Source organism: Miniopterus natalensis, chromosome 17 (assembly GCF_054644295.1).
Source record: "Miniopterus natalensis isolate mMinNat1 chromosome 17, mMinNat1.hap1, whole genome shotgun sequence".
In the NCBI taxonomy this organism is placed as follows: Eukaryota; Metazoa; Chordata; class Mammalia; order Chiroptera; family Miniopteridae; genus Miniopterus; species Miniopterus natalensis.
The window spans coordinates 41,769,803-41,906,729 of NC_142097.1; the positions used below are offsets into that span (position 1 = coordinate 41,769,803).

At 57.7% G+C, this 136,927-nt stretch overlaps 6 protein-coding genes across 7 annotated transcripts; 5 read left to right on the plus strand and 1 right to left on the minus strand.

The window, feature by feature from the left end:
• Positions 1-20,674: 20,674 nt before the first annotated feature.
• On the plus strand, positions 20,675-24,612 carry RPL38 (ribosomal protein L38). Its single transcript, XM_016216670.2, has 5 exons — positions 20,675-20,717; positions 20,930-20,965; positions 21,134-21,194; positions 23,853-23,975; positions 24,544-24,612. The coding sequence occupies exons 2-5, from the start codon at positions 20,963-20,965 to the stop codon at positions 24,567-24,569; spliced, it is 213 nt and encodes a 70-aa protein (XP_016072156.1). The 5' UTR covers positions 20,675-20,717; positions 20,930-20,962; the 3' UTR covers positions 24,570-24,612.
• Positions 24,613-29,049: 4,437 nt separating this feature from the next.
• TTYH2 (tweety family member 2) lies at positions 29,050-56,365 on the plus strand. Its single transcript, XM_087825677.1, has 14 exons — positions 29,050-29,189; positions 34,573-34,730; positions 37,344-37,455; positions 42,616-42,836; positions 45,689-45,784; positions 46,250-46,322; positions 49,045-49,114; positions 49,356-49,411; positions 49,921-50,013; positions 50,215-50,307; positions 51,443-51,585; positions 52,192-52,377; positions 52,815-52,893; positions 54,490-56,365. The coding sequence occupies exons 1-14, from the start codon at positions 29,061-29,063 to the stop codon at positions 54,568-54,570; spliced, it is 1,590 nt and encodes a 529-aa protein (XP_087681803.1). The 5' UTR covers positions 29,050-29,060; the 3' UTR covers positions 54,571-56,365.
• A 4,302-nt stretch (positions 56,366-60,667) lies between these two features.
• On the plus strand, positions 60,668-75,045 carry DNAI2 (dynein axonemal intermediate chain 2). Its single transcript, XM_016216667.2, has 12 exons — positions 60,668-60,850; positions 62,632-62,793; positions 63,678-63,799; positions 65,147-65,289; positions 66,126-66,239; positions 67,662-67,801; positions 68,432-68,554; positions 70,211-70,434; positions 72,027-72,162; positions 72,453-72,599; positions 73,361-73,588; positions 74,950-75,045. Exons 1-12 carry the CDS (start codon positions 60,668-60,670, stop codon positions 75,043-75,045), a joined length of 1,818 nt encoding a protein of 605 aa, XP_016072153.1.
• A 3,176-nt stretch (positions 75,046-78,221) lies between these two features.
• On the plus strand, positions 78,222-97,883 carry KIF19 (kinesin family member 19). 2 transcript variants are annotated; one of them, XM_087825679.1, is made up of 20 exons: positions 78,222-78,294; positions 79,902-79,982; positions 87,418-87,528; positions 88,113-88,200; positions 88,504-88,640; positions 89,564-89,689; positions 89,917-90,111; positions 90,811-90,957; positions 91,646-91,768; positions 93,066-93,231; positions 93,843-94,017; positions 94,130-94,328; positions 94,577-94,847; positions 94,934-95,058; positions 95,387-95,520; positions 95,763-95,868; positions 96,063-96,159; positions 96,702-97,099; positions 97,300-97,459; positions 97,686-97,883. In XM_087825679.1, the coding sequence occupies exons 1-20, from the start codon at positions 78,256-78,258 to the stop codon at positions 97,814-97,816; spliced, it is 3,009 nt and encodes a 1,002-aa protein (XP_087681805.1). In that variant the 5' UTR covers positions 78,222-78,255; the 3' UTR covers positions 97,817-97,883. The 2 variants fall into 2 exon arrangements, with proteins under 2 accessions (XP_087681805.1, XP_087681804.1); XM_087825678.1 differs by having other exon boundaries at positions 94,937-95,058.
• A 1,088-nt stretch (positions 97,884-98,971) lies between these two features.
• BTBD17 (BTB domain containing 17) lies at positions 98,972-103,379 on the minus strand. The gene is made up of 3 exons (XM_087825681.1): positions 103,295-103,379; positions 101,522-101,798; positions 98,972-100,115 (listed from the first exon to the last, which is right to left on the minus strand). The coding sequence occupies exons 1-3, from the start codon at positions 103,377-103,379 to the stop codon at positions 99,008-99,010; spliced, it is 1,470 nt and encodes a 489-aa protein (XP_087681807.1). The 3' UTR covers positions 98,972-99,007.
• Positions 103,380-107,599: 4,220 nt separating this feature from the next.
• GPR142 (G protein-coupled receptor 142) lies at positions 107,600-110,090 on the plus strand. Its single transcript, XM_016216673.2, has 3 exons — positions 107,600-107,663; positions 108,450-108,608; positions 109,228-110,090. Exons 1-3 carry the CDS (start codon positions 107,639-107,641, stop codon positions 110,088-110,090), a joined length of 1,047 nt encoding a protein of 348 aa, XP_016072159.2. The 5' UTR covers positions 107,600-107,638.
• Positions 110,091-136,927: the final 26,837 nt, after the last annotated feature.

The following is a 136,927-nucleotide window of genomic DNA, read 5'->3' on the forward strand; positions in this document are numbered from 1 at the left end:
GTCGCCTGCAGGCTTTGCATCTCCTGACTGTCCCACTGCCCGCTGGGAGTCTCCCCACCAGGACTGAGGCCTGGTCTGAAACCGTAAAACTTTCCATGTTCCCCTTGGGGACCCTCTGAAATGTAGGTGTCTCAGCCTGGGCTGTCCCCAAAGCAGAGCCTGAGATGGAGACGCATGGGTGGGGGTGTTTTATTGGGGAGGTGACCCCAGGGGGCAGGAATGAGACAGGGGCAGAAGAAAGCCAATACCAGGCGTGGCACTGAGACGGCCCCTGGGAGCAGCGGAACTCGTTCCTTCCAGGACCTCCTGACAATAGTGTGGGTGCCCCCTGGGATTGTGCCCCAGCAGGACCAGGGCGGGAGTATTGCCCTATTGCCCTATTGCCCCTGCATCACCCCTGCAGGCCCCAGCGGCACAGGATCCTGACCAAACAAGCACGAGCTCCCGCTGGTGTCCTCCAGGGGGCAGCCCTCGCAGGAAGCACCACCTCGAAAAGCCTGCAGGGAACTGTCCCCCACTGGCTGGATCAGAAGGGGCGAGCGAATGTGGCTCAGGGTCAGGCACCAGACTGCTGCTCAGGGAGGCCCAGGGAGCCCAGCGAGCCCAGGGTCTGCACGCCACGGGGTGCAGGCGGGGAGCACAGTCAGAACTACAGCTCCGGGAGCCGGGAGCACAGAGTCCCCTAGGCAGCAAGGTCAGGGGTCCTCCCCGCCTCCCACCCAAGCAGTTTCTGGTCTTCAAACTTCGGATGGTGGTTCCTAGAGCCGGAAAAGGGGCTCTAGCAAAGAGGGGCGGGGGGAAGGGACCCAGGGTGAAGGTGGCGGAGGGCCAGAGGCCTCCCAGGTTAGGAATAATCCCCTGGACCTGCAGCCTAAGTACCCGGTAATCAGAAGACGGGAGGCTATGAGATTTTGGCTTTATTTAGCACCTTCCCGCCCCTGTCCCTCCAGCCGGCCTCTGCGGTGTGACCGAGGGAGCAGGGTCAGCAAACACTCACGACAGCCTCCTCCCGAAGACCAGGCCACTGGCCTTGGCGGTCCCCGGACATTGTGACCTCTTTCCCAGAGGTCAGGCTGAGTGACACTGGGCCACCAGCCCCTCTCAGCGCCTCTCTCTTGTCCATTAATCCTTTACTCAGTGTTGATTGAATGCCACCCACATGTCACTCATGGAGAGAAAAGCAGATAGCACTTCCGCAGACAAGCCGGGCAAGGCCCTGTCCTCACAGAGATTATGTTCTAGTCAAGATGCTGCCGACAGACAAGCGCGTGTGGGAATGAAAGAACGACAGCACGTCACAGCTACGCGTGAAGAAACCTATAAGGGGACGAGACGGGGCAACGCAGGCAGGACACTGAAGGGGTGACATGTCAGGTCCCCGACCCCTCCCGTCCATCAGGCCCCTTCTTCACTCTATTCACTCGTCCACACCAGGCCCGGGGCCGTGGCAGACCCAACCCTGGCTCGCGAGCTCTCGGTCCGTAAGAGGAAACCCACGTCCACCAGTTTCTCAGGCCACACCCCCCCCCCGAGTCTTCCTTGACCCCCTCTCCCTCACTCCCACATCTAATCCGTGAGCATGTCTCAGGTTCACCCGAAACCATACTGAATCTGCTCGTCCCTGGTCTCCATGCACCATCGGTGGCCTGGGCCTGCCTCCCTCCCCTGTTATCTTCTTGCTCCTGTCCTGTCTGACCCGGGCTCCCCGCACGTTCTCGGCCTCCCCGCCTTAGGCACCTGCCCCCCCCTCTCTCTGTGCTCCCCCCAATCTGTCCCCCCTCTCACTTCATCTCCCCTCCCCCCGCCCAGCCTTCGCCCTCGGGTAACGAGACAATGACAAGTGGAGCAATAACACAAGGCAGTGAGGTGACGGTGACCGTATTTTCTGAGCCTGCTCAAGACAAAGGTCTGAGAAATTCAAGGCGCTGGCAGGGTGACGGCCAACATCTGAGATGGGGGCTGTCGTGAGAGTCCTCGGATGAGTGTCTGAGTGACCGCGGCGCGAATCTAAATGCAGGGACCAGCCAGGGACCAAAGATATTTTGAAATGATGAGGAAGATAATGTTTCTCTCTCAAAAATAATAAAAATGTATACTTTAAAAATCCAAGAAAGCCCGGCCGGCGTGGCTCAGCGGTTGAGTGTTGACCTAGGATCCAGAAGGTCACGGTTCGGTTCCCGGTCAGGGCACAGGCCCGGGTTGCGGGTTCGATCCTCTAGCAGGGGGCGAGCAGGAGGCAGCCGATCAATGACTCTCATCATTGATGTTCCCATCTCTCTCTCTGAAGTCAATAAAAACATATTTTTAAAAATCCAAGAAAAAAAATGTACCAAACAAGCATGGATCTAAAAATGAACAAAAGTTTGAGCAAATGATGGAGAACAGAAAATGATAACCTACTTGATTTTGATGTGAGTCTCCTCTTGGTCTCTGTTCAAGGCCTGTGATGTAAGATTCAGAGAGACGCACACCCAAGGCCTCCATCCCGCCGGTTCCCGGGGAGAGCAACGTTCCCGTCACAGTGAAAACGTCGAGGCGCTTTATGCCGCCGAGGAGCAGGAAAGGAGAGGGCTCCTCTCCTGGTTCCCGAAGGGCAGTCAGGCGGCCGCTGCGTGAGGGAGACGGAGCCCGGGAAGCTCTCTGGTGACCCCCTGGCACCTGCGTGTCCTGGGGCAGTGCTCCGTGGGGAAGGCAGTGGTTAACTACGCGCTGGCCTCTAAGTTATAGAATATTCAGGGGGGACTGGGCCTGGATCTGAGGGGTGGTCAGCGTCACCCAGAGCTGGACACCGGGACTGTCACTCGGAGACGGACATGATGGCCGTTGGGATGTTGTGTCTCCCCTTTTTGAGAATAGGACGAGGGTATTTGCACCGTTAGCTGCGCCTTGGAAGGTGAACTCGTAAAACTGTTGCTCTCACCCTTCGGTGGCGTCCGGGTAGGTGCCGAAGGCCCGGGTGCCGGGCTCCGCAGGGCTGGGCCGAGTCGGAGTTCCCGCTGCTGCCTCTCGACCCCGCGGCAGCCTCCTCGGCTCTGCTCTGCGACGCCGCGGCTGGGGCCCCGCAAACGGTTTTTCCCCTTTGCAGGCTGGCTGCCTGTTGGGGTCTGTGACTAACGGGACCCGGAGGAACTAGGAGACTGGAGGAAAGAGAAGGGACGCGCTCTTCTTGGCCATGTGGCCTCCACCCCAGAGGCACAGCTCATGACAATAACGGGGTTTCTGCAGCACAACATCACCGTGCGCCTTCAAACGCATCAGCTCTAGTCAGCCAGGGCCCTGAGCAGGGGACTGAGCCCAGCTCCACGTGGCCTCTTTTCAAGCTTCTGGGGTCAGGCGGACTGTCCCCTTGTTCTGCCAGCCCTGGAAGTGATGGCTCCTTCCCGCCGTTGCGATATCCACGCAACTTCAATGTTCTCTTTCTGCCTTTTTAATCTCCCGACACGCGTTTAGCCCATTCTCTCTATTAAATTCTCTCTGTTAAAATAACTGATGAGGTTTCTATTTTCCTGACCGGACCTTGGCTCACACTGGCAGACAGCTGTCACTTTTTAGTATAAGCCTCCTATCCAATGGGAATGTTTAACTCTGAGCATGTACCGCCTCTCATTAATCTCTTACACCTCTGTGATATAAACGTCACCAAGTGCAGCAACAGAGTGCCACAGGGTCATCTGGAAGAACCTCCTTCCGTGTGTCATGGAAGACTTCCTGGAGGAAGTGACGTCTCCGCTGAATTTGAATAATTAATTGGGAATAACCAGGCAAAGAATGTGGGAGAGGGAGCTAGGCCTAGAGAACAGCACGTTAGAGCAAAGGGGAGGAGGCAACGAGACCTCGCGCTGCACTTTACACTCAAGGGAGAGTTTGGGAGGAGCATCGAGGGTGCCGAGGCCTGAGGCTGGAGGGGTGAGAGGCGGCCAGATCTCGAAGGACCTTGCGACCTTGTTGAAGGGCTGAGACATTTTCCTGAGGACTGTGGAGATGGGTAAGGAGGTTTCAGCGGAGGAGGGACACGGTCATATTTGCCGGCAGCGGGCACCCCAATGCCCTTGTGCTGACCTTGAGCACCCTGGCCCTTGCTTTTTATCAAGTCCCATCTTCTCCAGGCACTTGCCCAAATCCCAAACCGCCCAGTGTCCCCAGGCACCTGCTCAGAGCGCACCTGTGCTGCTCTCTTCCCCTCGGAAAGCTCCTGAGGACACTAGTTAGTGTGCAAATGCAAAGCGAGGTGCTCACAGACGGAATGGTTCGTCCCTCCTCGGGGTGCTTTCGTTTTCACGGAGACTCAGCGGGCAGATATTTACCAAACGGTCCATGACATGCAGGAAACAATGTAAAACTCCGAGGGGTCCTGGCTCGACCTGAATCACTCAGTCTCTGGTGCATGTTGTGGGCAGCAGACAACTGTCCTCATGGCTGGTTAAACCCCATCAGCATCCATCTCGCCTGCCCCGCGGTGCCCCGGCCCCCCTCCACTCGGGTGAGCTGAGGCTGTTGCCATCGCCGCCTAAACGGTGTTGCCTCATCGCTGGGGGCTCGAGGGCCGATCGCTGCCTCATGTCCTGTACCCCTAGGTCTTCCCCGTGCCCTGGGGCGCTATCTCCCGCTCTTGGCCACCCTCTGCCCCTCCTCCGATAGCTCATGCTCCACAACCTCCCCCCAGGTGGCCTCTTGGGCACCTGGCACTATGCCCGGTGTGAAGGACAGGAGCAGGGGGCATGGGAGAGCGGCCACCATAGAGAAATGGCACGAAGTTTGCACGTTGGTTCAGTGGCCAAAGCCCCTCCTTTCAAGAGCGGGGCCTCTCGGCCTGGCTGCCTCTCTTCTCTTCTCTCTCCTGCTGTCCTCTTAGACGGCAGAGGGAAACAGAGAGGAGGCGGGCGCAGGAAAGGGGGGGAGCCAGAGGAGCAGAGCTCTTTGGCTGGGACCCCTCCACAGCGTCCCTCTCACCCCCCGGCATCACCCCTCCGAGTAGGATGCACCGGGACCTCTCCGACCCCCTGGCTCCTCCCAGGTCCCTCAGACACCGCAGGAGAGGAGGGTCCTGAAGGAAGAGGCTGAGCCCTGGAGCTGGGAGTCGGAGGCCTAGGCTCCTTCAGCTGATTCATCCGCTCCTCAGCCACGTTCCCTGACCTCATCATTCCCACCTCTAAAGTGGGCACGGCCTGGAACCTTTTATGCCCCTAAGATGGTCCATCGCCCCTTCTCCAGACCCCACTTTCCATCCATTAAGAAACACCGACATCTAGTGGTTGCCTGGGGGACCTGCAGCACAGACTCCCCGCCAAGGAGAGGGACTGGTGAAGCAGCTAGAAACAGGGAGACCCCCCATCCCACACTTCCCTCTGCAATTTCCTTCCCTGTCCCCCTGAAGTACCCTCAGGCCCCTAGACTGCCTGGGAGTTAAGAACCACTGGTGAAACAGCCATGGGTGCTGATTCTTGTTTAAAAAACAGCTCAGAAGCATCCTGGATGGCGAGGGGAGGCCTTGGATAAAACACACCACGGACAATCCACAAAGAAAATCAGAGCAACTGAGTACACGCCCAGATTCCAGCACCACACAGGGGCTCCACCCCCACCGCCACCGCGGGAGGGCCGCAGACAGCGAGATGGACGGAGGCAGCTTCCTGCCAGTCATTCATCCGCCAGCCATCGGGGAGCGTGGGCCGCAGGTGCTTACTCAGCACTCCCAGGTGCCCGGCACCACACAGGCAGCTGCCAGCATGGGGGGGGTGCGCACGCATGTGTGTGCCCTCATGAACGAGGGCTGGGGGCAGGTGTGCACAGGAAGGAGAGGATGGGCACAGCGTGAATCACTGGCAGACATGAGCAGATGAACCATAAGATAATCTAAACTCACGTATTCAACAAATACTTCCCAAACACCCGCTGCGTGCGCCAAGCGCCAGGAGCCGCCTCCCAAGCTGCAGGAGGCTCCCCGCTCCCTGCCACCTGGCAGCTCGCCAGCCAGTTGCCCCCTCACTCCTACCCTCTAACTGATGTACTTTACACAGATGCAAGACAGCTTCCTATCGCCTTCCATCTCTGCATCCCCAGGACCCAGCGCACAGGTGGTGCCTAATGTGTGCTTATTGAAACGGTCAACTCAACCCAGCCCCCACCCAGAGCGGGAATCCCTTCTATTGCTGTCACTGATGGTCCCTCACTCCACCTTCCTCGATGCTGCCACTGATGGCTACTCACTATTTCATGTGCTGTTCCTTAATCAGGGCTCTGTGACAAGTGACAGAAGCAAAGAGGGGTTAGTGGCCCCCATAACTGTAGAGAAAAAAAGGTACATTTGGGTGTGGGCAGGACTGGGCTCCAGGACGATGGCATCTGTTTCTCCCCATTTCTCTCATCTGCCTTTCTTAACACCAACCATCACATTCCTGTCGCCTGGATCTGCTTCTTTCGGTCGCTGGCCTCATCCTGGCTTCCTCCAGGCCGCAGGACAGAGGGAGGTGGCCACAGGCCCCTCCAGGTGTGCATAATCCTAGCTCAGGGTACTAGAGAGCTCTCTCTCTCTCTCCCTCTCTCCACTGAACATACACTGCATGAGACCAAGATCTCGGGGATGGCTGTGATGGGGCCCACTCAGATCCCTTGCCCCACCTGGGAACCTTTCCCACAGCCTGGGAGATGGGAAAGGTTGCCCAGGGGACACATGTCGGCCCCTGTAGCCAGGCAGGTGGGGGAGGGACACCATTGGAATCGTGCGCAACGGGGGGTGGGACAGTGGAGTTGCCCAAATGAAGGAGGGTGCATCACCCGAAAGAGGCAGGCAGAGATGCTGTGGAGGTGCAGTGAGTTGAACAGCGTGTCCCAAAACATCGCGTCCACCCAGAACCTCAGAATGTAATCTTATTTGAAAAGAGTCTTTGCAAATATAGTTAAGGTAAGGATTGAGCTGATAGCATACTGGGTCAGGGTGGGCCCTAAATCCAACGAGATCGTCCCTTTAAGAGACAGGAAAGGACACACAGACACAGAGGGAAGAAGGCCATGAGGAGACGGCAGCGGCTAGAATGATGCAGCCACAAGCCAAGGGATGCCAGGAGCCTGCAGAGGCTGGAAGAGGCCAGGAAGGATTCTTCCCTCCAGCTTTCAGAGGGGGCGGGGCGTCTGACCTCCAGAACTGGGAGAGAACCTGTTTCTGTTGTTTTAAACCATCTAGTCTGTGGTCATTTGTTATAGCTGCCTGGGGTTCGGGTGGTTAACTAACACAGGAAGCAAGAACAAGAGAGGCCCCCCATGCCATCTTCTGGGTGGTGGACAGGGCCAGGCAAGGCTGGCAAGCGCCTGCTGAAGAGCCCAGGTCCCTTCCCACAGCCACACCCACTGACTAGGGTTCGGCGGCTGGAGCCACAGGCCAGGCAGCCCGTCCTCAGCTGTGTGTCCCCGGTGCGTACGTGTGTGTGTGACACAGCAGAGACTGAAGGGTCCCAGAGGCTTTCTAGTTTAATGCCCCATCCCACCACCCCAGATGAGTAAACGGAGGCCCAGGGAGGCTCAATAGCCTGCCCCCATTCAGAGAGTTTAAAGGATTTCTGAAGAAAGGAAGGGATCCTTCAGTAAAATTGATAAATGATTCTACTTCTTTTTTTAAAATCTCATTAATTAGGAAAGACGGGAGCATTTGGCGATCATTGCCGAGAACATCAGAATTGTCAGGAGGCTTCCGGGGAACGTGGAAGCCCTGGGGATACAGCTGCTGTTTTTTTCAGCCTAAAATTATGGCCGGGTCAGGAGGACAATGTAACACCCCACTGGGCCTTCCCACACCCCGTTTCATTTAGTTGTTGGGAAGTCGGTGCGGCCACCTGTGGTCTTCTCTGCTCCAGCCTGGAATTTCTATCCTCGAGACAGCCCCCTGTCTTTGCTAAGGTTCCCAGAAGCCCCACGTGCCAGCTGCACACCCTCACTGTGGCCTCCCCCCTCCAGCGGGCCAGCGTTGCCCGGGCAGGGATCCTGGGCCAGGAACAGGGCAACCCCCAGGTAGGGGGGGGCATGCTCAGGACAGCCCCCAGCCCCGGGAGCAGATGTGAACAGGGTTTATGGAGCCCAGCCCCTGCCTTTGCCCCCGCCCGGCCCGCAGTATCACAGCCCTCCAGGCCCCTCCTAATAGAGATGCAGAACCACAAGCCAGGAGCCACCACAGGCCCATTCGGAGGCTCTGATCTGCCCCCAGCTCCCAGGACTTTGATGTGCTGACTCCTGCCTCCCACCTGGGAAGCTGGTGGGGGAGCCCCGCAGATCTGTCCTCTCTCCTCGCTCACAGGCCGGCAGAGTCCAGGCTGCTGTTCAGGCGACTTGGAGACCTCCCTGGGAAACACTTTGAAGCCTCTTCAAAGCCGGAGTCACCAAGTGTCAGCAAGGCCCTGCACCCCTGGGCCACCCCCAATCACCAAGCCCCACGGACACACGGCCAGCCAAGGCCTAAGGGCCCACACCCCCCAGAGACTGCTGGAGCGACAGCGCAGGCTCAGCCCCCAGAGACAAAGCGGGGCTGAGGCCCGGCTCAGGAAAGCACGGCGGTGAGACTTCTGCGGCTGCGGCCAGCTCCCCGTGCCCCCGCCCCTAGCCACGGCCCCTCCAGAGCAGGAAGGAGAGGTGGTCTTGTCTGTGCAGGGGCTTCTTCCAGGTGACAGTGGGCTTCAAAGGGAACTGCTCCAAGGACTTCCCCAGCCCAGCCGCCCTGGAGCCTGGGGCCAAGGAAACGCGGCTGCTGACCTGACATTAAGCGCAGGTGGCGACCGCGTGCTGCCGGAGCCCGGAGCCCGGCCTTCCAGCCGAGGGGGAGTCACAGCCCCCGCTCTCCCAGTTCCTCTCCTCTGCTTTCAGCTCGGGCTGCTGAGCCCCTCCCCAGGTGATCTCTGGTTCCTGGGGCCTGAGGAAGGGGCTCAGCTCCTTGATTCCCCCACAGCCAGGCTCAGACTCAGACTCAGGCCTGGCTCCAAACCGGGCCCCTCCCCCTGTCCCTGCCTCATTCCCCCAGATCCTTAGTTAAAAACATGCCAACTGCTCTTTTTCCATTAGCCGGGTAGTTTCACCAGATGCCCGCAGAGCCAGGGCCCCAGGCCTCCTCCTCACTCCCCACCCCTGCACCCTGCAGGTTCCTCCTCCCTGCCTCCCACACCCCACCCCAGACAGCAAAGGCTGGTGCGAGGCTGCTGGGCCAGTCAAGGGGAGGCCCGAGGCGGCCTGGAGCCCTGGAGAGATAACTTGCCCACCTGCCCCCTTAAGAAGCCGAGCCCCCTCCCCACGCTCTGGCCCCGGATTCAGAGTATGGGGCTGAATCTCATCAACAAGAAATTTGAAGCTATTAAAATATAATAAAAGAGAAATTAAATGTAATCGCTCTGTAAATTATAACTAATTGAAACATCAATTGTAATGTTTATGATCTGCACTGGAGTGAGCGAGGCCTTGGAGTCCCAAATGAAAGTTAAATGATGGCGGAAAGTCCTGGAATGCCCTCCCCCACCCCAACCTCTACCCATCCCTCTGGGATGATCTACGGAAAGGACACAGGGAACAGACAAGGAACCAGCGGGCACCGGAGAGGGCTGGAGCCACCGTGGCCTCGCTCAGGACCCAGCTGCTCACCAGGCCCTGGGTCAGGGCACCGTGCTCGGGCCCCGGGCCCCGGCACTGTCTGTCAGTGTGGGGTGCGTCACCCTCCTGGGCAGCCCCACCGAGCCCCACCTGAGCAGATGACCTTCTACACAGTAGCTTGTGGCTGGGACGTTGATGGCAGGTTCCAACCATCATGACCGCGTTTCCAGATTTGTGGAGATCATGGAGGGCTTGCGTGGATCCCGCATCTTACAGTCTCAGGCTGTCCACTGGATCTGAGCTGCTCGACTCTGCCCCCGGCGCCGCCCAGCCTGGCTGGCGAGCACTCCCTGAGCCGGCGAAACGAATGCAGGCCTCCTCGTAACAGCTCGTTCAGTTCCCCAGAAGCCAAAGCTTCTTGGCTTTACATGCTGGAGGGAGTTCATCAGCCAGGGGGTCATCTGTCCCCATTGAAGCCTGGAGAAAAGAGCCATGAGAAGCAAAGACTATAAAGCCAATGCCCCCCCCCCCACATTCCTGGGTTAAGGAGTGGCAGGGTCCCCCCGGGCTGCATTTGTGGGTCCTGGTTAAATGCCGGGCTTAATGGGTTTATAGGGAAAGCTGTTTTTCAGTGACTAGTAAATGTCTCCCTGGTGACTGCAGCAGAAATCGCTTCAGTGGGACAGTCTCCTTCGCGTGCTCCTGGCCAGCAGGTGGGGAGGGGCTCTGGACGGAGGGACCAGGTCAGGAAGCTGTGGTCCAGGACATCTCTCTGAGGAAGGGGAGGGAAGGAGAGGCACCTGTCAGCCTGCACGGGGACCACGCTGGGATGACAGTGTCCTGGGAAATTAGGCGCCGGCAGCCAGGGCGGAGGTGCCCTTACCTGTGTGGATGCTTTAAGTTGGACTCTTAGGTCATCCAACAAACCCTAACTAGGCAGCTCATAGCAATCAGGTGAAGCCCTGTGTGCCAGGCACTGTGCTAAGTGAAAACAGGTGCTACTGAATGCAAAAAATATTTTTAAACTGTGTGCAACAGACCTCATTACTGTCCCCTCACAAAAGAAGGCACTGTGGTCCCGAGGGTTAAAGAATTCCAGATGAAAGGCACAGAAGGCAAATAAGACACAGTCTCCACCTGGATGAGGCAGATCCAGGGCAGGGCGGGCCAGGCCAAGCTCCAGCCACATCGGTTTTAAGTACCTCTTTATTGAATTTCAAAGTACATGCATATAATGCACTGACCGTAAGTACAGCGCGGGACGTGTTCACAGAGTGGACAGTGCCACGAGCCAGCTCCCAGGTCAAGAAATAGAACAACCCCCTGGGAGCCCGGGAGCCTCCTTTCGTCCTTTCCTGTCACCACCCTTCCAAAGGTGATCATTGTCTGGGCCTCTGTCATCATGTTTTGCCTGAACAACTAGATTTTATCGGGGATGATAAATGCGAAGGGAACCGTATGCATGCAAGAGTCTGGAGGGACGTGCCATGCAGCCGTGGCGTGGAGAGGACTCCAGGAGGAGGTAACGTCTGGCCCGGATTCTGTCGGGTGAACAGGAGTGGAGGCGGGGGGAAAGGCGTGTGCGTGTGCGTGTGCGTGTGTGAGCTCACCCGAGTGCACTGGTTCCAAATCCCTCTCCTCTGGCTACTGATCTTCTTTCTGTTCTATAAAAAGAAGCGAGTTCACGAAGGACTTGGGGAGCTCAGGGTCTCTCAACCCCCACACTGCTGACATTTTGGCCAGATCATTCGTTGGGGTAGGGCCACCGTGGACACTGTAGCATGCTTAGTGGCATCCCTGGCCTCTACCCACTAGATGTGACACCCAAAACATATCTCCATCCATTTCCCAATGTCCCTGGGGGAGGGGGCAGCCCCGCCCACCACTCATGCAGAACCAGGGGGTTAGCTGATAACATCCAGGTGAGGAAACCGCTTGGGGCGTGATGGGGGACTCTGGCAGAGATTGGCTTAAGTTGTACCTGGAGGCAAGGGGATCAAGTTTAGCTGCCCAGCAACGAGAGGGGACCTGGGAATTCCCTGGGGTGAGCCTCTAGCCAGGGGTAGAATTTGCTCTCTTCCTGGAGATGAGAGGACGCCCCGCTGCTGGGATGGGGTTTCTGCTAAAATGCTCAGCGCCGTGTGCCTGGGCTCCACGGCAGCACCGTCCACGGCGCACGGCTGTGAGTGTAAGGAAATCAAGGAGGGGCTGGGGGGAGGGAGGCAATTCAGCCCGAATTGGGAAAGTCCTCCTGTAATTACGAGATTGGAGCATATCCGCTGAGGGGATCAATAATGGGAAATCTAAGTGCCGCTGTTTGCCGAGATTACAGTGTTTGAATCGCTCCATCTCAGATTTTAATTTTCTCTCACTGTCACATCGCCACGCACAGTGCCCGCGGCCCGTCCCCCAGCTTGCGAGGGGCCAAGGCGAGGCTGGGCCAAGGCGGGCTGGTCCGGGCACACCGACCTTCCGGTGACGCTCCTATTGCTGCGCAGCAAATTGCCACAAACTTAGTGGCCTCAGACAGCACAGTTTATTATCCTGCAGCTTCCCCGGGTCAGGCGTCTGCTCATGGCTCACCGGGGCCTCCGCCCGGGGCCTCGCCAGGCCGCGCTCACGGTGCGGGCTGGGCCCGGGGTCCCCTGAGGCTCAGGGTTCTCTCTCAGACACGCGGTTCTTGGCAGAATCCCTTTCCTCACAGCTGTAGGGTCCGGGCAGCCTGCCCCCTCCAGCCGGCAGGAAGGAGAGTGAATTCCAGGCCCTCTCTCACAAACAGCGCCCCTGATTAGGTCAGGCCCACCAAGATCATTCCTCTTGTGATTAACTTAAACTGTTTAGAGCTCTTAATTACACCTGCAAAATCCCTCGGCCTTTGCCATGTGCTATGTGTTAGAAGCAGTTACAGGTCCCACCTGCACTCGAGGAAAGGGAATTAGGCAGACTTCCCAGACTATGGGAACATAGAGCAAGGCTGTCCCCTGTCCAGGGTGCTGACCCACAGGACAGGCAGGAGTGAGGTCAAGCCAGTCCCTGTTCCCCCCCTCACCCGCTCTGTGTGGGCAGGTGGGATGGCAGTGGTGTGGCATTTAGCTACACACTTCATTTTCATAACGACCTTCCCATCTCCCCTCTCAGTCTTGCTTGTCAGTCTGTGACCATTAAATTCCTCATTAGCAAACGAGATTTGGATGGGCTCATTAAGATGAGGGATGGCCCAAGGTGCTGCTGGCTGGGGGTGAGTTAGAACTCCTTTTCTCCCTCTTAATTAGAAAATAATGCAGCTCCCACTCTGTGCGCCCCTCTCCAGGTCTAATACGAGGCTCACACAGACCCCTTGGGGTTATTCAGGGGGACAGCTTAAGGGGAGGCCAGGCCACAGTAGACGACAAACAGCATACAGCTGCTGATACACACACACAGACACACACACACACACACACACACACACCCCCCAAAGTCATCCTATCAGGGCCCAGGCTTGTCACTTCATACTGAAGCTCAAACTCTGAATGTGACATTCAAAACCTTGCCCAGCTGTGTCCCAGTCCACCTTTCCAGCCCCCTCTCCTGTCCTCCCCACTTGTCCCCTGCATGCAGGCAATGGCAGATGGCCCACTGGAACTGGCTCATGCCAACTTGTGGGAGCTGCTTGTTACATAGTCAAAAGCTGACACCACATGGGCAGCTTGAATTTGGCCATGGTGGGGGTATTTACACCACAGGAATTGGAAAATGCTATAATGTAAAAAGTTTTTTGTAAGAAAGCCACATTTTAAACATTTGCCAGCACACCCCTGTCTAAAGGCCCTAGAGAATGTCACGCACTTATGTAGCTCCCCCTCTTTGAACGTGCTATTCCCTCTGTCAGGTTCTCCTCTGCCTGGTGGAATCCCAGTCATTTGTTGAGGTCCCAGAAAGGAGCCCTGTCCCCTCTTCTGTGTCCTGCACTGTGGGAATCATAGGCCCCAACCAGACTTCTACCTTAGGGATCATTCAGCTTCTAAAAATAGAAACCAATTCAAATCAATTACAGAAAAAGGCAGGCATATGGGGGAGGGGGGGAGGGACCTCTAGTGTCCAGGGACAGGAGGTTTAGCTGCTGTCACAGACACTAGGAAGTTGTCCAACAGCTGCTCTTCCTCGGGAGCCACCTGTCTCTGCCCTCTGCTTACACTCACCCATGTGGCTTCCCTGGCAGTGGTGCCCTTGGCCCCTAGTTTGCATGAAATCCCAGACCAATTAGCCACAAACCAGGATCTCTAAGTTCAGATTCCAAATCCAGAGTTGTTCCGGGTTAGTCCAATCATCTGAGGCCATGGGGTGTGGTCACAGGTCATGTAGGGGTGGGAGTCACAGCCACTGCCTCCTCAGCAGGACCCATGGGGCTGGCTCCAGAGGGGTGCTGGGCAGAGCTGGCCTACCGTCCAGGCTGGAGGGCAAGCTCTGTGAGGACAGAAACATGTTCATACATGTTTCTAGACCCCTAGTCCCAGCTCAGAGGAGGTGCTTAATAAATATTTGTAGATTAAATGAATCGTCTCACAGTGTGGGTCCTTCTCTCAGCAACCTGTGACCTTGGTCCCTGAAGAGGGAGGCAAAAGGCTTTGAGGAAGTCACTGAGCATTTTTCCCTCCAGGTACTAGCTGTGTGACCTTGGGCAAGTAGGTTAACCTCTCTGTTTCTGGGGCCTCATCAGTAAAATGGGGATTGTGATCTTGCCTAATTTAGAGTTGTTGTGAGGATTACAGGAGATGATATTCGTGGCTTGGCACCTGACACATACTAGGCAGTGGACACAGTGGTAGCTTTTGTCTCTTTTCTATCCTGAAGCCACAGAACAGGGTCCCTCACCGCTCAGCAGCCTTCCTCTCCAGGCTGATGTGACTCCGGTCAGCCACACACAGTGATGCTCTGCGAATCCCACCCAGGGGCTTAAACTCAGGGTAGGGCCACTTGGCAATGAGGCAGCCCCTCCTCCCCTGCCCTCGGGGAGGCCTGAGCTGAAGACTTCATCTGCTGTAATTAACGGGCCAACTGCATCAGTCTTGCTCCATTAACAGCAGATCAGCCCGCCAGGCAGGGAAATCAGGAGCAGGAAGGGGAGGGGGAGGTGGACAGGGGCGGGGGTGACCGGCCGGGGTCCAGCCTGCGGGCCACCACCACCTCCACCCCACCTTCCTTCGCTTCCTGTCCCTCAGCCCCTGCAGCAGACTCCAGAGGCCACAGGCCACATCCAAAGGGAGGAATGACAGGGCCAAGGGATCAGCCCGTGTCACCTGGCCAGGTGCTCAGGGAAGCAGTGGGGCTGTGGAGAAGCGTTCCCTTGGCGGAGCAGACTGTGGGGAGCAGCCAGACCCCTCCTCCCGGGGAGACCCCCTCCCCTGAGACGCAGCCAGGCAGGAGGCTGGTGGGGGCCGCTCTGCCTCCGGCGATGCTGCAGTGTCCGGACAGGGAGCAGGGCGGCTGCCCGGGAGCCTGGGGAGGCTGTGGCAAAGGCTGCTCACCACGGGGCCCCTGCCTTGTTTACAAGCAGGCAGCCGCCTCCCTGTCCTCCTGGGGAGTCTAGATTCGTACAAATTGTCTCCCTGCTCACACCGGAGAAGGAAGCAGGAGGGGCGGCCTCCTCTCCCCGAGCGCGCCCGTGCCCAGGGCAGGTCTGCACACGCACGCGGTGCCTCCCACGCTGGCAGCCCTCGAACCCACGAGCCCGGCTTCCAGGGGCGCAGTCACGAGCTTCTCTTTAATCTCCTCGCCGTAGGAGCCATTGCAACACTCCACAATTGCTTTTAGAGGCGTCGATTTAATTGGTAGAGCTTGTCCCGGGCCATGTAACACAGTGAAGCCACCCCTGGCCTGCCCGTTTCTCTGGAAGCACATGCGCGGGCTCACCTGTGCGCGGGATTCGCGCCAGCCAGAGCCCCCCGCCCTCACTGGCTGGCACATTAGCCTGAAGACATTGTCTGGGTTTGAGGGATCAGGGAATGTGGGGGACACTTGGATGACGGACAGGACAGAAGAGAGCCAGCTGGGCCCTGGGGGACTCCTCTGTCTCTGGACCACTAAGGAGACAGACAGGTCACATTAGGTCACAAGGCCACCGGAGTGGAGGTGGGCCCTCAGAGTGGGGGACTGGGTGGACAGGACCTCTTCCGCTCTCTAGGTCCCCGCCTCCACTCTGCTCGGTGCCCCAAGGGTGACAGTCCTGAGCTTGTTGGGTTCAGCCAGTGGGATGCCCCAGCGGGAGATCAGAAGGGCTGAGTGGGACCCCAGAGCCTCCTAAGGCCAGAGCTTCTCTGGACGGAGCAGTTAACAAGGAGCAAAGCACCGCCCCACCCAAAGGCCCCCTACCCCCTCGTGGCAGGCTGTGAGGGTGTCGCTTGTTTCATCTTGCCCCCCACCCCCACCCACCACTAACACTGATAACATGAGGGACCTGTCCGCTCTCTCCCCTCCCTCCCGGCCTCCTGCCGGGCAGGGGGAGCCCAGGACCGGGGCACCACTGCTGCCAACAAGGGTCTCCTGTCACTCACACCCAGGACGCTCTCCGAGCCTCATGATTTATGGACTTTAATTTTCCGGGAGCCTCAGTCGTGTCCCTTACTTCCCTCTGGTCTGTCAGGGTGTTTATCTCGCACCCCTCAGCCCGGCCCCCTCCCCTGTTTTTTAATTTGAAGCATCCGTCTGGAGCATCCTGAGACAGGGCGTCTGAGGCCCTGAATGCATTAGGCCGCTGACAGCTCTATTGATTTCCTCTCTCCCGCCGCATAATGCAAGATATGTACAAGCTGATAGGCTGGCCCCTGTCCCTTACTTTGAGGGACTGTGCCCTTTTCCTTTCTCGAACGTCCTCTCACCCTGGCACACCGTTGACAGAGAGGAGGGGTGTTGTCCCTGACACAGGAGGGCTGCTATTCTCGCTGCCCGCCCTGTGCGGTTCTCCTCACTGCAAGGGGCAAGGGAGGGGGACCCATCTCATCAGGAGCAGCGTCGGCACCCTGGCAGCGGCTGATGGGATGAAAGGGGCCATGGAGGGAAGCAGGGGGTCGAGGAGGTGTCATCTTGCCCTGCCCGGGAGAAGACCAGGCAGGCTTTCTGAGGGGTCCCCTCTGCCTGTGTCCCCAAGCTCTGGGGAACTTGCTGACGACTCCAGCCTACCTTCTCTTCTCCAGGTGGAAACTCCCCAGACCCACTGGCACCTTCAGCCTTGGACTCACGTTCAATCAGCAGTCACAGAGCGAGCTGCTGGGCTAAGCACTTTCTGTGCCTCGTGTCTCCTGGTTTCTCAAAGGCCGCGCAGCCGCAGATGGTTGTGCAGCTGCCCACGGTTGGCACAGAAGGTTGGGAAGGAGATATTAGCACCTCTCCTCAGCAGAGACTGAGGATCGGAGGTGCCGGAGGCTCTATCAAGGTCCCCCAGCCAGGCGCAGGATTTGACCCCAAGACGGGCTGTCTCCAGGAATAGTCTTCTTCCCATCCTGCCACAATGCCTCCTCCAGGAAGACCTCCCAGATTGATGCCACCCAGTCTGGTTGCTTCTTTATTCTGGGCCCCCTGGAACAGATACGCTGTGGTGTTTGCACAGTCAGGCAGGCTGCTCTGTGTGTGCTGGGTGGGTTCTCCCTCTTGTGGGCCAGCATCACTGTTACTTGCTCCTGGGGGATTTCCCTGGGCCCACTCATCCCCAGCCTGAATAGGGCGCCCATCTGGTCCCACAGTGGGAAGCACTTGCTGTGCACATGGCCCTGCGTTACCACTGCCTCCCCCACTGGCCGGGGGGTTCCTGAGAGGGAGACAGAGACGCAGACAGAATCTTCACCCTGCGTCTTCACCACCTACCTGCCCAGGGGCTGGTGCGAAGCCAGAGCAACGCAAAGGTGTGGGAAAGGACGTGGCTGTGACAAGGGCCACACCTGGCACAGCGCCTGGCCAACAGAGGAGCTCTCTGAAAATGGGTGAATCCGTTTAATCAGCCAATGAGCTGTCTGGGCAGGTGGGCATTTGCTGTCTTACAGACCCCTTAATGGGGGCCAAGGGAGCCACTGCACATTTCCCCCCACTCCTCCCCTCCCCTACTTTCTCCCCCTTCCCCTACCAAAGTCTCCTGCTGGAAAAAGGGGCTCCACCCTGCCAGCCTAGCCCTAACCCCTCAGGGGCACCTGAGGTTCTCCCGCTCTGTGGGGGCTGCAGGAGGGGGTAACCCACCTTCCTTTAGTCTCACCGTCTTGGGATCCCCCCCGAAAACGCCAGCCCCAGTGCCCACACTCTGCCTTATTCCCTTCCTCCCCAGCCTTTCCCTTCCCAGTAGCCCAGCTCGGCAAGGAGGACTCCAGACTCTCCCCCTGCTGAAAACCTTCAAGATTTAATAAACAGCTCCCTTCCGAGATGATTAAAGGCCAGCCCTGCCGGTAGCCAAATGCATGGGCCCCTCGGGGGACTCTTGGAGATTAAATGAGATGGTAGATATGAAAGCACCCCGTCAGGTATGAAATGCTATACAAATATTACTTCTAATTTATATAGGCAGCCACAGCCTGAGCTTTTAGAATTCCAGGCAGAAAGGGGCCGCTCGCTGGCCATTTGCAGGCCCGGCCTCGGCGCCGCCCCGTGGCCGCTTTGGGACAGCACACCCAGGGTGCGTGAGGGGGGGGTGCTTCCCACGGCTCCCCACATGCCCCGTGCAGCTCCAGCCCTCCGACCCCCTGCTGGGACCCTCCCCCGGGCCCTCGGACAATGGCAGCAGTGATTTCCGCGGCCACCAGTCTCGGCCATCCCAACCCTGCCCCGCACGTCACAGCCCAGTGGCCTGCAGCTGGCGAACTGGACGGTGCCCTGCGCTGCTCTCGCACCCGGGCTTCACGCCCTGCAGGGTGCGCCCTGCGCCCCTTTGTTTTCCGCGTTGTGGTGTATCAGCGCCACGGGGACCCTTCTGGCAAATGCAGCGCCCGGCTCCGCTCACAGAGGCCAGGGCCCCTCGGTCACCAGCCTTCACGGCCACACTGTGACCTTCGACCTTCGGAGCTCACCTTCCCCTGAAAAGGGGAGGAGGCCGTGTCCCCTGCAGGCTCCTCCCTTCTCTTCTCGGTAGCCACCGTTTATTGTGCAATCCATCCCCCCGGAGAAAGCCTTTGGCACTTGAACAAATTTGCCTCTGTGCTTCGTTGCTCCACGTCTGTGTTCCTTATTGTAGGACGCGAGGGGGTGAACACCTGTCTCCCTGGAGTCTCTGCCAAAAGGAGGCGCAGCCCCTCCTGCTGTCCCTGTCCCCTCCTGTAGGGCCTGCAGTGGGAAAAGGCACCAGGCATTCACTCAACAAATATTTCTGTGGACCTACTATGTGCGGGCATGACTTTGTCCAATTTAACCCTCCCTTCCTCCCTTCCTCCCTCCATCCCTTCCTCCCTCCCCCCCCCATCTCTCCACCCCGTCACTCACTCATTCCTCCATCCCTTCATCAACCAATCCGCCCTTTAGAGAGTGAGCACAGACACTGCATCCAGCTTGAGAATCCTATGGTGTCAGCATTGAGCACCTACTGTGTGTGTGTGTGTGTGTGTGTACATATATATATATATGTTGCATTTCAAGAATTTGAAAGGTGGAAGCCCATTCTCACCTCCAAAGAAAAGTCAATACAAATGTATGACATTTAACACTGCTCAGTCTGTCGAGAGGTGCGTGAGAGCAGCTCTGCAGGAGTCGGAGGGGAGGGTCATGCCTGAAGGGGAGGTGGGAGCTGAGCCCTGGCAGGTGAGCAGGACCTGGTATCAGAGGGACAGCACCACTCAGACCTGGAGTCAGGAAGCACCGCGCCCCTTACGAGGCCAGTAGATTAGGCTCAAAGGGCGATTGCATCAGCCCGAGATGGAGGAGGGCTGGCACAGCCGGGCGGAGGGTTTGGGAATGCCTCAGCTCAGGACTGAGGCACCCATCATTTTCAGACTGGACCCCAACCTTCAGACAATCTAAAATGTAGCCCCTGCCAAGGAACTTTTCCCACTATTAACACCCAGATGCGTCCGTAGCTACAGAAACATAGTGTGGCTTCTTTCAAAAGGCTCCCCAGTACAATTGGAGGAGTTCTGGGATCTCCCTGTTGGTTTTTCCTTCCCTGCACCCCAGGGCCCCCCCGGGAAGAGGCTCAGCCCAGGCTTGCTAATGGAGGGAGATGGGTGGGTCAAGTTCACGGTCAAGTACTCTCTCTTTAAGTGTAATAAACGCACAAGGCGATTACATTCTGTTGTGCTGTTATTAAATTTGTGAGAAACAAATATAATAAAATGCAGACATTTGTAGAGAGGTTAAAAATAAAATAAAAGCAGAGGATGAAAATAAAATCGATAACCACGGCTTTCCCGGAGCCCTCCTGAAGAGACGGTATGTAAGAGTTGAGAGCAATTATGCGCCAAGAAAATAAGATCGGCGTGGGCTGGAGGCAGGCAGGAGCCAAAGGGCAAAGGGAAGGAGCGCTGCCCTCCCCAAGCTGCCAGCCCACGGTCAAGTACTCAGCACCCTGGGCTCGGGTGCATCTGGGCCTCGTGGGTTTAAGTCCTGGCTTCTCCTCTCCAGCTCCGACAAGCTCATGGGGCCTGTGGGTATGGGCTAAAATGTTGCTTTTGGAAGCATTTGCTTACTTTTATTGTGCACCAGTTCTTACAAGAATTGGAAGTGGCACGTGGCAAAGCTCCCTTAGATGGAAAAGAGGGCCCTGCTCGCTCGTGACAGATTAGATGTCTGTGGAAAAGGAGACCAGAAGGAAACGCAAGGAACCCCCAGAAAGAGGTTCTAAAATATCCATGAGAAGGTCCCTTCATTTAAATGAGAAAAATCTCTGCGTAGACGCCCAATGCACAGGTCGAGTGGTAGTAGTGGATATAAGTGTTAGGTCTTCAAGCTGCATCTAAAATAAAATCTAGCAAAGCCAAAGGGTTAGGGGTGGAAACGGGAACCGAGTGGAGGAGGGAGGCGGCCCATTACCTTCGTGGAGCTGCACTGTTCATCTCGGCCGCAAGGGGGCAGAAGTGGGAAGGACAAACGCCTACATGATTCTTGACCCTGTGCAGACACCGTCTCCGGTTTTCTCCGGGGGGAGGGTTTAACTGCCCGGAAACGGAAGCGTCGTTCTCTTTCGTCCTCTTCGTTTCCAGCCGCTTGCTGTAAGTGCCTGTTTCGCGGTACCCGGGGAATAGGGGGAGAATCTGAGGTAATCCACGGCCGGGTGAAATTTGCGGGCCCCCAGCCTGAGTCGAGGGTGCGAGGAAGGAGGATGGACTGCAATGAGGCCGGCATTTCGGGGGGTCGGGGAGGGAAAGCGGGGGTCGCTGTGGGTTCCCGCGCCCTGTTCACTCTAGGTCTGTCCTCCCCGCAGGTGCCCGCCGCACGCTCCCCGCGCCTCGCAGCCATGGTGAGTACGGGCCCTGCCTGGGGCCTGCCCCGGGAGGCGCGGGGCCCCGGGGCGGGGGTGGGGGCGCCGTCGCGAGGGTCTCTGTAGACCCGAGAGGGGCCGGTGGATTTGACCGGCGCCGGAAGATGTCTGACAGGCAGCTCACTCCCCGTTTTCTTTGTATTGCAGCCTCGCAAAATTGAGGAAATCAAAGACTTCCTGCTCACCGCGCGGCGGAAGGACGCCAAATGTAAGTGGCCGCTCTGGGGCGCGGGGTGAGGAGCTGGTGGCGGTCGCGTTTGCGTGGAGCGGTCCCCACCCTGGCGCTGCTTCAGGAGCGCCTGCCCCAGGTGTCAGGCTGGAGGGAGGCCGTTTATTGTTCATTTTGGTTCCCTTGAGCTCATTTTTGTCCCCTTGTGGGTTTGGTTGCTGCCTTTCTGCGTGGAGATCTGGAGACGCGGGTCCCGTAAACCCGGAGTTAGTGCTACAGGTTGGGTTGTGCGCTGAGGACAGACCCTGCTCTCGGTGAGCATCGTTCACTAAGTAGCTTCACCTGGACCTGCAGTGGTTTCCGGGGCTGTAAATAAAGGAGAAAGAAATCGACGCACCAGGAACCCGAAACGGCAAGCTTTGGATTGGGGTGCGCCGGCGCCTGGTGCCCGGGGGTGCTCGTTTTTACGCCAGACGCCCGAGGCTGTCCTGCTGTTTCTTTTTTATTGTAGCTGGAGGAGGGTTGGGGGCTTGTGCTTAGTACAAGGTAGATCTTGGGTTCGTGCGTTGTGTTAACCCAGAGGCATCTTTTTCCTGCTCCCTCAGAGCTTCCTTTCCCACTGAGCTGTCACAGAGAGAAAGTGGGGTCACTGTGGGAGTGGGGCAGTGTTGGGCTGAGACCCCGCCCCTCTCTGAGGCTCCGTGTCGGGGTGGGATGAAAGGATGTGGAGGGAGCCTCTCTGGCTTCACGGGGGACAGGGAGGGTCCTATCTGTGCCCCTGGGTCCTGAAACAGGCTGCTGCCTTTGATCCTCTGGTAACTTCTGTAAAATGGTGACCACCTGTGGGGACAAGCGGCAGCTGTTGGGAATATACAGGCCCGATGACTGTGGGGACCGCAGGTGCCAGTGTGGTTGTGTTGGTATCTGTCATGCAATAAAGAGGAGATGGTCTTCATGTCATTTTTAGTTCAGATCAGGGAATTTGAGGTCACTGCCTGGTTCAAATCCCAGCTCTATCAGTAGGTAGCTGCCAACAAGTTAAACGTGACACCGTTTCCTTGTGTTGAGGGGTGACAGTAGTATGTGTCTCATGGGATTGGTGCAGTCACATCAGACGATCCTTAGAGGCCTTTAGTGCACTGAAGAAATGGCACTAAATCCATTTGATTCATTTGCGTTTTAATTCTGTTTGGGAGCCTGATTTTAGATTGTCCTATGAAGATAGAGGTTGTACCCTGGACATAATAGGGTGTTCCATAAGTGTTAATATTTTTAATTCTAAAGTGTACGTAACATAAACTTACCGTTTTAAGTGTACATTCTACTGGTATGAGGTACATTCCCATTGCATCTTCAAAATTTGATCTTGCAAACTGAAACTGTACCATTAAACAGTAACTTCCCATTCTGTCCAACCATAAGTGGAATGCATCATGGTGATGTAGAGTAAACGTCGAGACCCGCATACCTTACAAGTGTTTGTAGGTGTACAGGAGCTGCTAGGGACAGTGCAGCATACTTAGTTTTTTGTTTTGTTTTTTTAAATATGTCTTTATTGATTTCGGGGGTGGGGGAGAGTTGAAACATCAATGATGAGAGAGTAGGGCTGCCTCCTGCACACCCCTACTGGTGATGGAGCCCACAACCTGGGCATGTGCCCTCAACCAGGAATCAAACCTCGATCTCCTGGATCCTAGGTCAATGCTCAACCTCTGAGTCATGCCAGCCGGGTGCATACTTAGCTTTAAGAGGAATGTCAAGGTAGCAAAATAGGGTGGTTTGAATGAATATCCAGGTTATGAACCGAGGCAGCCACTGCCATGTGCAGGCCAGAGCCCCCATTCTTCAGCTTCCTGTCCCTTTAGCAGCTGTTGGCAGAAATGGGGTTGTGGGTACAAGTTAACCTTGTGCTGCTGCTGTGATGCACTGAGTGTGTCTGGTCAGGTATGTGGGCTCAGACACTGGAGCCCTTATTTGATCCTTACCATCTGACTTCTGATTGGCTTTCATAGTACGGGGTTCCTGCAAGTGTCTGAGCTGTTTTGAAAGAAGTTGGAATTCGGGGTTTGACAGTCCCTGAAAAGTCTGGCCCTCAGGGAAGCAGTTGTCTTCCAGCAGCTGGAGGAGCTGCAGCCACGTGGAAACACATTGACACTTGTCCGTAACCAGACTCTTGGAAATTTTAAACCCTGCGCTGTGGGATTTGAGCTACACTTGGGGCTCTTTATTGAGCAGTGGTCCTGAGAGAGAATTTGGTGGCAGCGAAGAGCCCAGAAGTGGCTCCGTGTCAACTTTAGGAAACTCATAAACACACACTCACCATGCTTTCCCATCGCCGCAGCATGTGTATCATCTGCAGAGAACAGGTTTCCAGAAGTAGAGTGGTGGCGAGTTCTGATCCCAACAGATATCCCATCTTACCTTATAAACCGGCTTCCATCCCTTCAGAAAATCAGATGGGGACAGAACATTCTAGGATGTATTCAGTGCACCAGCTGCATAAAAAAGCCAGTAAGGGTAGGCCTCAGGCTCTTGGGTATTAGTATATGGGAAAGGCAGATTTCTGATGCTCAGCAGAGGGACAGGATGGGGATAGGCACAGCTGTCCGTGGGTGGGGTCATAAGTGCCACTCTCCGCATATGTGTAAAGTAGGCGGGCTGGTGATGCAATTACTGATTGATTGGTCCCCTTGGTAGCTGTCAAGATCAAGAAGAACAAGGACAACGTGAAGTTCAAAGTGCGGTGCAGCAGGTACCTCTATACCTTGGTCATCACAGACAAAGAGAAGGCCGAGAAGCTGAAGCAGTCCCTGCCCCCAGGTGAGGGACCCGGCACATGGGAGGTGTGCATGTCACCTCGCCATCCCATTTCTTGAATTCTGCCCAAATGGAGGAGAGGCCAGCGGCAAATGTGTCACTGCCTTTCATGCTTCCCTGATGAAGAACAGTAACAGCTCGCTCACTTGGTGCCTAGCTCAGTTCACATTCACCAGGCAGGTACTGGTTTGGATGGTCCCTGTTTCGCAGGCTGGAAACATTGAATACAGTGGGCGGTGAGCATGAGCCAAACAGGGTCCATCCTGCCAGGAGAAGGACCGCACTATGGAGGAAGCCGCCCACAGAGTGCAGAGCGGCTCCAGAGGCCGCCTCCCCACAGTGAAAAGTTAACCAGTACTGCGTGGCTTTGCGAGAACTCCCTGGGACCCATTTATAGAGCTGACAGGTTTTGTTTTTAATCAAACACTAAATATTTTAAGCAAGCCTCCCTGGTGGGCTTAATTTCTGAGCTTTGTGAGCCTCCTTCAGCTTAAGTATAAAATCCAAACAAGCAGCAGTAATTTGCACTGTGTCTTCTGTAACTGACTGGCTTCTGCCTCTTTCGCTCTAGGTTTGGCGGTGAAGGAGCTGAAATGAACCCGACTCGCCGACGTGTATTAAAGTGTTAAAAATTCTTAAAGTGTCTTGTCTTTGAAGATGGGAAGGAACTGTTCTGGGGTGCTGGCCTCGGGTGGGGTGGGGTGGGGTGGAGGTCCTGGTGGCAGCCTCCTCGCATCCCTAATCTTGGGCTGTGGTCCCAGTGGACAAAGCCATTCTTGTTTAGCGTAAGTTTGAAAATAAGTAGATGGCAGTCCTCAGAAGAGCCAGCTGCTTCATGTCTGCCACACCAAGGCGGGAGGGGAGTTTTATACTGAGACTGTCCCTGAGTGTTGCTTCTGATACAGGAGCTCAGGCAGTGCAAGAGAGATGAATGCAGGTGAAACAACTTGGAGCCGGCCTCAGAGGGGACCTTTAAAGCCGAGAACAAGTGAGTGCTTGTTACCCTGGCAAAGTGGGCCGAGCATTCCAAGGGCGGGAACATCCTGGAAAAAAAGACCTGTCTACAGAATCCAGCTGAGGTTTTAAAGGAGGCACTGGGGTTCCAGGCAGTGGGGTGGAGATTGAGTTCACTGGGGTGGCGGGGGTGTGGATGGAGCGCAGTACTTGAACACGGGCGTAAGGGCCCAAATCCCAGTATGAGGGGCAGTTCAGGTCTCAGCCAGGCTTGATTCCTTGGGGATTAAATCCTGGTTATACCACATGCCAGCCTGCATGATCTTGACACACTACCTCACCTCTGAGCACCCTGACGAGGAAACACTCATTGAGCCTAGAACAAAGCTACTCTTACCGGTGACAAGGCCAGCACAGGTTGTGGGGTCCTGGGCTCTTGGCCGGAAAGTGTCCCAGGCCCAAGGCCGGTTATGTGCTCCGTGGTGGTTGCCAGACTGCCTTTTCCAACACTGCCTCACCTTTCAAATTGTTATGGCAAAATAGCCGTTAATGCCTATTTCAGTGGTTTAATGAAGGGACAAATGAGGTAACACTAGAAGTGCTCTTGGCACTTAGCAAATCTGGGAGATGGATATGGGGGTTATGTCAGGGTTGACCACAAGGTGGAGACATGCTCAAACAAATGAGCAGTTCCCCGGACCCTCACCACACAGTTTACAGGCTGAAGTCCACTCCCAAGTAGCTAAGTGCCTGAGACCTCCGTAGATTTTTCTGTAAGAGCTTTAGGGTGCAAAGTAGTTTTTGAATTGGGTCCTGAGGGAGGTGGGTTTTGTTTCCTCTGGGTGTTCAGTGACAGCCCCGGATGGGGCACCTTCTGTGGCTTCAGCCCTCCCCATTCTTTCAGCATTCGGTTTCCAGGAGGGAGGGTGTGGGTGTACCACTTGGGCTTCCTTTGTCCCACACGTTGTCTAGAGACAAGCCCCAGCTCCTAGGAGACACTCTCCATGTCTACAGAAAGCATCCTTTCATGCCAAGATTCTCAGCCCTGGAGTCATTTGGGGCACTTTATTTTCCCCCCAGTGTATCTATTGATTTCAGGGAGAGAGGAACATCAATGATGAGAGAGTGATCCGCTGCCTCCTGCACACCCCCAACCGGGGATTGAGCCCGCAACCCTGGCATGTGCCCCCCCCACCGGGAATGGAACTTCAACCTCCTGGATCCTAGGTTGACACTCAACTTCTGAGCCACACCCGGCCAGGCCATTTGAGGCACTGTTTTAAAATTTGCCATGGTTCCAGAGATTATGATTAAGCTGGTCTGAGGCACACGTGTGTTTTAAGCTCTCCGGTGACCAGGGCCAACCCCTGCCTGTTTGAAGTCCACTCAGCTTGGGTGAGCTCATTCTGGTCACAGTGGCCAGTTCGAAAAGGGCAAGGGTGCTGTTCTCACTTCACCTCCCTAACGAGGCCCTGGGAGGTCTGTTCAGCCTCTGCCTTGGCGGCTCACCTGCGTAGGTCAGCAGGCCTCTGGGGAAGCAGCTGGAACACGCTGTCTAGCTGGGTGCAGACCAGCCCAGCAGGTTCGGGTTTTCCACCGCGCCCAAGTGTCGGCACTGATGGCCCCGAGCGAGCGTTTGCAGTTGATGGCTTCCAGTGGGTGCACAGGCCTTCCCCCTCTCCCACCCACTCCCTCTCCCACCTAGTCCCAGCTCTGGAAAGGCTTCCCTGCCCCCCATTCAAGGTCAATCCGGAGGGCATGACACCCTACCCCTCACCAGGAGGCAGGCCCCTCACACTTGGGGGCCCTGGTCTCGTTTCCTCCTTTCCTTTGTAAGAAAACCCACAGTTCCCAGTTGTGACTAATGTTCCCAGGGAGAAGCTAAGTCCTCATAACTTAACCAGTCCTGTGGGAAGCCTGGCAAGGACCAGCAGCTGTCGCCTTCTGTGCTGTCGACATGGGGGAAGAGGGGACCGATGTCCATGGCACCAGGCTGTGCCCGTCAGGGAGTTCCCAGGGACAGCCCAGGCTGGGGCTGCATGGTCATGCCTGTTATCAGTGCCCACTGAGGCCCCACACAATTGCTCCAAGTCCATTTTCCTCTGCAACCAGCAGTGGCCGCTTCAGAAACCAAAACCCTTACCAGGGCCTACGGGGCAGTGTGTGATCTGGCTCTTGCCTACCTTTATATTAAAAAATAAAGGTATTTATTATTTTTTTATAAAGGTATTTTTCATAAAGTAAGGCTTTTTGGGGTGTGATTTACAGTGATTTTCACCCTCACTGGTATACAGTTCCATGAATTTTGACAGATACAGCTGTGTAACCACCATTGCAATCGAGTGTTTCCATCGCCCCAGAAAGCCCCTTGCACCCCCGCCGCTGATCTGCTCTCTGCAGTTTTTAGTCGTTCCTTCTTGTCACTCCCCTGACTCGGGTTTGCACTTGCTTGATCCCCCTTCAGTCCCCTTTCCACCACAGTCCCTGATCTCAGTTACTGCCCCTCTGCTCAGCAGCCTCCCTGAGTTCCCCCCTTTCCGGTGGTTGTCCTTCAGCCCTCACCTCATGTCATTCTCCAGGAAACACCCCTGCAACCCGCCCATCCCCCTCCTACAGCCAACAGGGGCCTGTGTGGGATCAAAGGCCCCTCACCTGTTGGACTCCAGACCCCATGCAGACAGGCGCCTATGTGTTTTAGTCATCACTGTGTCCCCTGGAACACAGGGTGCTCCATCAAAATGTCTCGAATGAAAGAGACCCTATGAGAGAGATCAGTGGCCTCCAGCCTTCTGCGCCTCAGTGCCCCAGCTCTGGGCAAACTCAGATGAGACGGCCCAGTCAAGCTCAGGGAACTGTGACCTAGACTGACAACCAGGAGGAGAGACGGTGACACAGGACAGGACTCCTCTCCTGGCCCTGGGTGTCTGACAGCATGGGGCCGCTGTGGGCTGTCCACAGGTGTTTGCAGGTGTTTTCAGACTCCAGCATCCACCTAGTTCCTGGAACCAGGAATCTGGGAGTCTCTGCGGGGTCTCCTGTGTCACCAGTGTCTGCCCCTGTCGCTACCACCCCTGAAACTGGCTGCCAGGGCCCAAGCCTCATCCCTTCAGGACCCCTAAACTCCACTCCCCTCTCCCCAACCCCAGGCAGCCCTTTACCCCGCTCTGGACCTGTCCAGCCCCACCCCCCACCCCGCTGGCCCGCTTCCTCTGGTCACACCACAGCTATTTTCAGCTGCAGAGCCCGCCCCTCTCCTGCCTGGGGCCTCTGCAGACCCTCAAAGAACTGGAGAGAAGCGCCTCCGCCTCCGAGACTTTATCAGATCTGCGCTCCCCCTCCGCTTCCTGTGGGCTGACCTTGCCCTACTTTTGCTCTTCTCCAAAACATCCCCTAACTTCGCCCTGTGCCTCCTTGGGCGTGAGCTGTTGCCATCTGCCCGCTGAAGTGCCATTCTCTCCGGGCAAGGGTTTCCCTCTGCTTTTGTTCACGGACTGCACAGTGCTGGCACACAGTAGGTGCTCAGTAAACACGTGCTGCTGATGGCCTCGCGTTCCTTCCCTGGCTCCTCTCCCCTCGGGAGGGCGCGACGGGGGCCCTTCCTCCAGGAGGCCCGCCCTGCTGCGCCTGCCGGGAAGAATCACGCTGCTTTCAGTCCCTAGTGCTCCCCAGGCGACAACTACTGAATGTTGCTCTCTTCTGCCCAAATGTGTCAGTGTACCACCCTCTACAAGCTCGAGGAACGCCGGCCTCGCCTCTCTAGTTCGACGACCGCTAGCTGCACCGGTTCCTTGGGTCGGTGATTTGAGAAGCCCGGGGACTTACAGACTATTAAAGACAGATTTGCAGCGTTCCGGGACTGTTTTCACTTCTCCCACCCTTCTCTTCCACGGGGCCAGGACAGATCCCAGACCACAAATGGGTTCTTGGGCTTGCTGCCCCGCAGCCCTGCGCGCCCCGGGGGCGGGGGCCAAGACCGGGGCCGGCCGGGGACCTGGGCGGGGCGAAGCCTGGGGCGGGGCGGGGGCGGGGCCGGGGCGGGGTCTGCGGCGGCGGGCGCGTGCGGGGCCGGGCGGCGGCGGCGGCGGCGGCTCCGGCCACGGTGGCCTCGGCGAGCTGGCTCGGTCCGGCCGAGACATGCCGGCCGCCCGCCTGGAGTACACCGCGCCCTGGTGGGTGGTGTGGCTGCACCGGGTCCCGCGCCTCGACCTGCGCCTGCAGCGCGTGGACAGCACCTTCAGCCCCCGCGACGCCAACTACCAGGAGGTGAGTCCGCGCCCCGAGCCGGCCACCCCTTGTCCCCCCGCAGCCTCTCCGACCTCCCTCCTCCGCCGCAGCCCGGCCCTTCACCCTTCTTCCCTTCTCCCCCGGACCCGCAGGCCTCGGCCCTCGGGTTTGGGAACCTCGTGGGCCCGGAAAACTGGAAAGATTGGAGTCGAGCCGGTGGTGGGAGGGGAGGAGGGGCGCGGAAGCTGCCCGCAGGGGTGGGGCTGAGCGCGGGGTGGGAGGGCGCGAGGGCGGGTTGGGGACGTCTGTGCCGGGACCCGGGTGGTTCCTGTGCGCTGGCGGAGGGACTCCCGGAGTTTTCCTTCTTCTGCGGCTTCAGGACAAGCACTGTCTTCCCGGGGCCGGGCGACCTGGGAGAAGTTTGGGCAGAAACTAACTGGAGCGTCCCCTCCTCCCCGCGTCTGCCTGCGGGGTGGGAGCCGCTGCCAACACCCCTTCCTGGGCCGCTCCAGGAAGGCGGCTGGGTGGGGCGGAGGCAGGGGCGCCTTCCCCTGGTGCTCTGGAAACCGCAGTGGAAAGAAAGCTGGCCCCGGTCAGCCCGGCCTCGCCAGCGGCCCTGCCCTCCCCCTGCCCCAGCTACAGACACACCCTCTAGACCCTGGATTTTTGGGGTCTTGGCGGGCCACTTCCCTCCTCCTCGCACGTCTGACCTTTCCCTGTTCCGCTGGCCCTGCCCTCTGTGGCCTCTGTACCCCACAGGGGGATGGGTGCTCCCAGCCCAGGCAGAGCTGCGGAATCTCCCAGCCCTCTCAGGTCTGGCCTAGCCCGGGGCACTTCTCTGCCGGGACAAAGATTCTGGCAGGGCCCATTTGTTCAGAGCTATGGGCCCTTTTCGGGACTTTGACCCCTGCCGCCTCTGCCTGCGGTGTCAGGTTCTCTGGGCACCAGTTCCCTGTGTGGGGCCAGTCCCGCCCGCTGGAGGCTGAGCCTGGACTCAGCTGCCTGCCTCTTCCTCGCCAGCCAGGCCTTTCTCCCGAAGAGCTGGGGATGGGGATCCTGACCTGCAGAGTGTGCAGGGTAGTTAGTTGACTAGGAATCTAACAATAACTCCTGTGGCCCTCAGGTCCCAGGCCTATGGTGCTGCCCTTCGGGAAGGAGGGAGAATCAGGACCCTCCCTGCCTGGAAAGGGGCAATTCCTGGGGTTTGCCTGGCTCCCCTCCCTCCTAACCTGTGTTTGCCTGTGGAAGTCAGTGTGCCTGGGAATGCCACTGCCTGGAGACAGCTCCGGGGAGTCTTCTGCAGGCGTGAAGCGAGGCGGATATGATTTCAGAGACAGCTGTGTTGTGTGTGTGTCCCAAACCCTGCACCCAGGATAACCATAGTTTTCTCCTCTTGGCTGGAGGAAATCTAAACTCCTCTCTGGGTCAAGCAGATCTCCAGGTGTCGGGGGGGGGGGCACTCCCTCACCCCACAGGCCACCAGAAACAGCACCTGTCTGTCTAGGAGCTGTGGCTAGCACGGCCTGAGCCTGCCCCATCCCCCTTAGTGCTCTGGAAAGGTGGCATTTGAGCCAGAAGGACCCACTCACAGCCCTGCCCCTCTCCTCCCAGGGTTTGGAGCCTGGCACATTGTGCTGGGTATCAGATGACTCCAGAGGGCATCCCCTTCCTGTGGGCCACTGCTTCTGGGCAGCTGGACACCCAGCCCCACCCCCACACTCCTTGTCCCATGTAGGCCTCTTAAGGACACTGAGTGGGAGATGAGTTCGATGTGCTAGGCCAGGATGGGAAGTCTGGCTCTGGGTTATTTAAGGCGGTCCTATTTTGGTAAGTTCCCCTGTTTTCTCCCCACTGTCTCTCCTGGACATCCCCTTTGTTGTGAGCAGCAGCCACAGCCAGTCAGGCAGCAGGCCAGTTAACACCCTGGACTGGACGCCTTCTGCTGTCTGTCATGTCAGCACCCAGCAAACCTGATGGGAAACAAGCTCTCTGTCAGACCCAGGTGACGCGATGACCAAAGCAACCAGGGCCCGGGGCTAGGGCTCTGCCATCCGGCTGTCTGAGTCACTGTGTGACTGTGACAGGTGTCTGTACCTCTCTGAGCCTCACTTCCCTCACCTGCAAGTATTAAGTGGGATGTCCCACGTAACATGCTTAGTACATAAAGAGTCCCAGAGCACATAGTAGGACCCAGTGATATAAATCATTACACGGACAGGTGTTGAGGTTCAGCAGTGTGTTCAAGTACGTACCCCACATGGGAAACAGAGGGAAGAAATCTACCAGACCAGAGAAGATTGAAAAACATGCAAAAATTAACAACAACTTGTGGTGCGGGAGGGGGGTGGTGCGCACCAAAGCCTATGTGGAGATGGGAACGCAGGTGCAGGCCTGGAGGAGTGCTCAGGGGAGGAGATGAGTTGTGTTGTGCAAGGATCTAGAAGGCAAAGGGGCGTCTTAAAAGAGTAGAGGTGACTGAAGAGCAGATCGGTCACCTGGTAAATGGAATATCCTGTGTAAACTCAGTTCCCAAACCTCCCTGAGGAAGCAGGGGCTCCCACTCACTTCCTGGGGCCTTGGGGAGCAATGGAAGCCCCCAATAGAGTGTCCTTCCACTCCTCCACCCCCATGGACTTGCTCAGGTCCTGGGGAGGTCACACTGGACTTAGCAGAGCCAGGTAAGCTGAGCAGGGTGCAGAAGGGAGCCCTGGCCCCTGGGCCCCCAGCTTCACTGCACCGCTGGGAGGTGTCCAGAGGGGAAGCAGCCCAGAACTCCCAGCCTGAGTCTTCCCCCCTTTGACAGGCGAGGAGTGGAGGTGGAGATGATTCCTACCTCGGAGAGGACACAATAAGTTAGTGGCTATAAAGCATGTGGCCCATGCCCGGCTCATCATCGATTGCCACAAGCACTGCTTGGGGAGGAGACCCCGGCTGGCCAGGTGTCCCCTGGACAGAGTTGGGGACAACAGAAAGGGCACCTGGCACCGCCTCCAGCTGTGTCTCCCAGAACGAACAAGCCACTTCACTTTCCTCCTTAAGTTGCCACTGTCACCATTCACTGCCCTCGCTCACGAGGAGCCCAGACATTGGTGAGCGAATGTACTTGAAAGGTACTGATGTCTTAGTGAGCTCCACAGTGCCATGCAGATGTTCACCACTGCTGCTGTCACCATGCGGGAGCCACGCATGCGCTTCCTGTCCTCTTCTGCACCGGTAGTCAGACCGTTCTCTGGGACACGCATAAAGAAGCAGCGATATTTGTAACTTGATATATTTGGCATGTATATTCATGTCTTAACTTTGGGTGGATCTGCTTATAGACTCCCCAGAGAGTGCCAAGCATGTGTCCCCAGGCCAGGGGAGGGGCAGAGTTGGGGCTAGACCCAGAACTACAGGCTCCCCTCACTATCCCTCTTTCCTGACTTGGGGGCAGGTCTCAGGAGGAAAGGCCAGGCAGGGAGCCCCCAGGAAGGATTTGAGAGGAGCCACGGTTGGCATGAGGAAGCACCATTCATCCAGCCTAAACACTGAGTCATGGTCATCGGACAATCACGATGCACCCCCACCCCCACTCACCCTGGGGGGGCCAGGGGGAGGGCTGGCTGGGGGAGGCGCTTAACCCTTCTGAATCCTGGGCTCCAGCTTCCCTCCCTCTGGCCTCACCCCTAGGTTAGTTCACTCTGTCTCCTAGGGTCTTGGGGTAAAGGGGGCTCAGGCTGTTGCCCCTCCGCTACTAAGCACAGAAGCCCCTTGGCGTCCAGTTCTAGCCTCAGCATTCCCAGAATGCAAATCGGTCCCTGCTGCCCCCAGCCTGGGGCCTGGGTCTCTGCTCTGGGTTTCTCAAACCAGAACTGACCAAAGCCACTTCGATGAGGAGAGCCTGGGACTGAGCCCTGATGTGGGGGCTGTGGGCAAGGTGATGGGGTGGGAAAGGAGGTGGCCGTGGCTGCAGGGCACTGTGGGAGGTGCCGGTGACAGGGTAAATTGTCCTTTCCAGGTTCCGTGAGAGCAAGACTGTGAGCAGAGCTCCTGGCTCCCTCTCCCGTTCCCCCTCCCGTGCACGTGGGACTCACAGTGCTCCTCAGAGGCAGGAAGATAATTGCCTATTAGAGGGCGGCAGGGACCCAAGGGTGCTGCTGGTTAACCCTCCACTTCCCTCCTCCTCTTCCCCCACCTTCTTCCTTTCGTCTTCCCTTCCCACCTCCTCTCCCAGCCCCCTCTGCCCTGTCCCACCCTTGTCCTCCCAGGACCTGGGCGAGTTCCCGAGGTAAACTGCTAACGACGCCCTCCGTGTTTGGGCAGGTTTGGGCTTCCCAGCAAGGCCTCCCCGCTAGATTGCATTTCCGCGACCTAATTGGGACCAGCTGCCCGGCTCGGGGAGGCCCTGCAGCCATGCGCCGGACAGGTTCCCAGGAGGTCAGAGGCCCACGCTGAGCAGGCCCTGGAAGGGCAGGGTGGACCCAGCAGGTGCCCTCGCCCCTGAAAACAGCCCCAGGACTGCAGCCCCAGCCTCTGATTTTCAGAATTGTCCCCTGGTGTTTTTCTCCTGGTTGCCTCCAGCACAGGGCTTCTCCCCCCGTTAGACCCAAAGGGCCTGACATCTCACCCACTCTGCTGATGGCTGCCACCAGCATGGGGGTCCCCAAAACAGCCTCCTGCCCTGACATCCCAGACTGGAGCACTGGGAATTCTGGACCAGGGTCCACTCAGGGCACGTGGGAAGCTGGGTGAGGCTATCACCCCAGGAGCCTGACTTACAGCCAGGTCCAGCCCTGGCTGGCGGCCACCAATCCTGGTGGCATCTGGTGCCCATCTAGCTGCAACAAGAGATTGGAGGGCATGGAGCAGGGCACAGGCCTGACAGAGAGCAGCTCCCTTTGCAGGACCCTGAGGTCCTCGCTGGGCCTGAGACAGCACCTCCTACCCACTTCAGAATCCTGGGCTTTGCTGCTGCCATTGGCAGGTTGGGGTCGCTGTCCCGTTCAGGATGTGGTGAGAGGGACTCCATAGGTGCATGTCCTGACATTTCCCCTCCCCTGGCACATGCTGTCTGTTTTCTCTGATGGACCCCGACACCTAGGACTAGGCTCAGAGGAAGCAGATACGCCAGACTGGCCCTCCTGCCTTGTGCGGCTCTGAGCATCTCATCAGACAGGGCCTCGTCTGAGTCTCATCCAGGTGTGTCAGCCACACATCTGGGGGCTGCCCCTCACCTGCTCAGCTGACCGCAGCCCATTCACCGGTTCTCGGGCCCTCCCGACCCAGCCCAGCCCCAGGTCTGGAGCACGAATGGCTGGGCCCTGGTTCCTACACCTATTACCCTGTGGGAGCTCCAGGCCGGAGCAGAGAGCACTTCCCAGCCACTCCCCCCACCCCCCCCCACGGGGCCAGTGCTGCTGACACCATGCCTCTCCCTCTGCAGTCGCTGCTGTTCCTGGGGCTGGTGGCTGCCGGCTGCCTGGTCCTGAACCTCATCTTCCTCACGGCTTACCTGATCTGTGCATGCTGCTGCAGACGGACCAAGGGGCACAAGTCCTGCTGTGTCACCTGGTCAGCCGCGGTGGCCGGGCTCGTCTGTTGGTGAGTGTCCCCTTGTGCTGGGCCTGACGCTCCACCAGCCCCCAACAAACCCCAAGTGGTTGATTCATCAGCTTTCTGGCCACGTTCTCCTGACTGGGCTCTGAGTACCTCGATCTGAGAGCCTGTCCTTAGGGTGAGCGCTGTCCCTTTCCTTGCCAGGCGACAGGAATCGGGTGCCTGGAGTGGTGATGGGGGCCTCTGTAGTGTGCCCCTTCCCCTGCCCAGCTGTGAGCCTGTCCAGCCTGGCAAGGCCATGCCTGGCAGCCCCACAGGTTGCTCTCTGAGCAGTTTATTGGGTGGCATTCCCAAGCTGAGGGCATTTCTGCTCTCTGAGTCCCTGTCCCCTCCCAGCTGCTGCCTGGAGCCTGTGAGGTCAGAGAAAGCCTGACTCCAGCCCAGAGAAATTCCATCTTCTCGCAAGATCAATAGCTCTTACCGCCATCCACGGGGCTTCCTTGCTGCGGATGAAGAAGCGGGCATTCCTAACTGCAGGCAAGAGCCCGTGCTGCCTGGCGTGTCCACACCCACGCTGCCCTGCTGTGACTGGTTGCATTTTTCTTCTTTTGTACCTGAAGAGGTTTTTCCAAAAGCCTCAGGTCTATCCTGAGACCTCCTGGCAGTGGTCACCCTCAAGGGGTAGAGGCCCTTGTTGCTTAGTGTCCGCTGCATGCAAAAAGCCATAGCAGGAGTGACTCCTGCAGGGGGAGGCAGACGGGACACCGTGGGCCTGGGAGTGAGGACGCTGGGTTCCCATCCCAGGAGGCGCACCTCGTCACTGCAGCTTCCCGGTTAGGGCGCGTTCACCATCCGGTCCTGCCCGCAGCGTTGCAGGGGTGACGAGCGCTGAGCACACAGGTGGGGCCCAGGGCTGGGCGAGACAGGTGGCGGGGTTCAACACGACAACTGTAGATCAGTAAAAATGACTTTGGAGGGTCAGCTCTAATAAGTAATAGTTACCTGCCGCTGAAGGAGAACTCGACACAGGAGTGCAGAGTGCAGGGTGCCCTTGGCATGTTCTGCATGTGACTTGTGCCAGGCAAGAGGGAGCCAGTGGTGAGAAAGACGGGCACCATTTCTGCCTCCTTGCATCTCCCGTGTCCTGGGAAAGGCCCATTGCCAGCCCACACTGACACATGGACTCAGGGTTGGTGCCCTGTACCTTTCACAGGCACTCGAGGTGATTCTGTCCCATGGTCCTTGGACCACTTCCTAAGGAACAGTGAGCTAGGGTCCAGGGCACCTGGAGGGAGGTTTCTATACAGTCTCTTGGGGGACTCCAGCCTGGCTCCTTTGCTGTTTAAAGGAAAAAGGAAAAGCTTACACATACCCCCCCCCAGCCCCAGGATTAATGTTTTGATTGAAAACGCAGGAAGCTTCGTAATGAGTGTTCAGATGGCCCCCACTGGTGGGTCAGAGAAATGCGATAGATGACAGGGGCGAGATCAGAGATGATTTGTTCAGCCTGGAATGTTGGACTAAAACCAACCAGATGAAACGTCACAGAGATGGGTTTAAAGCTCTAGTTTGGGTTAAAACAGAACAAAAACCAATTCAGTGCTGCAGGAGGGAGGAGAGATTGGGCTTTGAGGCAGTTCCTGTGAAGAAGTCCAGGGGTTTGTGGACCACCAGGCCAGCAGGGGGGAGAGGAGGGCTCAGGACATCAGCACCCCCACCCTGCACTCAGAGTTGGTGGACGACCTTGGCTCGGGCACCTCACCCAGGCCACGCTTAAGGGCAATGTTCATCAGTTAGAGTGCAACCTAGAAGACAGTGATGTAGACTTGGGGAGCAGAAGAGAAAGGATGACAGGGAGACACATTCAGGTGTCTGACAGGGTGTGTTGCAGAATTGGAGGCTTATTCCTGGCTGCCCCGGAGGACACCCCAGAACCAGTGGGTGCCTGGCTTAAGGAGGTAGGCTTCGGCTCAGTGTAAGAAGGAACTTTCTAAACCTGGAGGTTTTCCATAAGACAGGCTGCCTCATGGGGGCACAGGGACGGAGTGGGAAGGATGGAGAATAGAGGGGGAGTCCCTGACTCCTGGAGATACAAGTGTGGCTTCAGGAGACCTCATTGGTCCCCAAGCCCACCTGTGTCAGTCACCTGGGTAGCTGGCAAAGATACGGGGTCCTGGGCCAACAGTCCTTCAGCCTTCGGAGTCACAGGACTGGAGCAGGAGTATTTCCCTGCTGCCTAAATGCACTGTGCTGTAGAGCTGGGCAGCCAGGCCAGGGACAAGCTCGCTCTGAACCTTCACCTCTGTTCGATAACGGGGGATTTTTAGGGCAGTGAGACTACTCTGTGTGATGCTTAGTGGTGGACACATGTCATACACTTGTCCAAACCCATAGAATGTACAACACGGAGAGCGAACCTAATGTTCATTCTGGACTTTGGGTGATAGTGACGTGTCAATGTGGGTTTATCGATTATAATAAATGGCCCACAATGGTGGGGCTGTTGACAGTGAGGGAATCGGGGGGCGGGGGCAGGAGGTATTCGGGTAATTGAACTTTCCATTCAATTTTGCTGTGAACCTAAACTACTCTTAAAAATAGTACATTAGAAAAGTTCTCTGGTGTCACCTCTAAGTTCATTTGGGGTCTTGCCCATAGCGCTGCCGTGGGTGTTGGTTTCTACGGGAACAGCGAGACCAGCGATGGGGTGTATCAGCTGATCTACTCCCTGGACAACGCGAACCACACCTTCTCTGGGATCGATGTGCTGGTAAGGCTCTGGGCTGCTGGCTGGGCCGGGCGCGGCCCGTGAGGTCAGTGTGGTCAGAACAAGGGCCCAAGTCAGATCCCAGCCGGCTTGGCTGGGGGGGGGAGGCTGGACTCCATTTGGGGCTGCAGGTGGTCCTGCCAGGAGCAAACAGGCAGTTTCTGCTCCCCGGGTGGGAGGGGTGGCAGGGGTGTGAGGGCCAAAGGAGGTCCTGGTGGGCTTCAGGGGCCACCGTGGGATCAAATCATATCCACCTTCAGAAGGGCTGACCACTTTCCTACTCGGCCAGGGAGACCTGAACTTGGAAAATGGGCCCCACGGTGTTTCTATGTTCACATTAAGTGCTGTGTGTAGAGTATCGTGGGGTCCAGGAGGTGTCAAGGAGAAAACTCTTCAAAAATAAGTCAGTGCCCCTTGGGGTGGTGAGACTGCCTGGCCCTCGGAGAGGTGTCCTCTGGGCTCTGGCTCCTGGGCGCCGTGGGTTCAGCTGGGGGCTCAGGGTGAAGGATTGTGCTGGGCTGGCCAGAGGAGATGTCGGACTTTTCAGGAACAGAACAGCTACTCTGCTGATCCTTTGGCCCGAGCGACAGAAACTGGGAGGGTGGGGAATCTGGGTTTTCTCAAATGTAGACCTTGGCCCCCAAGTGCACCTCACCTTCGCTGGAAGCACCAGGTGCGTGGGCTGATTTTTAGGCCACCCCGTGGCAGCCCCGGTGCCCTAGGAGGGCAGCTGTCGGGGAAACTAGTCCTTGGACATCGGGCTGTTCCCCACCCCCTCTGGCCCAGCAGAGGGTGACCTGAACGGGTGGCCCGTTTGTGTCAGAGCCTCAATCGTGAGAGGCAGCCCCCAGCAGAGCCTTTGGACAGTCCTGGCACCCGCTGGAACAGGAGGCTGGAGGAGGAATTGACCTCATTGCCCCTCCGCCCATAAGCTCCTCTAAGCTTAATCCCCCAGCCCTTTAGGAGGGGCTCTCATTAAAGAGACAGCTAAGCTGTTGATCAGCACCCAGGAGGGCAGGGTACGGTGGCTCTAACCTAGAGAACTTTCTGGGGAGCTGAGGGTCACATACTTGACCAGGGCCCAGCCCTCCTGCAGAGCTTGTCCGTCCACACCTTGTGTCCACTGGGACCCAGCCCTGGGGACTGAGAGCTCTCTGAACACCGGGTTTGGGCAGCTCTGTGGGGTGAGGGAGAAGCGGCCGGGATGGGGAGCTGAGGGCAGCCTCATGGGCTGAATGCAGAGTGGCCAGCGGCAGACCAGGATACACGTGGCCTACAGGGAGCTCACCCTCTGGGCCCCGCCGCCCTCACGTCTGCCCGGTGAAGGGGCCCCACGGTTACTGCCTCTGGGGTTCTTCTCCCCCTCTCCCGCCATGCACCAGTGTCAGGACCCAGCCCCGAAAGGAGAATGCCCTGCCCAGGGGAGCCCCAGAGCCATGACCTTCACTGCTGACTTGTGACCATGATGAGGCATGGCCCTTGTCTCCCCGAGGGGTGCAGGAAGAGAGCAAGCCCCAGAGCTGCCCTCATGGGAACATTTGAGTTCCCCACGCCCCTACCCCACGGGGAGGTGAGCTGGGACAAGAGCCCGGGCTGGGCCCACGCACCCGAGTGAGGGATGGACACTCAGGGCCAGGTCTGCACATCCACAGCAGCCCCATGCCTCTAAATGCCCCACATTCCCAAAGGGAAGCATTCTGTGTGTCCCTGGAGGTCCACCCCTCTTCATCTTCACCGTTTCTGGAAAGTGAGGACAGGAACCCCAGGCTTTTGTGGTGACCCAGCCAGCAGGAGCCGCTTCCATCCTGAGGACAACCCCCTCACGCCTCCTCTGGGGTGAAGGCCACATAGCAGATAAATGATGTCAGATAAGATACTGTCTGTGAAAAGTGCCTGATAATCTACAAAGTATCCTCCAAATTGGGGTGACCGTGATAATGAGTGTCATTATTGTAATTACTATAATTTTATATACATTACTATAATCACCTTAAAGGAGAGAGGAAGCGGGGGGGGGGGGACGGACTTGAGGAACTTGTCAGGTGACACAGAACCACACCAGAGCGAGGTGGACCCTCCTGGGTTCCCTTTCCTGGACCAGAAGCCTCACACTTGTGCCTCGCTGGGAGGGGGCTGAGGCTCAAGGCTCAGGCTGGCCTAGCCAGGTTCTGAATCAGCTACATGCTCTGATTTGGGGGGTCATAAAAGGTCATTTGGGAGTGCTGGTGGGTCCTTTCTCTGGATCTAGTGCCCCCCATCTGTGCCCCAATGAAGGGAGCCTGGGCTCCAGTTACTAGGGGATCAGACACACCTCTCACCCCTCAGGGTCTCAGCTTAAAGTAAGGGCCTTGGGTGCTACCGCCCCTGAGAGCTCACTGACTCCAGCTGTCACGTGCTGGGGCCACCGTGATTCCCCCCGGCTCTCGCTGGAGCCTGCAGCAGGCCTGTGGGCAGCCCTCAGGTGGGGAAACTGGGGCACGGAGGCTGTATTCCTGTCCCAGTTTGGATGCTAGTACTTCAGAGCAAGAACTAGAGCCCAGGTGTCTCGTCTTCGCCTTTCCCTTCAAGGATCTGAGATGGGGCTCCTCCCCCCAAACCTGCCCAGACTCTACCCCTTTGATTCCTAGCGAGTCTACCCTTCTAGAAAACCACACTCATTAAGTAGAGGAGCTTCGTGCCTCCCAGAGGTTGCATCAGAATCCCATGGAGAGCTTGATAAACCTGGGGTGCTGTGCCCACCCCAGAGGTTCTGATTCTTTAGGTCAGTGGGGCTGAGGATTTGCATTTATAATGAGTTCCCAGCTGCTTACCCTGCTGCTGTTGGTCCAGAATCATATTTCCATCCTAGGGGACAACAGCTTCCACCACCTGCTAACTGGCCTCTAGCCCTGCCCCAGCTTGGGGAGCTGAGCTGCCACCCACGTCCACTGAGCTCGTCTTCCGGGGTGAAGAGCCCTGTTCCACTTCTGGGACATCCCCCCACCCCGTCTCCCTTCCGGGAGCCCTGAACCTCTGTACTGAACCTCTGAAAAACGGGGTGGTGTGGAAAAGGGGGCGTTGAGAGTAGGTCAGTGTTGTGGTCTTTATTTTTTTTTATTCTGTTTCCTACGAGGAGACATCAGGAGGAAAGAGAGGGCCTGGCAGATGTTTCCTGGCTTTTGTTTTTTTCAAGGAGGGATTTAAGAAAACAGAAAAGTTAAAAATGTAGAGCTATGGCCCGGCCCGCATGGCTCAGCGGTTGAGCGTCGACCTATAATCCAGGAGATCACGGTTCAATTCCCGGGTCACGTGCCCGGGTTGTGGGCTTTATCCCCAGTAGGGGCCGTGCAGGAGGCAGCCGATCAATGATTCTCTCATCATTGATGTTTCTATCTCTCGCTCCCTCTCCCTTTCTCTCTCTGAAATCAATAAAGATTTTTTTTTTTAAATGTAGAGCTATGGATGGGTAAAGTCTCACAGCTCACGTTGACAGATCATTTTTCACAGCCCTTTGCTGTCACATCTGTGATATAGGAACCTGGAAATACCATACAATACAAGGTTTGCACGTAATGTTAGCATTTAATAACGGTGCCTTAGGATCTATGGCTGCAAACACTTGTCTGTTGATCATATTGAATTCAAAAGGACAGTGTTTCGGAAGGATGTTTAGTTACCGTGTTTACTGCCACGTGGTTTCACACCCCCGGCACGTGAAGCTAAAACTGCCAAATCTCTTAAGTTGTGGGCTACGTCTGCACTCTGCCACCTTGTAGCCTCAACCAGCTTGTGAGAATTAGGAACAAGTCCAAAAACGAACAAGCCGCTGACACTGAAAAAATAAAAGGAAACAATGAGGGCTGTTCTCTGTTCTGGAGCCGGGAACTCTCAAGAGCAGCGCAGATGTGAAAGCGCCCAAGGGGAGCCATCTGCTTCTGCGCTGAGCTGCTGTGGGGGGCCCTGCCCCCTCTCCTGTGTCATTACCTTCCTCCCAGGCCTGGGCCTAGCCGCACCCCCCTTCCACTCAGCTGTGCTTGTCTGTTTATCGTGACAGTTTCAGAACATCGCCTCCTCCCCTCCCAGCCAGTGCGGCGCCCGGAGCAGGCCTCGCCCAGGACCGACCTCTGGGCTGTCTGAGCATCTTTCCAATGCCAAGCCCTGCCTGTGTTCCCCCGTGGTAACCAGCCAGCCATTCCGTTGTCCTTCACTCCTACCTTTTTTTGGTTAATCCTCACCTGAGGGTATTTTTTCTGTTGGTTCGAGAGAGAGGGAGTGGGGGAGGGAGAAGGGAGAGGGAGGAAGGGTGGGGAGAGAGAAACATCCAGAAATGGGTTGCTTCCCACACGCGCCCTGATCGTAGCCAGGGATCGAAACCTGAAACCCAGGTACCTGCCCTTTACCGGGAATCAAACCCATGACCCTTCAGTCCGAGGGCCGATGCTCTAACCACTGAGCAACCGGCAAGGGCCCCTCTCCACCTTTTAATGGCAAGTTGCTTCCTTTAGGGTCTGCTCAACTCCGGGCTTTTAAGGCCCAGCCAGGGGACTAGAGCCTGTCCGTCCGCCTGCAGGACAGACGTGCGACGGGGCACGAGCACACAGAGAAAGCGCTGGCTTCCCCCAGCGGGGCCTGGCTGTCAGTTCAAAGCCCCCTTGTCCGCCTTCACCCCGGCTCGGGAGCCTGAGCTGCCGCCAGCCGGGCGGCGGCCTTTCTCTCGCGAGGCGGTTAGACATCCCGCGGCGGGAACAGACGGCCAGGTAGCAGCAGAGGGACTCTGGCTTAGACGTGTGATTCCTTGCTCGAAGAAAGAGTTTGTAATCTAAAAAGTTTTAAGAGAATCTGCAAGGAAGAAACACGGGTATTCATGTGTTTCCCCAGCTGAGTCTCTCTTCAGTGTCAGGGCCTGGATCTTGGAGCCCAGGTCCCGGTTCAGGCCAGATCGGGGCCTGTCCCCTGGATGGAGGGACAAGAGAGCTGGATGGGTAATGGGGGCCTCTGTCTGCCAGTCTCTGCCTGGGCGGCAGCCTCCTGCGCCCTTCTGGGGCAGCGTGTGTGTGAGGTGCCCCCGCTCAGGCCCAGGCAGCCGTCCTCGGCTGCTCAGCCCTTCTGCAGTCAGTCCAGGGCGACACCTCTCTGGCTTCCTCCCGCCCCAGGGCCAGATTCCCACCCCCAGCCTCTCCCCAGGTGTCCGGCACCACCCGGAAGATGGAGGAGGACCTGGAGCGGCACCTGGCCAGGCTCAGTGAGATCTTTGCTGCCCAGGGCGATTACCTCCAGACCCTGAAGCTCATGCAGCTGATGGCCCGCAACATCATTGCCCAGCTGTCGGGGGTGCCTGTGTGGACGGAGGTCACAGCCGAGCTGACTGAGCTGGCCGACCAGAGTGGCTGTGTGGAGCACTACAGGTGAGGGCAAGTGGGGGCAGAGCAGGACAGCAGGGCTGCACCTCTCCCTTCTTCGGAGCCCGCGTCTTGGGGCCCAGGCAGGGAAGTGCCACCACTAGGTCTCCATAAGCCATTAACTGAAGTCAGAGAACATGAGAGCTCCTGGGGACATGTAGACCAGCCTTCTGAGACAGGCAGGCACCGAGGCCCAGGAGAGCCAGTATCCCAGCGCTGGACCTGCCTCAGCCTCCCCACACACTGCATGGGGCTCCCCGGGGCCAGCGTTCTCCCTGGCTGGTGCTGGGTCAAATGAAAGTGTTTACAGGTTCCTCACCTGCCAAGGTTTCTGGGGCAGGGCACCCTACACCGACACACTCAGCCGCAGGGGTGCAGGGGGGCAGGGAGATGATGGCTTCTCCGACTGCACAGAGCCTCCCCTGTTGGCAGTCTCGTGGCAAGCCCAGAGATGCCCCCAGCTCGAGTGATGGGGCTGCAGCCACCACCCCCCGCCTCGGCCATACTCAGCTGTGCTAACTCATACCCTCTATTTTATGAGGGCTCATTTATGTCTCCCCTCCCTCCCCGTTCCTCAGACCCCATCCCAGGTGAAGACACTGGACACAGGTCAGCTGACCAGGGACCCCCCTGCCCTCCCCCCACATGCAGGGTCTAGTAGAGGTCACTCTGGGGAGAGCCAGGAAGGGAGGCAGCAGCCTGGGCTCTGGGTGTGTCCTGGCTGAAGGTCAGCTCACACTCATGAAGTGCCCGTCACCGCACCCAGGGCCCGGCACCGAGGAGGTGCGAGGGCGGGACAGATAAATGAATCCTGACCTGCAAGCATCAGCTCTTTGGACCCCCTTCCCCACAATGTGTTGGCTCCTTTTCAAGCCATTTGCAAAGGTCAGGACCTTTAGCCCAACATTGCACAATTGACTAGGTTTTCTGGATTCATATCCCCTTTATGGGAAAGCCCCACCCAGGCTGAACTGAGCCAGAGACCTCCCTGCCTGGGCTCTCGCCTTTCCCAGGGTAGGAGATGGCAGGGCCCTGCTGACAGGAAACACGAGGCCCCAGCTCTGGACAGAGCTCCCCATCCCTGCCCTCTGCAGCGCGTCCAGCCCCCAGACTCACGTCCAGCCCCTGCGCTCCCAGGATGTCATGGACATCTGGACTGAAAGGGACCTTGGTTCAACATCCCACCTGCTGGGTGCAACAGTGCCTTTCTCCCAGGTGCCCGATAGAAACTGCCACTTCTAAGGACTGGCTGTGACCCGTGACCCAAAACAGTGGCATCTGATTAGTCCTGTGACAGGAGGGCCATTCATTGCCTGAGCCTTCGAAATCTTTTTGTCATGAGGGGTCAGGGGAGATGGAACACAGGCATCCGTTGTGACCCTGCCATTCTCTCTGAGTGGACCTCGCGGAGGACCATGTGCACTTGAGGGCCTAACGTGGGCATTTGGGCAAGGATGAAATGAGTCAGAATTTATATGGCAAAAGCTTATTTTTAAGGTGATTTCATTAAAAATGCGAGGGGAAGGTGGTGCTGACTGTCCAGAAGCTATTTCAGTCTGGGTGACTGACAGGGACCCCTAACACTCCCGTCCCCAACTCCCACCCCTCGTTCAGGGCAGGGCAGCAAAGGCTCCTCCAAGGTTAGCGCCTGTGGCTCCTGAGCACTGCCGATGACCTGTCCCTTGTCCTCACCTCTCCCTGCTTCCTCCCCCTCACTGAGCTGCTCGGGTCTGTCCTTTAGCTAACCAGCCTTAGGCCTGCGTGGGACCGGCCTGCATGGGTCTCCCCCAGACAGCCTCCCCACCTCAGCTTCCGGACGGTTCTAGAGCATAGCCCCCAGCCAAGCCAGGATTTTTTAGCACTTTTATACCAGGCCTGCCTAAGTACCGCAGGCCATGAAAAGCCCGCACCCGCTACCCTCTTGCGGAGGTTTCCCGGATGGGAGTGCAGCTGAGGCGGATGTGGGAGGGGCCGTGGAGTAGGGCCTCGGCTGCTTCTCGGAGCCCACGTCTCCGTGGGAAATGCATCCCGGGGTCACCACCCAGCTCCTCTGGGAAAAGGCACCCGTCTGGCAGAGCTGCGTCCAGGAACCCTTAGGGCATGAGACGAGGCTACAGGGCGAGGGCTGGAGGCGTGGGGCTGAGGGGTCCCAGGCGGGGAGTCAGACGTAACCCTAACTTGATTTCCTGCTGGTGGGGAGAGAGGCAGCAAGGAGAAGCCTTTTGGCGTGAAAGGTTTCCTGGGGAGTTGGGGATTCCTGGGTCAGGCTCCCCTGCCTTGGGCCACAGTTTTCCAATCCGAATGGGATCCTAACACCAGTTGTTCCCCCGGGTTCCTTCCAGCTCTGACTCTGATTCTAAGAAAACTGGCTTCTTGGTGGCCTTGTCCCATTAGAGGGCGGGCTCTGCACTTTGCCCCAGAGCCCCCAGGTCCTTTTCTGGGCACCGCACCTGCCGTGGGCCTGCCCTGCTCTGTGATCAGGCCCTTTGAGGCCTCCATTCACAAAAGTGGAAAGAACCGCACTTGGCTGCCCAACAGCCTCCAGCGTGCCCCCCCCCCCCCCCAGGAACCCCGTTGTCACTTTCTCCCAGCTCCGTCCCACTTCCTACGCCAAATCCAGACCTGTTACCCTCTTTATGTATCAGGGAAGCAGAAAACCATTGCTGGAGAGGAGGGGTCACCGAATTTATTTGGCTCCTACATTGAGAAAAGTACTGAGCACAAGACTTCCCTTTGGAGACCGGCAGAAGCCCCTTCTCGGGGTAGCGAATGGTCGGTGGGCCTGGAGGCTGCTGTTCTGGCCTCCCCGGTGGGGAGTTTTGCCTGCTCCCCCTGACTGTCCCTCACCCCCCACCCAGGTGGCTTTCCTACCTCCTGCTCTTCATCCTGGACCTGGCCGTCTGCCTCGTCGCCTGCGTGGGACTGGCCAAGCGCTCCAGGTGTCTTCTGGCCTTGTGAGTAGCCCTGCCTGCGGGCCTGGGACAAAGATCTGGGGGAGCATGTGGAGTGGCGGGGCCACCAAGAGAGAGAGATGAGGGCCTGGCCAAGCTCAAGGGATGTGGTGGGGCCACAGCCTGAAGCCACCTTCCACCCTCCTCAGCACCCAGCCAGGAGGGGACAGCAGCCTGGCCTTGTATTCTGGACACTAAGCAATGCCTGAGCATCAGAGCCTCCCACCACCACTAACTGTACCTCCTTAGCTCGCACCCTCTCAGCTCTCTCCGGCCCAGGGACCTATGCCTAGGCACTGGGTTCCTTCTCCCTGTCCCGCAGTCGGCAGGGCCGATGTCAGGGCAGGGACCAGGGAGGGCAAGTTCATGCTGAGAGAAGGGCACTGAAGTTGGTGGGGTGACAGCCGTCATGAGGTCCCCTGCCTGCCAGCCTTTGCCTGGATCCCACCTGGACTGCCTTTCTCCTAGGATGCTGTGCTGTGGGCTACTGGCCGTGATCCTCAGCTGGGCGTCCCTGGCTGCGGACACCGCTGCAGCCGTGGTGAGTAGGGGAGGGTTCTGACAAGGACCGTCTGGGGCGGGTGGTACGTCAGTGTGTCTTGCCCAGAGCCCCCGGGGCAGGGTCAGCTTCCAATCTCTGTCCCTAAGCCAGAATCTCAGAACTGGAGGGCATTAGATCTTCCGCACCAGCCCCCTTGCCCTTCAGAGGGGGACACAAGCTCAGAGAAAGGGAGGAGCTTCCCCAAGACCATGGAGCATTTAGAGCCAGAGCCAAATAAGACATCTGGAGCATTTCCCTTTTCCTCCCCACTGCCTGGTCCCACCTGCTTGCTGCTTGTAAGGACATGCACAGATGACCTGGGACTTCTTCGTGGGTTCTAAGAAGTAACTGGGTCTGGCGGGGTTGGCTGGGATCTGGCCTCGGGCTGGAGGAGCCCTCTGGCTTCAGCAGCACACCCTTGGGCACTGGGAATGTGGGGTGTGACATTGAGCTTTCCTCTGTCCCCTTGCCCTTGGACTCACCCAGTCTGCCACATAGCAATTCATGTTTATGGATGTGGTGCCTCAAAGTGTTAAAAACAAAAAAACACAGGGTGGGGGAGCTTCCTGTGTAGGTGTTTTGTCTTTAATAGCCCTAAGGTTCGAGTTAAGTTGCGTGCATGAGTCATTCATTCATTCATTCATTTTATTCATTCATTGCTTGGCTCGGTGGCAGGGGTGCCAGGTGCTGTGCTTGTTCTTGACTGAGTGGGAGCCTGCAGAAGAAAGACTTGTGGGCAGGTGTTTGCAACCCCGTGTGACTAATACAGTGGAGGTGCAGCTGGGGGGGTGTCCCTAGCTGATTCAAGGGCCACAGACTAACCCTGTGCCCTGCATCTGTTCTGCCCTAGCTGCCTGGAGAGAAAGGAATGGGGCTCCTCCTGGAAGCCCTCTACTCAAACTCATGCCTTGCCCAGTGACCTGGGAGCTGGCAGTTTGCCCCATGGTGCCCAAAGAATGAATGGACCCTGGTGCTGCTTGGCTCCTAGCAGCTTTTGGCAGAGTTTGTCTGGAAGGGAAAGGAGGTGGGCAGCTCCTGTTTGGTTTTCTCCCCACAGCCATGCGGTGTCCACCTTGGGCAGGAGGGAGAACTGGACAGGCATAAGCTTGCGTCCCAAGGGGGTGCCCTTCAGATACAAAGGCCAGGTTGGATGGCGCATGTCGTACTCAAAGGCATGCTGACATCGGGAGCTGGGAGGGCTGCACATAGTCCAGGGGAGCGGCTGCGGGCCAGAGCTGCCTGGCCCCAGCCCGTCCTCGGCGACAAGCACAGGAAGCGCAGACACTGCCTCCTGCCGGGAGCCTCTGCCCCTGGAAGCAGCGCAGCATCGCGCGCCCCCATAAGCTGCCCTTGGGGAGGCAGCCTCCTCCCGGCTCCTCCTCACCAGGCTCCAGTGTCTGAGGAAACCAGGCGAGATTTCATCTCCCAGCTGGGTGCTCCGGAACGCCGGGAGCTGAGAGAAAGGCCATTTCCCTAATTGGTTTAGTCAGGCCCCTGTGTGCCAGCGCCTGTGAATGCGCCTTTGATTCGCAGCAGATCCTGCTGCATTTTAATAGGAAGTGGGGTGAGGAGGAGCCGGGAGGGGGTAGGCAGACTAGCAAAGGCTACTGTGGGCAGCTTTTTTTTTTTTTTTTTTTGAGAGCTGTGAGTCCAGAGGACTGACACTGCACCCTCCGTCCCCCCCCCCCCCCCCGCCTTTCCTGTCCCCCAGGGAGGGAAGGGGCCCCAGCAGCTTTGGCTGCACAGCACTACTGACTTGAGGGCAGCTCCCTGGGAACCTGGGCACTCCTTCCCCACAGTGGATTCCTGGGAAGGACACTGACGTTCTCCAGGCCTCACTTTACCGTCTGTAAAATGGGGAGAGTCATAGCCCTTGCCTAGAAGGCTTGTTGGTGGGATGAGATGGGTGGTTAATCCATGGGAGGCATATAGTAAATGTTCACTAGACAGTAGCCACCATGGGTTACCACATAGTTACTGTCATTATGTGAGGGTCCCAGGCTGACTCCAGACCGTCACCTCTGCTCGCAGGAGCTGCCTGCAGGCTCAGCCCCCAGCTGGGCTGGGCTGGGCTGGGCACTGGGTGGCTTTTCCACTCGCCCCGCTGTGCTCGGTGCCCTTTCCCTCCCCACCCTGTCCTCATCTCCACTGGGTGGACGGGGCACACACAGGCTGTGTCCTGGTTGACAGGCAAGGTGAGTCCTCGTGGGAGTGTGAAGAGCAGGCCAGGCCAGAGGGGGGAAGAGGGGACGGGCAGGCCACATCTCTAGTGGAGCCTCTGACAGGGCCTCCTGTCCTCATTGGATCCCAAACTTCTTGGGGGTGACCCAGACCAAGACAGTGCCTCCCTCTCTCCCCACTCCCTACTCGGGCTGGCCCCCCTCTCTCTGCCCCTCCAGTGACGGGGTGGGGGAACCCCCGGGCATGCGGGTGCCGTGACTCTGGTGTGCAGTAATGAACCAGTCTGGTTGCTGGTGCATGTTAGTGATTTGTATATAGAGCTGTTCTCCCAGGACCCTGAGCACACGGCTGTGTGTATGTGTGAGCGTAAGTGTGTGTGCACGAGTGTATATGTGCGCAGTGCAGGGTAAGCTCTGGTCCTCTGGCCGACACACACTGGAGCAGGGGTGGCCCCTAGCAGTCGGCCAGTGGACCAGAGCTCACCCTGGCTGCTCTGAGGAGTGGAGGCCCCTTTACCCAGTGCCCACTCTCCCCGTCTTAGGGCACCAGCGACTTCTGCACAGCTCCCGACACCTTCATCCTAAACATCACAGAGGGCCGGCTCAGTAAAGGTAATGGGTTTGTGGGCCTCTGTTATCCAAGCCACCTGGCCCACCAGACTATGCCTCCGCTTACCTGTTTCAGCCCTGCAGCCCCCCCGTCCCTCCCAAACCCCATGCTTCAGGACCAGCTGGACCTCTGGGCCATTTCTGAGAACCTGCTTCCTGGGAGAGTTCGGGAGTGGCGTGGCCACTGAGGATGGACCAGGGCCCAGTCCCTGGTGAGCTGCCTGACTCCGTCTTTGCCTTGCAGAGGTGACCCGTTACTACCTGTATTGCAATCAGAGCGTCAGCAGCCCCTTCCAGCAGGTATAGCCACCCCACTCAGCCCCCACCCAGCCCGCAGTGCCCTGCGTCAGCATGGTCCCTCTAGACCCCCGGCCCTGGCACCGACCAGGCAGGTGGAGGTGGCCGGTGTCCTTTGCTTCACTGTGGTCCTCTGAAGGTGACAGTGCTCTTGGGTAGCATCTTCTAGGTCAGTGTTTCTCACAGGTCAGCGTGTATGATGCCCATGACCCAGGGTGTGGTTATCACGCAGATGCTGTGAAGTAGGTCTGGGGTGGGGCCCAGGCCAGGCCAGTGCTGCTGGTCTGAGGACCACGCTTGGAGTAGCAAGAAGCAAGAGGACCCTGCAGCTCTCAAGGAGCCTGAGGGATGAGGGGAAGATTTCCTGCGGGCAGGAAGAGCCATAGTCAGGGATGTGAGTGCAGATGCAGCCAGGGGAGGGACTGCAGGGGAACAGGCCCACCACAGCTGGGGGGGATGTGGAAGTGTGGGAGTGGAACCTCACAGTGGGGCTGCCGTCTCTCCTGGCCCAGGTGCTGACCGTCTTCCAGCGCTCGCTGACCACCATGCAGATCCAGGTAGCAGGACTGCTGCAGTTTGCTGTGCCCGTCTTCCCCACGGCAGAGGTAAGGCGGTCTCCCCAGCATCCACGCTGGGAGAGGGGGAGCCCCAGGGCTTTGGGGAGCCAGGCTGTGGAGAGGGTTCCCTCCCCACAGCCTGGCTCCTTCCTTTGGCTTTAAAGGCCTCTATGCACCCGCTGCTGTTTGTGGTTTTATCTGCAAGCCCTGCCCCCGCCACTCAGTCTCTGCCTCTCTGTCTGTCTGTAGAAGGATCTGCTCAGCATCCAGCTCCTGTTAAACTCCTCAGAGTCCAGCCTTCACCAGCTGACAGCCTTGTTGGATTGCCGAGGGCTGCACAAGGTGCTGGGCTGGCCCTGGGGGCGAGTGGGGGTGGGGACACCCCAGCTGGCCACGTTTTCCCAGAGAAGCCAGGAGAGGCTAGAGGAAAGAGTGCCTGGGTGCCCGCAGGCTTGGGGAATGGGGAGGAAGCTGGGCAATGGGAAGGTGGAAGAGGTGCCTGGCTTCTTGATTTTCTCTAGTAGCTGAGACAGGGAGACTCAGTGAAAGCACCAGGGACGAGATGGCAGGACTGGGTCAGTTACCTCTAGAACACCGGACCCACTGTCCAGACTCCTGGCCATCTGGTCAACCCATCCATCGCCCTGGGTTTCGATCAGACATCCTAATTTCATTGCCAGGGTCACCTCTCCAGGAGTTTGAACTATCAGACACAAATGCAGGGAACACACTGGCAGTATGTGTGCCCCCCTCCCCAAAAGCAATAAGCCAACGTATGTCAACAGCTTTCACATCCCATGTGGATACAAAGCAGATAGTCGCTAATGCTCATGGCTGCCGTCTATGGAGCACTTGGTTCTATGCTCAGCTTGTTCCATGCACTTTATATTAATATGCCACTTAGTCCTTACATTTATACTATGAAACGCATATCCTTTCGTGGGAAATTTTATAGATAAGTGTGTGTGTGCGTGACTTAGTGAAGATTCCAGGATTGGCGAGTCAAGGCTTGGCTGTTGGGCCCTGGCAGTCTGACTTCAGAGCTGAGAACAGGGGTGTCACCCCTGCCCCCTCTCCCTCCAGCGCCATCTCAGCCTGTCTTCTGCTGGCCTCTTTCTCTTTCCTGCATGTGCCAGGCTTGTCCCATTTGCCTCACTGCTCAAGGTGCAGTCCATTCCTTCTTGCCGTCCTGGCCTCAGAGTAAATGCCCCTGTCCCTGGCTCCCCCCCAAATCCCCATGACCTGGTCTGTCTTGTTCAGAGCCAACCCTCCCGTGCCTAGCACACAGTAGGTGTTCACAGTGAACCCAAGAAGCCCCACTGTGTTGGGCTCCGGAGCACGGACCCTTAATGGCTGTACAAGGTGCTGGAGATGTGAAGGGGAGGAGGGTCCAGGCTGAGGGGAGGGGCTTCCAGGGACAAGCTCAGACCTGAGGCTGTGCCCCACTTCCTTCCAACTGCATGTCCCTCTCCTCCAGGACTACCTGGATGCCCTCACTGGCATCTGCTACGATGGCATCGAGGGCTTGCTCTACCTGGGCCTCTTCTCCCTCTTGGCTGCCCTGGCCTTCTCCACTATGATCCGTGCGGGGCTGTTGGCCTGGAAGCACTTCACCACCAGGTGGGCTGCCTGGAGGGGGCTCTTCTCTGACTGAGCCCAGAGCTGACAACCTGAGATAGACAAGAGCAGCAGAGGGCCCAGGCATTCTGTCCCGACAGGCTGCCTGGATTTCTGTGGGAGGTTCCTAGGGAGCCAGGGCGGGAGTGGGTCTGAGGATGGCGACAGCGTCATACCACAGCCTGGCCTCCCTTGCTGGCCCTCTCTTCCTCCACAAGACTTCGTGGTGTGATGTAAATGAGGAGAGCTCTCACTGCTGGGGGGCTGCCCCAGGATAGCAGGAAGCATAGATTGTGGCACTGTTAGCAGGGCCCTCCAGTCTCACTGAGAAGATAGACAGAAGAAATGGTAGAGCAGACAAGAGGACCCAGGTTAGGGAGGTTCAGTGCACACATGGTCAGCATGGTGGGCTGCCTGGAGGAGATGGATGATGGGCTGAGTAGTCTGTGGGAGGCAAGGCTGAGGACTGTGTTTTAGAGGAAACTCAAGGACACACCTGTGGCCAGAAGGAGGGTTCTGGGAGGAAAGATTGGGAAGCACGCCAGAATCCCACTGCCTTGGAGCCTCCCTCGCCCCTCACGGTGAGCCATATCCTATGTGTCATTCTAGGGACAGATACTATGATGACATCGATGATGACGACCCCTTCAACCCCCAGGCCCGGCGCATTGCCGCCTACATTCCCCCTCGGGGTCCGCTTCACAGCTTCTGCAGCTACAGCAGCAGCCTGGACAGCCAGACCAGCCTGCAGCCCCCCGCGCAGACTGTCTCCAACGCCCCCGTCTCAGAGTACATGTACGGCAGGCTCCCGGCCTCCCCTCAGCGCCAAGCCCAGGGGGCATGGGTGCAGGTCCAGAGAGCCGAGCGGGGTCCCCTCACAGCAGCCGTGGGACGCTGGCAGGAAGGCCCCCAGGGGCATTTAGTCACGTGACCCCTGCACATCCACGTGTGCAGAGGGAGAACCCACTGTGGGTGCTGGGCCTCCACAAGCCCTGCAGGGTGGGTCTCCAGGCCGAGAATCTGCATTTCTCCAGGCCGCTCTGCTCCTGGGCCCTGTCCCCATCGGCTGCTTCTTCCCTGGGCCACCCGGAGCGCTCTTCCTGCCCACACTCCTGCTCTATCCATGGTCCGTTCCCATCCCCCCACTCCCATGCACACCCATGGGACCCTCCTGTAGAAATCTGAGCCCCTTCCCCATGCCTTCCCCTCCTGAGCTCCTCTCGGCCCCGCAGGAACCAAGCTGTGCTCTTCGGTGGGAACCCACGCTACGAGAACACGCCACTCATCGGAAGAGGCTCCCCTCCTCCCACGGTAACCTGGGCTCCTGAAACGGGTGGGCAGAGGAGTTCTTGAGCCAGGTGTCTGCCGGGGAAGGAGCCTCTGCCTTTACTTGGCAGGACGAGGTGCTTCACCCGCCCTGTCCTGGTAGTTTGGAAGGGACCATCCAGTTGGCAAACTAGGAGCACTGGTGACCCAGGGACATGGGATCAATGACAAAGCCCTGGACCCTGAGGACCAGGTTGCTCACAGGTGTCCAGCAAGTGCTTTGGGTGAAAACCATAGTGCTGGGCCTGGAGAAGAGAGACGGGACCCAGCCCTGGTTTCCAGGAGGTGTATAATCTACAGGAGGGACACTCAGAAAAGCTACTTTAGTAAGTGCCCCACAGCACTTCATGACCTGGAAGGAGGAACTGTCCCCACTGCTCTGCGGACCAGGAAAGGTCCTGTGGAGAGTAGATGGCATTGGGCCATACCTTAGAGCAGTGGATCTCGCCCTGGGCGATTATGCCCCCCAAGGGACATTTGGCCACATCTCTTGATATTTTTGGTTGTCATATCTGGAGGTAGTTGCTGCTGGCATCTAGTGGGCGGGGGCCAGGAATGCTGCTAAGCCCCCTACAGCACACATGATGGCTCCTACCACAAAGAATGACCGTCCCCAAGAGTCCCTCATGTTGTGGTTGAGAAACTGCTCTGACCAACCATCTGTCTTTCCCGGCTGGGACCCCCCCTTGCTGTTTTTGTCCAGAGCTCCTCCCCCGCTGTCCTTGATAAACAGCACCTGACCCAGGCTAAGCTCTTGCATCCAGGGTCCTGAGGCCGGGAGACCAGGTGGGTGGAAGCCTGCATTCAGAGTCCGCACCTGTTTTTGTTTTTTTGGTTTTTTATTGATTTTTAAGAGAGAGAGGAAGGGAGAGGGATAGATAGAAACATCGATGAAAGAGAAACAGCTATAGGCTGCCTCCTGCCTGCCCCCTACTGGGGATCAAGCCCACAACCCAGGCTTGTGCCCTGACCAGGAATCAAACCGGTGACCTCTTGGTTCATGGGTCAACGCTCCGCCACTAAGCCACACCAGTCAACCAGCACTTTTGAAACGCCACCTGGCCTCTCTCCAGTTGGAAGCCTCCCCCGTTCCTTTTCCTCACCACCAACTGCTATGGACCCAGGAATGCAGATCGGTTTTAGTATTAATATGAGCACAGATAATTAGGGGAAGGCTGCTGCTGTGAGAAACGAATTACTCAAAGCACCGTGTTGCCAGATAAAAACAATTTTCAGATTACCTTCTGTTTTGAAAGATCCAGGCCACTCTCCCTGCTGTTAGCAGAGACAAAAACTGACCTTATTTGCAAGGCTCAAGGACAGAATCAACCTTCCTCCCAGAATTAAAACCTGCCCAGAAACCCTAATTGCTTTGGCAGAGATGACTGCCCTGCCCCGGGCAAGACCCCCCCCTCGCCCTACCTTCCTACCATTGCAAGGGGCATGAGGAGACCCAAGAGCCCACAGCATGGAGATGTGGGGACGTGCGCCCCAAATAACACCGCCCAGCTGGCCGGTTTCTGCCCCAGCTCTAACATGGGGTGACCCTGTTCTGACTGTCCCCTCCCCTCTCCCCCGCAGTACTCACCCAGCATGAGGGCCACCTACCTGTCTGTGGCGGATGAGCCCCTGCGGCACTACCGCAATGAGTTTCCAGCCTAACACTCCAGAGGTTCCTGCCTCCTCCATCTGGTTTGGTTTGTAATGAAGTCACACGAAAGCTGCATTTCTTCAATAGAAGCCAAAGGCCTTTGGGAGCCGTTTGCAGGACTGGAGGCTCCTGATTCCGCAGAGGAGCCGCCGAGGTTTGGGCAGAATCAGCCCGGGCTTGGCCAAGGTCCTGACCAAAGCCCCAGGCAGACGGAGGACCCACCACCTGGACCAGCCTCTCCCTCTTCTGGCCTCCTCTCCCCACCAGAAATGACCCCCAGCTGCTCAGCTGTCCGAGCTGGGAGCTCACTCCTGCATCCGCCCTCGCCGGTGGGGAATGGCAGTGAGGAGGGGCCAGGTCAGGCTCCAGGGCCCTGTTGCCAGGACTGTGCCTCCTGCGAGCACAGCCCAGAGCCCAAGCAACACTCTCTGTCTCCTGGCTGCACGGATGGGTAGCATTTTCCTGCAGGTGAAGGTGGAAGAGCTGATCAGGAGATGCTTTTAAGGAAGGTGGTGTCCCCAGTGAGACCCGACACTCCAAATCAGTCTCCCAGGGCCTGGTGGCCTCTTTCTGGGCCACAGAGGGAAGGAGCTGGAGAGCTCCTCATATGAGGCTGGTGGCTCCAGGGCCCAGGGACTGCAGCCTGGTGCCTGGTGGCTTCTGCAGTGACACCCAGTGGGAAAGCGGGTGAAAACCTGCCCCGTTCTGCCAGCTCTCCACAGCCCGCCGTCATCTCACCTCCATTCCAGACTCAATGCTGGGAGTTTGTTCACTGCCAATAGGACGGTCTCAGGTATTAACAGACACTTTGAAAGCGACTTTAACTCTTTTTTTTCCAGTGTTTTAAATACTTTGATTATCCAAAGACTTGAGCCTCATAGCATATCCAGTTTTTACAATAGATTTGGGGCTCACTCCTTTTCAGATCTTGCTGACACCGGCCCGGTCTTTAAGGATATGGGGTGGGGGAGGGGGGTTTTAAACAAAATAAAGATCAGTGAGACATCCTGTCCTAAGCTGCTGTTGGATGGGAATGTGGGTTCACCCCACGCCGGGGGAGGCCCTTTAAGGGAGGAAGGAAGGGCAAACAGCATGCATGGTCCCGCCCAGGGGAATGGCCCGGTCCTGGGACGGCTTTCCCGTCCCTTTTGTCTTCAAGCAAGCTTGTCAGTAAAGGTTTTAGCAAAGCTGGACAGCTGTGTCTTGATACAAAGAGGCGTCTTCCCTACCTCCCCACCACCCTGTCCCCAGCCCGTTGTCCCAGGCCCCCGCACTACCTGCTAGGTGAGAAGGCGCTTGTTAACCAGGAGAAAACAAAGACCCGTCGTTCTGCTCGCCCACAGAGGAGCCAGCGTTAGGGTCTTTGGTGTGGCCAACACTGAAGCCCCCACAGCCTCATGTGCCAATGCTGGGACGTGGGGTGGCATGGCTTGGGACAAGGACTCTATTTCTGTTTTGGAAGAGCCACCTTCTCATCAAAACACTGACAGCAGAGTAGTTCCCAGCCCCCAGCCAAGCCCCCATGACACAATGGGGCCCCAGGGCAGCCCCAGCTCTCACCTGCATTAACCTGTGCGAACCAAGCACCACAAACGCACCGTTGTGTGGCCACATCGTGTGCAGATAAAAACTGAGGCGACAAGCTCTTGCTTCTTAATGTTTCCTTGTTGGCGACTAGAGAGTTGTTTTTACTGTATGTAGACTAAACCATAACCCCTGGGTGTTTCCTGAAGGAGCCAGGTGGGCACACCCCTGCCTGGTACCTGTGTACCTCCCCTGGGGGACAAAATAAACCACTTCTACTAAAATGTGTGCTCAGTGTCTGACTCCCTTGGCTTCAGGAGTAAGGAGGGGATTGAAGGGTCCCTTCTGGCTGGGTTATGTATGGGTCAGAGGCCTTCAAGGCAGATTTCAGTAGCAATTGCAGTGTGAGGATTGAAAGATGTGGCTATGAATGAACGTCACGGGGCCTGTCTCCTAGCTACTCTTACACTCAGCCTTGGTTCTGCCCTAGTCTTTCTCCCAAGTTCCCCGTAAAGGTCATTGCTCTTAATATTGCTAATATAAGTAGCATACATTGGACACGTGCAGTGTACCAGGGACCATCCCAAGTATTTAAGTGATTTGCTAAACAAACATCACAATAACTTATGGGGTCACTCATTTTGCAAATAAGCCAGCAGAGGCACAGAGAGGGTAGCTCGGAGCGAGTGCCAGAGCCCAGAATGTCAACCCAGAGCCCAAGCTGGGCGCCTCTGTGCAACACTGTGGGGTGGGGGTGGCGGTCACACAGCAAGCTGCCTCCCCCAGCTACATTATGGATGGACCTTAAAGACAAGTACTGTATGATTCCACTTCTACAAGGTACCTAGAGTAGTCAAAATCAGAGCCAGAAAGCCAGATTGTGGTTGCCAGGAACTGAGGGAAGGGGAGTGGCGGAGGGGGGACTAGTGTTGGATATACAGTTTCGGTTTTGCAAGATGAAAAGGGTTCTGGAGATGGATAGTGGTGATGGTGTACTGAATGGTGCACTTAAAAAGAGTTTAAGGTGGTAAATTTTGTGTTATGTGTATATACCATACACAAAAAACTTGAAAGGAGGAAAGAGAAGTTGACAGCACTGCGGACAGGTCTGGGGGGTGTCCAGGGCCAGGAGCTGCTCCTAGCAAACAATTTCAGTTGCCAGTTCTGCTGTGATTGGGCGGAGATCTGGGAGACAGCGCAGTTTTTCTGAACTTGATCCCTGTGTATACTCCTAATTCTATGACCTCACGCTGGCTTCCCAGGGCAGCTGAGATGGGCCTGCCAAGGGGTGACGGCTGTTTTGCTAGTGAACAGAGCGGCCTTCAGCGGCAGGCAGCATGCAGGCCTGAGTGAGGGTGGGGGCGGGGAGCCTGTAATAAGTCATTGCAATAATAGGAGAAAGGTGGCTACAGATTTCCTTTCATCTCTTCCCTTTCCCCCCTTTTCTACCCTCTCCACACTTTCCCACACAGAGAATATGTGGGTGCAGAAGGCCTCAGCCTCCCAGAGCCCTGGGTGGGGGGAGGAGGGTGTCTGATTGTGGTCCCCATTGTCCACTGTGGAGATGATCTGTTTCTACTTCCGGACGCTTTGTCTCCGTCGGATTTGCCCCTGACCACACAGAGCTGGTTCAGCGGGGTTTTCAGAAGTTCCTCCTCCCACCCCCCCACCCCCCTTTGCACCCATCCCTAGGGGCTCAAAGAAGCTGGTGAAAGCAGGCGCCAAAGGGGTGGTGGTGGCAGTCACTTAGGGGCCTGTCTTTGGTTAGTGTGGTTGGGCAAAGTGCCATCTTGGGAATTTTGTTGCCTGGCCCAGTTCAAGGCAGATGGGTAGTGAGAAGTTGGGGAGCTAGGGGGTGGGGATGGGACAGTTGTTTTCTTCCTGTACTTTCACAGTTCCAGAAAACTCTGGGAAGCCGTCCAGGTGTCTTAGCCTCCCTCCCAGGACCCCCCACAAACTGGCCACAGCTGACTTTTGCAAATGCCTCTCTCATTTTCTCCCTGCAGAGGCTGTCAGCTGCAGCCAGACTGATGCACCCTCTGTCCCCCCAAATTCCTTTCTTCCACCACAGCCACCCCTCCCTGTCTCACACCATGCTCTCCTTTCCCCTGCAACTCACAACCATTTTTCAAGGCCCAGTTCCAGCCCCACTTCTTGGGCAACGCATCCCTCGTCTGCTCCCACCCAGTCTCTAGCGCCTGCCCTGAGTTTGGGTTAACCCCATCCCCTGCGGTGGGACAAGCAGGGCTGGCATCAGCACGGGGCTGGGCACGCTGCCATTTTATCTCAGCTGACCCTCCCAGTTATCCTAAGTAATTACCATCCCCCCACTTTGCAGAAGAGGAAGGTCGAGCAGTAACTTGCCCAAGGTCATGTGATTAGGAAATGGCCAAGTTAGGATTCAAACCCCCGTCTTCTAGCCCCAAGTTGATAGGGTCTCGCTTCAGGCCTTCACCCCGAGAGAAGTTCCATTGTATCGATTCATTCATTCCGTGAACCCTCGGTACCTGCTGAGGCCCTGGGCTCTCCAGCCCCTGCTTTCCTTGGTGGCCCTTTGGTCAGACAGGATTCTTACCCGACGGGGCGGGGGAGATGGGCAGCAGAGCGGAGGCTGGGGTTTTCATTCCCACTTAGTGGACGAGGGCCCTGAAGGCGGGGGGCGGTCAAACGACCTGCCAGACCACAAGGAAATCAACAGCAGGGCCCGGGGCTCGGGGCATCGGGGGCACTGACTCCAAACTGGCCTTGTCTGCGGCTCCTGCCCGGCGCCTATCCGCAGACTTGGATGAGCGCCTGCACACGGTCAGCGTCTCCAGCATTGGGCTAACCTGTTGGTTAACTGCCCCCCTAACTCCCGAGCCCTCCAGAAGAGGGAGCCGGGCACCTCTGCGCTGCAGGCTCCTCGGGACCCGACGTCACGTGCTCCGCGCGCCCCCCCCCGGCCGGGGTTGCCAGGCAACGGGGCAACGCCGCGGCTGGGAGCCGTTTCGCGGGCGCTGCAGCCGGCGCCGCGGCCGGAGGAGCCCACCCAGGGTAAGGGCGGGCGCGGGGGGCCGTCCACGGCTGAAGGGGAGAGTGGCGAGGGAAAGCGGGAGCCCCGAGAATAATAATCACCGACAGTGCAAGGAACCCCGGGTGGGGGCGTCCTTCGGGAATCGCTCTGCGGGGTGGGGGGTGCCAGGACTAGCGCGCCTAGGGCGCCCGCCCCGTCTGTCCTCGCTGCCCTCAAGACCCACGAGTCGCAGGACCCTGCAGGTTCGAAACACCTTGCCTCCTGCACCCCTACCTCCTCCCGGTCAGTCGGCCCTGATGCCAGCGGTCTCCTGGGGGGGGCGGGAGACCTCTGAAGGGTTTACAGCTGAATGGGTGGGAAACACAGCCTGGGCTGCGGTGGCAGGAGGGTGGGCAGGTGAGGAGGAGAGCTTGCTGATGAAAATACAGGGAAGGGAACCTGCAGGGACTGAGCACCTACGGGGCGCCAGGGCCCGTAATGCACCATCTCACCTACTCCTCAGGGTTGGTCACTGCGTTAGAGCCAGAGGTATCCGGGTCCTGGCTCTGTCTGTCTGGGCTTACCTACTGTGACCTTTGACAAGGTCCTTAATCTCTCCAGGCATCAGTTTCTTCATCTGTAGAATGAGAATTGTGATAACTGTTTTGGCGGCTGTGGCACAAATCAGAGGGTTTCTCAAAGGCCTAACTATGCCCAGCCTTCTCTCCTCCTCAGGCGGACTCCCAGCCCTTTCCCGGGTGGAGCCATGTGGAGGGAGGAGTTTCCACGGGGGCCCCAGAGAGTGGTGGAGGGTAGAGTCCGATAACCTAGAATGCTGGAACGAAGGAGACTTTGGACAGCCGGATGGTTGAGTGGGAGACTTTCTAGGGAGGCCTGCAGCTCTCAAATCTGTGTGCTGTCAGGTCCGGTGTGGGGCAAAGAACTGAGCCCAACGTAATCACCATTAGTACTTCCTCCTGCCTTGCCATAGGCATTAGCTCAGGAAAAACTGCGCCAGTACATAAGGAGGAGCTCTGGAGCCAGGCAGACCAGCTGTACCACTTCCTAGCTGTGTGACAGGGACAAGGCACTCAGGGCACCTCTGAGTGTGGGATTTCCTACAAAGTAAGGTGGAGATTGTGTGGTCCACTGCAAAGGGCCATGGCAAGGACTGAGCAAGATAATGCTTAGCACATTGTCATTAATAAATGATGTTTTAAAATGCAGACTCAGCCCGGCCTGCATGGCTCAGTGGTTGAGCATCGACCTATGATCCAGGAGGTCACAGTTTCCTTCCCGGTCAGGGCACAAGGGCACATGCCCGGTTCCAGGCTCAATCAGGGGGCGTGCAGGAGGCAGCCCATCACTGACTCTCTCTCATCATTGACGTTTCTCTCTGAAATCAATAAAAATATATTTTTTTAAAAATTTAGAAAAAAATAAAATGCAGACTCTGGACAAATCTCCTAGTACCCCTGCCCTTAACCAGATTGGGAGCCTGGAGCAGTGTCTGGTGAGGCCCATGGGGCCGGGAAGCAGCCAGGTGGGCCCCTCACCGCACCGCTTCCCTCTGCCCCGCAGCGGCCCGCACCATGGAGATCGTGTACGTGTACGTCAAGAAGCGGAGCGAGTTCGGGAAGCAATGCGACTTCACCGACCGCCAGGCAGAGCTGAACATCGACATCCCGCCCAACCCCGAGCTGGCCGAGCTGTTCGTGGAGCGGAACCCCGTGGACACCGGCATCCAGTGCTCCACCAGCATGTCGGAGCACGAGGTGGGTCCCAACCCAGGCCTGGCCAGGGAAGGTGTGACTTCACCCACCTGGGTGAAATCTGGGTGACTTCACCCACTTGGGAGCCAGTTAGAGTGGCCCAGCGCAGGTGCTGGAAGTGGGGGGCAGGGTCACACCAAGCCCCACCGCTGTGCCCCCGCCCTGGCTGGGAGAAGACCGAGCCCCGAGCAGTGTCCAGCCAGGTCAATGTCAATCAAGACGGTCTCTCTCCGGGTGGCTCTGGCCTCTCCTCCAAGACTCTTTCTAGAATAGTTTTAGGCCTTTGGTGCAGGTGGAAGAGGTATTCTGAGGAGGCAGAGTTTTATATCCACAGGCAGCTACCCAGCTGTGAAAAGTCAGGGCTACCCTAGAAAGTCCTGGTCACAGGGGCCTCAGATAAGAGAACTGGGTCATGTCGCTGTTCAAACTCCGGACAAGCTCCCCGCCTACGTGAACCAGGCGGCCAGCTCCTGATTGTGTCGGGAACTGCTGAGAGAAAATTAGATTGACGGCAATAACTCACTTACCGTATCCCAAGTCAACTGAGTGAAAACCACATTTGATTTGATCAAAACACGTGGTGGGTGATTCTGGCAATTCACAGTTCAAGCGAACAGCGCTTCCCATTTTCCCGGGGCTGATTGCTGTCACGGGACCAGGGCAATTTTGTCCACGTGGTAGAGATGGCTGCCACGAAGGCCACACCATATTAGGGTCTTCTGTCAGCAGCTGTGCCCTGTAAAGGCCTCTAACTCTGGGGAGAGCTTAAAGACGCAGAGGAGGTCGATGACACTCTCATCATTGATGTTCCTATTTCTCTCTCCCTCTCCCTTCCTCTCTCTGAAACCAATTTAAAAAAAAAAAAAACACACACAGAAAAAAAGATATTAAAACATTATTTTTTAAAAATGCAAAGGAGAGAGGAATGACTGTTAGTGAGTATGGGATCCCCACTGGGGAGATGGAAAAGTCCGAGAACTACGTAGCAGCGATGATGGCCCCACACTGCGAATCCCTTAACACCACTGGCTTGTACACCTTAAATATTTAAAGTGGCCCTGGCTGGTGTGGCTCAGTTGGTTGGGCGCCGTCCTGAGCACCAAGGGGTCGCTGGTTCAATTCCCGGTCAGGGCACATGCCTGGGTTTCCGGCTCGACCCCCGGTAGGGAGCGTGCAGGAGGCAGCCAATCGACCTTCTGCTCTCTTGTGGATGTTTCTCCCTCTCTCTCCCTTCTTTCCTTTCTCTCTAAAAATCAATTTTAAAATCTTTAAAAATAAATATTTAAAGTGGTAGAATTGATGTGATATGCATTTTTACCACAATTTTTTAAATGGGGAAAAGTAGAAAGGCGGCAAACTGGTACGTTTAAGGGGTAAAACTCCCCCTGTCCCCCCCGGCGTGCCACGGAGAATGGGGAAGGCAGACCCGCCCCCTTCGCTGCTTCTGTTTCCATTCCCTGGATGGCGCCGGCGGAGGGGCCCGAGGGCCTGCTCGCTTCCTTCTCCTTTGGCATCTCACAGAACAGATGGCGGGGTTCAGACAAGGTCAGAAGGGGGTCTTCCATGGCCGCTGGAAGCTGCCACCTCCACACACTAGCCCTTTCCTGGTTGCCTGTGGCCCCCTGAGGACAGCGACCGCCTTCCTGGTACCCGAAAGCAGCGTGGCTTTGGCCAGAGGACACCCCGTTGGTCCATCCCGAGCGCCGGGGCTCCGGATCCTGGTTTGCAGAAGTGGCGGGACACTCACACCAGGGCCGGGCGCTCTCAGGGGGCTCTCTGTTCAGGCCAACACGGAGCGGTTCGAGATGGAGACCCGGGGTGTCAACCACGTTGAGGGGGGCTGGCCCAAGGACGTGAACCCCCTGGAGCTGGAGCAGACGATCCGCTTCCGGAAGAAGGTGGAGAAAGACGAAAACTACATCAACACCATCATGCAGCTGGGCTTGGTAAGGCGCCCCTCGGCCCAGCGCCCGGACCCATGCCCGGCTCCCGTGGCCGCTCGGGGGAGACCGCCAGCTGCTGTAAGGAGCCTTCTCTCTGGCAGCAGGCAGACAGGTCCACCACAGCAGACCAGAGGGGACGGTGGGGAGGTGTTTTAGGGGGAGTCTGAAAAGTGGCCCCTTTGGGCAAAGAGAACCCCAAAGAAATCCACCCACCAGCTACCTACCAGTAGGGAACATTCTTTTCATTCAGCACGTTGGGGCCGAGCTTCCCACCTGTGCCAGGCGCAGTGGAGATTGTGAAAATGGAGCTCACACACACCCGGCTCCAGAGAGCTTGCAGCCCACCAGAGGGCAAAGACGAATACAGAGATGTCACCGCAGAGCGTAGGAAGGAATGCTGCAAGAGAAGGGCTGACTTGCCATTTTGCCCCATAGTGAGAGAGAGAGTCCATTTCCTGCTGAAGGGATCAGGGAAGGCTTCCTGGAAGAGGTGGCACTTGAGCACAGTCCTCTCCATGATGGACATTTGGAATAACAGGGAGGGCTTTCTGGGTGAAGGAACCAGAGATGGGCGCTGCATATGAGACATGACTACTTCTGTTTGGCTGGAGCAGTTTCTTCACCAAGGGAGCCTTTCTAGACACTCTTTTCCTAATTGCCTCCCCCCATGAAATGTCAATGCCATAGGTGTGCTAAAAAGTAGTCATATTTTACCACTAAGAACAAATTTCCACCCTTTTGGGGGTGATGCTTCCCCACTGAGACTGCGTGGGCTGGACGGTGGGAAAGGACCACTAGACATTGGCTCTCCCAGACTTCATCGCAGCCCCAGCCTGCAGGGCCCTCCCTTTGCTGCTAAGAACCCCACCCCGGCGTGTGCCCCCCAGATCATGGAACACTGCATCAAGCAGAACAACGCCATCGACATCTACCAGGAGTATTTTGATGATGAAGACGCCGTGGAAGTGATGGAAGAGGCCCCTTCAGCTAAAACCATCAATGTTTTCAGGTATTTCTGTGGTTAGGCAGGTGCTGGCCAACTGCCGTCACCTCTGTGGGCGGGCATTTCCAAATATGACTCCTTGCCAGCCCTCTGTGCTCCACGCTTGATGAAAAGCAGAGCAATAAAGCGCCCCACAGCCAAGTGGTCTCCTGCCCTGGGGGCGGGCCTGGCGGGTGGAAAGGGGGCGCAGAGCCTGGCAAGGGGTGGAGCGAAAATGCAAAGCTGTGCGCGGGAAGTAAGTACGAAGTGCAGAGCACCCGTGATCCAGCCGCACTCTGGGCAGTAGGACCCTTGTCCCTCACCCTCAGGAGGGTGTACCTGGGAGGAACTGGTGAGGACAGCAATTGGAAAAGAGGAATTTATCTCACAGATACGCGTGCGTGTGAAATCACCGCGTGTAGAGATTCACTGCAGCCGGGCCCCATTTATAAGGGCACTAATCCCATCATGAGGGCCCCACCCTCATGACCTAATCACATCCCCAAGGCCCCTCCTTAATACCATCACTTTGGAGATTAGGTTTCTACATATGAATTTGGGGCAAGGAGGGGGAGGCACAAACCTTCAGCCCATAGCACACCCCAAGTCCATAGTTCAGGCTCACTCTGTGTTGTACATTTCATGGGTTTTTCCAAAATTGTCATACAGAATATTCTCACTGCCCTAAAAATCACCTGTGTCTCACCTGTTCATTCCTTTCTCCCCAAACCTTTGGCAGTGACTGATTTTTTTACTGTCTCCATGGTTTTGCCTTTCCCAGAATGTCATAGTTGGAGTCATATAGTATCTGGCCTTATCCAGTTGACATCTCTCACTTAGTAATGCTCAGTACTTTTCCCCTGTGTCTTTTCTTTTTAACGCTGAATAATATTCCAATGTGTGAATGGATCACAGTTTATCCATTCACCTACTAAAGGGCATTTTGGTTGGCTTCAAGTTTTAAGAATTAAGAATAAAGCTGCTGTAAACATCCATGTGCAGGTTTTTGTGCAGACATAAGTCTTCGACTCATTTGGGCAAAGAGCAGGATTGCTGAATTCCCCACGCTCCTGTTTATTTTGATATTAATGGAAAATTGAGCCTCAGGCACAGAACGTTCAGCAAGTGGAAACAGCAGACTGGAATTTAAGATTTTGTTTCCACTGTGTTCATTTTTGTTATTAGCTTTTATTTATGGCTGGTGGGATTGGTTTTTCAATTAAGGGAGTCCTATCAATTTTGTTTTAAAAATAAATTTCTCTGAGTAAATGCTTACGCTTAAATATGTTTGAACATTTTCAAGAAAAGATTCTGTAAATAAGAAATTTGGGGAGCCGTGCACTCCAGCTTTCTGCCCTTCGCTGCCCCCTAAAGGGATCCCCAGGATATCAAGCGGTCAGCCACACACCTGTCCTGGCACCCCGACGGCAACAGAAAGTTGGCAGTGGCTTATTCTTGCTTGAATTTTCAACGGGCACCTGAGGGCATGAGCCATGAATCGTACATCTGGGACCTGGGTAAGAATCAGAAAGCCCAGTAGCCAGGGGAGGCTGGGGGGAGGCCTATAGGGGCAGCAGGCGGGGGCCCCACAGGGAGTGGCCGGGCACCAGGGGAAGCCTCTCATGCCGCCCTGTCTTGCCGGTGGAAAGGGAGCTTTATTGCTCTGCCCTTTATCAAGCATGGATGGAATGAGAGGTTCAGAGCTGTGATCAGGGCACTCAAGACCAGACCCCACTAAGTCCCAATTCTGCACCCCTGGAGAGCATGTCAGATAGAAAGAATCCCAGCAGGCAGAGGAGGGACCCAAGGGGGGGGGCTCACCTCTGCCCCACCTTTCCAGGTGCTTGTCCTTAATTCACGGCCAGTAGGGCCAGTGTGTCCCCCCAGGAGCACAGACCACTGTGCTCACTCCAGGGGCAAAGCCTGGCAGGCGGGCGTCAGGCTCTCGGACGTCCCTCGTTGTCGTTGTGAAAATGGAAGCCACTGTTAGTAGGGTAGGTGCCCAGCGCAGAACCCAGCACTCTGCTCTCTCGAGCAGCTCAAGGTGTTGTGGGGGTGGCCCATCGATACCCCCAGAATACAGGCACGAAAACTGCAGAAGTCAGGGGGCGCTGACTTCATGTAAAAACCTTAGGGTCAAACCTGGGAAATGGACTCAAATTTAATTACACACACACACACACACTTCTGATTCCCCCAAACAAAACCATTAGAAGAGCACCCAGCGCCAGAGGTTGCCGCCTAGAGAAAGGCTTCCAGCTCCCCATCCCGTAGAAGGGGTTGAACTGTTTGGCCCTGTCCTTTGCTTTCGAGGAGGCCTGGTGGGATGTATAGAGATTTTTCTGCTTTTTAGAAAACCCCAACAGGCCCGAGACTGTCCTGAAGCCGTCATCGCCTCTTGTCACCTTGGAGTACAACCCCAAAGATTCCCATGTGCTCCTGGGAGGCTGCTACAATGGGCAGATCGGTAAGAGAGACCCTGCCTTTGTAACCGGTCAAGCTCAGAGTCAAGTCAAATACAGGCAACCCTGCAAGTGGGGTCTTCCGGGGAGCACCAGGCAGCTCAAAGAATGACAGTTCTCCGGACAGGAGACTTGATGGAGCTCCAGCCCCACTCCGCTGCCTCCTGTGGCTGCCAGGCCACCAGTTTCCACCAGGAGGACAGGGTGCTATTTCCCAGGGCTGCCATGGGGTGGAGAGTGTAGGGTCTTAAGTAGGGGAAATTAAAATGCAGCAAAGCTCACTGTTCTTACAAGAGGGAGCTGTTTTTGAATCAACCCTTTCTGGATTGCTGCCAGCCTTCATTCGCCTAATTTCCAGAGTTCTGAAAAAGCTGTGATGGATTTGCTAGTTTTCTCATTGCTTTTATGGAGGAAAAGATTTTCAGAGGTCCTTACGCCACTATTTTTGCTGATTGCACCCCAGAAAACTGAGTCTTTTGATTGCTAGTGAGATTGGAAGAAACCGGCCCACATGGGCTCTGACCACCCCTGCCCGCCCTCCAGCTCTGGTCCTGGCGCAGCCAGCTGCTCACCCCACCCTGTCTGCACCCCAAGCCAGACTCAGGCATGGAAAGGGCCCCCCGCCCCCCTACCTTCACAGGCTCTGACCCTCCCTTCCTGCGGGAGCAGGGGCCGGATGGCTGGGTAGGCTCTCCTCAGACGGGGGCCAGGCTGCCTCTTGGCACTGAGGCCCCTGGTCTCCCTCTCAGACCTGCCGCCTCCGTCCTGGGGCATCTGCCAGGTCAGGGAAGAGACGTGGCTCCCATACACCTTCCGGCGACATTACCTGAGCGCCAGGGCTCTGACAGATGGCGCAGGACCGCTCTGCCATGTTTTATTCAGGAGCCTGCCTTACGCATTATTCATAACCCCTCACGGTGGCTTTCCTCGTGCCCACTCATGCCAGCCAGGCCCTGGGCTCTGCCGTCCCTAAGGCAACCTCAGCGGTCCCACCCTGGAGCTTGGCTCCCTCCCTCCCAGGCTCCTCCTCAATCTTATTCCCTCTCACCTCCTCCAGGAAGCTTTCCTTGACCACCCTCGTGTGTCCCCCACCAGAGAAATTACATCATGGGCTGTATTTGCAGGTCCCCTTCCTGCCTCCCAGGGACAGTGCTTGTGCTATTTCCAGTGGCTTTTCCAAGGCCCAGGGTGGTGCTGGACATGTGGCAGGGGCTCAGCAGAATGAATGACACGTGCACCTAGGGGTCTTTCCACAAAGATCATGTGGGGGCTTCAGGGGCTGGCAGGAAACTCAGGCTGGTTTGAACCCATTCTTGACTCTAGGAAACCAATACCTGCCAAACCAAGAGGAGTGGCATCCCTCTACCCCTACACCAAGAACCAAAGCCTGTGCCCGGTTCACCTCCCCTCATTTTCCTCCCCACCAGCCTGTTGGGACACCCGGAAGGGCAGTTTGGTGGCTGAGCTGTCCACCATTGAGTTCAGCCACCGAGACCCCGTGTATGGCACTATCTGGCTGCAGTCGAAGACGGGCACTGAGTGCTTCTCGGCTTCCACAGACGGGCAGGTACAGAAGCAAACACATGTCTTCTTCGCCCTCTCTTTGCACACTTCACACGTGGATCCACACTTGATATTTTTCATTCACCTTACCTAGGAGATGATTTCATAGTTCATGAAGCCCTGCCCGGTGCCTATTAAGGACTACATCGGGGATGGCATAATTTACTGAGGAGGATTTTAATATTTTGTTGTTATCAAAAAATGTAGCAAAGAGTGTATTTGTTTACACACTATTGCCACATGTGCAGGTACATCGACAGTGGGATTTCTGGATCAAACGTATGTGCACTTATAACATTGCTACGTTATAAGTTTTGCCATAGTGTGAGGAGCCTTTAAGAATACAGATGTTGGGGCCCACACCTGGCGACTCTGATTCAGTAGGTCTGGGGTGAGGCCCCAGCGTCTGGATTTTATGATGCTTGCCCATGACTCTGACGACCAGACAGGTTTGGGACTAGACACTAGAGCAGTCATGCTCAAAGCATGTTTGCCCCTGTGGGTTGCTGATAGCCTCTGTCACACACCTGTTTCACAGCCATGACTGACGCCGTGCAGTTGGAGGAGGTGAGGGAGACATAAGCCAGGAGAATCACAAGACCTCAGGTCTCACAGTTGCCCCTCTTGCCATCAGGTCATGTGGTGGGATATACGAAAGCTGAGCGAGCCCACCGAGGTAGTGATCATGGACATCACCAGAAAGGAGCAGTTGGAAAATGCCTTGGGGGCCATCTCCCTGGAGTTCGAGTCTACTTTGGTGAGCGTCCCTTCCTCTCCCTCCCCGTGCTTCTATCGCCAGGGCAGCTGGGGCCAAGCGCAGGCCGTGGCTGGTGTATCGGGTGCTGCGTTCCCGGGGCTGCTGCTTACCTTGCGCCCTGCTCGGCTCCAAGGGGCATCATCCTGGACCTGGGTGGCCTTTACAGTAACTTTCCAGCAGGGGGCAGAAGAGCTTCTTGAGGAAGGAGGCCATTCTCATTCCCTAATTACGGAGCTCGGTAACTGAGAAGGAACCGTAAAGAAATACCAAAGGTGAACAGTAATGTGAATTTGTCAGAGGAGGGAAGCTTCTAGAAGCAGGAAATGAAGACTCCCTCCAAAGTAAAAACAACCCCAGCTTTCTCAGATGGCTCTTGGCTGGGGCTGGTTCCTGGTTTCTGCCTCAACTGAAGCCCAGGCCTGGCTCCCCCTTGGAGCCGTCACTGGTTTGCTTTCCATTCCTGTGACGTCTTTTCCAGGCCCTGGAGAGGTGGGGGGTGCTCGGGTCTGACCCCCTGCCCTGGGAGTCCTCACCCAGGCTGGTGGGTGAATGCTGATGAGGCGAAGTGAAAGACAGTTTACCTGGCCCTCGACGCTGGGCATGGAGGTCAGGGTGGGAGGAACGGGAAAGCATGGTGTCCTGGAACCGAGGATGTCTAGGCCAAGTGCTGGACACAGTGACGGTGCCGCCACTAGTCCCCACCTCCCCCGTGCCTGTCACTGAGCACACTTGGAGCCAGACACGGGTAACTGTGGTAGGGGATGAGCTTGCGTGATCAGCTGTGACGATCTTGGGAGGTGACGTGGTCATCCCTGGTCGCTTGCCGTGGAGCATGAAGCTAGGGCCGCAGCTGCTGTGCTCCGAGGCCCAGGGGCCGCCCCAACCCCACCAGGTCTGAGCCGGAGACACGGTGGCCGTCCAGGTCTGGTCTCTCATTCCCCCTACCGCTTGTAGGGGCCTGTAGTTTACTTTGTTACTTTTCCTGGGCCTCTCGAGCTGTGTCTCTTCATTTTCCTTTGACCCCCAGCTTGTAGCCCCGTTATTTTTTTAATTGTAGTAAAAAACACCTGGCATAAAATTTACCATTTTAACCATTTTTAAGTGTACATTTCAGTAGTGTTACATTCACACTGTTGTGCAACGGATCCCCAGAACTTTTTCATCTTGCAGAACTGAAACTCTCCACTCCTATGGCCCCTCCCCCACCCCTCCTTCCTGTCGCCACAAAGTTGACTCCTCCCTGGACCTCACTTAAGTGGACTCAGGGTATTTGGCCCTTTGTGACTGGCTTATTTCACTTAGCACAATGAACTCGGGTGCACAGTGCAGCCCAGTTTTGCAGCGAGTAGCTGGAGCCGGGGGGCTCTTCCAGGCTCAAGTTTTACATCATTCAATCCATTACTTTGTCTGTAAACCGACATTCGGGATCTTGATGACAAAACGCCTCGTGGACACAATGGTGCCGCATGAAGGGGCCCTCAAGAAGGGTGGGGTCCGCTGAAGGTGGGAAGAGTGGGGGCAGCTCCCTAGGAGCAGGTGGGACGCAGCCGAGCAGAGGCTTAACCCGACGGTCCGCCCCGGAGGCCGCTCGCCGTGCCAGCTAAACCCCAGGCTGATGTTTACGGAGCCTTTTACCCCCGTGTCACCCCCTCCCAGCCAACCAAGTTCATGGTGGGCACCGAGCAAGGCATCATCATCTCCTGCAACCGCAAGGCCAAGGCGTCGGCCGAGAAGATAGTGTGCACCTTTCCCGGCCACCACGGCCCGGTCTACGCGCTCCAGAGAAACCCGTTCTACCCGAAGAACTTCCTGACCGTGGGCGACTGGACCGCCCGCATCTGGTCGGAGGAGAGCCGAGAGTCGTCCATCATGTGGACCAAGTGAGGGGGGAGCCTGGGGTGGGAGCGGGCCGCAGGGGGCTGGAGGGGTCAGAGGGGCCCAGCGCAGCCCGGGAGCCACCGGGCCTTTGTGTCCACAAACGCCTGACGGACGCTGGGAAGTGGCCCGCCTCAGCCATCCCGCAAAGGAGCACGCTTCAGGCCGCCGGGGTTGGTGACAAGGACAGCGACCGGTTCGCTTTGGTGACCCTCACGACAACCCTAGGAGAAGGCAGCGTTGCTCTCCGGTCACCTCACTGTTCGTGAGGGAGCCGAGCTGCAGGGAGGCAGAGCCGCTTGTGCCCCAGCTGGGGACCACCTTCGTTCCGCGTTCACATGTTGGGGGGCGCTGGGTTGCTTTCAGCTGAGCTGCTGCGCGAAGGTGCCGGGAGCTGGGGTGCAGTGCAGCCCGGCCTTGCGGGGAGCAGCTGGAGCTGGGGGCTCTTCTAGACGTGTGTTTTATATTGTTCATTCAACCGTTCGCTGTTCCTGCAAGCAGACATCCAGGACCTGTAGGGCAGAATGCCACATGGACACGGCTTTTTGAGGAACATCCACGCTACTTTCCAAGCGGCTACGCCAGTTTCCATTCAGCCATCAAAGGTTCCCTGGTCCCCCGTCCGCACCAGCACGTAGCTTTCGCTTTTCCAGCAACAGCCATTATAGCAGGCAGGGCACTGTCTCCTTGCGGTTTGGGTTCGCCTTTCCTTGCTGCTTAGTGATGCTGAGCACCTTTCCGGGGACCTGCCCGCCATCTGTATGTCTCTTTTTGGAGAGACATCTGCTCAGGTCCTTTGCCCATTTTTAAATTGGGTAACTGGGTTCATTTTGAGTCGTATGGGTTTCTTATATGTTTTAGATATTAACCCCTTATTAGATAAGTGGTTTGCAAATACTTTCTCCCATTCCGCAGGTTGTCTTTTTATTTTGCTGACTATCTCCTTTGCTGTGCAGAGGCTTTTTAGTTTGATGTTGTCCCACTTATTTGTTTTTGCTTTTGTTTCCTATGCTTTTTGTGTCATATCCAAAAATTCCCTGCCGAGACCAATGTCAAGGAACTTTTTCCCTGAGTTTTCTTCTAGGAGTTTTATAGTTTCGGTCATAAATTTAAGTCTTCAATCCATCCATTTCAAGTTGATTTTTGTGCCTGGTGTAAGATAAAGGTTTGATTTCATTCTTTGCTGCAGAAATCTTTGAGAATCTAGATCAAACGGAGTATCAAGTAGAACACTCTCCTGGTCTCAGTATTAGCAGCTTTTCTGGGCACATCCTTCCTCTATCTCCTTCCTGTGAGTCCTGGGCCTGGGCACTGGACCCAAATCCAGCAATACACGCCTGTTCCCTGCAGTTAGCTGTGGAGACATGCCAGGGGCCAGACCATGGGGGGGCCAACCCAGAGCCCTTTAGGCTGCCTCCTGTGAGCTGTGGGTGGGCGAGGTTGGCATGGCTAGAAGGCAGACACAAGGAAGAACTTCCTGGCCAACGATGAGACCCTGCAGCCCAGGAGGGGCTGGGTGAGCAGAGCTGTGGCTCGGCAGCCTCTCTGTCCCTCTGGACCACAGTGGTCCCTGACCAGTGGCCCCGGCTCCCCACAGGTACCACATGGCGTACCTCACCGATGGCGCCTGGAGCCCCGTAAGGCCGGCAGTTTTCTTCACCACCAAGATGGACGGGACCCTGGACATCTGGGACTTTGTGTTCAAGCAGTGTGACCCTGCCCTCAGCCTGAAGGTCATGCACGCCCCCTCCCCAGGCATCCAGGCCCTCTGGCCGTGGGGGTGGGGATGAGTATGAGGATGAAGGGGGGGTGCAAGGTGGAAGATGAAGCTGGGGGTGGGGCCAAAGGGTCCCGACAGTCAGTCTCCAAGTGTGAACTTCATCCCGTGGTCGGGGGTCACCGAGGGTGTTTGAATGGGGCCGATTGGCTCAGCCCCCCCAGGAGCCAGGTAGTCAGACGAAGGCTCACTTGGCTCCACTCTCCTTCTCTCTCCTCCACGCGGGTCTGTGGGGCCTCCCAGCAGGTGTGCGATGAGGCCCTCTTCTGCCTCCGGGTGCAGGACAACGGCTGTTTCATCGCCTGTGGCTCGCAGCTGGGGACGACCACACTGCTGGAGGTGTCGCAGGGGCTGTGCACCCTTCAAAGGAATGAGAAGAACACGGCTTCCTCTGTAAGTGCCAGGGCCGAGGGGCACTATAGCCCGTGTCCTGACCTGGCCCCTGCAGAGCAGGCTAGTCCTGAAACACGAATGGCCACTCCCCTCGCCTCCCAGGAAATGGGTGGACATCCTGGGGAGACAGTGTGCTGTCCTGAAACAGGAGCTGTAAATGCGCTGAGGGCATCTGAATCCTCCCTGGCTTCACCACCAAGTAGCTAAGTGGCCTTGGGCAAGTCTCTCTACCGCTCCAGCTTCAGTTTTCCAGCTGTTGATCAAAGTGGTTTGACTAGTTTCAGACAATATATATTTTTTGCAGCAGAACCTATCAAGTGAAGGCCTAGGAGACTACCACTAGAGGAGACAGATGGCAGGGGACTGCCTGGGGACGGGGCAATGGCAGGCAGCCCTGGAGGCACACCACGGGGCACGCGATGCCGAAACCCCTCGTGCTGAGACCTGGGAGAGCCTCCTGGCCGTGCCTGGGACTGTCCCACCTTTGAGCTGGCCTCTCATGGGCCCAGGGCCACCGTGTTGTACAAATCCAGGGGGCGTCCCTCACACTGTCATCTTGGACTCCTTAGAATTGAGTAACTTGTGATCCCAGCTCCCACCTTCCGATCCCAGTGCTTAGCCCTCTGTTCTCGCCCTGGCCACGCGTACACCTCTCTCCGGGGGCGGCTGTGAGTGGAGCCAGGAGAGCCCACTCTGGCCCCTGTGCTGGGAGCCCTGGCTGCACCCTCTTCCCACGGTCCCCTCCGCCCCTGGTGTCCCAGGTGTTTGAGCGGGAGACCCGGCGCGAGAAGATCCTGGAGGCGAGGCACCGGGAGATGCGGCTGAAGGAGAAGGGCCGCGCCGAGGGCAAGGAGGAGGAGCCCCGGGAGGAGGAGCCCGCCGTCAACCTGGAGGAGCTGGTGGCCAAGGCCGAGGAGGAATTCTTCGACATCATCTTCTCTGAGCTGAGGAAGAAGGAGGCGGAAGCCCTGAGGAAGAAGCCCACGACCGTACGGGCCTCGGGTGGGGCCCTGTGGGTGGGTGGGGGGCACGCCCCTGGCTTCCGCCTGTTTGCTGACCTCCTGGGTGCCCTCGAGCAAGGTGGGCCTGGATCCGTCCATCGGGCAGATGGGAGGCGTTACTGCTTCCTCCAGGGGAATCCTAGGTCCCCAAGTGGACTCGGCCTCCTGAGGGCAGGGGCTGTGCTCCCTGCGTGTAGGGATCCTCCTGTCGCCACCGCCGCGGGCGCCTGGAACATGCTCCTGACCAGCTGAATGAGCATGGGGGCTGAGGGGGCTCAGATAAGAGCGGGCCTGGAGGCCCGTGAGGAGGGGGCTGTGGCATCCTGGGCGGGGAGGACCTTCTGGTGTCAGGGGTGTGACCTGTGCTGCACTCATGTACCCATGCCCTGGCTCTCAAGCACTTTCTTTTTTTTCTTTTTTTAAAATATGTGTTTATTGATTTCAGAGAGAGGAAGTGAGGGATAGAAACATCAATGATGAGAGAGTCATTGATCGGCTGCCTCCCACACGCCCCCTGCTGGGGATCGAGCCTGAAATTCCAGGCATGTGCCCTGACTGGGAATCAAACCAGCGGCCTCTTGGTGCATGGGACAACACTCAACCAACCGGGTCACACCAGCCAGGCCTGAGCAGCTTTATTTTCACACTTATCTGTGTGGTACAGGTGGGGCGGGGTGATCCCTCCATTTATTGCAGAGGCGAGACTGGACCCGTAGCCCAAGGCTCCCCCACGCACCACCCCTGGGCTCCCCGCCCTCTGGAAGGCGATGCCCACGTTGGCCACCTCCCACAGCAGTGCAGCGTGGCTCACAGGCACCATTCTTGGTGCCGGAGGTCCCAGAAGGTGCTCCCCTGGCAGCTTGAGCACGCTAGACGAAGAAGCTGGGCCTCAGGAGGGACTACAGCGCACAGACCTTGGACCCTCCCTCTCTCGGCCCCTCCCCACCTCTGACTCTCCCCTGGTCTCTGCACTTGGCCAGCAATTCTGGGGGCAGAGCTTAGAACGCACCGCCGGGTCCTTACACCCGTTATCTCCACCCCCAGCCACAGCCCTGTAAGGAATACAGGGGAGTGGACCCAGGGCGCCCAGGAGGAGCTAGCCGAGGTCCCCAGGCAGCAAGCTGCAAAGCAGGACTTGTACCTGAGCCTGTCGGACGCCCCCTGCTGTCCCCACTGCCCACACCCGCTGGCTCTGAGCACCCTCCAGGCCCTCGTGGCCGCGGCTCCGGCACCCAGGCCTCGGCCAGCTGGCTGCTTTGGGCCTCAGGGGTCGGCTCCTGGGCTGGGCAGCAGGGGAGGCCCGGCCCCCCCCCCCCCCCCAACGATTCTCTGCTGTCCTTCTCCGGCAGAAACAAAAGCACAGGGAGGAGGAAGACGGAGAGGGCGAGGGCGAGGGCGAAGAGGAGGCGGAGGGCGAAGCGCGCCCGGGAGAGACTCGCGCCTGAGGTCAGCCCGGCCGCAGCGCCCCGCCCGCGCAAGGACGCCTCTGTCTCCCACCTCCCGGCACTGCCCTGCTTTTACAAGTGGGGGGCTGAGCCCTTTCTTAGAGCGTCACTGGGGGGGGGCAGGGAAGCTAAGGGGCCCTGACCCAGCCCCCACGCCCCAGAAATCGCCGGCCCACACTGCGTCACTGAGCCAGGTCCCCAGCGGCCCCTTGCGGGGAGGGAAGGGGCAGGGCAGGGCTCATCCCTGGCCCAGCCACCGTGGCCAACTCCACCTCAGGTCTGACACAGCCTTGCAGCGGGCCCTGCACGTCCCCTCCAGCTTCTCAAGAGCCTTCCCGTCCATCAGTTTCCTTCATAAGCTGGCGCAGCCTCCCCTGAGCTCGGCAAGGCCAAGGCGAGGCCTCAGGCAGGCCCGGGGTGGGGGCTCCCTTCCTTCCTGACCCTCCCGAAGTCTGTCCCTTCTCAGCAAGGTCCCCGGGCCTGTTTACCTCCAGGAGGGTGCGAACAGATCCACGAGACTCGAGCTTAGTTATTCTCGTGCCCTGCAACCTTTCTGTGATCTTAATTCTTATAAATTAAATTAATAACAGTGCTGACACTTAGTGTTTGTTTTGCATCCTGCACTGAGAGCTTCTCATGTTATTCTTTACAAGCCCCCAGAAGGTTTGCCCTCTGATTATCCACAGAGAAAGACCAGGGTCCCGGGAGGGGGGGGGCAGCTCACTCCGTCACCAGGGGGCCAGGCCCTGGGCTGCCCTGAAACCGCGACACAGCAGAGCATTCGGTGACCATCGCCAGAAATATCACAGGCAAGAGGCACTTCAGAGCCAGCCTTATCCCGGCCACCATTCATTCTGTGGCTATCAGGTGGTCCCTTTTAAAAAGGCCTGCGTCAAGAATCTTACTGATTCTTGAAGAGACCCAGGGTCAGCGGTTCTTGTGTCCACATGTCATGTGTCCCTCGCTGTACAGTCTCCTGTGATGGGCTCCTCACTGTACGAGGACACAGGGAGCCCCGGAGATGTCAGAGAGCAACGGTTTCAATGGGGGGCCGATTTTGCCACCATGGACACTCGGCAGTGTCCGGGGACATGTTGGACTGACATGACTGGTTGCAGGAAGCTGCTGGCATCCAGTGGGTAGGAGCCAGGGATGCTGCTCACAGTCCCACAGTGCACAGGACAGGCCCCACGACAAAGAATGAAAGTAAGGAAGGCCGCAGGCAGGGAGCACAGCAAGAAGTGGCCATGACATTGCCCAGGTAACAGTGATGGAGCCTGAGGGTATGGCCACGAGATGGCAAGGAGGAGAAATGCCCGCAGAGGTAGAACCTCCAGAATTTGAATGTAGAGGGTAAGGGGAAAGAAGTGAAAATGACTCAGAGATGTGGGGCTCGAGGGGACAGGGGTGTCATGGGCAAGAGCACAGAAGTCAAACAGAGAAGAGAATCTGAGAATAAAGATGACTTGTGATGAGCCTCCAGGAAAGATGGGATGGGACCTCTTTGCTTAGAAGCTTCTCTTACCGCCCTGGGCCACACTGGGTGGGGTTTGTGCACATGGAGGGACAGGAAAGAAAGGGGAAAATACCTTTAGTCCAATTGGCCAGGGGAGCCTGGGGCTGACTGGAATAGATTAGATTCAGGGCCTGAAATGTAGGTCAGGAGGGCGTTTTCTACCAAACCACGCATCTTCAACTTACCCGATGCTCATTGTAGCAGCCTGTTTGCAAACCAGCCAGCCCGGGTGTGCATCCTCGGGGCAGCCTGGGGTGGAGAGCAGGACAAAACCTTGGGACCCACTCTCCCCCTACCCCGGGAGTGTTTGGTTTCCACAAGAGCTTCACTTGCTTTATCTATTTATCAAATCCCAGGCCACGGGCTGGCTTTCTGTGTTGCTTATTAATAACTATAACACAAGCTCTTTGGGGCAGCTGGGGAAGCCAGTCCCAGGGCACCAGCTGGCATTGCGCTCTGCCTCTGGATGCGCTCCAGGCCGTCTGAGACATCCCCCAGGGGAGAAGCGCTCCCTTCCCCAGCTCCTTCCATGGGAAGGGAACCCACGGACTCCCCTCGCCCAGTCTCTGCAGGGGGGGCTGTCCGGCTCAGCTTCAGTGGGGGGCAGGAGAAGACAAGAAAGATGGACCCTCAGAAGCAGGAGGAGCTGCACCATCACCCAGGAAACTAAGGCCCCGAGGGGGCAGGAACACTGGCTCCAGGTAGTGTGGAGAGTTGGATGCAGAGCTGGGACTAGGATCCTGTTTTCCAGGGGCCTCCTGAGGCCAGAAATCTTTCCACTATGCTCCCTAATTGTGCAACTGCTATTGTGCTCACCACAAATGGAGGCTGCAGCCTGACCTACACTTTCTTGCACAGTACTGTGGCTCTTCCTGCAGGCGGGGAGCCAGAGGGCACGCAGACCCAGCCGTCCTGACCTAGATTCTGCGTTTCACGATGGGGCCTTGTTAGCCAGCAGGGTACTCTGGGGCGAGCTCTTAGGTGACACATCCCTAGTAATACAGGTGCTCCCTCCACCACGCGGGTGTGCGGCCTGGGCAAAGGGGCCACTGTTTACCCCGCCTGTCATTGGAGACAGGGATCAGACAGGCCGGAGACACCGGGCACAGCCACGGTGCAAGCAGCGCCCATGGAAACACGAGGCAGCCAGCCGCCGCCCTGGAGATGCCAAGAGACGGACGGACAGAAGGACAGGCGGGCAGGCTCGCCCGCAGACGGCAGAGGCGCGAGGGGCGGGGAGCGCCGCCGCCCAGCAGGACGCCCCCTAGAGGGCAGTGGGAGAGGGGCCGCGAGCGAGCGAGGGCGCGCGGGGGGGCGCCCGGAGCTACCAAACCGACACGGCGGCGCCGGGCGGACGCAGGGCCGCGCCGAGGGCCGGAGGGACGCAGCGCCGGGCACTCGCTGGGAAAGCGGCTCAGGCTCGAGAGGCTCCCCGGCGGAGGCGGCCGACGCTCGGCCCCAGCACGGGAGGGGCGGGGGCGCCGGGGGCGCCGGGGGCGCCGGGGGCGGGAGGCTCCGTCGGGGCCCTCCCCTCGCCCCGCCTCCCCGTGGGCGCCCTTGGCCGCGGGCGCGTTGTTGGTTTCGGGTTGTCAGGCAGCGGCGGCACCGGCGAGGCTGCGGGGGACCCGGTGACGGTGGGGGTGCGGCTCGGCCATGCCCGCTATCGCGGCCTGAGCCCCTCCATCCCCGCAAGCATGAAGGACAGTGGGGACTCCAAGGACCAGCAACTCATGGTGAGACTCCCAGCAGCCGCCTCCCCGACCCCGCCTGTGGCCCAGACTCCCACTGCACCCCCACAGCACACCCTCCCCACGCCGCACCGAAAGGACACTCGGGGTCAGGGAACCTGACTGTCCAGAGCAACTTCCCCCCAGTCCTGGATGTCAAGGAGGAGGGCTTCATGGCCATCCTGCTGAGGCCCCCTCCACGCCTTCCTACCGGGGGCCCCGTGCCCAGAGCTTGTGCAGATGGGTCTCTGGGGGAAGGCTTCTCTCCCACCCAGAAACACCAGGGCAGGCTTGATCCACCTGCCCTGAGGAGGGAGATGCCAGTTGCCTGGTGAACCAAGGGGTGCCCCACCCAGTGGAGTCAGGAGTTTAAAGGGCCTCCAGGTGCCGGAGGAGCCGGCATGGGGTTGGGAGTGGCTGGTTATTGGGTTGCAACAAAGATGCTGTCCAAGTCCGGACTCTAAATATTTCAGAGACTGGAAGCTGCTGAGATGGCCCCCGGAGCCCTGGGGTCTGGGGCAGATGAAGAGGTGTGAGGAGGGGCAATAGGGGAGAGGGGGTCAGGTAGAGACTAAAGAATCTCCTGATCATCAGAGGTGCCTGGGTCAGAGTGATGAGGGGGAAGGCTCAGTGACCCCAAGGCCACGGCCCCCTCCCTGACTTCTGAGATCTGGGCATGGGCCTTTGTTACCAGCAGGTGGGCGGCGATGTAACTGGAGGGTAATGCCGCCCCCAGACACCCCGCCTCTGTAGGGCGAGCTCACTGCTTCAAAGAGGAGCTTGGGCCCCCGCCCTCAAGCAAGCCCCAGCTCTGGAATGTCCTCTCTGGCTGTGTGGAATGTGTGTCTTTGAAAATGGCTTGACTGGCATGTGTGGTGTGCCCCCCACCGAGGGGGGGTCTTTCCCTCCCAGCAGTGGAGTTTGGCTGAGGAGTCCGGTGCAGACGCTCTGACAGGTAGTGGAGTCCCTCCGAGAGTGAGGTTACACCCACACACCCGGCAGGCACTTCCCCTTGGGCAGCAGAAGCACGGCCGACCCCCTTCTTTTGGGGAGGCTCATGCAGAGTGAAGACCCACCGTCTCTCAGTGGCTGGAGAACAGAGAGAGTAGGGGGTGCCGAGGCGCTGTCCTGGGATAGGAATGTGGACACAGGTCTAGGATGAGGAGGGGACGTTCCCCGGCCCCCGGCCCCATCCTGCCAGGCTCAGTGCCACACCTTTGGTTGAGTTCCCCGTTCACGATGCATAGACAGGCTGCCCCAGTGCCGAGGGCTCCATGTCCAAAGCCCAAGGGAGCTGCAGATGCTTAATTTGGGCATGTGGTTGATGCAGCCCGTAGGAGCAGACAGCTCTCTGCCGCGGGGATCACCCCGAGCCACGGGCTCCTGGGGAAATTCACAGACTCAGACATCGCCCACATTCTTTGGGCCTCCTGCCCTTGACCCAGGTGGCTGCCCTAAACCACTGAGTTTTCCTTATGACGAAAGAGGCCTGGGATGGCTGGACAGAGAACCCAGGGGGCTTGCCCAAGTGGAATCCCGGGGTCCTCTCCTTCTCTCTGTGGCCCAGAACAGCCCTCTTTGTCTAATCTCTGGGGTCTGGCCTTCCCTCCCAGGTGGCACTCAGGGTTCGGCCCATCAGCGTGGCAGAACTGGAGGAAGGAGCCACCCTCATCGCCCATAAAGTGGACGAGCAGGTACGCAGGGCTGTGGCTGGGTCAGTTCACACCACATGGGCGCGGGTACCTGCTCACCTGGTAGTGACAGGAAGGGCCCCTGTGGCTCGCTGCACTGTCTCTCCTCTACCCACTGAACTCTTGGCTAACACTGAGTTGGCAATATCTTCTTCCAGGAAGCCTTCCTAGATTGATCCAAGGAGAGCTGAAAGCTTCCTTAGCCTGGGTGAGCCCTGATCCCTAGCCCAGCCCTAAAAATGTCACACACCTTCCATGTGCCCATGACATGGCTCTCCCACCTTAATATGTCTGCTGTGTATATAGCACACATTTATATGGTCTGGAGCCAAAGACTACCCCGGAGTGAGTAGTCACGTTTTGCAAAGTCCTGGGTTGCCTGTTTGCTCTCTTGATCCTCATGTCATTGTGATGGGTGAGCAGGGCGAGTCTCACCTCTGTTTACACAAGCAGCAATAAATACTTATCAAGTATCCACAACATGCTGGTGACAGTGCTAAGGGCCGGGAAACTATGGTGAACAGAAAGGACCCTGTCCTCCCTTCGTTACCCTAGATGCCAGTGTGGGCGGACAAGACATTAATCAAAGCCTGAATCACAACAGACGAGCGTTCACAGCCTATGGGCCTGCACAGAAGTGCGTCGTCCTTGTGCTATAGCAGCGAGGGGGGGCTTGGCCCAGGCCCCCCGCGCGTCAGGGAGGAGGCGCCGGCGCTGAACGGGGGGCGGAGTGAGGCCATTGGGCTATGTGTGAGGGAGAGCTTTCAACCAGAGGGGCCTGCGTGTGCAAGGCCCGGCGGGGAGAGGGACCGCGATGCCCTCGGGTAACTGAGAAGAAACTGAGGGGCCCCAAACAAGAGACTCAGAGAAAGGGCTGGAGCTGTGGGCTGCGGCTGCGATGTGGGCACGGCCGGGCCCTGCGCCCCGTTGATCACGGCCAGGGGCCAGGACGTGTGCTCCATAGGCACTTGAGGATTCAGGTGCTGGGAGGGAATGGGCACAGTGGTGAGGGCACCGGCGGCAGGTTTGTGCCCAGGTAGGAGCGTCACAGTGGCATGGCCTATGGGGACCTAAGAATGATCACTTGCCTCTGCCCGGTGGCTGCTGCACTTGCTTCTCCTGAGTGCCAGCACTAGCCATGGCAGCGGGACATGCTGGTGGGTCAGGGAAGTTGGGGTGGCCCTGTGCCATGCAAAGAAAGGCACAAGTGGGCATCTGTTGGCCTCGAGCATGGCAGGCTAGACTCGGGAAGCCCAAGGGCCATGCGAAGCAAGCCCGAGGTGGACATCACAGGCTGCAATGCCTGCCTGCCTCGGGGCTCCCCAAGGGGCAGGTGCCCACTCCAGCCTATTCCTTTAGCCCCAGTGGTGGAGCTGTGGGCATGGCAGAGCTGGTGGTACCAGCCTCTTGATTTCCCCTCCCCTGTTCCTTCTCTCGAAGAGTAGCCTTCCTCAAGACCTCGGGGAAAGCAGGGGTGACTGGGAAGATCCCTTCTAAACTGGTTAGGTCAGCAGGGGTGGGAGGAATGCACGTAGCAGTCACGTCGGGTGGGTTCTGCCTTTGGCCAGCTGGGCGGCGTTGGGTAGGCTGCTTCCAAGACCCTCAGTTGCCTCTTCTGCAAGTGGGGACAGTAACCACGATGCCTCCTCCAGAGGGTCTCTGTGGGCTAATGTGTGCACAGTGCCTCCCCAGTGCCTGGCACACAGTAGGAGCCTAATGGATGTATTATCACCCTCTGTTAGAGACGGAGTCCCCAGGGCTGCTGAGAGGAGGCAGTGTGAAGAGCCAGAGAACACGGGAGGGGAAACTTCCTTCCTGGCAAGGCCACTCCCTGTTTGTCCAACTTGTCCCCAAGCATATCAGGTCCTCAGGGCTGGGACAATGATGGCTCTCTCTTGGCTGCTCCTGGCTTCTGGCCGGAATGGGGGCTGATAGATATTAACTGATGCTGATGGAAACACTCTGGTCTGGGGACAGCCCATTGTGTGCCTACACACGGCAAACACTGGCTCCTTTCTGTCCCTGCCAGTGGAGAGGGGGGTCTGACCTGACTGGGCCGAGCCGCACCCCTGAGAAGGCCCATGGCTGGGCGTTCCCGACAGGGCCGCTCCTTTGTCAGCCTAGGGATGCGGGAGGGTTGTCTGAGCAGCGTGGGCTTGGGGCTCTGGGCCCTGCAGGGACAGTGCGAGGCTTCTGGTCACAAGCTCCTTCTGTCCCCACTGGGTGCAAAGATGCACTGCCTCGCCTGCGGTTGGAGATTAGCCACAGCAAATGGCAGGCTGGGGACCTCCGTAAACCCAGCTGTCCCCCATCCTTCTGACCAGTAAGGCCCCAGCAGGCAGGAGGTGAAGACAAAGGAATCCATGGAGCAAAATGGACACCTGGACACCTGACCTCCCTTGCCTGCCACTCTGACCAGTCCCCACCCTATACCTCTGTCCCTCTCCAGTGACCCCCACAGCTTGTCTGTGGTCTTGTCCCAGAGGGAGGCCTGGGTGCAGGTTTGGGCAGCCTCAGTGATGGGCCAGCTGGCCAGATGTAGCTCTGTCCCCTCCTCCTGAGGTCTGGAGCCCGGCGGGCTAGTGGAGTGAGTTGGGAAGGGTCCCAGCATAGCCTTCCTTAGAGTTAGGCACTGTTCTCCTGGGGACATAGGAGACTACAGCAACAAGGCTGGGCAGAGGGGACACTTTCACAGGACAAAGTGTCCTTTGGGAACAAAAGACCAGTGTGGCCAGATTCTGGGGAAGCTGGAGTCAGGATTTGGATTTGTAAAAGGGGTACCTTGGCAGCCGGTGGCCCTAGAGCCCCCATTCAACTCAGGAAGGAATCCCAGTGCCTTCTTTAGAGGTCTGTGGGCCATTGTATGCACAGGCTTACCCCAGCACCTGGCACACAGTAGGGGGTTAACAGATGTTAGTCTGTTTCAAGGGCTGAAATTGGGGAAGGTTTGGGGCCCCAGAGGTAAGTGAAACCAGCCCACCTTTTGCATTCCTATTGCCTGTGCTCTCAGGCCAGGGGTCCCCACATGGTCACCACTACCATCTGTGTTCCTGGAAGAGCGTGGTAGGAGCTCTGTCTCCTAGTAGCATCAAGGGTGGGACTAGGCCCTGACACCAGACCTCTCAGGGATGCTGTTGATGACCACAAAGTGGGGATGGGGGGGCCTGAGAGGTCTGGGGAGCCCAGGGCTTCCAGGGTGGGAGCAGAAACTCCAGAACAGCCTCCCTTTCTCCCCTCAACAAGCCCACAGCCTGCTGACCCCCTCCCAGCTTTCCAGACTGTTTACCTACAGGATTTAAGTCACCTAACAATATGTATAATCCTATAATTAGCCTTTATCTGCCCAAAGCCTAACAGTCACCCTCTGTGCTCCTGGGGTCCTGTTTGAGGAGCGGAGCAAGGGCCTCCTCAGCGTCCTGGCTGGGCCTCCGCTTCTTCATCAGAAGGCAGGAGAGCTGTTGAGTGGATTAGAGGAGATCTGCGCAGGGCAGCTGCAGCCACACAATTGGGAGGCTATTGTGAAAGATAAATAAAGTATAAGGTGACAGATGCTGAATGTCGGGACAGTGAGTGCTTGGGGGGAGCGGCCCATCATTAGCCCACTTTCCTGCCTGAGTGGGTGCTCCCTCCACAACCACCATCTGGATGCTCCTTGTCCCCATTGTCCCAAAGAGCTGAGCCTGGAAGGGAGTGACCGGGAGAGGATGGGAGGGTCCTGCCCCTCAGCCATCACCCCTCGGATCTCCAGCTCCTCCCAGGCCCAGGCAACCACTGACCTGCTTTCCATTTCTATAGATTCACCTATTCTGGACATTTCCTATCAATGGAAACACACAATATGTTGTCCCGTGTCTGGCTTCTTTCACTCAGCATCATATTTTCAAGGCTTATCCACATTGTAGCAGGTGCCAGAACCTCTTTCCTTCTTGTGGCTGAATAATACTCCATGCTATGGATACACCATATTTTGTTTGTCCAGTTATCGATGGGTGGGCATTTGGGTTGTTTCTGACTTTTTGGCTATGTGAATAATTCTGCTGGGATGCAGGGATTCTTATACTTCGCATGTGGGTGGCAAAGAGGCAGGCATGCTGGTTAACAAGGCAGATTTGTGGGCCTCCTTCTGCAGAGTGTTGGATTCAGTGAATCTGAATGGTGCCTGGGAATCTGCATTCACCAGCTCCCTGGGGCTCTCTGAGGAAGGCGTCTGCAGGCCCATGAGAGATATGGCTCTAGACCATCTTCTCACCCTGGGCCTTAGGGGCCTCAGAGTCCTGCAGGCAAGTGGGGACCTGGCCAGGACATCAGCCAAGTGTGGCTCTGTCCTAAACAGCCAGCAGGGCCTTGGTGGCTTTATGAGCTCATCAGGCTCCTTTCTATTTTGCCTAAAGGCTGCTGACAGGACCCAGGGACACCCTTTCAGGGTCAGAGTCTCTTTCTTGAGCATTCACAGCGTGACACATTTACAACTAGAAGTATGACCAGCAACAAATTTTCCTTTACAAAGAAAAAACAAACAAAACCCTACAGACAGTCTTCGAGGGCTGATCCCACTTGGAATCAGGTTTTTGTTTGGTTTTGTCTTGTTTTCACCCTGAGAATAAAGGGGCTGTGGGCCTGGCTCCCTGCACTGGGGATGAAGTCTGGGGCCTCCCCAGATTACGATTCCGCTGGGGCTTCCTGAGTAGACTGGGAGTGTTGGTGTAATTTCTTCTCTCAAGGACCTATTGGTCCTCCCTGATTTCCAACCTGGAAGAACTTGAGGCTCAGAGAGGTAACGCAATTTTCTCAGGGTCACACAGCAGTGTTGAGCTTGAACCCCTTTGGTGGTACCTCCTCCCTCAGACATCTTTGCTGCCAGTCTTGGAGACTTGAGGAGGAATAGTCTAGGTCAGAGGTTTTCAACTAGGGTCATGTTGCTCCTCTGGACAACAGGCAATGTCACAACTCAGGGAAGTTGTGCTACCTGAGTCCAGCTGGCTGGAAAGAAGCCAGTTCAAACTACAGAGCTGCTCAGAGCAGCGGTGGCCCAGGGGGTGTGGCGGGAAGGACTCCTGACATGCTTTCTTCACAATATCTCTCACCTAGGAGATGCTGGGACCAGCCTGGTCCCTAGTGAGGACACAGTTTACAGATTAGCCACTCTCCTGCTGGCCTGAGGCCCCCTACCTCCATAGTGGATCTTGAGTTTCTGGGGTCAAAGTCTGGATTTATAGAAAAATCAAAATCTGCAGCGAATTAAGAGCAGGTCTGGGAATGAAGGCAGCAGGGGCGGGTAGAGGTCACGCTGGGGCCTCTGCCAAGTTAGGAGGCCTGGGACTGTGGGCTAGAGCCCCTCACCCCACCCCAGTGAAGCTGTCCACCTCCCCTGCTCCTGGCCCTGCCCCTACCCTCTCACCAGCCCCGGGAGGCTCCCATGTGAACAGTGTCCCCGTTGACACCTCCCAGAGCGTGCTCAGGCATGAAAGTCGGGAAAGACAATGTGCCCCATCTTAAGGCTGAGGGATGGGCTGGCCGAGGGCCCACCTGGGGTTGTGGCCGCCTGCGTTCCCTCTGCAGCGGGCGAGCCTGCCTTGGGAGGCAGCACTCACCTGGCCCTGACTGCCCGTCCTCCCTGGGGCAGCCCAGAGCACCCCTGCCCAGCCCTCTGCGGCTTGGCTCCAGCTCACCTGGCCAAGGGCACAAGGATTCCATTGTATGCCAGAGTAGACAGGGAAGGGGTGATGCTCTGGAGGGTGGGATGCGGGCTGGGACTCCGACAGATGGAGACCCAGACAAAGCCCTCTTTAAGAGGGATCATGGCTGCAGCACTGACAATGCACCGATTCAGGAGCCTGGGTATCAAAGGAACCAAATGCCCGGGGCCATGAACTTGGCAGTGCCAGGAGGTCAGTTGGAGGTGATCAGTGGGTTATGGACATCAGTGAATGCCGCCCTCCCTCCCCTGCACCGAAGGTCCCCCCCACACCGAGGGTGCCCCTCAGGCCCTGCCTGCGTCCACACTGGCACTAGCGAGGTGACTGGTACAGCTGGTCAGGTTCCCGCTTTGTCCCGCTGGGACCCGTGCCTGGAGCTTGTTGCTGGGCTTATCTTCAGTTGGGTCTGAAACTTGATCAGGGCTCATGCTGCTGGCTTTAGGGCCCGAGGCAGGAACCGGATCCTGGGAGAGACTCACAGGGCAGCGGCTGGAGCCCGGAGGAGGTGGCTGGGGGCAGGTGGGCACCCCAGGTGGCAGTGCAGGCCCAGAGGGCCTGAACTGCGCTCAGCTTGCTGTGCCCACCCAGCCCTTGGTGAGCTGTGAGGGGGCCCAAGTCAGTGGTCTCAGTCTTTCCCGCACAAAGCCCCAGCCCAGCCTGTCAGGAGCCGTCCCCTCTAGCTGGCTTTCCTGGAATCCCACTGACTGGCTGAGACTTCGGGGTGAGGCTCCCGGGGCCGGGCCTCTGGGGAGCTGCCTCACCCCTCTCTCCTCCCCACTCCATGGAGAATCCCAGGAGGCCGTGCTGGGGCCCAGGGGCCTTAGGCCAGCTTAGGTGCAGTGAGCCCAGGCGTGTACCACTGCAGGAGGCTGGGGGGTAAGGAGGGGTGATATCAGGGCTTACAGAGAATGCTAAGGAGAGTCTGGTGGCAGCCCCAAGACTGCAGCCCTCCCAGGCCTGGGCCTCCTGCTTCCTCGCCCTTGTCACTGAGCCACCAGTGGCTCTTTGCCCCACCCCTGGGCCTGCCAGTGGGTGAGAGGGAGTGTGGGGCTGAGCCAGGGGTAAGGCAGGGGTGGAGGGATGAGGCAGGGGTGCAGGGGTAAGGCAGGGGTGCGGGGTGAGGCAGGGCAGGCAGGGCAGGGTCCTAGGTGCCTCACAGCTGCAGTGAGATGGTGAGGGACTGCAGGCTTTGGATCAGATCCCAGTTTCGAGTCCTGCTCCCCCATGGCTGGTGTGTGAGCCTGGTCAAGTCTCTTGCTTTGGGCCCATCTCCTCCATAAAGTGAGAGTAGCACGGCCTCACCGCCTGGCTGTGCAGGACTAACGGAGTCCGCGTACATGATGTACTCAGAGTAGGTCCTGACCCAAAACCCACACTTAATAAATCCCAGCCTGTGTTACTGCTGCTCCTCCTTTGGGGAGGCGCGTGGGGCGTGGTGTTGCATAGAGGTAGGACACTTGAATCTTGGTGGCCTAGGGCACCATGGCACTCTCAGCTCCTTTGGGCATCCAGGGCCAAGTGCCCAGACGGGACACACAGGAGCCGATAGGCGTGGAGCTGGGCCCAGGGCTCGGGCCTGGGGCTGCCCAGCTCTGGGACCTCCTGCAGTACCTGATGTGGTCCCCTGGCTTCTGACCCCTTCCATCCCTTGGCCACATCTTGAGCGAGGAGGGAGGTGAGTGTTGACAGTGTGGGCCTGGGGCTCCTGGGTGACTGCCTGCCTGCCATGGGGACCTTTGCAGATGGTGGTTCTTATGGACCCAATGGAGGACCCTGATGACATCCTGCGGGCACACCGATCCCGAGAGAAGTCCTACCTGTTCGACGTGGCCTTTGATTTTACTGCCACACAAGTGAGAGACGGCTGGGCCTGGGGACACCCTTTGCCCTGCTTGTGAGGGAGCCCTCAGAGGACCTGCCACCAGCTCTCAGCCTTCCCTCCACCACCCGCTCCCTGGCTTCCTCCCCGCTGTGGCCCCACGCGTGCAGGTGTGTGCTGGGCTGCGTGACGTGTGCACAGCCTGGGTTTGCATCCAGATGCCACCCTACATGGGTACCCACACGGCACACCTCACAGGTGGCCCCTGTGGGAGCTGGAGGAAGGCGCTTGAAGCCCATCTGGTGTGGGGAAGAGTCTCGGGGAAGCTGACACCCCCCCAGGGACCCCATCTTGCCCATCTGTGGGATGTTCCCAGGAGCAGATGTAATGCGTCCTCCAGGCTGGGGGCCAGCAGCCAGCTGTGGGGGGAGGCAGCTCAGGTGTCCTGAGCTCTCTTCCAGGCTGGCGTCCCCCCGTGGGGTGAAAGTAGAGACACCCATTCTCCACTCCCACCCCCACTTCTCTGCGCCTGTTGGGAGCAGTGGGAATGTGCCAGTGGGAATGCGTGCTCTGCCCTGCCGTGTCCCTTGCCCCTCATGGGTCTCCTGTTCCTGGCAGGAGATGGTGTATCAGGCCACCACCAAGAGCCTCATCAAAGGCGTCATCTCGGGCTACAATGCCACTGTCTTTGCCTATGGCCCCACAGGTGAGGAGCCCATACAGCGAGGGGGACTGTATCTTATGGCCCCCTTGAGGAGCAAGCCCCCCGCCCTCTGTCAGAGAGCCAGTCTGGCCTCAGCTGGGGCAGGACTCGAGGATGTAGCTGATCCAGCCCCCGCACCAGGGCCCTCAGGCCCCAGAAGCCCCACCCCAGCCAAGACACCATCCTCCCAATCCCCACCTCTGTGCCATCTGGGGGTCCCAGCCTTAAGGACACACCCAGGAAACCCTGCCCAGCAAGGTCGCACTCCTGACCCACCCTGCTCACCCACCACCTTGCTGTGCCCAGGCTGCGGGAAAACCTACACCATGCTGGGCACAGACCACGAGCCAGGCATCTATGCTCGGACTCTCAATGACCTCTTCCGCGCCATTGAGGAGACCAGCAACGACATGGAATATGAGGTGTCCATGTCCTACCTGGAGGTGAGCCCTCGCCCCACGCCAGCTTAGACAAGGGACCCATAGGACTGGGCGGGCCACCTCCCCGGGGCCTTCACCGGGCAGTTTCCCAGGCTGCTCCTCACGGCTGGTCTCCCACACACACTGCTGACCCCACTTTACACAAATCTGAGGCTCAGAGAAGTTAGGCAGCTAGGGCAAGGTCACACAGTAAAGTGAGGGAGCAAAGATTTAAACACAGGAGCCCTCTCGTCCCACACTCCAAAACAGCCCTGCCAGAGCTCGGCCAAGCCGCCCTCCATCCTCGCCGGTCCATTTTTTAAAGCCGACCCGTCCACGCTGCCAGGCTACCTCCGGCCGGTGAGAATTGTACATACACAGACAGGCTTGAACCTGCCGACTTCGCTGCCTACCCACAGCCCGATGCCCACCTGTGGGAGTGCCACCACCAGGCAATGGGGGTGGGAGCCCGCAGAGGCCAGATGAGGCGAGAGAGCCAGTGGGCTGGACTCCATCTGGCTCCTGGCCGCTCCGCTCCCTTCAGGAGCTGATAATCTCCTGGGTGACAGCTCAGGAGGAGCCGCGAGGCATTACTGCCAGCAGCTGCTCCCACCAGTGTGGTGTCGACACCGCCAGCGAGGCGCACTTGGTGTGGGGGTCGGAGAGAAGCCTAGCGACAAGGCTGGCCATCGGTCAGGTCCTATCCTCTGCCCAGTGCCCAGCCTGCCTGCAAAGGGAGTCCCACTTGGTTTTGATGTCTTCTGTCCTTGGCCCTGGCAGCTCCGTGTTTCCCTGTGGATGCCGATGCCTCCCTGCCCCCACCCCGTAGAAAGGAAGGGGTCTGAACTCCTGTCCCTTTCTCGATCAGGAGGCATGGGGAACCTGGCCCTCTCCTGGATCTCCTGCCCTTAGTCTCCTGTTAACACCTCACCCACCTATCCCATCAGATCTACAATGAGATGATCCGGGATCTGCTGAACCCTGCCCTTGGGTACCTGGAGCTGAGGGAAGACTCCAAAGGGGTGATCCAGGTGGCTGGCATCACCGAGGTGTCCACCATCAATGCCAAAGAGGCGAGTCCAACACAGCCGGCCAGTCAGTGGGGACGGAGACTGACCCCTGAGGGGGCAGGAGGGGGCAGAGGACTGACAGACAACCAGCCTCCTCGTGTACACACAGCCCCTGCTTTCCCCAGGGCCCCTCCACACACAGAGGCCGGCCCACCTCTCCTGGGCTTTTTCCCAGCCTGTGGGAGCATCCCCACTGGTCCCCAAGAGTGGCCTCCCTCCCACCCGCCCAGATCATGCAGCTGCTGATGAAGGGGAACCGGCAGAGGACCCAGGAGCCCACGGCCGCCAACCGGACGTCCTCCCGCTCGCACGCGGTGCTCCAGGTGTCTGTGCGCCAGCGCAGCCGCGTCAAGAACATCCTGCAGGAGGTGCGGCAGGGCCGCCTGTTCATGGTCGACCTGGCCGGCTCGGAGCGCGCGTCCCAGGTGGGGCCAGCTCCCCTGGGGCCGGGGAGGGTGTGTGTGTGGTGCCGGGACGTGGCCTCCCAGATAAGAACGGTGGTTTTGGGGGGGGGGGAAGCAGAGGGCAAGGATGCCAGCCTCCCAGCTCCCTCACTGGAGGACTCTGGGCAGAGCCCAGGAGAGGGCCCTGCCAACCACCTCAAGGAGCAAAGTTCTGTCCCCAATTCTCACAGCACTTGTCCCCCACCACTGAGCCCTGCTTGCCTGGCTCTGCAGCTCTGGGCTGGCAGCACCATCTGTAGGTGCAGGCTCAGGACCCCCTCTTGTGGGCAAACAGAGGTTTCATGGCCACCTGAATGATGAGGCTGGGTGACATCACTGTTAACACCGAAGCCAATGCAACAGATAGGACAGTGGCCAGGGAGAACTAACAGGGTTTTGTGCTTGAACAAGTGGGGCTGGGTTTGAACAGGGTGGGGTTTGAGAAACACCCCTCCCTTCCATAAGACCCGAGAGCTTCCCGGAGGGGCACAGTGGAGCCGCCAGTGTGGGGGGAGGGAAGTGCACCTTGAAGACCGAAGGAAAGGAGAGAAATCCACCCTCCAACACACACACACCCCGGGGCTGAGGGGGAGGTTTATAACCCAGGATCCCCAGGACATTGGTGGTGACGTCCGTCCCCTGCCCCGTAAGCACGCAGTCCTGCTCCCTGCTTGCCCCCAGACCCAGAACCGGGGGCAGCGCATGAAAGAGGGGGCCCACATCAACCGCTCCCTGCTGGCCCTGGGCAACTGCATCAACGCGCTGAGTGACAAGAGCTCCAACAAGTACATCAACTACCGTGACAGCAAGCTCACCCGGCTCCTGAAGGTACCGGCTGGAGCCCGCCAGGCACTGGGCACCAGGGGAAGGCTGCCAGATTGAGCAAATACAATACAGGGTGCCAGGTAGATTTGAATTTCAGATAAACGAGTGATTTTTTTTTTAAGCATAAGTATGTCCCCAAGTATTGCATTGTATTTTATCTGGGACTCTCACCAAAGAGTGGGCAGGAGGGAGGAAAAGTTAACTGCCCCCCCTCCCCCAGCAAAGGAGGGGGTGCCACAGGCCAAATCCAGTCTTCGCACAGAGGTCTCCATTCCTCACTCCACCCAAAACAACAGTGCCACCAGCAGTCGGAAAGGGGGGCCTGGGAGGCCAGAGTGATGGAGGGAGGAGGGAAGGCCCCCTCTGGCTCCCAGGCAGCTGTGACTTCTCTCGTTCCTCTGTGCGGGGAGGGAAAAGGAGAGCCCAGAGCCCCTGGCCCGGGTACTTGAAGTTTCCAAATGAGAACCTTGGAGAAGAAAGTGGAAGTGGCAGTAGGGGGGTGGGAGAGGAGGAAATCTCCATCCAGGGATCCATGGGCTGCCCAGCTCCAGGACCTGAGAGAGAGGGAGAGGGAGAGGGAGAGGGGACTGCACACTGCAAGGGAGCCTGGACCCCTGGCAAGCACAGGGTCGGGGAGGCAGTTCCTGGCTGACCACAGGCCCGCCCTCCCCCCAACCCTCCTCCTGTCCAGGATTCCCTGGGGGGGAACAGCCGCACCGTGATGATCGCCCACATCAGCCCAGCGAGCAGCGCCTTCGAGGAGTCCCGGAACACCCTGACCTACGCCGGCCGAGCCAAGAACATCAAGACCAGGGTGAGGGCCCCTGGTCTGTCCCCCCAGAGCACACCTTCCTGGGCCAGATGGATTCCAGACCCTGCCCCTCCTCCCGCCCTCTCTGGAACCAGCTACCATTGCACGGGCCTCATTTCCCCATTGGATGCCACCCCGTCCCCGTGTCCTCTCCTTGCACCTTCAACACCTGCATGCCTGCCAGGAAGCCCACAGCTGCTGAGGGTCCCCTCCTTCATGTTCAAGGCCTGGCTCCCCCAGCCAGCCCCCTCCCCCTCCCCCTTTTCATCTTCGGATGCTCATGAGCCGGTTACGCTCCAAAGGCCCTGGCGACAGCCCTGCGCTGGGCCCTTTAACAGCCTCACGTGCTCCCCAGGTGCTCAGGGGCGGCACCGCCACGGCCCCGGCGCAGGACAGTGAGGCTCAGGGACCTTACGTGACTTCCCCGCTGGGCAGTGATGGCCTGAGGCTGTCCCGCTGTGGCTTAGGGAGCCTGTTTCAGCCTGTGGGGGTGGGCAGGCGGATAGGGGTCAGAGAGGCACATTCTCGCCTTGGTACAGTCTGGGGAGGAGCCGCGTCCTTGAAATGGGATAGTTCAGAATATTATTAACAGCAGGTAAAGATGCCAACAGTCGGAGGGCTGCGGGGGTTCCATGGAGCTCTTTGGAGACTGTAAGCGAGACTCTGAAGGATGGGAGAACATTCCAGAAGGGGGGAGCCGCAAGAGTAGACGTTCCGAAAGCAGGAAGGAGATGGTGTTTGGTGGAGGCAGGGGGAGCCAGATGGTTCCTCGACTATCACAGAATGTTCACAACAGAGCAGTGAGTCAAAAGGAAATCCTGCAGCTGAGCATCGATCTAGGATCCAGGAGACCGCAGTTCAATCCCCGGTCAGGGCACATGCCCGGGTTGTGGGCTCGCTCCCCAGTCGGGGGCGTGCAGGAGGCAGCCGATCCATGACTCTCTCATCATTGATGTTTCTGTCTCTCTCTCTCCCTCTCCCTTCCTCTCTCTGAAATCAATAAAAACATATTTAAAAAAAGAAATCCAGACAGACAGTGGTGGTCCATCAACACCAGGTGAAGGGATTAGGACGTTCCCCGAGCAGTAGGGAACCACTGAAGGTTCAGCAGGGGAAACCGCATTTTAGAGCGTGGCTCTATCAGAGGCATGTAGTGTGACAGGTTGTAGGATTGGAAGCAAGAAGGCCATTACTGTCATCAGAAAGACTGGGGGTGGGGGAAGAAAGAAAGGAAGACCCCGCAGGCAGGCCGGGCACCTGGGTGACTGTACCTGCTCTGCCCTGTCCCGTGCTCCCGCAGGTGAAGCAGAACCTTCTCAGTGTCTCCTACCACATCGCCCAGTACACCAGCATCATCGCCGACCTGCGGGGCGAGATCCAGCGGCTCAAGTGCAAGATTGATGAGCAGGGGGGGCGAGGCCAGGCCCGGGGACGGCTGGAGCGGGGTGACATTCGCTACATCCAAGGTGTGTGCATGGGTTTGTGTTAATGGAAGTCCGTCTTCCGCAGCCCTTCCAGGCTGTCTCAAATTGCTCTGGGGTCAGGCAGTGCTGGGTTCAAAATCAGACTCTAGCTGGGTAGCCCTGGGCTAGTCACTCAGCCACTCTGAGCCTTCAACTGTAAAATGGAATCGTGATCTCTGAAGATTAGGTGGGATCACATGAGTGAGAGACACGTGAGCAGTTAGCTGTGTAGGACATCACCCCCCGGGCTGCAGGGTAGGGCTCTAAGGCCATGCCCAGCATCACCAGAAGGGGTACATTCTGCATTTCCTTGTAGACTTGTGAATTTGCAGGGATTGTTTTCCAAACTGATGGCAGTAAAGTGTCTAAGGGGCACCTTTTTATAGCTGACACAGGTGCTGTAAGGGCTGGCGGAAGCCCGGCCCATACAGAGAGGCTGGGGATCACCTTTGGGCCACAGCCTCAAGACTCAATGTGGAAGTGTAGTGTGGGAGGAGGTAGTAATCCAGGAGGTCTTCCTAGAGGAGGTGGTTGGACAAAAAGTGGTTTGAGAAGAAAGGGAGCCTGAAGCTTCCCTCTTTACTGAGCTCCCCCACACCCCATCTGATGGGCAGCCGAGGTCCAACAGCAGAGCGGGCAGGCCGAGCAGGCCGACATGGGACAGCTGCGGGAGCAGCTCATCAGCGCTTTCCAGGAGCAGATGGACGTTCGGAGACGCCTGCTGGAGCTGGAGAACCACGCCATGGAGGTCCAGATCGACACCTCCCGCCACCTGCTCACCATCGCCGGGTAAGCGGCCCCTGGGCCTGGGACAGAGGAGCTGGGAGCGGCAGCAGCTCATCGTGTCCTGTTCCCTGCGGCCTGAATCCCACGTCTCCTCTTGGGGATGGGGCTGCGGCAGCTGGGAGCACGAGAAGTCACGCAGGGCACTCAAGTGGAGGGAGGAGCAGCGGAAGGAATCTTACTCCAAGGACGACAGTGAGAAGGACTCTGACACGGGTGATGACCAGCCGGACATCGTGGAGCCACCAGAGGTGGCCTCAGCCCGGGAGAGCATCGCCGCCCTGGTGGGCGAGCAGAAGAAGCTGCGCAAGCAGAAGGTGCCCGGGGTCTGGGGGCACCATGAGGGGCTGGGGTTGAGTAGTAGTTTGTGGTCCGAGCAGTCAGAAGGTGGGCACAGAGGGCCCATGCGGGAGCAGCCCCTGGTTGCAAGGACTGAGATACAGCTTCGAGGGTGGGGCCTCGGGATGGAGCTTCAGCCGCGAGCCCAGGAGTCCAGAGGCAGGAGGGGAGGGGACAGGAGCGGCCCCCTGCCCGCTGCCTGGGCTGATCCCCCACCCACCCGCAGCTGGCGCTGGAGCAGCGCTGCCGGGAGCTCAGCGCGCGGGGCCGCGGCCTGGAGGAGACGCTGCCGGGGCGCATCGGCTCTGAGCAGCAGCGCGAGGTGCTGAGCCTGCTGTGCCGCGTGCACGAGCTCGAGGTGGAGAACACGGAGATGCAGTCGCACGCGCTGCTCCGCGACGGGGCACTCCGCCACCGCCGCGAGGCCGTGCGCCGCCTGGAGCAGCACCGCACCCTGTGCGACGAGATCATCCAGGGCCAGCGGCAGATCATCGACGGTAGGTCCGGCGCCTCTGAGCCACACACGGGTCCCATCGACCCGCAGAGGGTCCGGGGGCACGCCTGAGCCCTGCCCCTCCTCCAGCAGACTACAACCTGGCCGTCCCCCAACACCTGGAGGAACTCTACGAGGTGTACCTGCGGGAGCTGGAGGAGGGCAGCCTGGAGCAGGCCACCATCATGGACAGGGTGGCCTCCAGAGCCCTGCAGGTGGGCACCAGAGCATGTTGGGAGGGGGGGCTGATGCCCAAGGCAATGCCTGCAGGGAGCTGGGATGGCCATGGGACCCAGCTGGCCGACACCCAAGAGCTGACTCCCTTTCCTCTATCCTGCCCCAAGCCTTGCCAAGCCCGAGTCAGTTCGCTGCCACGGGGGATGCCTGACAGCCACAGCTTAGCCCTCAGGACCCAGAACACTGCCCTCTGGGGCTCCCAGCCCACCTTGCAGCCCTGGTCTTCCTATGTGTCTTTGCCACCCTGCGTTGTTACCTGGCCCAGGACCAAGCCTTCTGACTGTCCACCCCTGCCCCCCTCCCCAGGACAGCTCCTTCCCCAGAATCACCCCAGTGGGAACCACGCTGACCCCCGAGGCTGAGCTGGAGAGCGTGAAGACGCTGAGCTCTGAAGCCCAGCGAGTGCAGAACAGCATCCTCCCTCCCCTCAGCACGGAGAGGTGAGACCAGGAACCACTTCCCACCAGCCCTGCCTGCCTGGGCCACCATGAGATGCCAACCCAGATTGAGGCTTCCTGGGGAAGATGGAACAGGAGCAAAAGGGGGGAGGTGGCACAGGTCTGGAGCCAGGACTCCTGGGTTCTCTCCCCCCTTCACAGAAATAGCTCTCCCTGGCATGGGGGTGGGACCTCTGTGGGACCAGCTTGGTTACCAGATGCCCATCTTCTTCTGCCAGCCTCAGTGAAGCCAACCCCATGTTCAAGGCCAGTCCACGGGCGTGGCAGGTGAAAAGCTCTTCTGTGCCCACTCCACCCCCCATCCAGATCGGCAGCCTGGTGACCCAGGAGGTGAGCTCTGAGCACCTACTGGCCCCAGAGGCTCCTCTGCTGAGCATGGAGCACCAGGGTGCACACCCAGCTGTCAGGATGAAGCCTCTCCAGAATGCCCACCCCCACCCCCGATGCCCTGCTGTCTCTGCTGATGGGCGTGGGGTCTCCACTGTGTTCAATGCCTTTCTCTTCAAGACCACTTTGTCCCGCAGGCCCCCACTCAGGACATCCTGGTGAACCTGAGCAGCCGAATCAACTCTTCCCCGGACAGCAGCGAGAATCTGTCAGAGATCCCCTTGTCCCACAAAGGTGTGTCCCCAGCCCGAGCCTGGCACCACTCACTGCTCAGATCATCCAGCCTCAAGTCCTTTCCTCCCTCTGCACTGCCGAACGCACCCATGCACCAGGTGCTGCCCATTGTATGAAGGAGGCACAAGTGCCCAGAGCGGGTTAACTGTCAGGGGACACACAGAGCTGGGGCACAGCCAGAAATCAGAATGGGGAACATATGGCACTTGGGGTCATGCCCCCCTTCCCACTCAGTAATAACTGCAATAGCAAATGCAGATCAAATCCGAACCCCTTGCCATACACTGAGCCCATTGTCTCAGTTAAAGCTCAGTCACCTGTGGGGTTCGTGTTACCACCTCCAGTTTACAGATGAAAGTGAGGCTCCGAAATGTGCCCCAGGTTTCCTAAATGGCAAGCAAGTGGGGGTACTGGGATTGAACCCCAAACATTCTGGCTCCTACCCATTTCTGCCTTGGCCCAAGAGGGGTGTTGGAGGTGCAGGAGGGAAAGGAATATGAGGCCTTGACCCCAGGTTGGGCGCTCCCTGTGTCCCCCTGCAGAGCGGAAAGAGATCCTGACTGCCACCAAGTACATCTCCGTGAAGGCTGCCCGGAGACGCTCGAGGGCCCTGGGAACCGAGGGGCGCCACCTGCTGGCACCTGCGATGGAGCGCAGCAGCCTGTCCCTGCACTCGCTTAGCGAGGCTGACGACTCGCGGCCACCGGGCCCACTAGCCTGCAAGCGGCCGCCCAGCCCCACGCTGCAGCACGCTGCCAGCGAGGACAACCTGTCCAGCAGCACGGGCGATGCCCCTTCCCAGGTGGTCGGGCATCGTGGCGATGGCCCTGGGCCCTGGTTGCGTGGCCAGAAGAAAAGCCTGGGCAAGAAACGGGAGGAGTCGCTGGAGGCAAAGAGGAGGAAGCGGAGGTCCCGATCTTTCGAGGTCACAGGGCAAAGGGTGAGGCCAGGGGTGGGACCCTTCTTTGTGGGTGGGGGCCTGAGGGCTGGGTTCCTCCAGAGGTTCTGAGGCATCTGCACCAGCCCAGCACCATCCTCCACGCCTCTGTCCCCCAGGCTGGCACAGTAGCTGGGGGCAGATCCCTGTAGCACATCCGGGGGCAGCTCACGCCTCACCTCACTGTTCTCCAACTGACACAGCTTGCCCGCCCCAAGACACACCTCCTGGGACCCCGTCCCCTGGAGAGCACCTCAGACCACAGGATGCCAGTGTGTGGGCACCCACCCCCTGGTATCCGGCATCTGGGAAAGGTGACGCTGCCTTTGGCCAAGGTTAAACTCCCTCCAAGCCAGAACACAGGTCAGTACCAGCAAGAAGGGGTGGGGAAGGGGAGCCCTTGGCCTGCCAAGGGAGGAGGTAGGTTGAGCCTCTATGGCTGCCCCTGGCTGGAAACAGGGTTCTTGCAGAATATCGTGGGACTGGCATCCTGGGGTTGTGCCCCTAGGGAGTTCAAGACCACTGGGTGATCAGAGAGGGGAGGGGGAGGCATTCCTAACCCCTGCTTCTGGCCCTTCTTCTGTTTCAGGCCCTGGGGTTTCCTCCCCGCTCGCTGTTCCCTCCAATCCAGCTGGTGTCTCCCGACGGGCTACCCGGGGGCCCCGCCTGCCCCACGGCGCAAGCACCCATGGCAAAGACGGACGCTTCCGGCATAACTGAGGGGCCCTGCCTGGAACCGGCCCTCCTGCCCCCAAGACTGAATGGGGTGTAGTGGGAAATGGGAGATGGAAGCTGGGCAGATGGGGGTGGCCTGGAAGCAGGAGCTCAGGATCTCAGAAGGCTGGGGCTCCTGAGACCCAGGAATTATGAGGGTGCCTGCCCAACCCTTCCACGTGTGCAGTGCCATCGGGGAAGGGAGGTGAGCCCAGGGGGCACAGCCAGGATGACAGGGCTCCTTGGCCTCCCAGCCTTGGACAGAACCCTGTTGCCAAAACTCTGCACAGACCAGACTCGGCCTCGGAAGTGGGGGGAGGGAATTGTTAGTGGGACAGGGCTTCTGGGCCCATGCCTGGGGCAAGGGCATCTTGGATGGTGGGGAAGTGGCCAGCAGATATTTCTCATACTATGGGTGGGGTGGGGGAGGGAAGGAATATGGTTTCCTTACTTGGCGGTGACTTCCTTTTTAACAGTAAAATCCCATTTGGTTCTTGACAGTGGTGTTGGAAACTAGGCCTTGTCTGGAACCGGGTGGCCGTGACTGAACTCCCTCGCCCCTCCCCCCAACACCCTATCTCACTCTGGCTGGTAGCACAGTGCCAACCTACAAACACTTGGGGGAAAGGGGTGTTTCTGTAGACCCCGAGGCCCCTCCCAGGTGTCATGTCCTGTCACATCTGTCCAGGCTCCCTCCCAGATTTGGGGTGGCCAAGACCACATAAAGCCTCACAACCTGAAATGGTTACCCCAGGGAAATCCAGGCTCAGAAATTGCCCAGCTAAGCCCCTCAGCTTCAAGGTAAGAAGACTCTTGGGACTGCAGTGGCCCAGGCTTCCCCCTAGCCTGATCATTCAGATGCTCTTATCTGCCCAGTTCCACGTAGGGGTGGGGAGCCTGGGGAAAAGCTAATGAAACACAGGGAACCCCTAGATCTGTGGGACACCCCCCCCCTTGGGCTGACTTTTCCTGGGGGCTGGGTGGTGTAATCATCCTTGCGTCTCCGAGCATCGGTTTATTCAGCCAAAAACACCTTCCAGTGAGCCTTGAAATCAGCTTCTGAAACCAGGCATCTGGTCTACCACTCACCGGGGCTCTATCCGACGTCACCAGCACCCGGTGACTCCGGGGTCCAGTGTAGGCACCCCCCCCTTGCAGCGCCCCTCCCAGTCCCTTCGGGCCACCTATGCCAGGCCTTTATTCCCCAATCGGGAAGCGTCGCGCCCCCTGGCTACCGGGGGTCCGGATGAGGGTGTGGTAGACGGGCTTGACGATGAGGTGGAGGTGCAGCGCGTTCTCCACCAGGAACTCGGAGTTGCGCCGCTGCAGGTCTGCGTGCGCCAGGAAGTCGCCCGCCTCCTCGCTGCTCTGGTGGAAGCTGTAGGCGTGGCGGACCAGCAGGCGGCCGTGCAGCCGCGCCCCCACCAGCACCGTCTTCTGGAAGCTCACCCCGGCCGCGTCGCCGCCGCTGCTGGCGGGCGTGACCACGAGCCGCGGCCGGCCGTCCTCGGGGCGCGCGGCGGGCAGGGCGGCGCCCGGCGCGTCCGCGTACACGGGCCGCAGGCTCACCGGCAGCCAGCGCGGCGAGAAGAGCACGTTCCACGTGACGCGGCGGCCCGAGTCGTGTCCGCTGGGGCCCAGCTGGGTCTGGAAGCTGGTGCTGCGGTCGTCGCGGGCTGGGTTGTTGATGACCCACGGGGCGCCCCAGGCGGGCGCGAGGTAGTTGCGGGGCAGGAAGGCGCTGCCGTTGACGTCGAAGAATTTCGCGTAGTGCAGCGGCGAGGCGGCGTGGAACTGGTAGGCCTGCAGCAGCAGGTCGGCCACCGCCTGGCCGTGGCGCGCCAGGGCGGCCGAGCGCGCCTGCAGCTGGAACAGCTGCGCCGGCGGGATCATGGGGTAGCGGATCGCGCGCAGCACCCGCTCGGCCACCGCGGCGGGCGGCCGCGCGCGGCCCAGCCACGCCTCCAGGGCGTGGAACAGCTCCAGCTCGTCCTGCAGCACCAGGTCCGAGCGCGGCAGGAGCTGCGCCAGCAGCTCGGGGCTCACGGCGCCCCACTCGGCGCTCCCCGCCACCGCCGACAGGTTCCAGGCCAGGAACTGCAGGCAGCTCTGGCGCAGCGCCTCGTCGCCCGCGCTCTCCGCGTAGAGGTACCAGCCCACCGCCGGGCCCGCGCCCCCCGCCAGGTGCGCGCGCATGTAGTCGGCCACGCCCCGCTGCAGCGAGGCCACGCCGTACCTGGTGGCCAGCCTGTGCAGCGGGATGGCCTGGGCCAGCAGCACCGTCAGCTCGCCGCAGTAGAGGTACCTGCGAAAGAGGTGCCGATGGGGGCGGGGGCGGAGCGGACCACCTCTGCCCACCCGCCCGGCCTGCTGCGCTTTCTGAGTCCAGGGGGGACCTGGCCTTAGGTGGGGAGCTTTGTGATCAGGGGCACGAACAGAGCGGGAGGTCCCGAGGCTTCCTGTCTTTTCCTCTCACGCCCTTTCTGCTTCCCAGCCTCCTCTTTCCATTTCTCATGGAGAAATAGAAATAGCACGTATTTATTGAGCATCTACTAGCTGTCGAGCTCTATGCTAGAACAAGACAGACGTGGCTCCTACGGTTGTGGGTTCACAGTCAAGTCCTGTCGCCTACTTTCTATGAATGGACAAGCCATTGAGCTTGACTCCTCACTCAACCTTATGTTAAACTCCTAGGAAGGGGGAATCACACCCGCCCCTCAGGGTTATGGTGACAGTTGGAGAGTGAGTGATACTTGCTACAAAGTAGGTGGTCACACAGGCTAATTCCCATTCTCCCCTCCCCCCTTTTTCCTTGCAGTCTTGGTTTTCTCACCGTGTCTTTCGCCTCTCATCTGTTATCACTCTTGCTCGCTTTCTCTGTCTCCATCTGCTGCCGACCCTCTGCTTGCCCTTCCTGCCAGTCCCCACTGGCACACACTCAATGGGGGTGTGGCAGCGACATCCAGATACCAGCCCCTCAACCAGCATTGCAGCTCCGCATGTTTGCCACGGGGAATAAAACGTGTTTCCCAGGCTTCCTCTTAGTGACTATGGCCATATGACTAAATTCCAGCCAGTGAGACGTCAGCAGAGGTGCAGTATGGGATTGAGGGGAAGGCTGGTTAAGTAGAACCACCTGGGGTGCGGGAAGACCCTTTTTGTCCTGTGTTGTCCCTCGTCCTGTTGCCTAGAACTTGGGCGTGATGGCTGGAATCCTGGCAACCGTCTTGTCTAAGCCATTAATGCAGGGTTACTTTCTCAGACTACAGTGTGAATGGCACCCCTTGTGCTGTGCACTGGCAGGAGGCAGGAGGGGGAGAGAGCTGGCTAACTTTTTCAGCTCCCTCGCCCTGTGGTTTCAAACCTGGCTAGACAACAAGCCATATGGAGGCTTTAAAAATTAAAAAATGACTGCTGAACCCCAGACCTGAAGCCAGCAATCCAGGGTGGAGCCCAGGATTTTTTTTTTAAAAAAAAAAGCTCCCCTGGCCAGATTTGGAAACAGCTCTGAGGGCATTTGGTAACTGACATCAAACCGCTGAGCTATAGGCAGGGGCAGGGATGGAGGAGGTAGTGGTATCCTCACCCTAGTGACATCCAGGAGGTGGACATGATGACCTGTAAGGGGCCAGGGCTTCCGTGAGTCTGTGAGTGGAGGAGCCTGGAGCTTGGGAAGGGATGAAGTCCCCCCATAACCCTTCCCCTCCCCACCTGATGAATTTGTCAAAGACAGCGGCACAATCCCTGGGCTCCTGCAGCACCACCTCGCTCTGGTTACTCAGCAGCTCCCGGAACAGCTCACTGTGCAGTCCCAGCAGCAGGCGGTGGGCGTGGAAGACTCGGACCTCATCGGTGCCCGCAGCCTGCACCCGCAGAACCACGTCGCTGGCATTGCCCTGCCGCAGCAGCTCCTGCAGGCGCTGGAGCAGCATCTGGGAGTGGTTGATGGAGGTGCCCGCTGCCTCGCCACCGACATCGGCTCTCTGGGCTGCAGCAGGAGGGAACACAGAACAGTCTAAGAGGACACCTGGGCCAGAGGCCATGATCTAGGGGTGCAGAGGGACCACCTGGAGATGTGTGTGCCTGGATATGGGCCTGAGGAGGCTGTGCACACACCTGTTTGTGCCCAGGAAGTGCATGGATTCCAGTGTGTACACGTAGCACATCCTGGTGGGGGAAGTCGTAAACCTGACCTGAGCAGACCCTGAGAGGATGCTCTTGGAAGGGAGATGGATTCCCAGCAGAGGAAGAGAGAGGTCAGGAACCAGTGTGGGATAAGATGCCCAGAACTGGTTTCCATGATGCCAGACCCCTAGGCAAAGGTAGAAGAACCCCTCACTGTCCCGCTAACCCTTCGGAGGGGTTATCAGAAGCGATACAATCACTAACAAATATTTATTGAGCGCCTACTATGTGCCAGACACTCTCCTAGGAGCTTGGAATATGGCGGTGATCCAAACAAGCCAGGTCCTTATGCTCACAAAAGTTCACAAGAAGTACACAGACAAGCGCTCTAGTTTTAGAATATGATAAACAAGGGAGGTGAGAGCAGCGGGAGTGGGGCTGCTTTAGGTCCAGGAGCCAGGGGTGGGCTTGCTGGGGAGGAGAGAAGGAGCCAACTGCAGCTGAGCATCCAGGCTCAGAGCCAGCCCTGCTGAAAAGGCCGGGCTGGGAGAGCTGGGAGCCAGAGGGCTAGGGGCCTGTGGGCTACGGGAGGGACAGCGCGGAGCCTAAGTGGAGGCTGCGGGCTTGGGGGGAGCTGTTTCCAGGCCCAGCTGCCCTCCTGGACCCCCCTCTGTGAGACAGAGTCCACGCTCAGTGGCTGACCTGCCGGGGACCAGAGAAAGTACAGAGGCTGAGCAGGTGTTGGCATGGGACGCTTGTGGTAGCTCCATGCTGGGCCCTTCTGTCCTGTTTCCAGGGATGCCAGAGGGTCAGGCGGGGACATGCACTCAGTTACAGAAAACTCAGTAACAGAAAATGCTGCCAGCAGCTTCCCCAGGCCGAGAGGGATGTGAGGAGCCTCAGAGAGGCAAGGAGGGCGGCTGACTGCAGTAGATGGGCACCCCCCACCCCACCACTCCCCCCACAAACCCACAGCCCGTATGAGCTATTGTAGAGGAGGCTCACAGGAGAGCAGAGCGTCTGTGTGTAAGGAAGGGGGAGGCGGAGAGAGAAAGGGAGGGTGAGAGAGGAGGGGGTAATTGGCCAGCCCCCCTCCCCAAGCTGCCACTTTGAAGGACCTGAATGCTGATGGTATCCCATGGGCCTCTGACTGGGGCCAGCGGCCTGCGACAATGGGCAGTGGGAGGGTCTTCTTGTCCTGAGGACCCTGGCCCTCAGCCGGCCCCTCCCCTCTGAGGCAGGCTGCCCTCCCCCAAGACTGAATGGATTCCGTGCTCCTCCTGCCTCGGAGCAGCTAAGGAGAAGAATCCTGCCCCCCCACCCTGTCCCCCAACCCCACCCCACCCACTGCTCACTCACCTGCCCGAGCAGCCAGGCCCACCAAGGTCAGGATGGCCCAGAAGCTGCCCCAGGACCCAGGCTTGGTGCAGCCCAGCCTCAGCATCTTTGTGCCCCTCCCCCGAGTCCACAGGAGGGACAGTGAAGCCCAGACCACTGCTCTTACATCCCTCCTCTTTATATAGGACCGAGTACAAGGGGATGGCACCCCCCTTCCTGGCCAGCCTCCCTCCCCCCACCCAGCCTCAGCCATGGATTGGTGGAAACTGGCCCCAGCTGTTGCCCAGGCAACCTCTTAAGCCAGAGAGTGGCAGCCCCAGGGGCTATTGTGCTGCTCTGGGCCTCTGAGCGGGACAGATCCGGCACCCTCCCCCCCATCTCCTACCACCCAGCAGAGCTAGTCCTTCCTCTCCTGGGAAGTTTTAGGCTCTCCAAAGGGCATGCAAGGGGCTCCAGGCACTGACAGCACTGGCCCAGAGGGTCCCCAGCCCCCTCCCCCAAGTTCCAGGCACAGCCACTGCCCTGGCACTGAGCATTTGGCAGCATCCTGGCTGCAGTACCCCGGTGAGCAGGCTGCAGAGAAGGGCCTGGGAGGGGAGGGGACAAGACAGCTCAGGCTTCCACCCTCCCCCTCTCCCTTCAGCTCTCCAGCGAGGAGGGCAAGGGTCTCAAGTAGGGGCCCATAGGTAACTGGGGTCATTTTCATGGTTTTTGTGGAAGAATGTTCCTGGCACACTCTAGGAAGGGTGATGGGCTGTGACTATCACCCTCCAGCCCCGCCAAAAAAAAGATGAGCCCAGATGGCAGTGCTGGGTGTAAGGCAGATGCTCCATACCCCATGCACCACTGGACACGGGGACTGGGGATGCTGAGGTGCACACCCGTCTCCCTGTCACCCCTTCCTTTAATTCACTTCCCAAGTAGCTTCAGGTTTCAAGGTTCACCTTGTAAGACTTCTCTTACAAGCTTCTGTTCAACTTTCAACTATAATATTTCCCTTCCGAGAGTTACAAGGAGACACCCAGCAGACCTGGCACCCCACCCTGACCATAGGGGAAACTGAGGCAGGGAGCTAGGACACCATCTCCCATGGGTTAGTGCAGAGGAGTGCTCTTATAAAAATAAAGGAACAGAGAAGGGAGGGGTCTGGAACCTGGGGAAGTGGGTGGGTAGGTAGATGGGTGGGGTTGAGACCTCACCTTTTTAGGGAGTTAGTAGGGCTTGGCTCAGTCTTGATGAAGTGGGTGGGGGGTTCCCCAGAGATCCATCGCAGAGTTTCTTCCGAGGCCAGGCTCTGGAGGTAGGTCGGAGCCTGCCCTCCCTTGCTCTCTGGATCCCAGGGACCAGCTCGATGCATTGATTTCTGCCCCTGGCTGGCACAGAAAGCCCAACAGCTCCACCCCCTCTCTGGTGCCACGGAGCAGGAATTAGGCCTGGCACCTGCCTCATCCAGGCTGGCAAGAGATGGAGCTGCCCAGCGCAGTGGAAACCCCTTCCGGCTGCCCCGACCTTCACGCCTGGTTCCCCTTGTCCAGATCCACCATCCCTCGCCCACTGGCTGCCCGCCTGCCCTTCCCGTGGGCTGCACCCCCTCCCCAGCCCAGCCCAGCAAGACAGAGCCTCAGTGTGATGGGTTGGGGCCTCTGAGGGCATTTGATTTCCATGCATAGTACTTTTCAATGGACATGGTATTGATTAGAAAAAGATGGTGATAGGAGAACCCACTACTCAGAAAACGGTATTTTGGCAAGCATGCTTCCTGACTCCGGCAGTCTTTCTAGAGGTATATTCTTTCTAGGAGTGTAGCCCACCTGCACCAGTATTTTCAAAGCATCCTGGATGGTTGTGGGGTACAGCCAGGTACATCTAGAGTTAGATGGATGGCATCTCAAATGTGCAAGGATTGGAGAGGCCCCAGGTTACCACGGAGACCGGGAGGGTCCCTTCTGATTCCCGTCCCTGGGAGGCCCCATCTCCTACTATTTCTACCTTCCGTTATCCCCAAAGCTCCTCCAATGATTTTGAGACTGGCTTTCTAGGAATAGGTGTTCTCTGTTCTTTTCTTAGTTTGAGGGTTGCTAGAGTGTGTGGTGTGCGCACGTGCGTGTGTGTGTGCGTGTGCGTGTGTGCACGCCTGTGTGTGCATGTGCGTGTGTGTGTGTGTGCGTGTGTGTGTTCGAACGTCTTGGAGCAGGGGGAGGAAGGAAGCCATTTGCCCTATACGGTTCTGGAGACAGAGAACTTGAAATGCTCTGCTTTATTTTGCCCTGAGGATCTGGAAGCTCCATGAATCCTCGAGTGCAGGCCTGCTGAGCTCATAGCCTAGAACAAGTGCCACAGAAGACGGTTCCGTCCTGCCCAGGTCAGAGTGTTTATAACCTACGTGACTTGGTTTCACGGCCGGGAACAGGCAGAGCCAGGACACAAATGCCACTTTTCTGCTCGACATCTCTTCCCACAACCCCAGGCTGTCCTTTCTGGGAAGCTTTGCAGGTTACCATAACGACCCTGAGGGGCAAGGACGCTCTGGGGCTGTTAAAGCAACGGAAGATTCTTGCAGGCTCCAGGCAGTGTGGAGCTTCTGACCTGCAGGGTGGGGGACCAGGTGCTGGGCTGCGGTCATACCCACCTGGGAGGGCGGCTCCAGACCTAGCCCCTCCCAGACCACAACCTCCCTAGCATCTGTGACATCTCCCTTCCTGGGCTAGGGTTTCCTTGGACACTGAGCTTAGGTCCCAGGCCCCATGGACCCAGCAAGTCCTACTAATAACATTCAAGAAGGACTCTTTCCCTGAAGTCGCTCACACACTATTAAAGCTTCCCCGGAACCCAGGCTGTCCCATTAAGGTGGCACGTTCATTTTCCTGCCTCAGCACCCCCCATCACGCTGTTCCCCCAACTGGAATGCCCTTCCCCATCTGAGTGCAGTGGCCTGAGCCTAGCTGCAAGGTTCTCTGAGCCTTGGTTTCCTCTTGTGTGAAGTGGAGATAACCAAAGTTAGCGTGTGGGGCTGCCATGAGGGTGACAAGTGTAGGGACAGAGTAGGTGCTCAGGAAATGTTGGCAGAGCGCTTCACACATGGCTGGCCTTTCAAACTGGACTGTAAGCAGCGCCTGCTCACCCAGAGCCTCATGGTGCAGAGAGGTGGTGGCCTGGGGAATCATCCATGCTTGCTGGGAATTTACTGCATTCTGGGGCTGGGGTCCTGGACACTCTCCCTGGGGGCCTGAGTGGGTAGTTTCTACTTTGGTCCCACTGTGCCAACCAGGGGACCCAGCCAAAGCCAGTGCATTCTCAGAGGCCTGCAGGGTCAGGATATGGCCACCAGGGGGAAGTAAGATTCCTGTGATTGCTGCAGGGGTGGCTGTGGAGGTGCTGGGGGGGGGGTTGCTCCAGCCCCAGATGTGGGATCCAACGTAGGGAACCTGGAAGCCAGGCAGCTATGTTGCCAGAGGGCTAGTGAGCGTGGGAAGCGATTTCAGATTGGGCCTCAGCTCTCCTCCAAGTCAGTCTAGGCACTGTGGGATGCCTACTGTGGGCTGCACTGGTCACTCTTCCCCGAGGTGCGGGGCTGGCCAGGCGCAGATTCCAGCTGCTCCAGGGCACACACACCGGCTGGTGTTTGTTTGCCAGTGACTGATATTTCTTGAGAGATGGTCCATTTCACCAGGGCCAGGAAAACAACAGCTGCTCAGACTTCTGATGGTCACAGCTCCCACTGCACAGGGCTTCCAGACACCCTTCCAGGCCAGCAGGCCCTGGGTACCCCCTCCTGGTCCCACCACACGCAGCAGCTGCAGGACTGACCCCTTCAAGCCTGCCCCATGAGGTTTCTCTCCAGATCTGGGCCCTGCCCATGGCGACCTCGTCTCCCCCCACCCCCAGCACTAGTTTCCACCCCCCATCCCCCCACCTCTCTGCAGACCTGCCCTCCTCTCTTTGATGCTGGTAGAGTCAGTTCCCCAAATCCTTCTGCCTTTTCCCAAAGTCGCCCCCCCAGGGTGTGATGTCCCTGGCTGAGTCCCGGTCAGTTCCCAGAGTGTCCTGGAGCACCAGAGCCCTGACCCTGCCCTCTCCCCAAGGTCTCCCTCCCGGCCCATGCACCCTGCCCTGCCGGTGCACCCTCAGGGGCCCGGGTGTGCTCCGGCTGCTCTCACTATATAGGCTTCTTCCCCTGAGGCCCAGCCCCACCCTTTCCTTCCTCCTCCCTCCTCCCACCACCCTACCTCTCTGCCACGACAGGCTCAGTGCAGCTGGAAAAACTGCAGGGCAAACAACTGCTTGGAGAGCTGGCGATGCTGAGGGGGACCCACAGGGACACCCAGGAAAAGCCACAAGGTGACCCTGAATTCAGGACCCAGGAACATGAGGCTAGAGGGACAAGAGACAGGTAAAGTATCTGGAACTGGGTAGGAGGTAAATCAGATGGAAGGACAGGTACGGAACCCAGAGGCCCGGGCTGGGGAGCTTGAAGCTGATAATGACTGGGCCATGAGATGGGGGAACTAGGTTCAGCAGGGGGCAGGGGGATGGTGGGGGGCGCTTCAGCAGGAAATCAAAACTAGAAGGTTAAACCTAAAGGCCTAAAGTGTGGGCTGAGGGCTGCAGGGAGGTCAACTTACCCCTCTGGACTCAGTTTCCCTATTGGTCAACCAGGGCCATTCTAGCTCCAGTAGTGCTCACCTAGGAAGAGGGATGCTCTTCAGCCTAGAAGAGAGGAGACCCTAGTAGAACCATCTCTCCTTGGAGAGGGGCCACTGTTGAGTAGAGCCAGGCAGCTGCTGTGGGTCACGGTGGGTCAGGATCACCCAGGGTACTTACGCAAATCACAGCTGCTCCAGGCCCTCTGCAGACCCTCCGGCTCAGACTGGTGGGAGCAAGGCTCAGGGGGGAACCTGAAGACCCACCAGAAGTGATGTGGTGGAGAAATCATCTCCATAGCACCAAGAAATGCCACGGAGAGGTTCTTCCCATCACTGGGGAAGCCAGGCCTCTGAGGGGTGGGGGGTGGGCTTGGCAACAGAGATTGTCATTGGCTGGGCCTGATCAGAGGGTCTGCACAAAGCAGGGGTGAATCATGACCTCAGGGTCAGGGCCAGGGTCAGGGTGGGGCTGCTACCAGGCCAGGCTGGAAGGAGACCAAATGCTCTAAGCCCAGCCCTTCCGCCCTTCCTAGCTGGCCAGCCACGAGCGACCATGCTGCCCACACCCAATGGCAGTGGGCCGAGCCAGGAGCTTGAAGGCCATTGGCCAGAGACCACAGAGAGGTCCCCGTGTGTGGCCGGTGTCATCCCTATGATCTACTACAGCGTCCTGCTGGGCCTGGGGCTGCCTGGTGAGTGGACAGCTGGGGGCTGGGGTCTTGGGGAAATAGGGGTCCTCCTTTGATGGAAGCCAATCCTCTATGTTGACCCCTGGGACCCAGGATCATAGACCCCCCCCCCCCAGGCTCCCCTTGCCTTTATGGAGGTGATCTGGGTCACTGGAGAACAAAGCATAGTGGGGAGTAAATGTGAGGGGCCAGAACTTGGGGGACTCAAGCTAAACCCAAGGTTTCACCAAAGCAGACAGCTCCCTTGTACCCCCAGCAGTGGTCATGCTCCCAGGACTGAGTTCACGCAGGACTCGGGCGAAAGCTCCCTGCCTCATCCACTGCCTCAGAGCAGACCTGGGGGGGGGGGGGAGATGCAGGAAAGGACAGGTGGCCTCGCCTTGGGGAATTCCCCTCCCCTGCCTGTCTCCAGGGAAGCCTGTGTGGTCAGTGCGGGCGGGACCGAGTGCGGGTGGACAGGGCAGGGCTGATCTGGTTAGCTGTCTGACAAGATGAGCTTTAAGAAGAATCTGGAAAGAGAAAGAGAAGCCAGAACAGGCAGGTGGGGGACATGAGGATATCGCCTCGGACAGCAAGGCCTAACGCCTCCAATCTCTCCCCCCGTGGCCTCGGTCACTGTCAGTCAACCTCCTGACCACGGTGGCCCTGGCCCGCCTTGCCGCCAGGACCAGGAAGCCGTCTTACTGCTACCTTCTGGCGCTCACGGCCTCGGACATCGTCACCCAGGTGGTCATCGTGTTCGTGGGCTTCCTCCTGCAGAGGGCAGTGCCGGTGCCCCGGGCGGTGGTGCACACGGCTCACATCCTCGAGTTCGCCGCCATCCACGCGTCAGTCTGGATCGCCGTCCTGCTCACGGCTGACCGGTACAGCGCCCTGTGCCACCCCCTGCACCATCGCGCGGCGTCCTCCCCAGGCCGGACCCGCCGCGACATTGCCATCGTCCTGGGTGCTGCCCTGCTCACTGGCATCCCCTTCTACTGGTGGCTGGATGTGTGGAGGGACCCGGACCCGCCCAGCACCCTGGACGAGGCCCTCAAGTGGGCTCACTGCCTCACGGTCTACTTCATCCCCTGCGGCGTCTTCCTGGTCACTAACTCGGCCATCGTCTGCCGCCTGCGGAGGAGGGGCCCGAGCGGGCTGCACACCCGGCTGGGCAAGAGCACGGCCATCCTCCTGGGGCTCACCACGCTCTTCACCTTCCTCTGGGCCCCCCGCATCTTTGTCATGCTCTACCACCTCTACGTGGCCCCCGTCCACCGGGACTGGAGGGTCCACCTGGCCTTGGACGTGGCCAACATGGTAGCCATGCTCCACACAGTCGTCAACTTTGGCCTCTACTGCTTTGTCAGCAAGACTTTCCGGGCCACCATCCGAGAGGTCATCCACGATGCCCACCTGCCCTGCATCCTGGGGTCACAGCCAGGGGGCACGGTGGTGGAGCCCGTGCTGAAGCCTCCAGGATTCCCCGAAGGGACAGAGTTGTAGAGGTGGGGCCCAGTCATCGAGCTTGAGGTGGCTCAGGGCCAGAGGTGCTGGGCCTTTGTGGTTGTGCCCACAAAACTTTGTCCATACCCTTTGCAATCTGAGGGCAGAGGGAGAGGCTCCCTCCTTCAGGTGTGCCCCCTCCAAGTAGAGGGAGGACAATTTATCCAACTCTGGCGTTGGTTTCCCAGAAATTCCTGTTTCCTGGGACAAGGACAGGACTCTGCCAGGCACAGGCTAATAATGGCAGCTGCCATGGGCATTCCTTTGTGAGGGACAGTTCACCTGGCACATTAGAAAGGCAAAATTAATGTTGGTTGAATGAATGAATGAACGAGTGAATGAGTGAATGAAAAGATAGATGAATGCTGGATGGATGGATGGATGGATGGATGGATGGATGGATGGATATGACTTGTCTCCAGCCCACCCTGTTTCCTGGGGCCCACCTCTCATTCCCTCCCCTGGCGTCAGTGAAAGGAAAGGTGTCTCCAGGATTCCTGGGCTGGGGAACCAAGTGTGTGAGGCAGAGCCCCGGGAGGGGGCAGCATGGGGAAGGGGGTGGGCTTAAAGCAGATGCCCCAGCTCCAAGGAGACGCGACCCCTTGGGCTGCGGTCATTCTGCTTTGATTCCACTTAACTCCCTGCCCTGGAGCCAGGACAGGCTCAGGGACTGCAGGCTTCCTGGGGCTTCTGGCGTCATTGTTGCCAGGACTGTGTGAGAAGGAAATGCCCTCTCAGCCCAGGGCGGGGGAGGGGAGCGCAGGAAGGGAGGCCTCTCCCCGCCCAGAGCCCACTTCACCTAGAGAAAGGCCTCGCCTCGGGCACGGGGAGGGGGGAGATGGCTCCCTGATCTGAGACGGCCCCGCGCGGCTCAGTGCAGCCCCCCAGCCTCTCCAGCCCCTCTCCTGGAGCGGCAGCTGGGAGAGGCTAGCAGATGGACCTCCCACCTGCTCCGGGCGCTGGGTAAACACATTAGGCGCCTGCTTTCTGCTTCCCGGTCAGGCTGAGCTGACCTTTCCCCTGAGCCGCGGGAGGTGCAGGCCGGGCCCCCACCAGCATCCATCCCCTTAATGGGGTCACACAGGTGAAAGAGCCAGATGTGTGCTGGGCATACAGTCAGTGCCCAATAAATGCTTGTCCTCCCCTTTTCCTCTCTCCTACCCAGAGCAGGGCGTTCAGGAAGGGACTCTCAGCCACTCCCAGAAGGAGGAAAAGGCAGGTCCCCGATCCTTTACCCACAATTCTAAACATCAAAACGCTCTGAAAACCAGAACATTCTTCCTGACTTTGCCATTAACACGTTTAGTGGCAAAATCCATCCTGAACCCATGGGAGACGATGAACAGCTGACTGCGTGGTTCCAGGCCGCAGCCCCACGCTTGCTAGAATCAAGACCTAACACCAAAGTAGGCAGCACATGACCTTCTCTATTCTGAAAAATTCCGAATTCTGAGACAGCTGGCCCCAGGAGTTCAGGGGAAGGATCAGGGACCTGGAAGTCTCGCCACTCCGTGGTCTCGGCTGGCCCCGAGTGGATTGGGGGCATGGGGGTCCCCTGCGGGCACACGGGTGTGCCCGTGGGTGGAGTTGATGCACTAGGGCTTCATTCCTTTTGAAGGACTGAGGAGGAGGTGCAGGTGCAGGTGCAGGCACCCCTGAGGGAGAGGGGCCCTTGGAAGGTGAGATGATGTCCAGCCCCAGGGTCCAAGTCTGCCCTGCAGAAGGAGGCCCTGGGAGGAAAGGTGCCCTTCGGATGGAGAACCAAACAGAACACAGCTGGGGAGGGGCCTGCCTCCCACCCTGAGTAAAATCCACAGGGCCCTGAAGGAGAGACGCTCGTAATCAGGGAGGCACTGGGGAAGCTTCTGGAAACGTGGGGAGGTGGTGGAGGCAGGTGGAGCTTCCCGCAGGTGGGGGCTTTGAGCCACGAGGAGCCAGGTGTTAATATGAATGGCACCTCACCTGTTTCCTGAGTGTTGTAACCATTTTGTTGACCGTAGTCTTGGACTTAGCAGATTTGGGAACCAATAACATATTTTCCTAATAAGTTGCATTAGGAAGCGGTGCGTTTTTAACATTCTGGTAACCTCTGATGAAATGAAGAGATTGTCACTTTGATAAGTATATCACTGAAATGTAAATTAAAAGCATTATTAAAACTGCTCCTGTTTCTCTCGTGCATTTTTATTGTTAAACTCCCGATGGCTTCTAGAGAAGGAGGCTTGAGAAAGGAGACCCCCTCTCTCCTCCAGCCCATCTGCTGAAATACTTGGCTAACAGAAACCCTTCGGGAAATTCTGCTTCTTCCTCACTCTGTCCGATCTGCCAGCGGATGTCCTATCACCAAGTCTTTGTTAATATTTAAGGGCAGTTATTTTTCAAGCATCTTTCACTCATGTCTTCCCAAGTCTAGATATGATTTTTTCTGGTTTGGAAGTTGTTTGACAAACTGTTTTCTGGTCTCTATATCTGTGTGTACTGGTTTTCCAGGGCTGCCATAACAAAATACCACAGACTGGGGGCTTAAGCAACGGAAATTTATTTTCTTATACTTCTGGAGGCTGGAAGTTGAAGATCAAGATGTCAGCAGGTTTGGTTTCTTTCGAGGCCTGTCTCCATGGCTTGCAGGTGCTGTCTTCTTCCTGTGTCCTCTGTGGCCTTTCTTCCCTGGGGGCGTATCCCTGGTGTCTCCATGTGTCCAAGTTTCCTCTTTTTATAAGCACACCAGTCGGATTGGACTAGCGCCCACTCTAGCTGCTTCATTTTAACTGAATTGCCTCTTTAAATTCACATTCTGAGGCACGGGGGTTATTTTAGAGAGAAGTGCTAGTGCCTGGGTACGAGTTTTTGATGGAGGTAACTCTTCTCTTAGCTCTAAGTGACATGTTCCTCCACCTTTCTCTTCTTTGTGGTTGGCATAGTGAGATTTAGAGCCAGTCTTGTGTCTTTAAATGTGATCTCTCCTTTCTTCTTGGAAGATGTCGAAACTCTGGGACGATTTCCAGGGCTCGTCCTCTCTCCCTCAACAGGGCCACTACCTCTTCCCACCGGTGTTTTTCCCCTGAGGGGCTTCAGTTTTTCCCCTTTTTCTTTTTGTCAAAAAAAAAGATGCAGGCTGGTTGGGTAAAAAAACCCTACAGCTGTCCACCTCCTCCCAAGGGTGATGGGAGGGCACACGATGGGCTCAGGGAGACAGGCGTCTGGACAATCGGCTGGAGTCGCCCAAACGGAGGGACCACACCTTCTGAATGAAACATTGAGCCCTTTGGTCAGCCAGGTTACAGACGTGCTGGAAGTGATAACAGGACAGTCTTTGGCATGGGGGTGTCTTGGGAATCTTGGCACCCCCACGCCCGCCTCCTTTGTCATGGGGAAGCTTGAGCGGCTCAGACAGCAGGGGGCGCTGCAGGATGGACAGAAGGGACTGGGAGCCCCCTGCGGCTTTAAGGGAAGATCCAAGTTTCTGCAAAGACACCGTCTGCCCGGGGCCCACAGCCCCCTGGAGCAGCTGGGTGGGAGCTCTCAGCTGTTCCCTTTGTCACCTCCTCCACCCCAAAGCCACGAAGCTGCGTCCATCTGCCAGGCTGTGGCTGTAGTTTTCTCAGCTCATTCTGGTGGCTGGAGAGGTTTCCCGTGTGTGGCACTGTGTGAAGGGCCCTTTCATGGCCTTCCTCCCTCCACCCTCCACCCTCCACCCTCCACCCTCCCCCGGCAGGTCCAGCTGCCCCTCCCACTGGCCTCAGGTCCCGCTGGCCTGCTTTCCCCGCAGAGGAGCTTGGCCTTTCTGGGCTCAGAGCCCCGGGAGCCTCGGTCAGCGCCTCTGGGGTCCCACTCGCCCCGCTCCAGTCCAGGTCCACCTGACCCACCCCCTGGCCAGCGGGTCCTGTTCACAGCAGCCACCTGGGCATCCTGCCCTCTGAGGGAGCTAGAGCCTTGGCAGCGGCCCTACACGACAGGGATGGAGGTAAAGGGACCAGGAAGGCGAAGGAGGGAGGCTGCCACACCCCACAGTGAGTCACGAGCAGAACAGAGACCCAGGACCAGGGGCCCTCCACGCCTGCCATTGCCCTGGAGATGTCCCGGAGCTGCTGCCATTGAGTTCGTCCCTCTGGTCACAAGAGGGACAGTCTTTTGCCTGCCCCACCTTTGTCTCCTCTGCTCCCCCTCCCCTTTACCCACCCCCCCCAGCTCTCCCCTGACCTTGCCAACCTGCAACCTGCAGCCTGGGGAAGGGGGGAGAGGATCAGGATGGCAGGCCTAGTCCTGGCCATTTGGGAGAAGAGAAGGTGGGGGCCTAATCGCAGGCACCCTGAGACTCCCACCTCCTCTAGTCTGAGGCCTGCTCCAGCCTTCATACCTCTATTTAAGAAACCTGGAAAGGGGACCCCCCTGGGAAAAGGTGGGCCCCCTGCCTCCAGGCCCTCACCTTCCTGAGAAAGGAGAGCTGGGCCCCCCTCTAGTTCTTTCTGAAGAAAGAGGGTTAGGGCCTGACTTAGACTCGCAACTGCCACGAGATTCGAACAACAGGGCCCCACCTGCCCTCCTTTCCCTCCGCTTCTGGGCAGGTGTGGGGTGGGGAGGGCACAGTTGGTCTCCTCCCCACTGGTCATCCCCCCCACAGGAACCCCAGGGCCCCATCCTCCTGGCCTGGTGTGAGGAGCAGGGGTTGCCAGGCCCCCTCCCTCCCAGCCTGTCCTCTATCGCTGCTGGAGGTGAAAGAGTTAAGGAAGTCTGCGGTGTTTCTTCCCCGGCTCCTCCTAGGTGTATATTTAGCAGGCAGGGCAAGGCAGAAGGAGAGGAATGCCAGGATGCCCTGGCACCTCGCTTCTGATTTGCCACACCTCTCGTGGGCGGGTGGGGGCAGGCGCCACGAGGGGGCGGACGCTGGGAGAGCACCTAGCACAGGGAAGCCTTGGGGCGCCCCTGAGTTGGCTTTGAATGGAAGGCTGGGGTTCCAGAGAGGACTTGGAGGCCTGGAGTGGAGGGCGTCGCTCTTTTTTCATGGGAGAAGGGCCGAGTGACCCAGCCTTCCAGGGACGTGGGTGGGCTGTGGAGAACAGAGCAGGGCTTGCCAGTGATGGCGATGGGCAGAGCCCTGCTGCCACCTGCCAGGATGGCTGCGCTGCTCCCCCCTCTTCATGCCTCCTCTGGTCCTCGCCTCAGACCTCCCACCTCAAGCCTTCCTACCTTTCTAGAGCTCTGGGCTCTTACCCAGCGCCTCCACCTTCTCCGACACCTTCGACGCCAGTGTGGGAATGATCCGAGCCCGCCCAAGTGAGGACCAGCAGAGGCCCCTGGGCACGCTTGCCCTACGGGGTCAGCTCCCATCACCCGCGCCGGGCAGGCGGGGGAGAGCTTTCGAGAACTCAGGGAAGCCTCGGGCGGCCCAACGTGAGGCTGCTGTGGGGGCTGAACCAGAATTGGGGTGGCTGTGTGATTGGTTAGAGGGGCATAGTTGGCTCGCCCTGCTTTGCCCTAAGCGGGAGCAAGACTGAGGATCAGGGAAGCTGTCAGACTTGTCAGGTCCTGGCCACCTGGGGTCAGTCGCCACCGGGGTTACCTGGGCCTCCTGAGCCAGCTGTTGGAGGTTGAGATCCGACCTCCCACACACCTGACTCACAGGGCTGGTTTCCAAACATGAAGCGTCAGAGCTCCACCTGAATAGAGGGTCCAGCCGTTGGCCGCCTGTATCTTCGGCCTCTCACCAGCAGCCTGTGCGTGTCATTCCAGTGCTCAGGCAAGCAAACCAGGAGTCAGAGAGGTTGCTGGCTTAGCTGAGTCACAGAGCCCGGACAGGAGCCCCTGGGTTTGTGCACACACCCCTCCTTGCCGCCTTCTGAAGGCGAGGTTCCTGCCTCCTTGCCTCCAGCTCCTACTAGTGCTTTGAGCCTGCTGTCAAGAGATATTTATTAAGTGAATGAATACTAGACCTGGCCGGTGTGGCTCAGTGGTTGGGTGGTCAGCCGACGCACAAGAAGTTGCAGGTTTGATTCACGGTCAAGGGCAGGTGCCTGGGTTACAGGTTAGATCCCCTGCCCTAGTTGGGGCGCCTGCGGGAGGCAATCAATCAATGTATCTCTCTCACATCGATGTTTCTCTCTCTCTCTCTCTCTCCCTCTCTCCCTCCCTCCTTCCCTTCCACTCTCTCTAAAAAAATCAATGGAAAAAATATCCTCAGATGAGAAGTAACGAAAAAAAAGGGAAAAAAAAGAATGAATACTAGTTTTTACGATGTTCGTGAGGGGAACCAGGTAAAAACACAAGGAGCGAGTGCAGGATCCCGGCTGACGGGACGGCTACAACCAGAGCGGCCAAGCTCCGGGCTCCCTCCTCTCTGCCACGCTGTGACCGCCTCTGTGCTCTTTGGTTGGAAACCGAAACCCCGGCCTGAGACTGCCTAGACCAGTGGGACTGGGAGGGAACTGGCCTCCGGAGGGCAGGAGCAGTCTGCCTGAGGGCCTACGACCCCACTGTTTCTCCACTGAGAAAATCAGGAAAATCAGCGCACCGGGACTTCTGGTCCAGCCTCGCTGAGCGGGGGGCCACAGCCAAGGGCAGGGGACACTTCCTCCCAGGAGCTGGCCTGGGGGCAGCCGAGTGGGGAAAGGCAGAATTCTAAGGTGGCCCTGTGACCCCTGGCCCTGTCCTCCCGAGTAACTCTGGGGTTAGATTACAGTGACAGGGATTTTCCGTGTTGGGAGAGCCGCACCGTGGGGAGGGGTCAGGTGACCTGGCCGCCCGCGTGTCCCGTACTGTCCCGTGGCCCTGGGCCCCTGCAAGCCCTGGCGAGTGGTAATCCTACACTCCCCATTGTGGGCCACATTCTTCTGAGCCCAAGAGAGGCCCGGATTAAGGCCGGCTCCCCTGGGTGACACCGGTCGGGTGGGTGTAGGAGGCTCCTTGCTCCCGTGGAAGGAAACGGGAACTCGCATCAGAGTGTGGGTGCTGCGTCAGTGCCCCCTGGCCTCAGCTGGAGGGTCACACCTAGGAAGGAGAGAGGTTTCGGGTGAGCCGCGGGTGTGCTTGTTGATTTTCCCAAGGGCTTGGTTCTGCTCCCGGATGAGTAAACTCCTCCAGGGGTCATGAAGGAGAGGCGCGGCCGCAACCTGGTAGAGAGGTCTCGAACCCAGAGCCCGGGGACCAGCTCGTCCGCCTGCTCACTTCACACAAGGCTGTGCCTCAGGAGTCGGAGCCCCGGCAGGGAGGTGACTGGCCCATCTGCCCCCAGTACTGCCGGAGACGGGGGTGGGCAGGGCCTCCAGTGGCCCTCAGACATCTCACTGGGTCCCCAGCCTTCAGCCTTCCTCTCCCTTCTTTTGTTCAGAAAGGCGTCCAGCAGAGGGCTTGGTGCTTGAAAAATCTAAGCGGGGGGAGCCTAATGTGGGCTGGACAGACGGCGGAGGAGGGAGAAAGCAGAGGTCTGAGGATGCTAAGAGGAAGGAGCCTGGGGAAAAGGGGAGCAGTAGCCTGTTCGGAAGCCAGAGGGGCGGAGAGGAGACAGGATGGGACCACGCAAAAAGAAACAGGTCTGTAAGAGCAGCCTCTGGTTCGGCAGGGCTGCCAGGCGCCAGATCAGATTTGGCGAAGGGCACGCTCAGTTTTCATTAGACTCCATAGTGGACGACCGCTGCTTATGGGGAGGAGGGAGCCTTGGCCCTCGGGCCTCTGCCTCCTCTCCAGGGTTCCAGCAGCAGGTCCCACCCCTCCCCACCCCACCGCCTCTCTCCTCCAGGCTTGTCCCCTCCTCTTCTGGACACAGCCCTGACCCTGTCACTGCATGAAGCCATCCAGGAGTGTCCCCCTGCCCCAGGATGAAGTCCTGACTCCTCCACATGGCAGCCCTTCACAGCCTGGCTCCTGGCCTCTGGGCCCTGGCTTTCCCCACGTCACCTCCCAGCAGTGCTCTAGCCAAGCTGTCCCGCTGACCGTCGGATTCCCAGCACCTTCTCGGTGCCTGACAAGTGGGCGTTTTTATCCGTGCCCTTGGTGAATACGTTCCGGGTGCACAAATACTTGGTTTCCTCTTGGCTTGGAAACTCCGAGTAGGGCGGACATTACATCCAAGCACACCGACCAGGCCCCTGCTGGTCTGGTCCAGTCCAGCGTATGGGCCCTGAGGAACTGGAGGGCTGCCTGGATCCTTACCTCCCACACCCTGTTGCCTGCAGAGAACCCCACGTGTAGCCTTCCGTGGGGTCCCAGGGAAAAGGAAAAGCCACAGGCCCTGCGGATAGCTTCACAAGGGAGCTTTGGACTAAGCTGTTTGACTGCCCGGAGAGGCGGGAGACCAAGGTCGAGGCTGAAGGGGGGCCACCCAGGGTAGGAGTGGGGGTGGGGGAGTGCACAAGGGTAGATCTGCTCCAAGGAGCCCAGGGCAGAGGCCTGCAGCTAAGAAAACATTTTCAGTGGTTTTTGCTTTGGCCACCTACATTCCTGAGTCACTGAAGGGGAGAAGGCCCTGGGTGGAGGGAGAGGTGGCTTCCCACCTGGACTTGCCACAAGGAACAGGCTTTGGAAGGAGTTAGACACATTATGGAAAGTGCTGGGAGTGTGTTAAAGGCAGACCCTCAAGGAAGCTGGGAGCCAACGGACAGGCCCAGGCGGGAGTGCGGAGGTGTAGTGGTGAGGCCAAGCCAGAGGGGTTGCAGGAGGCCCAATGGGCAGGGCCTCCACTCCTCTCTCCATTGCCCTCCCCAGTGGCCAGCCGTCTGCGGGGGGACAAACCAGGAGCTACCTCTCTGGGTTGGCACCATCTGGGTGGCCAGGAGGTGAGCCAGGGAATGCCAGGGGAGCTGCCAAGTCCTGAAATCACTGTGCCCAGGCCTGCCCTTCCCTAAGAGCGGATATGAAGGAGGGGTGAGGCAAGAAGCTGAGGAGGCTGGAGATCTCTGGGGTTCCCTTCAGGGCATGAGACCTGTGTACGAGGCGGGGGGTGTTGGGGAGCTACAGCAGTAAGTGCCTGTGCCTCTCCCATATTCCCCTTCCTCTCCTGCCAGCTGGATTTAGAAGACAATGAGGCGCTGGGGAATGGCAGAGCCCTGAGATAAAAAAGAGCCTGAGTCCCTGAATCACCATGTGGAGGAAAACCACTGGCCGGCCGAGAACGCCTGCTTTGCTGTGTTATATGAGTAAGAAACACCTCCAAGGCAGTTGAACCATTGTCCAGTGTGGGGCCTATTTGTTACCGCTGCTTAGCCTGCCCTTTATAATATACATCCCTCTACTTGGCCGTTAACCTGAATCGAGTTGCACAAGGTGCTGACTGAACTGATGAAGCCCCCCTGTATCCACTCTGCCCGCTGGCTCCTGTCCCTGTCTTGGTTCACACTGTCTGCTTGCTCCGAAGTCTGGCTGACTCAGCTGGCTCGGGACACTATCCGTCTGTTGTCATTGAGCACCTGGCTCACAGAAAAATGTGCATTTATTCCTCCCAAACATAGGGCTCCTTTTCTCAGCAAAGGCAGTGCAGCAATATATTTGGAAAAGTGAGCTGCTAGTCAGCACACGCTCCTGGTTACTTTGGGGCGCAGCCAGGGAGCACAGGTCTTTAGCCCCAGCTCTCTAAGCAAGAGCCTCCAGGGGCTGGGAAAAAGGTGCAGGGGGGTGGAGGGTAATGGAGAGGGAATGGAAACCAGAAGGAGGTGACAATTCTCTCAGAAAGCAATTAAGCATCTCTTGGTGGCCTCAGGGACAATCTCAACTTTTTGTACTTTCCCCCAGGGAGGCTGAGGCAGGGGAAGAAAGAATCCGTAGCTGTGTTGAGACGCTCACAGCAGAAACAAAGCCCCGTCGGGTACCAGCAATAGCACAGCGAGCCCTGGAATGGACATAGTGGGGCCCAAGATACAAGGAAGCCCCTCCCCACTGTCCATTGCTGAAGGACAGCTCCAGACCCCAGCCCGGCAGTACAGCCTAGGACAGGCCCAGGCTCTGCTGTGGCTCACAGATGCCGTGGCCCAGCTCTCCGTGGGGTCAGACGCCCGGAGGTCACAAAATTACACAGCATCCGTGCTTCAAAGGGCTCTAGGATGCCTCTGCCTCAGCAAATTTGCTTTTTGTTTGAGCCTGGAAATAACGGCACAGACTCCCCAGGGCCTAGGAATCCAGCCACTGGCTCCTCCTGGCTTTTGTCTGGGAGCAAGACCCAGCCAGATGCACAGGGCAGCTTGGAGGTTAGACGACAACAGCCTGACCCGCTGCCCCCTAGATGCCGAGACCCCACTCAGAGAGGTCAGCGAGGGTCACTGGGCCTTTCCATACCTCACGCTGCTCACGGGAGTGGCCTGAATCCTCCATGGACAGCTAAGGGGGCATCTCTGCTTGCAATCCGGGCTGCTCTTAGCACTAACCCCGATGAGCTAAGGAGCCAGGAGAAGGTGCATCTCATGCAAGATGCATGTAGAAATTTCTGCTGATAAGATTTCCCAACTTCCCCAGTTCCTTCACTGTGGCTCACTACCCTCCCTGAGCACAGTTTTTTCCAACAGTTACGCCAGGCCTGGTCCCTCTGGTTGTCACTTATAGATGACTTCTCTCATTAGTCCCCTCTCCGAATCCAGCTGAGTCCTTTCCAAGCCTAGTTTGCAAACACGTCTGGTCCGATCCCTACCTCCAAGTCCCCATTTCTCCCAGGGGGACCAGGGAGCCCGGGTTTGACAGGTGCAGTGACCCAGTGCACACGGTGCTGGGTGGCCACAGGGAATGCCAGAGACCGAGGTCTCCCCAGGACTGGCAGCTCGGGTGGCTCCCGGGGCAGAAATAGCCTGAGCCTGCTGCTCTTTCCTTCCTGAGAGTGACTCAGCAAGAAGCCGACAGACAGAAACACAAATCTAGACGCGGATCTTGCAGAGGGGAGAGTGGGCAAGGGCAAGGCCTTCGTCTGTGTGTGGACAGAAACAGGCTAGCCGCGAGGCCGGGTGCTGAAAAGACGCCGAACCTCACTCAGAGTAAGTGAAGTCAAGTGAAATCGACACCCAGACCCCATTTTCCACCGAGCAGATTGGCAAGAATCAACGGTTTGACAGCTGCCTAAGCTGGCCGGGGTGGAGAAGGCACCGTCAGGCTTTGCAAGCAGAATTGCAAACCCACACAGCCTCCCTGGAGGGCAATTTGGCAATATCTGCGAAATGCACAAATTTTTCGACCCAGCAATTCCACTTCTAGGAAGTAGCTTCCAGCTGTGCACGCACATTTGAGGAATGGCCTAGGTGGCTTTGTTTACGAGAATGACAAGGCATTGGGGGTGCCCCCTATCAGGGACGGCTAACCCCACACTTTCGGTATGCCCACTGGCAGGGACAAAGAACCAGAACCAGAGAGGTATGGCCATGGAAACGCGTCCCAGACACACTGCAAAGCGGAAAAACGAAAGAAAGAGCAACGCAGCGCTATGCGGCTGGCCGGTTTCAGTTCTCCGCCAAAGCACGGGCTGGCGGGCTACCCTTTGGGTAAAAGGGGTTGGAGACGAGCAGTCTGTCTGCTTGTCTGGCTGTGGGTGCGAAAGGCTCTCTCGGGAAGGAGACCCCAGTCATTGGTTTCATGGGTGACACAGGAGCGAGCCTTTTCTTTGTGCACCTTTCAGCAACTTTACATTTTTGAACTGTGTGATTGTACTGCTTTTTTTTTTTTTTAATTTTATTATTGTTTAAAATATTACAGATGTCCCTTTTTCTCCCCAATGACCCGTTCTACCCCGTTCCTTCCCCCTCCCCAGTCCCTCTCCCCACCATTGTCCGTGTCCTTGGGTTGAGCATATATGCACATAAATTCTTTGGTTACTCTCTCCCCCTCCCCCCACCCGCCCTCCTCCATCCCTCTGACATTCGTCAGTCTCATCTATGCTTCCATGTCATTGAATCTGTTCTGTTCATCAGTTTATTAAGTTCTTTAGATTCCACATATAAGTGAGATCATGTGATGTTTGTCTTTCGCTGCCTGGCTTATTTCACCCAGCATAATATTCTCCAGGTCCATCCACACTGTCCCAAAGGGTACGAGATCCTTCTTCTTTATAGCTGCGTAGTATTCCCTGGTGTGAATGTCCCACAGCTTTTTTATCCACTCAGCTAGTGATGGGCACTTGGGCTGTTTCCAGATCTTAGCTATTGGAAACTGTGCTGCTATGAATATACTGCTTTTTTTTTTTGGTTAATCCTCACGTGAGGATATTTTTCCCATTGCTTTTCAGAGAGCATGGAAGGGAGGGAGGATGGGGGTGGAGAGAGAAGCATCCATGTGAGAGAGACACGTCGGCTGGTTCCTCCCGCAGGCCGTTGAGCCGGCATCGGCACCCAGGTTCCCTGGCTCGTCCTCACATCCTTTCGCTACCTCCATCTGTGGCTGGAGAGTCCTGGGGGCCAGGGGCCCTGACATCCTCCTTTGCACCAAGAACATGACCCAGGCCGCAGTGCACATTGGATCAGGCACCAGCCGGGACGTCGGCAAATCTGGGCCAGCTGTACCCTACCTGCGCTATTTTGGGGAAGTTGTTTATTGGGCCGACTCGGTCGCCCCACCTGTAAAGCAAGGACAGTAAATAATACCGCCCACGGCGGAGGGCTGTTGTGAGGGTTTAGTGAGCTAAGTAGCGAGAAAACGGTAGACAGAGGAACAGCCAGCCCTGGCTTCCCGCGCCCAGAGCCGCCCTCCGAAGGCTGCCTCCCTCCAGGGGTGGTGCACAAATCAGAAGAAAGGGGGCTTGCGCTCCCCAGGCCTGCCGGGCGTTCGCTCCGACGGCCCTTCCTCTCTCACCCCTGCTCTGTGGCTCCTTCCTGCTCCTGCACAGAGGAGACGTGACATTCTGCATCGAGATCCAGGCCAGCCGGCCAGCAGGGAAGGGGACATATGTGCCTCTCCCAGCAGGGGTCCAATTCAGGCCCTTCTCACTCTCTTGTGACTCCACTAAAATACCCAAGATTGCTTTTCCTTGGGAATGACAACCAACTAGAAATAGACAGTGGAGGGGGAAAGGCGAGTAAATAACAGTGTTCCCTCTTTTCCCTCCCACTAAATAGGTTTGAACACTAAGCCTTTGCCCAGATAGCATCTTTTTTCTTTTGTTTTTTAATAGGATAGAAGTTTATTTCTCTCCCAGACAGTGGTCTGGAGGTGGGCCGTCGTGCCTGCCAGGGGTTTCGGCTCCACGGGGTCTTTAGAGAGCGGGGTGGGGTCCGGGCCCTGCACCGCCATTCCCTGTGGAGCAGGAATTCACCTCGTCTCGTTCTGTGATTGCTGGGTCTGAATCCATCGCCCTCCAGTTCCCTGGTTTCTAGAACAGACGCGGCTGGGGCTCAGCACCAACGCCGGGAGCAGAGTGAGGTGGAGTGGGTCCCGCCGGTCCCCCCAGTGCCCTCTCCGCACCGGCCCCCTCCTGGACCTGGGGGCCTCGCTGGCCCTCGGCCCTCCGCGCCCAGGCCCCTCTTCCAGCTGCAGACTCGGGCCAACGAACTTGACGCCCTCGGCCCCACCTGGTCCCCGCGCTGCTGAGCGGCCCCTCCCGCGGAACTGCTGCGGGACTCGGATGACCGCGCACAGAGACGCCTGGAAAGCCACAGCCCGCGCCGTCCCGAGCGGCTTCTTTAGGGAATGGAACGGGGTAAGTGGGGGAGGGGGCGTGAGGACATCTTCATCTTCAAACAACTCCGATTTGTTTCAAAAATTTTAGTAAGCGTGAATTTCTTTTGTGATTATAAAAAAAAGGTCCCTGTTCACAGTGACTACACGTTAAGGAAATAATGTAGTTCATGTCCTTCAAGAAGTGTCCAGCCCTGCTAGGCTACCTGTGACCTGTGTGGGGGCCACTCGGCCAAGCGAGGACACTTCCAGTCTGAGGGAGGCAATGAGACCAGCCAGGATGGGGCCCTGGGTTCCAGGGAGGTGGGAGAAGAAGGCAGACTCCACACTGGCCGCATATGGCTCCTCCCTCCTCCCGCCAAGCCCCGGGGTATGTGACATATGTTTCTCCCTGGCTATCTGGCCGACCAGGCAGCGGCCGGAGCCCTGGTGCCAGGGGGAGGGACTCTAGGATAGAACGGAGTCAGCACAGAACACATTTTAAAAAATCAATCATTGGAAAAAAATAAAATAAAATAAAAAATCAATCAGGGCCGCAGCCCAGCAGAGGGCCAGCGTGCAGCAGGGGTTCTGGGTGTGCCGACCACTCAGCAGGCACTCGGGCCGGCCTGGGCCAACTGTGTTCAGTGCCCAAGGGCACAGCGGGGGCTGGCACACCTTCCCCGGGCAGTGGGCGGAGAGGAAGAGTGGGGCCGTGCACATTGCTCTTGCTTGTACGCCATTTGAAGCTCCTCGCACGTGTGGGTGCTGATTCCCCGTGTGGCCCGAGTCTGGCCAGGACCAGCCCTCACAGCCCCCCCCAGGTCTGGGAAAGAGGCTGGGGTGCGGTTTATGGAGAACCCAAGATACCCCAGGAGCAAAGAAAGGGACCACATAAGGAAACCGCTGTTGTTCCTTATGGGGGTGTCCCCACTGACTGGGGCAGGGGTAGGAGGCAGGTCCCAGGATGTCTCCCTGGAAGAGGGAGAGAGGCAGGGGTGGCAGGGACCCCAGGCCCCTCTAGCTAGCCTCATAAGCCAAGTCACTGTAACAGGTGAGCTCACCTTACAGTGGCTCTCAGCCCATCAGGAATCCACCTGCTGCCCCGGGCTCCGCAGTCACTTTTGGGTGTGTGGGGGGAATTCCTCGAGTACTGGGAACAAGTTCCATCCTGTCCTCCTGAGCCACCAGGGACCTGGGGGACCCAAGGGACAGAGGGAAAAGGTGTTCTCTGCTGGGGGCTGCAGCTGCTCCGTGGCCAGCGGGACTCAGGGCAGGAGTAAAGGATACCCAGGCCCTGAGTCAGCACCACTTCCGACCCCAACCCGTTCTCATCACGAGCAAGTCCAGCCAGCCGCCAGGTCGGGCGAGGCACCAGCACACCCCTCCAGCGGGCTCTCCTCCGCAAGCCCGGACCTCTTCCCTCCTCTGTCAGCGGAGTCAGAAATCATCGGCACAGAGACCAGCCTGAGCTCTCCCCCTAGTTTAGCGGTCAGCAGTTTCTGAGAATGGTCAGATAGCAAAGATGTTCAGCCTCCTGGCCTGTGGGCTCCATCACTGCTACTCAACTCTGCCATCGTAGCATGAGAGCAGACAGACAATACGTCAACAAATGGGCGCGGCTGTGTTCTAGTAAAACTTTATTTATAAAAACAGGAGGCCGGCCAGGAGCGGCCTTGCTAGGGCTGGTCTGAGCATCCCTCAGGATCGGCCATCCTCGCTAAAATCCTCTGGAGCTGCAGTAGCCATACCAGGCTCCCCAAGAGCCCAGCTGTCCACCACTGCGGAGAGGAGGGGAGTTTCTATGGGGGGAGATGAAGCAGATGTTTGCTGAACTGAGCACCGCCACCCCACCCCGGTAAGCGACTCCACCTTTGGCCAATGTAATTAAACCTGAACAGATACCTCCCCGGTGAACACATATTCGTGGCCACTTAGAGGTGAACAAGGAATGATCCATCTCCCAGAGGGTATGTGAGTCTAGAGAGTGGTCTGGAGGCCCGGGGAGGGGCCACAGGGCCTCCATCAGGGTCCAGGAGCAGAGATGTTTTTATTCTTAGTCACGTCACCTTGGGCTTAGGATCAGGCCACAGTGAGAAAAACTAGGTTCAAGTCTCAGAGTTGCTGCCACTTAGTAACTGAATGACCTTGAGCAAGTTACATAATCTCTCCAAGCTTTAGTTTCCTTGTTTTACAAAATGGAAATAAAAATAGCACTCAGTTCCTGGAGCCCTAAGGTTTAGATCAGATAACTCATAAAAAGCACTTAACACAAGACCTGATATAAATGGGCAAGACCGGACCTGCGACTGGGACTGGTTGGCTTACTCACCAGGCACCTTTCACGTGCCAGACCTGTTGCTGGGAACTGCTAAGTTAGATCTTCTTCAATACTCATAAGAACCCTCTGAGGTACCCCGTGTTACAGGTGGGGAGACTAAGACTCCAAGAAGCAAGAACTTGCTCAGGGCCCACAGATTTGCTTTTGTCAAAAGGGAGCAATAAGTGTTGAATACACAAGATATACAAGAAGGAAAGGATGGGAGCGGGAGAGGAAGCTTGGGAAACTCCGCAGACAGGTGACAGGGCAGAGAGGCAGCCCCTCGGAATGACTTTTCACTTTCTGGAGAGGAAGAGTTCAGTTGCCTGCGCCACCATGAGCTCAGCAGGGGGCCCGCCTCTTGCACAGCTGCCAGTCTTTACCAGGAAACTGACCGTTCTGGGCAGAAAGATTCTTTGGAGACTGTTGGGTGAACATCCCATGCCCCCATGTACTGGATTGAATGGTGTCTCTCATAAATTCACGTCCGCCCAGAACCTCAGAATGTGACCTTATTTGGAAATAGGGTCTTTACAGATATCATTAAGGTCAGGATTGAGATGAGATCACACTGGATTAAGATGGGCCCTCAATTAAATGAGAGTGTCCCTATAAGAACCAGAAAAAGATACATGGTGACACAGAGAGGAAGGCCATGGGAAGATGGGGACAGAAACCTCAGTGAGGCATCTACCAGCTAAGGACTGTGGGGAGCCCCCAGAAGCAAGGAGACAGGATTCTCCCTCAGGGCCCTCAGCAGGAACCAACCCTGCCGACACCTTGATTGTGGACTTCTGGCCTCCAGAACTGTGAGAGGATAAATGTCTGTTCTTTGAAGCCACCCAGTTTGTGGTCATTTGTTACAGCAGCCACAGGAAATGATTACACCCCGTGAACTTTCAAGGCTGGTGTCCGGGACACTCTGAGGACCCCACGACGCTGTAGGATGAGAGAACGGGCAGGGAAAGGCCGCAGGAAGGGAGAAATCAGCCGGTGGGCCTGGGTTAAGGGAAGCCACTGCTGGGCGCCAGGAATCCGGGAAAGTCAGGAAATAAATAGGAGGGTGAGACTGGCCGGGCAACACTCCGTCTCCTCTAGGCCTGAGAACTGCAAAGAGATGGGCTTGCTGGTGAGTTTTTTATTAAAGAGAGGTAGCCAAGTCAATGAAAGGACTGTGTGGCCGGCTCCCCTCCCCCACTTCTGGATGCCCTCCCACCCCCGCACCTGGGCGGTGCCTGTGTGGACGCTGCTCCCGCAAAGCCATCCGACCGCCGGGGCAGAGGTATGGTCAGGGCGTGGGAGCAAAGCCAGGCCGGACGGTGGCCACCTACAGGTCTCTATATCCTGCCACTGCCCCACTGAGAGGCTGAGTCCGTCCCCCTGCACCCTTGTGCCCAGGCTGCCTTACGACTTTGACCAGCGGAATACGACCGAAGTGACGCTGAACCTTATCTGCACCAGGCCCTTGAGAGGCTGGCCATCCCTGCCTGCTCTTGGAGTCAAGAGCGGCCGCTTAAGAAGCTGGGGCCACACGGCTAGAGAGAGAGCCCTGGGCTGCCGTCTTGGACATCCGGCCCCGTCGGGCCTCCAGATGACCACAGCCCCAGCGGCTCTCTGGCTGCAGCTGCATGGAGACCCCAGCCCATCGCTGAGGAAGAGCTGGCCAGCTGAGCCCTGTCAACCCACAGAACCATGACAGATAAAAATGAATGACCACGTTAAGCACTAAATTTGGGGTCCTTAGTTTACACCGCCCTCAATGACAGGAATCCAATGAAAGATTTATCCCTTACCCAATCGTATTTACTGATTACTCTGGGGCAACAAGGACCTTCAAAGTCCACAGTCCCTCATTGACTACCCCACGGTCTCCCAGGTAACCAGCCTTGGTTGCCGAGCACAGTTGCTGGGAGGTGCTGCTCCTTCTGGGGTTGGTAGGAAATCTTTAAATTAAAACCAACACATATCTGTAAAACAGCTAGGATGCTCATGGCACTCTGGGCAACTCAAAGAAACATATGATGCCTTTTATTTGAATAGCGTTTAAAGAGCTTAGCAAGCACTCCAACACATTGAGCCTCATCTCACCCATGACAACCACAAAAGGCAGCGGGCAGGCATGGTTCCCTCTGTTATGGAGCAGGAAACTGCACAGGTGTGGCAGAGCCAGGGCTAGAAGCCAGGCTACCCATCCACAGGCCTCCTTCATACTCACGCTGTATCCCTATTGTCCCCAAACCATCCGAGATAGCAGTTTGGGGCTTGATCAGGCCCATTTTCTCAGGTTGAAGGAACAGAGAATTGGGGAAGAGAAACCATCCACAGGTGCTAAGTACATACTGTCGTTATGGGCCCTGAAGTCGCCTTCCTGACTTCAGGTGTGGCTCTGCCCTTAGTTCTAGCAACGTGGCAGTTACATCCCTTGCTGAGCTTCAGTCTCTGCATCTGTAAAGGGGGACACACTACTGCAGAGAACTGTCATGAATCTGGGGGGAGGGGAGGGCTCTTGTGGCTGCCTGGAATGGTAGAGCACAGTGGAGGTGACCCTCAGTGATTCTGAATGCCTTGCTCTCCAGGAGGTGGTCTGGCCGCCCCCTGGCTACCATGCTGTGAGGAAGCCCAACTAACCACATGGGGAGGCCACATGGGGAGGCCCTGAGACCACAGGAAGAGAGAAAGATATTTGCGCAGTCCCCAGCTGCCTCAGCTCTAGGCTGTTCCAGCACCACCCACTGTGTGAGTGCAACTGTATGACAGACTAGAAGCCAGAACCACCCAGCCAAGCCCTTCCCGGGATTCCTCATTCAAAGAAACCACTAGAGATAAGAAAACAGTGAGTGCTATTTGAAGTGACTAAGTTCTGGGCTCATTTGTTGCACAGCAATAGGTAACTGGAACAGTTGGTTGGGAGGTTTAGTGGATTGAATGGTGTCTTCCCCCTACCCGGAACCCCAGAATATGAACCCCAGAGATGGAGTGATAGAAGGCCACAGGCCGAGGAATGCCTGGAGCTACCAGAAGCTATAAAAAACAAGGAAGGATTCTCTCCCTTGAACCGTCAGAGGGAGAGTGACCCTGCTGACAGCTTGACTTTGGACTTCTAGCCTCCTGAACTGTGAATAGATTACACCACCAGAATAAATGTCTGGTGCTCTAAGCCCCCCACTTTGCGGTGCCGCAGCTCTAGCAAATGCATACAGATGCTTACATCTCTTCTTGGATTTCATCTTCCCGACTACCCTGTCCGTTGCTCTATGTTACTATGTGTGGTGGCCAGCCTCCAAAGTGGCCTCTCCGTTCCCACCTCCCGAAGTTCCCTCCATGAATATGGCTGACCTGTCACCCACAGGATATTGTAGAAATAACAGCGTGTACCTTCCATGGCTTAGTCACCATGTTTCAGTTCAGTCTTGCTCTCTTTTGGAACACTTCCACAGGGCAAAGCCCACAACCATGTCCCGAGGTCACTCCAACAGCCTGTGGAGAGTCCGCGTGGTGAGGAACTGAGGGCTCCCGCCAACAACCAGCTCCACGTGACGGCACCGTCTTGGAAGCAGATCCTCCAGCCCCAGTCCAGCCTTTAGATGACCACAGCCCTGGCCAACATTGTGGCTGCAGCCTCATGAGAGACTCCAAGCCGGACCTCCCAGTTAATCCACTCCTTGATTCCTCACCCACAGAAACTGTGTGTCATGGTGTTTATTGCTTTGTATCACCAAATGTCATGATTTGTCACACAGCACTAGCTAGCCAATACATTTTCTCCTATCCCAACAGAGGCAGCATACATAGTAGTTACAAGTGCAAGTTCTGGGGTCACCTCTCACTTACTAGCTAATGACCTTGAACAAGTTACTGCCGCCTCTCTGAGTTCCCTCATTTATCCTTACTTATTTAAGAATCACTGTGTCCACTTTATAGACTATTGGGAGGAGCAAAGGCGTTAATATGTAACATATACAGTCCCTGACACATAGTAAACGTTACAGAGGTGAGGAGAGATCTCCATGGCTACGCAGTCAGCTAGAGTGCTGAACTCAGATGACTCCCTGTACAGTGCTCCTAGTTTAACTGAACAATTTCACTTCCATCATCCCACCCCAGGACGTGCAGTTGTGAAGCACTGTCAACAACTGGCTTCGAACACTGAGCTGGGGAGGGGAGGCAGCCAACTGGGTCAGACTGTGGCCCTTGCCCTGAGAACTCTCCAGGGCAGGGGTGTGGGACAGGCACGAAGAGCCGACAGCAGGCTAGGCATCCCCTGAGGGGTCTTTTCTGGGTCACTTGTCATTGCCCAAGCAGGTCCAAGGACAGGGAATGAGCTTTCCAGCTCCGGTTAGGAAATGGCCAGGGTAGCGGGACATCTGTTTTGAAATGCAATAGGGTATTAGGGCGAAAGGGGTGTCGGGAGTAAACTTTACTGCACACACAGGCTGCTTTAGTTTAAGCAGATCAAAATGACCTTGGACAAACAGAGGTTGGGGAGCCCCGGGTCCCCTACAAGTGTCCACTCCCCTTTTTTCTCTGAGTCTGGGCATAGGCCCCACATCTGATAGCAGGAGGCAGCGAATGGTCGCAGTGAGCGAGGCAATGGAAAAAGGTGCAGAAATAAGAAAAGGGGGTGGCATCTGGACTTAACCTTTGTTTTTGGTTTGTTTTTTAATCTTGTTGTTGTTGTTGTGAATTGATTTTAGAGAGAGAGGAAGGGGGATTCATTGATTGATTCTTGTATGTGATGTGCCCTGACCTGGGATCAAACACACAACCTTGGGGTATGGAGAGCTACCTGCCCAGGGCTTGAATTTTACCTTTGACCGAGCAATATCACCTATGAAAATTGCATGCAAAGAACCTCCAGGTGTGCTTGTCACAGTCTCATGATGCCCCAGGGCCAGGTGTAGCCCTGGTGAAACACCAAGGAAGGTTCCTGGGTGTGGTGTTTCCTAAACTGTCACTCATCAGGGGCAGAACGCCCATCCCGAAATATGCCTCTTTAGCATAAGGATGATTCTGAGCTGATTATTTTGAAAACTGGCCAACTCTGGAGAAGCTCGAAAACAGCCATAGTTACCCTTTTGTAAGGGAAATTCACACGTACAAAGAAAACCTCCGTTCCTAAGGGTGTCTCCCTCTCCGTACCTGGAGGAGACAGATGGCTCTAAAAATCCCCAGAACCCTATCCTGGGAGAAGGCGCCGACCTGCGTCTGCATGACAAAACCAACTCCTGTTTCTCCCACTTTCCCTGGCCACCTGCCCTAGACGGCCGTCCCCACACCTGTCCTGTTATCTTTATCAACGACAGTGTCTCAGCCTGAATTCGTTACTTGCTTTCCGCTGGGTGCCTCTTGTGTACACAAAAAGGATACATGTTGATAAACATCCGTTTGCTTTTCTCTTGTTAATGCATCTTTTGTGACAGAGGTCCCAGCACAGCACTTAGAGGGGAGATGAAATATTATTCTGCCCCCTGCCCCCACCACCTTGACGAAAATGCCCCACCCAGGCACCCAAGGGCTCACGTCCCGGTCTGCTGATGGGATTGTCCTCTGGAGCCTTAGTGTCTAGAAAGAGGAGCTGGGGTATAAAGGGGCGAGACGGGGCACTGAACGGGAATAATTCGTTAACCTCCTCTGACCTCCGGGAAGCGGAGACCTGCAAGGGGTCTGCCCCAGAAAACGTTCCTGAGGCTTGTCTTTGGGACTTGGCCACACTTTCTTCTTGCCCTCCTCCTGCGATGAGATAAGAATCCAGGGCCTTCAAATCACGTGGGTCTGTGGGGGGCAGTTAGACAGACAGGACAGAGCGAGGGCCATGGGCCAGGTACAGAAGGTCACCAGGGCAGAAAGCCTGCGTGCCTAGCAACGGGCGAAACTGGCAAAGCAAGGACCTCGCGCCCAGGGTAAGGGTCCTCCCCTAGCATATCGCTGGCCACAAAGCTCAGAGCCCCCTGATCTCTCATGTCGCCGGTCATGCGGTTCGGACACTCCCCTGACCTTTCCTCCCCCGGCATGTCACTAGTCATGCGGTAGACCCCCTTGGAGGAGGAACGAGGGACCGAAGAGGGGCCTCAGAGGCTCCAGGAGGCCTTCTGCACCACTGCTCCCTTAAGCATGAACCCTTAGAGATAACGTCTAGGCCTCAGGGGCTTAGCTCCAGGCCCAGAAAAGCAGCTAAACCAGACGAGCGAAGCCCTGGCTGACCTCAGGCCCAGCTGCATTGGCTAATGACCCCCTGCCCTGGTGCCCTGGCTGACCTCAGGGCCAGCTGCATTGGCTAATGCCCCCCTGCCTGGTGCCCACCTATCTGGGAGACAGACGCTGAAAGAGCACCCCAGGAGGGCTGGTGAATATTCTATTCAGATGCTTCCCTGAGACCTCCCCTAAAATCCCCACCCTTAAAAGCCCTCCAGCAGCGCAGGTCTTGGGCTTCCCCTCCCCCTCCCCTCCCCCCCTTGGGGGTACCTTTACCTCTCTCTCCCCTAAGCTCCAAGGGCCTGTCTTTTGCCTCTACAACTTGTTTCCTGAGTCCATTTCTTCTACAGCTTGCTTCTTCTACCCCTGGGACCTTCTAAATGAACTTTCTCTTATAGTTTGAGTGAATTCTTTCCTAGCCAGAACTCAGGTACCGAGGCTGCTGAACCGAGGTCCGGTCTGGCTCCACTGGTCTAACCCCTGGTGCCATTCTCGCCTCCAGCAGGCCAGCCACTGCTTCTCACTGCAGTGCGCCCTGCCCCCCGGGGCTCCACACTCCCCTTTCCTCTCCCGCTGGTCTCCCCATGCACTCCCCAGGAGGGCACCCATCTAACCAGCCGGCTCTCAGGCTCTCCAACCACCAAGCCTCTGACCGGCTGCTACCTCCTCAGCCCACAGTTCTGCCCATCACATTTCCCTCCTGTGAAGAAGTGTCTGCTTGTATTTAAAATAGGTTTGCATTTCAACTTTATTAGCTACAACCATCCCCTGGGGCACTTGTTCAGCTAGAGTCTGGGTTGGCTTCAGAAACCTGTAGTATTAATAAATTCCTGGGAATTGTGCTGGTGGTGAGCCCTGAGCTGCAAGGAACCGTGCCCCGACTGGGATGGTCTCAGGCAGCGGGAGGATACCCGGGAAAGGGCAGGAGGGCGAGACAAAGGAGACACCTGATAGTCACTCTGTGATCCTTTCATCGAGGTGGGTGTGGGGAGGCACAGAGAAAGCTGCAAGGGTCTGGGCCCCGGAAACACTCCCCCCGTGGATGATCTGCTCTGTGCTCGGTCCCTTCTCACCCTCCAAAGTCCTCCATCCCCTGAGAAGCAGGGCGAGTGCCCAGGGGCTGTGATGACCGAATCCTTCACGGGCGTCCACCTGCACCCCGTTTGTGCAGGTGGGGAAACTGAGACAGATCGTTAAACAGCAGTTGGCAGCCACCCAGTAAATCCCGTCCTCCCTACACCAAGGACACTTAAGGGTAAATGGTTTGCACTTCTCCCAACCAGAGGGTAGACGGCTTAAATCACCCCACTCGGGGAGACAGACAGTGGAAATCCAATTCGTGCCATTTGCCAACCACACCCAAGGAAAGGTAAATTAAGAGAATAAATCTCATTTTGGGATAGCTGCATAAAGCTGATGAATATTTTATTGATCTTCTCCTAAGACCTCCCCTAAACACTCTGGCTTTAAAACCCCTGAAAATGAATGTCCCAGCACTCCCTCCAGGGAGCACGCCCCTGCTGTTTCCTTCCCCCTCTCCTTCCCCCACAGGAGAGTGTCCCCTAACCTCTAAGGGACCCCATGAGACTTGCAGCCAGGGGAGCAATGGGCAGCGGCAGCTTGTCCTGGGCCTGTCTCCAAGGCCCCCTTCTCTCTGACGTCTCAGGGAGCCAAAGCAGCCCAGCCAGGCTCTCCTGTTGCTTCTACGCCCTTCCTTGTTTCACTGTCCTAAGTGTATATTTTTGCTGCACTCAGTAAATTCTTGTTTTCTTTGCTACACTTTGTCTCTTGATTGAAATCTTTTCCTCATGGAGACAAGAACTGAGGTCTTATCTCATCGGTAAACATTGCCAGACACCAGCATAGTTCCCCCCAGCGGCCCTCAGATCTGTGGTTTCAGGTAATCTCCCAGCAATCACATGCGGCCGGGATCATGACCCCATTTTACAGATAAGCAAGTTGTGTGCTCTTTGGACAACTCTGGTGCTCCTTCCAGCTCTGAGACTCTAGTGCCATGACTGGAAGTTAGGATACCAGGCTTAGCCTCGAGGTCCATCACCATGTGACCTTGGGTGGCCTCCAGTTCCCTCAGGGGGATACTAAAGCCGACCTCCCCATCTCGGGGTTTCTCTGAGGGCTGTCCAAAGACAGGGTGGGTCGGCTATGACTCTCATCTTTTGTCACTTAAGCTCAGTCTTGACACTTTATTGCTTACGGTGCAGAATCAAATCACACAGTCTCAATTAAAAAGAAAATGGCCCTCAGCAGAAACCCATCCCTGGATTTAACTGGGGGCACTATGCCAGGGTGCCTGCGAATGGGTCAATGTAGAGGGTGGGTCTGAAGACAAACCTAAAACTGAAGAAAAAGACCGCATGAGTGGCAGCAAGAATGCAGGCTGTTGCATCCGAGGGCTGAAGTAGAGGCTGTTTCTGGCCAGGTCCCACTTTAGCATAACCACAGCTGCCATTAAGACCCTCAACTACGCCATCCGCGGTTCTGAACTTAGCTGAAGATGAACTCCGCCTTGTCATCAGAGAGGAGGCCAGCGTGGAAACCGAAGGGGCTAAGATTTCAGCTGCTGCCCGGCGTCCGGAGTGCAGAGTCCCAGAATAGCACGCGGTTCCCGGCAGCTCGGGTGGCTCTGCAGCTGGGCTTCCGGCGAGGGCCTCAGCCCCAAGCCGCGGGGAACAGCTGGGCCGGGACGCCGCCCAGCAGCCAGCTGGCCCGGCCTGTCCTGCCTGAGGCGCCATCTCTGGTGAGTGTGGGCATGTTGGGCTCTCGTGGCACCCTGGCTCTCCCCCATCACCTCGGGGTCCTGGCTACGTTTGAGAGTCAAGGGCACCCTCAAATCCCAGGCGAGGGGGTGGGTCTTCCAAATGCTGTGGAGTGAGCTATGCTGGTGTCCGCAAGGCAGGTGGAGGGTTGAGTGCCCCTGAGGGGGGGCAGGCTGCAGAGTGTGCAGAGAGGACTGGACCACAGGGGCCAGAGGCTGGGGGGGGGGCAGAGAGGGGGACACACAGCCCCGCCAGGGCGTTGTCTTAGGGCTGGCTCTGAAGGTGAAGGGCTTGCTGGGAGAAGGGACGTAGCTGAGAAGGGAGGTTGCCTGCTTGACACCTGGTCTGCTCTGTTGCCAACGTCCTCTTGCACAGATCCTTCATCTATTTATCCCCTTGCAGATATTTATTGAGGCCCTACTATGGGCAAGGCACCAAGGGCACACAAAGGTAGATTGTGTACACATCTTTCCCTCAAAGAGCCTATGGGGACATAAGACTTGTACCTAAACAAACATTAAGAAGGCCGGACACGTAAGAGCTACGCCAGAGATGAGCAAGCCCTTTGGGGCGTAGCGCAGTGACGTGCAAGTCCAGCGGAGTTCAACCAAATGGGCTCTAACCCACGGTGAGTCACTCCGCCTTTACAAACCTCAGTTTGTAAACATGTAAAATGGAGATAAGAATATCTGCCTAATTGAACTCATTGGGTTGTAAAGATCAAATATATGAAAAAGACACAATGAAAATTGAACAGTGCTCTGCAGAGGTAAGCTATTGTGGGCATTGCATTATCAGACCAGCCAGCGTTGCTCCGGACTTCTTGTCCTGAGATTCTGGGAGCCAGAGGCCGTCAGGGCTCAGGACAGCCGCAAGGCCAAGCTTAGACCCTTCCTTCCCCTTACAGAAGGCTGATGGCCTCTCAGCCCTCGGCCAGTCATCCCACTGGCCACTTTTTTTGCATAAAGCACTATCATAAGAGCTGCAGGGAAGGGTTAGCATAACATCTAGTCTATCCTCCGTGGAAGTAAGGAGGCCAGACATCTATGCACAAGTTGTAAATAGCAGTGCAGAGTAGAGCTGGGAGGGGGCTCTTGCAGAGCAGAGGGAGACGAAGGCTATGGGGTGGGGTCACCAGCAAAAGCTCCTGGGAGGAGCAGAGGGTTTTAAAGGGGAACTGACTCAGAGAGGCCGAAAGGGGAGAGCGTCCTGGATTGAGAGTGGGGGTAACAGGAGTGAAGCCACAGGAAGGCAAGTGCGATGGCCTGACTCAGAGTTGTCCTCTCGGGCTGGAGTGGCCACTTCTTGTGAGGAAGAGAAGAGAGATGAGGCCGGAGCCCTGCGTGAGTGCAGGTTGCAGGGACCTTGAATGCCGGGCGAGGGAGTCTGGTCTTTTCACTTAAAGGCGGCGGTAGCCAGCGACGTCAGAAACGTCCCACAATGCATGGGGGTTTGCAGGGCTAGAGGTGCGGTAGGAGGTACGCCCACCCCTGAAATGTCCTCAGATCTGGGCTAACACTCTACCTGAAGGTAAGGGCCCTACATGCTGCACTGTTTGAACATTTTTTTTCTTTAGAAGGGGTAGGTGAGCTGTGGGGCCTAAATCCTGGACCCTCAGCTTCGACCCTGGTTCCTAGATTTACTCCGTCTGCTGGTGGAGGCTGTCCAGACCCGGGCAGCTCAGAAAATCCAGCCTTCTCCTTCACAGGGGTTGGTCAGTGGTCACTGAGCCATGGATGGGGGGTGGGGTGGATGGGCTCAGCATCTGGTGACATTCCAGTGGGCTCCGCCCAAGGCCCACTTCTGGGTACATTTCCAGAGAAATGGTCCATGGGCAGCCAGTGGTGGCGAATGAGTATTTAACTCACTTGCTCCCTGCCCTTTGGCTTCCTGCCTGTTAAGGGGCCATCTTGGTACCTGGGTTCTCTCGAAAAACCAGGTGGCACCTGCTGCTCCAAGCAGGTAGTCCCAGGAGCCCAAGAGAAAAGAATGCATAG

Coding starts and splice junctions, on each gene's coding strand:
- RPL38 (XM_016216670.2), top strand. Junction 21,195..23,852: donor GCGGCGGAAGGACGCCAAAT/GTAAGTGGCCGC, acceptor TCCCCTTGGTAG/CTGTCAAGATCAAGAAGAAC. Junction 23,976..24,543: donor GAAGCAGTCCCTGCCCCCAG/GTGAGGGACCCG, acceptor CTTTCGCTCTAG/GTTTGGCGGTGAAGGAGCTG.
- KIF19 (XM_087825679.1), top strand. CDS start 78,256: ATGAAGGACAGTGGGGACTCCAAGGACCAGCAACTCATG. Junction 88,201..88,503: donor CTTTGCCTATGGCCCCACAG/GTGAGGAGCCCA, acceptor TGCTGTGCCCAG/GCTGCGGGAAAACCTACACC. Junction 93,232..93,842: donor TGACATTCGCTACATCCAAG/GTGTGTGCATGG, acceptor TCTGATGGGCAG/CCGAGGTCCAACAGCAGAGC.
- TTYH2 (XM_087825677.1), top strand. CDS start 29,061: ATGCCGGCCGCCCGCCTGGAGTACACCGCGCCCTGGTGGGTGGTGTGG. Junction 51,586..52,191: donor TGGAAGCACTTCACCACCAG/GTGGGCTGCCTG, acceptor GTGTCATTCTAG/GGACAGATACTATGATGACA. Junction 52,894..54,489: donor GAGGCTCCCCTCCTCCCACG/GTAACCTGGGCT, acceptor TCTCCCCCGCAG/TACTCACCCAGCATGAGGGC.
- GPR142 (XM_016216673.2), top strand. CDS start 107,639: ATGAGGCTAGAGGGACAAGAGACAG. Junction 107,664..108,449: donor GCTAGAGGGACAAGAGACAG/GTAAAGTATCTG, acceptor CGCCCTTCCTAG/CTGGCCAGCCACGAGCGACC. Junction 108,609..109,227: donor GCTGGGCCTGGGGCTGCCTG/GTGAGTGGACAG, acceptor GGTCACTGTCAG/TCAACCTCCTGACCACGGTG.
- DNAI2 (XM_016216667.2), top strand. CDS start 60,668: ATGGAGATCGTGTACGTGTACGTCAAGAAGCGGAGCGAGTTCGGGAAG. Junction 60,851..62,631: donor CCAGCATGTCGGAGCACGAG/GTGGGTCCCAAC, acceptor CTCTCTGTTCAG/GCCAACACGGAGCGGTTCGA. Junction 66,240..67,661: donor CTGCTACAATGGGCAGATCG/GTAAGAGAGACC, acceptor CCTCCCCACCAG/CCTGTTGGGACACCCGGAAG.
- BTBD17 (XM_087825681.1), bottom strand. CDS start 103,379: ATGCTGAGGCTGGGCTGCACCAAGCCTGGGTCCTGGGGCAGCTTCTGG. Junction 101,799..103,294: donor GGGCCTGGCTGCTCGGGCAG/GTGAGTGAGCAG, acceptor CTCCTGCTGCAG/CCCAGAGAGCCGATGTCGGT. Junction 100,116..101,521: donor GTCTTTGACAAATTCATCAG/GTGGGGAGGGGA, acceptor CCTCTTTCGCAG/GTACCTCTACTGCGGCGAGC.